This window comes from Schistocerca piceifrons, chromosome 3, assembly GCF_021461385.2.
Source record: "Schistocerca piceifrons isolate TAMUIC-IGC-003096 chromosome 3, iqSchPice1.1, whole genome shotgun sequence".
In the NCBI taxonomy this organism is placed as follows: Eukaryota; Metazoa; Arthropoda; class Insecta; order Orthoptera; family Acrididae; genus Schistocerca; species Schistocerca piceifrons.
The window spans coordinates 616,307,129-616,451,307 of NC_060140.1; the positions used below are offsets into that span (position 1 = coordinate 616,307,129).

The 144,179-nt window shown below is 42.8% G+C and overlaps 1 protein-coding gene and 1 long non-coding RNA gene across 2 annotated transcripts; both read left to right on the forward strand.

The window, feature by feature from the left end:
- The first annotated feature begins 39,650 nt into the window (after positions 1-39,650).
- LOC124788895 (putative inorganic phosphate cotransporter) lies at positions 39,651-117,358 on the forward strand. Its single transcript, XM_047256178.1, has 11 exons — positions 39,651-39,716; positions 39,917-40,025; positions 65,853-66,073; positions 70,237-70,470; positions 72,707-72,791; positions 78,013-78,236; positions 84,103-84,264; positions 94,437-94,569; positions 96,945-97,186; positions 110,809-110,932; positions 117,264-117,358. Exons 1-11 carry the CDS (start codon positions 39,651-39,653, stop codon positions 117,356-117,358), a joined length of 1,695 nt encoding a protein of 564 aa, XP_047112134.1.
- LOC124787613 lies at positions 97,064-117,369 on the forward strand. The gene is made up of 3 exons (XR_007015975.1): positions 97,064-97,186; positions 110,809-110,932; positions 117,264-117,369. It is a non-coding gene; the product is annotated as an uncharacterized LOC124787613 (long non-coding RNA).
- Positions 117,370-144,179: the final 26,810 nt, after the last annotated feature.

Consider the following 144,179-nt stretch of genomic DNA (forward strand, 5'->3'; position numbering starts at 1 on the left):
CCATTAAAATTGCTACACCACGAAGATGACGTACTACAGACGCGAAATTTAACCGACAGGAAGACGATGCTGTGATATGCAAATGATTAGCTTTTCAAAGCATTCACACAAGGTTGGCGACACCTACAACGTGCTGACATGAGGAAAGTTTCCAACCGATTTCTCATACACAAACAGCAGTAGACCGCCGTTGCCTGGTGAAACGTAATTGTGATGCCTCGTGTAAGGAGGAGAAATGCGTACCATCACGTTTCCGACTTTGATAAAGGTCGGATTGTAGCCTATCGCGGTTGCGGTTTATCGTATCGCGACATTACAGCTCGCCTTGATCGAGATCCAATGACCGTTAGCAGAGTATGGAATCGGTGGGGTCAGGCGGGTAATACGGAACGCCGTGCTGGATCCCAACGGCCTCGCATCACTAGCAGTTGAGATGACAGGCATCTTATACGCATGGCTGTAACGGATCGTGCAGCCACATCTCGATCCTGAGTCAACAGATGGGGTTTGCAAGACAACAACCATCTGCACGAACAGTTCGGCGACGTTTGCAGCAGCATGCACTATCAGCTCGGAGACGATGGGTGCGGTTACCCTTGACGCTGCATCACAGACAGGAGCGACTGTGGTGGTGTACTCAACGACGAACCTGGGTGCACGAATGGCAAAATGTCTTTTTTTCGGATGAATCCAGGTTCTGTTTACAGCATCATGATGGTCGCATCCGTGTTTGGCGACATCGCGGTGGACGCACATTGGAGGCGTGTATTCGTCATCGCCATACTGGCGTATCACCCAGCGTGATGGTATGGGGTGCCATTGGTTACACGTCTCGGTCACGTCTTGTTCGCATTGACGGCACTTTGAACAGTGGACGTTACATTTCAGATGGGTTACGACTCGTGGCTCTACCCTTCATTCGATCCCTGCGAAATCCTACATTTCAGCACGCTAATGCACGACCGCATGTTGCAGGTCCTGTACAGGCCTTTCTGGACACAGAAAATGTTCGACTGCTGCCCTGGCCAGCACATTCTCCAGATATCTCACTAATTGAAAACGTGTGGTCAATGGCGGCCGAGCAACTGGCTCGTCACAATACGCCAGTCACTACTCTTGATGAACTGTGGTATCGTGTTGAAGCTGCATGGGCAGCTGTACCTGTACACGCCATCCAAGCTCTGTTTGACTCAATGCCCAGGCGTATCAAGGCCTTTATTACGGCCAGAGGTGGTTGTTCTGGGTACTGAGTTCTCAGGATGTATGCACCCAAATTGCGTGAAAATGTAATCACACGGCAGTTTTAGTATAATATATTTGTCCAATGAATACCCGTTTGTCATCTGCATTTCTTCTTGGTGTAGCAGTTTTAATGGCCAGCAGTGTATTTAACATACAGCGAAGGGGAAAAAATCGCAACACAGATCATAATTAACGTAGAATAATGAAATTTCTGGCATACGTTTGTCTAGGTAACATATTTAAGGAATTAACATTTCAAGACCACAGGTTTGGTTCAAATGGCTCTGAGCACTATGGGACTTAACATCTATGGTCATCAGTCCCCTAGAACGTAGAACTACTTAAACCTAACTAACCCAAGGACAGCACACAACACCCAGCCATCACGAGGCAGAGAAAATCCCTGACCCCGCCGGGAATCGAACCCGGGAACCCGGGCGTGGGAAGCGAGAACGCTACCGCACGACCACGAGATGCGGGCTAGACCACAGGTTTACGTAAGCACGAGATAAGCCATTGCAAATGTGAAATGCTGTCACAGTAATAACTGGTGTAACCGCCAGAATATTGCATTCAAGCATCCAATCCAAACGTGCTTAAATTATGTTGTTCAAGTGCCGGATGTCAGTTTATGGGCTGGAGCTCCGTGCCTGTGGCACTTGGTTGGGCAACACAGGGGGGTGGGGGGTGGGGGCGAATGCTGGTTGTGGATGACGTTGGAGTTGTCGTCCGATGATGTCCCACATGTCTTCGACTGGAGACAGATATGGTGATCAAATAGGCCATAGCATGCTGAGTTACAACAGCGATATCTGGGCGAGCGTTATCCTAATGGAAACCTCCTCTGGAGTAGTGCTAATGAATAGCAGCGCCACAGGTCGAATCACCAGACTGAAGTGCAGTTTTTCAGCCACGGTGCGTGGGATAACGACGAGAGCACTCCTGCTGTCATACTATACCACACCCCAGACCGTATGTCCAGGTATAGGTCCAGCGTGTCCAGCACTCCAACAGGTTGGCTGCAGGTCTTCAACTGCCCTCCTTCTTGTAACACATAGGCATCACTGTGTAATGTTGATGCATTAAGTTGTTCTGAAAGCGGTGCTGATATTCAAGACAGTAAAAGCGGCTTAAAAGCTGTGAGCTATCTGGGGAAGTTAACCTTGCATTACTGAGCAACTGTTTCACCAGGTATCCAGTCTAGCTTACCAAATTCCCAACCATACTAACATTAATTATAATCTTTTAGCAGTCATCTTACGATAACCGGTGATATATATATATATATATATATATATATATATATATATATATATATAAAGACAATTTAAATAAAAAGAAATAAATCAGTTAATATTTGGACATTTATCTTAACATTGGTCGTTGTTCCGTTAAAATTTCAGCATATTAAGCTTGATTCATAACTAAACTGGTGCCTTATTTAGGATTGTGAAAATGTGAGTTAGTAATCTTACGGAACACATCAAATATGGAGCCAAAATTGGGAGACTGCATACAACACTGCATTCATAAAATAACACACGTAGAACGTTGAAACATATGCAAGAGGAAATTAACCACAACCAACCGATTCAATTTTCACCCAAAGAAGTTACGTCCGTAGCACAATCCTGTCCGTGATGAAATTACCACACACTGGTATACTAAATTCATACTAACTCTCTGTGAAATCTTCCCGAAAAGAATAGCTGAGAGCTACTTTGATGATTACACCACATGCTTCACGTGGTCAATTTGATTTACACAAAGAGTGTAAGTCCACAATAATTTTGATAATTAAATTAAATTTCATCGAAACGCAACTTACAAAAGAAAAATCTCGAACTGTTTACTATCGTCTTACTCTTAACCTTATGGGTCAAACAATTGTATAAGCACGTGGTACTGGTCTCACAAAATACACCCCACGTGGGTTGAACATAAAGAAAAGTTGCTATATTGAAAAATATTGTCAAGACGAGACGTTATAATCTCACGCACATTCGCATTTAAGATTGATGATCTTAGAGTCACAGATCATCCACACGTGGTTCCACTTTACTCACAAAGTAGTGACAAAGCAACTACTGGAAGATATTCTGAACTTCACACTCGAATTACACTGCGTTGCAATTTAAGATAACATTAGATATTTTAGGTCTAAACCTGAAATAAAGGTGATTAAATTTTCAGTTAGGCTGAACTTAAGAAATCCATTGTCCTATGGACTTCGCAGAGACGCGCTTAGCCGAGATCTTACCACTTCAGACGCTCGCCGCGGACCGACTGGCCTGGGCCGCTACCGAGGGTGATTAAGATACAAACGGAAGTGACCAGAGAGGCAGCTTCCTATACCAACATGACAACGGACGGACAGGACCATACTAAGAATAGAAACCTCTCTGCTTTTAGAAAGCGTAGCTACCTGTTCCGACGTTGGTCCTACTGTTCTCTAGCAGACATGCTTGTCTACTACCATCAAGCATGCAACTAGAAATACATTTGCTCATTCATCCTCTCACACAGAAGGGAAGGGGGATGACAGTATCTTATCATATACAGTATATAAAAGAAAGCGGATGTAGGTTCCATATGAGACTGTGTGATATGAATTACATATAAACTGTGTTTTAAAGTGTAGTAGTGTGACAGATCGTTCTTGTTTATGTGTAAAAGTAAAACGTTCCACTGCTCAGTCTCCTCCCAGATAGTCAGAAACACAACAGTAAATTTAGAAGTGGAATGTATGCCGTAAATGACAACAGTTTTAAAAAATTAACGTGAAAGGAATCCAACAGAGACCTTTCAACTGGCACAGAGGCAGAACCAGTCACAGAAAACACAACAGACCTACCCACCAATGAGCTATCGCTTGACACCCCTACAGTCGCATATGGCGGTGGTTTTTGCTCAGTGGAATGCACCCTACAGCTTGTCTAGCTCGAAGCTGTCCTTGTAGTAACCGATTTATAACAGTCTGTTGGGTCACTGTGGTGCCCACTGCTGCTAAAATTGCTGCTACAGATGCAGTACCATGCGCTAGAGCCGTACTCGGCTGCTACCATGTTGCCGTAATGAGCTCGGTCTTCTTGCGACCGTACATTATCGTGACTACCGCTCCCAGTAATCATATGCAGTAGCTACACAGCTGCCCAGTTTTTCTGCAGTATCGCAGAAGGCACATCCAGCTTCTCGTAGCCCTATTACACGATCTCGTCCAAACTCTTTGAGTTCTTGACAATAGCAACTTTGTCACCCTCAAGGCATTCTTGACTAACAGCACCTCACCGCGTCCAATCTCAAAAGCAACTAACGCTCAAGACCGTTAGAGCGTGTTTTTAAAGCATACCTGATTTGCATCGCTAAAGTGGCGCTAATAGCAACTGTCGCGAAATTTTAATAGACATGTTCTTTTTGATATAGAAACACGCCTGTCAACTTTCATTAATGTCGCATAACTTCTTGATGCATCGATTTTTTTCCCTTCAGTGTAGTAATAGCAATAGCACTGGGAGAAGGGGGGGGGGGCAATTGGACAATTGTGCTACGATACACAACTTGTACAGCATCAATGGCAGAGGCCCATGTTATTGCTACTGGAGTTTTGAGCCACATAATTTTCACACTACTGCATCATTTATGAAAAATGAGGGTCATGTCGTAAAACTAAAGTGCACCATAAAATTCGTACAGCGTTTGTCCTGAATATATGTTTACACTAGTAAATACCACAAATGTAGTAATCGCGCTACATTAATAAATAGCACAAATGTGGTAATTGCGGTTAACAATAACTGTAGAATGGGGGGCATTTTAAAAGAGTGTGTCGTCACAGGACTGGAAAGTAACTGTAAAAATTCCTTCATCTGGAACCTTCTAAACAAAGGTCGAAGACTGTTTAATATACAACGTCAACCGCAGGGAGGGTGACAGCAACTCCCGTGGTGAACATTGGTAGGTGCTTTACGAATAATTCCCAGGTGATTCAGTATGGAACAAAACCTACGTGAATAAATTTAAAAAAAACGGGTCTTCAAATTTTACAAAAATTCTGGTTGGATGTTATTTTGGAGAAGGAATGAAGCTTGCTAAGGTGAGGGAAGAGTAAATAAGTTTTTCGTAGTTAGGTATGAAGTGTTAGTAGGCCTCCGAAACATAGAAAATAAAAGGTGCTTTTTAGTTGGGGTACCTGTAATTCCATGGACAAAATTTATATTTGAGCCGCGGGATAAGAAATTCGTACAAAGTTCGTGAATACTTTGAAAGAAAACATTAAAAAAACTCATCAAAGCCGTTAAAAATTAACTCATACCTGTAATTCTCCGTAATTCCATTCGACATGGGGTGCAATAGGTGATAGAGTGGATGTTGTAGAAATGGAATAGAACTTGCTGACGTATTCTTTCCTACGTCATCTATTCTGGTGAGATTGACTATCCTCAAAATCATAGACCACTGCGACTGTTCCTATTCTGAGTAGTGAGAGTACAGTATGTACACTGCTAGGAATCTAGCCAACGGCAAACGTGAAGGAAATATCAACACCCAGCTACTCTATTCGTTTATTCTCACTAAAGCAGTATTTTTGTCTTTTAAATCCAACTTGCTACATACCGTAGGTGCCATACTACGCAGCTGCCCTGTCTTCAGTAATCACCCTCTATAATGAGTTGCACAAATGTAGCCCTAGAATAACTGTAGCTGCGGAATAATGAAGGTAGTGAACTATTGAACTGTTCAAGTTTGTGGCAAATGAGTTAACATTGAACTGAAACATTCTAAATTATCATCCAAAAAATTTCAGCCTACTGATAGGGCAAGGAATGTGATAGCAGACATAATCTCGGCTGTTCCCGAAAGGATTCTTCCAGATCTCATGAAGTGTGGAATGCTTATGACTGCAACAAGTTAAAGCATTTTAAACTTGTATATCGTCGAATAAAATCCATAATTTGAGTAAATGTATAAACAAAAAAACGATCACAGACCATAAATTTGATATATAAATTAATTTGATCTGAAACTGGATATGCTCGAAAATATTACTATGGTGGAGGACGAATTTAACATATAGTGGGAAATAGAGATGTTCCTACTAACGACGCTGTTACACAGTTCGCTGAAGCTTGTCGCCGTATGAGTAAATTACCGTGGTTCACAAGTGTTGAGCTGACGCGACACATCTCTCTGCAAATCCTCTCGTGGCGATTTGTGGCAGGCGGCCCTCATGGAACCTCAGATGACACCAGAAGCATAACACCTCTCCTAAAAAATCACTACCTGTATTCTACCTTTTAGAGGACACATGCATGAGACGGAACTGCCCGCTTCAAGTATTGCAGGGAGGGCACTTAGGGTTTACACAGCCACCGACCCACACAATCATTCACCCACCCACCCACCCACCCACCCTTACACCCACCCACCCACCCACCCACACACACACACACACACACACACATTCGCACACATATATAGGATGAGTCAGGAGGTAAGGTACATGATTTGAGGGGTGATAGTATTAGTGATTCTGAACCGAAAACTTCATATGGACCTATGCCCTATTCCGAATCGTTTCCGGGATAGAACACATTTAATATCACTTCTGTGCATTTTTCTTGAATAATCGAAAACCGCACCCTCCATCGAAAACGTGTCACAGTAGAAAATTAAACTACATTAAATTTCCTACAAAAAAAGTCCTATGCATTTTTTTTCTCTAGAACTAATGGTTTGTGTGAAGAGAGGGCGAGAACGTTGAAAAACTCGCTCGACGTGCATGTGCTGTAGCTTACGTGGTTTATGTAGGCCAATTTGCGTTAGCATATTGAAGTAGCAAGTTGAGGCGAACAGTTTGGAACGGAACACTTGTGCTCTGTCAAGTCGGAAACTATCACAAATTGGCCTCCAAAAACTACGTAAGCTACAGCGCATGAGCGTCGAGGGAGTTTTTCAACATTTTCGCGCTCTCTTAGTATAAACCATCACTTCTACAGAAAAAACTTAATAGGACCTTTCTTGTAGCAAGTTTAACATAGTTTAATTTTGTACTGCGACCGTTTTAGCTAGAGGATACGGTTTTCGAGTTATTCAAGAAAAACGTACAAAAGTGATATTAAATGTGTTCTATCCCGGAAACCATTCGGAATAGGGCATACGTCTACATGAAGTTTTTTGTTCAGAATCACTAATACTATCACCCCTCAAAGCATGTTCCATTCCTCCTGACTCACTATATACATATATATTTTATGCGAGGACATACGGAAAATTTTTGTCAGCATCTGGTTATGATGTCAAGAGCAGGAAGTAGTTGTCAGTGGGTTTCCAGGTTTCCGCGGCGGTTATCCTTCCCAAATCTGATGATTGCTCGGCCTATTTAAAGCTCTTGGCTTGTAAGGTACGCGAGCCTGCAAAATTACCTCTGTAAACTAAGGTAACGACACTCCACAAGGAACGAATACTTAGTTCAACAAAATTAAGCCATATTTTTTTGTGTATTTGTTCTTCACCAGCATCTTTAATTCATCACGGATGTAAGGTTTTCATGGCATCAGAACGTGTTCCTCTCTGTGCTAGAGCCAAGTTAAGCCGCACACAGAGAGATCTCCTTAAGCCAAGGCCTATATTTGTGGATGCTACTGTGTCCGTACTGTGGCTCTTTAATAGAGATGAACTTCACAAGGAAGTAAACAAGTTGTTACGACTGCTAGTTACCTGCGCATTATCGGCAGAAAGACTGAGAGTGCGGAAGATTTACAATGAAACTTCGTGGCAGATAAAAACTCCTAGCCGGATCGAGACTCGAACTCGGGACCTATGCCTTTCGCGGGCAAGTGTTCTACCAACTGAGCTACCCAAGCACGACTCACGCCCCGTCCTCACAGCTTTACTTCCGCCAGTACCTCGTCTCCTACCTTCCAAACTTTACAGAAGCTCTCCTACTCTCCAGTAAAGCTGTGAGGACGGGGCGTGAGTCATGCTTAGGTAGCTCAGCTGGTAGGGGGAAACCCCTCCCAACAGACGAGAAGACGACTCGGAGGCTCGGCTACGGCAGTTGTAGGATCTTTTTTTGTAATGAAACAAAAATAAATCTATAAATACAATATAAAATGACTTTTTTTAAAAAAACTAAAATGTTATAAAAATTAAATAAATAAATAAATAAAACAACATAGACAAACCCACAACATCCTCTTCCTCATCCTTCGATCCTCGAATACGTTGCTTGGGCGTGGCGGCGGGGTGGCCAGGCTTCGGGTGTCGACCCCTGCCCCACCCGTCGTTCTGCTCCCGTAGCGGTTCCTTTATATATATATACACTCCTGGAAATTGAAATAAGAACACCGTGAATTCATTGTCCCAGGAAGGGGAAACTTTATTGACACATTCCTGGGGTCAGATACATCACATGATCACACTGACAGACCCACAGGCACATAGACACAGGCAACAGAGCATGCACAATGTCGGCACTAGTACAGTGTATATCCACCTTTCGCAGCAATGCAGGCTGCTATTCTCCCATGGAGACGATCGTAGAGATGCTGGATGTAGTCCTGTGGAACGGCTTGCCATGCCATTTCCACCTGGCGCCTCAGTTGGACCAGCGTTCGTGCTGGACGTGCAGACCGCGTGAGACGACGCTTCATCCAGTCCCAAACATGCTCAATGGGGGACAGATCCGGAGATCTTGCTGGCCAGGGTAGTTGACTTACACCTTCTAGAGCACGTTGGGTGGCACGGGATACATGCGGACGTGCATTGTCCTGTTGGAACAGCAAGTTCCCTTGCCGGTGTAGGAATGGTAGAACGATGGGTTCGATGACGGTTTGGATGTACCGTGCACTATTCAGTGTCCCCTCGACGATCACCAATGGTGTACGGCCAGTGTAGGAGATCGCTCCCCACACCATGATGCCTGGTGTTGGCCCTGTGTGCCTCGGTCGTATGCAGTCCTGATTGTGGCGCTCACCTGCACGGCGCCAAACACGCATACGACCATCATTGGCACCAAGGCAGAAGCGACTCTCATCGCTGAAGACGACACGTCTCCATTCGTCCCTCCATTCATGCCTGTCGCGACACCACTGCAGGCGGGCTGCACGATGTTGGGGCGTGAGCGGAAGACGGCCTAACGGTGTGCGGGACCGTAGCCCAGCTTTATGGAGACGGTTGCGAATGGTCCTCGCCGATACCCCAGGAGCAACAGTGTCCCTAATTTGCTGGGAAGTGGCGGTGCGGTCCCCTACGGCACTGCGTAGGATCCTACGGTCTTGGCGTGCATCCGTACGTCGCTGCGGTCCGGTCCCAGGTCGACGGGCACGTGCACCTTCCGCCGACCACTGGCGACAACATCGATGTACTGTGGAGACCTCACGCCCCACGTGTTGAGCAATGCGGCGGTACGTCCACCCGGCCTCCCGCATGCCCACTATACGCCCTCGCTCAAAGTCCGTCAACTGCACATACGGTTCACGTCCACGCTGTCGCGGCATGCTACCAGTGTTAAAGACTGCGATGGAGCTCCGTATGCCACGGCAAGCTGGCTGACACTGACGGCGGCGGTGCACAAATGCTGCGCAGCTAGCGCCATTCGACGGCCAACACCGCGGTTCCTGGTGTGTCCGCTGTGCCGTGCGTGTGATCATTGCTTGTACAGCCCTCTCGCAGTGTCCGGAGCAAGTATGGTGGGTCTGACACACCGGTGTCAATGTGTTCTTTTTTCCATTTCCAGGAGTGTATATATGAAGTTGGTAGAGCACTTGCCCGCGTAAGGCAAAGGTCCCGAGTTCGAGTCTCAGTCGGGCACACAGTTTTAATCTGCCAGGAAGTTTCATATCAGAGCACACTCCACTGCAGACTAAAAATCTCATTCTGGAAAGTTGTACAATTCTTATTGTAGAGCAGTTATTCATACGACGTTATAAAGAGTCTAAAGCGACAGGCTTCTGACGATTTGACCACGATACCCCACAAGCAAGAACTTTTCTGGAGTCCAGACGACGACAGCAATTAGGGCGACGTGTGGCGCGCCGCCGAGCACCCAGTAGGCAGCAGCGGCCCTGCGAGCGCACGGAGTAAGGCGGCTGTCGGCCCTCTAGTGGAGGTGTGTCCTCACCTCGTCCGCTGCTGGGGCCGCCGCACGGGGGCGCCTCTGTGCTCTCGGCAGCGGCGCCTCAAGAGGCTGGAGAGGCCTCCTCCGTGTGGCCCTTTGTCGACCGCCTGTCTCGGGCCGGTACTTGCAGCCAGAAAGAAAGCACTACGACAAAACGAGCAGTGACCTTGGGCAGCCTTTAGCCCCCTCCTTCAAACTACGAGCCCTTGCGATTCCTTCCTGCAAAGGCGAGTGGCTGAAGAGCCCCGATATCCGTTGCTTGATTTTATAGCGTAGGTCGGAGACGATGCTGCCAAGATACCGCTGTCTCGGCCGTAATAAAAGTTAATACATACATCAAAAAAAGTTTTGCATCATCCCGGTTCCAAGAGCTGCTGAAGATAGACGTTGACTGTGGACATTGTATCACAGACACAGTCGCTTTGACTGTTCAGAGATATCATTAAACCCGCCTAAAGATGTAAACAACCATGCATGAGCAGCGCCTATTAGACGGGGGGGTCCGACAGCCGATCAGTTCCAGTCGTTCCACAAGGAAGGAGGTACACAGCTCGTCTTGTCTGTAGTTAACCAAGCCTAGACGATCAATACCCAGGTTCGATCGCGTCCGCATTTTTACAGGAAGCGCTCTCAACAAGGGAAGCGTCCAGGCGTCTCGGAGTGAACCAGAGCGATGTTGTTCGGACATGGTGGAGGTACAAAGAGACAGAAACTGTCGATGACATGACTCGCTCAGGCCGTACAAGGGCTACTACTGCAGTGGATGACTTATGCCTACGGATTATGGCTCGGAGGAATCCTGACAGCAACGCCACCATGTTAAACAATGCTTTTCGTGTTACAACTTCACTCCCGACATCCACGGCGAGGTCCATCTTCTCAACCACGACACCGTGCAGCACGGTACAGATTGGTCCAACAACATGCCGAATGGACCGCTCAGGATTGGCAACACGTTCTTTTCACCGATGGTTGTCGCATATGCCTTCAACCAGACAATCGTCGGCGACGTGACTGGTGGCAACAGGGTCAGGCTGAACGCCTTAGACACACCATCCAGCTAGTGCAGCAAGGTGGAGGTACTCTGACGATTTGGGTTGGCATTATGTGGGCCGACGTACGCCGCTGGTGGTCGTGGAAGGTGCCGTAACGGCTGTACGATACGTGAATGCCATCCTCTGACCGATAGTGCAACCACATCGGCAGCATATTGGCAAGACATTCGTCTTCATGGATGACAATTCGTGCCCCCATCATGCACATCTTGTAAATGATTTCCTTCAGGCTTACGATATCAATTAGAGTGGCCAGCATGTTCTCCAGACATGAACCCTATCGAACATGCCTGGGATAGATTGAAAAGGGCTGTTTATGGGCGACATGACCCACCAACCACTGTGAGGGATCTACGCCGAATCGCTGTTCAGGAGTGGTACAAGCTGGACCAACAGTGTCTTGATGAACTTGTGGATAATATGCCACGACGAATAGAGGCATGCATCAATGAAAGAGGTACCGGTGTGTACAGCAATCTGGACCACCACCTCTGAAGGTCTCGCTGTGTGTTGGTACAAGATGCGGTGTGTGGTTCTCATGAGCAATAAAAAGAGCGGAAGTGATGTTAACGTTGATCTCTAATCCAATTTTCTGTACAGGTTCCGGAACTCCCGGAACCTCGGTGATGCAAAACTTTTTTTGATGTGTGTATATCACTGCACTGTTGTCTTGTTATAGGGGAATCAGTATTGCTAACCCAAAATACCATCTTCAAGCGTTAACCGATGCTAAGAGGGTGAACTCCAATCCCGCACACGCTCCCATGAGTGACCACATTTATAAACTTGCCTTCGCCGAATCCTGTATAAGCAATGTTGCGTCTGCAGCCAATGATGCAGTATTCTATGGAAGGCAGTTGATAGATGTTGCCACTGATGGTGTCGTGTGTACGATTGGAGATCACCTCTCAACGTCAGTTAAAGCCAGAAGATGTATTGAATCACTGAAACTGGTTGCAATATAATAAAATAACACTAAAACGACAGCTGCAATTGTTTCTCTTTATTACGTGAGAGAACAGTCGAAGCCCCGCAGACTATCAATTACAAGGATGGACATACTGAAACGTGAACATAAGATAGGTCGTTTGTGTAGTTTGTTATGTTGTGTGATTTAATCTTTTCCCCCAGAAATTCGGAATACGTATTCTTATACAGGGACTGGCACTAAATAACACAGAGAAGTACGAGCTGTTTTATTCACTGTTGTCCTGCTTATTTGTTTCCTCGTGATATGACCAGTGCAGTTCGCTTCACGGACACACAAGAATTCACATAATCATTATTCGTGGTATTTACTACTAAAAACAGTCTTGATCACGATTTATCAAGGTGATCGGTTTCGACCACTACTGTGGTCATCTTCAGACCATTGAGTAGGAACCTCTTTCTGTTGGAGAATCACTACATTCAAAAGCAATTATTCGTGGTATTGAACGCAAGGGACCATTAAATGCCGGCCGGAGTGGCCGAGCGGTTCTAGGCGCTACAGTCTGGAACCACGCGACCGCTACGTTCGCAGGTTCGAATCCTGCCTCGGGCATGGGTGTGTGTGATGTCCTTAGGTTAGGTAGGTTTAAGTAGTTCTAAGTTCTAGGGGACTGATGACCTCAGAAGTTAAGTCCCATAGTGCTCAGAGCCATTTTTGGACCATTAAATAATATCTTGGTATACGCTAAATGTGCTCACGAAGTACTGAATATTGTTTATGTATGATGTTATGACTAGTCGAAACCACGATCATCCGGCCATAACTGTGGGTTATGTGATTGCTCTGGTAAATGGCTTACCTGAACCACAACGGATGAAATATTAGTTCACTTTATTACACGAGTAACAAAACGATGTACTGAACTTGATATAATCCTATGAAACACGATTGCTTGATATTTTTCAACTACCATTGACTATTAAAGCATTACTTAATGCACTAATTAACAAACTGTTCTCTTGAAGCACAATGGTTAACATTTACAAAAGTAAATTTCCACCTGATACTTTAATAAGTTTTTAACCCTACTAGATAATGTTGACTGCTTCAGTTGACGTCACGAACTGGGGCAGAGCACTACCATGATCATACATAGTATGGACCTCCGTGCGAGGGTTCTGCTCTGCTGAGAGAGAGAAGATGTGCGTTCTTCAGCCTCTCACATTCGTCGTTGTGGGTTGCAGCGAGATATTGCTAATGTTTGTTGTGTCGATGTGCGTTTCCGACTGTGATGCGGCACCGTGATCTTCGGACGCTATCACTTGTATCAGTGCACTGTTCAGGCATTACCTAAACCAGCTAACTGAACAAGGTGCCAAGTGTGGACCTGGTGAGGAATTTTAACTACGATGACACAGATTTTATCAACAATCAAACCTTCGCACAAAAAAAGTGCAGCTCAGACATTGTCAGAACTGTTTAATTTGAGACTTTTCCTTGCAAAACTTTCAAAATTAAGGAAACAGTTCATATTTTTTGTACCACCGTTACTATCATTTTGTCAGAGTGGTATTAGATATTGTAAAGAAATTTGTAGTGTCTTATTTATCTGAAATAAGACAATACCAATTTTTGGAAATTTGGTCACTTGTGATCCCTACACAAGAAATATTGCGAACATGCCGCCTAAAACTCGTTGTGGCGGTGACGCAGTCTCTTACCAGCGGTGGCCAGGCCGAGAAATATGGGTTAACTAACCCTGAAGGCGACCATGCTGCCTCCCGCTTCGTTCATAAAAGTTGCTCATTTATGAAGAATCTCACTCGTATCAAACTGGCAACTGGCGTAGAATTCAATCATGCAATACTGGTATTGAATGTGATCTCCGTAAATGGCGGCGTAAAATTACATCAACAGATAAAAAAAAAAATTACAAGATGCTCAACGTAGAATTACATTATCTTGGGTATTAATAAACTGCTTCAGCTGTATTTGTCCTTTATTTATAGATCACTACCGGTTTCGTGATACTAAAAGTCACATCTTCAGGTGAACATACGTCTAAAAAATTCGTCTTGTATCATCAGCAGTTCAAAGTTTATGAAGCAGCACGTCAGCTGCATTTTACATCAGGAATTATCATAGTAGACGCGACATTTGTTGAAGTTGATCAAAAGCAAATGCCAAAAAGCATTTCACTACGTCGTGTGGGCGTTTTTAAAGCAATATAACTGATTATGTTCGTCAGTACACATACTCTCAACGTGTGCATGACTCATTCGCTTAAATGGTTGACATCGAATTACTTGTTTTAAGAGATGAGACAAGCTAAGCGAATCACAAACCGTAGTTTGGCAACAGAACAGCAACAGGTATTTACTGAATAGTACATGGCGATCCAATTAAGGAAAATAAAACTTTTGCACTCCTGATTGCTGATTAATTACTAAACTTTAGTATTTAATTTGACTACGATGTAGGGAGATCACAATCATGTGGTAGGTCCATCCACATTTATTTCCATTTCCTGATCAATTATTGTGCCTTTGTATTGCAATTGACCTTCTCATTTCTTTGACGCGACGTGCGACCCGTCATGAATTTCTTCTCCGGTGCCAACCTTTTCATCTCGAGTAGCAGTTGCAACCTACGTTCTCAATTATTTGCTGAATGTATCCCAATCTCTGTCTTACTCCACAGTTATTACCCTCTAAAACTCCCTCTCGTACCAGGAAGTTAATCCCTGATGTCTTAACTGATGTCCTATCATCCTGTCCCTTCTTCTTCACAGTGTTTTTCATATATATTTCTTTCCTCGCCAATTCTGTGGAGAACCTCCTCACTCCTTATCTAAGTCCACCTGATTTTCAACATTCTTCTGCAGCACCACATCTTAGACGCTTTTATTTTCTTCTGTTTCGTTTTTCCACAGTCCATATCTTAATGACATACAATGCTATTCTCTAAACGTAGATTCCCAGAAATTTCCTCGTCAAATTGAGATTTATTTTTAGTACTAGTAGACTTCTTATTGCCATAAATGACCTTTTTGCAAGTGTTAATCTGCTTTTGATGTCTCCTTGCTCCGTCCGTCATTGGTTATTTTGGTGCCTAGGTAGCAGAATTCCTTTAGTTCATCTACTTTATGATTATCATTTACAATGTTAAGTTTCTGGCTGTCCTCATTTCTACTACTACTCATTACTTTTATCTTTCTTCAACCCATATTCTGTATTCATTAGACTGTTTATTCCATTCAACAACTCCTGTAATTCCTCTTCACTTTTATTGAAGATAGTAACGTCATCAGCGATTCTTAACATTGATATCCATTCATCTTGAATTTTTATCCCACACTTGATCCTTTCTTTTATTTCCGTCATTGGTTCTTCGACATATAGATTGAACAGCAGGTGCGAAAGACTGCATCCCTCTCTTACAGCCTTTTTAATCCTGGCACTTGTTTCTAGGTCTTTGTTCCGGCATATATTGTATATTACCCGTGTTTCCCTATAGTTTACCCCTTTTTTTCTCAGGATTTTGAACATCTTGCACGATACTAGACTCTCGAATGGTTTCTCCAGGTCGATAAATCCTACGAACGTGTGTACTGATTTTTCTTCGGTCTTGCCTCCATTATCATCCGCAACGTCTGAACTGCCTCTCTGGTGCGCTTACCTTTCCTAAAGCCGAACTGATCGTCATCTAACCGATCCTCAACTTTTTCTTTTCTCTTGTGTTATTCTCGTCAGACACTTGAACGCAAGAGCTGTTAAGCTGATTGTGCCATAATTCTCGCATTTGTCGCCTATGGGTAACTTGGGAATTGTGTGGCTGATGTTTTTCCGAAATTCTGATGGTATATCGCCAAACTCACTCGTTCAACACGCCAACGTGAATAATCGTTTGGTTGCCAAAAAAATGGCTCTGAGCACTATGAGACTTAACTTCTGAGGCCATCAGTGCCCTAGAACTTAGAACTACTGAAACCTAACTAACCTAAGGACATCGCGCACATTCATGCCCGAGGCAGGATTCGAACGTGCGATCGTAGCGGTCGCACGGTTCCAGACTGTAGCGCCCAGAACCGCTCGGCCACCCCGGCCGGCCGTTTGGTTGCCACTTTGATCCATGTTTTTAGAACTGCCGTTGGAATGTTACGTATCTCTTCTTCCCGATATGATTGTTATACTTCCAAAGCTCTTCTACATTCTGATTTTAATACTGGTTATCCTGTCTCTTGCTTGCCGACTCCTCTATCGTCATCAGTCGTGCCATCAGATACGCCCTCCCCCTCATACAGGCCCTCAATGTATTCTTTCCACCTACTGTTCTCTCCTCTGCATTCCAAGGTGTTATTCCCACTGAACTCTTAATGGTGCCTCCCTTGCTTTAATTTCATCGAAGGACGCCTTGACTTACTTTTTTGTATGCTGAGTCAGTCCTACCAACAATCAGTTTTTTTTTGGTTTCTTCACATTTTTCCTGTAACCATTTCGCCCTAGCTTCCATGCTCTTCCTATTTGTTGCATTCCTAACTTGCTTGCTTCTGAATTCCTGAATTTACCTGATAGTTTTTGTGCTCCTTCTTCCGTCGATCAACTGAAATATTTCTTCTGTTGCCCACAGCTTCTTCGCAGTCTCCAACGTCTGTGACTGCACTTTTCAGAGATGTCCTTTCTTTTTCAACTGAACTGCCTATTGAGCTATTCATTATCGCCGTAGCTATATCCTCAGAGAACGTCAAGTATCTCTTCATATCTTAGAGTTCCGTATCCCACCTCTTTGCACATTGTTTCTCCCTGACTAGTCTCTTACACTTCAGCCTAATCTTCATGATCCTAAATTGTGATCTGAGTGTAAATCTAGTCCTAGGTACGCCTTTCAATCCAGCAGTCTGTGACTGACCATGGAGTAATATAACCGATATTTTCCGGTACCTTCCGGCCTTTTCCAAGTGTACCTCCTCCTCTTGCGATTATTCAACAGAGCAGTCGCTGTTACCAAGATAACTTAATTAGGCTTTCTTATCTCTCATTCCTAGTACCAAGCTCATGTTCTCCCGCAACCCTCTGTTCTACTCCTTCCCTACAACCACACTCCAGTCCCATATGACTGTTAGATTTTCGTCTCCCTTTATGTACTGAATTACCAGTACAGTATCCTCATATACTTTCTCTGTCTCTTTGTCTTCTTCTTGCGACGTCGCCATGCGTGCATGAACTGTGGTTATCAGTGTTGGCTTACTGTCGATTCTGATGAGAAAAACCCCATTACTGGACTTTTCACAGTAACTCATTCACTGTCCTGTTTTCCTATTCATAACGAATCCTACTCTCGTTATTCCATTTTATGCTGCTGTTGATTACCCTGTTCTTGCTTGACCAGAAATCCTTGTCTTCTTTCCATTTCACTTCACCGACACTTGCTAGGTTGAGCCTTTGCATTTCCCTTTTCAGATTTTCTAGCTTCCCTACTACGTTCGAACTTCTGACATTACACTCTCCGACTCGGAGAACGTTATCCTTAGTTCGTTATTCGATATTTTTCTAATGGTCAACTCCCCCTTGGCCGTCGCCTCCTGGAGATCGGAATGGGGAACTAATTCGGAAAATTTTGCCGATGGCGAGGTCGTCATGACACTTCTCAATGACAGGACACGTGTCCTCGATACACTTTAAGTGTCTTTAACGTAGTAGTTTCCATTGCCTTCTGAATCCTCAAGGTGCTGTCCACTGTTGATACTCCCACCTTTTAGGGAAATTTTGCACCTCTGTCCATACCTCCGCCCCTGTAGCGAGATCTCAGTGATATGGTAACTTAGCAACGGTCTAAGGTGAGACCAGCCACTTCTTAGCAAACCCTTCATGACAGACTCGAACCGAACGTGGGGCTTAACTGACACGGCCTTTGGACCGTGGGCCTGCCACTAATTATGGTGAAATTTATGGCATTATTGTGGCTTGCAATTCGGTTATTGATTTTTGTGTTAATATATGTTTGTAATTCTATACTCGACGTTGTTGGTTCGACATGAGATTTTTTCATATGAGAAATTAAATTTTACAACAGACTGCATTTAGTAAAATACGACAGGCGCGTTCAGTAGGCCATCACGTAAGAGTGCAGAGAGTGTGCATGGGGGAGTGTATTATATGTTTGATTTAAATAACTGCTGATGGCTTCTGTTCACGTGATTCCTGCAGTGTCGTTTGAATCTGATGTCATACCGGTATAGTATGCCCTTCACTGATTTTCTCGTGCTTTGGAGGGAATGAAACTCGTAGAAGGCAGCATAGCTGGCTGTATGAAATTTCGTCAGTAAAAGTAACAAGGGTACTGAAAACGAAACGCATGTCTTGGCAATGGTGGACATGACTGATGGAGAAATCAGGCTTCCACTGAAATCATGGTGGCACCACAACAGATCTCATACGAAGCTAGTCATCTTCGTATCTCTGTTATAATATTAGTTACCTGCTCAGGAGAACACACTTGACTTGGAACGCTGTAGATGGTGCACAACTAGTCTCCTTCTTCTGCTGCTGCTTCTGCTGGTGCTGCGGCAGCACTTCAAGGCTTGGGCGTTATGTCTGTTCTTACTTCACATACCTAACTGCATCTCTTTCTCGGCCGACTTACCTCTCCTCTTTCTGAGTACTTGTACTTGTTTACAACGACTGGAATTTCTTCATCCATCCGCTTTAGGTTTTGACTCTGTGCTTCCCTGTATTTTTCAGCCTTCTCATTAAAATATAAATTCCCAATTCTAAACGGATTTGATTTTTCATGTGGTCTCTCATAGCACTGATCAACCTTTGACAGTTCTTAAAAATCTCATTTCTGCTGACTGTAAATTATTTTATCTCTTTTCCTCTCAGTCCAGGATTCGCTGCCATAACGCAGCATAGCTACTCTACGACTGGTATCAAGTTAAAAGGGTCCCTACTCTTTGAAAAATTATGATACCTACCTTTGATTCTTATTTGTATTATATACGTTACCAATATACCCACCATTCCTTAAAGTATCGAAAACACATGTATGACATAGGTTCAGACTTCTGTTTCACAAATTAGGAATGTGTTAAATATTGGAGTGAAGCATGTAAACGAGAAAACGTTGTTCAAAGATTGTTGAAAATCACTAAGTGCTCTCATTTTCAAACAGTGGTTGAATATACTCCGAGTAATTTGCTCTCAGTTTTAAGCAAAACTAGTTTTCCGCGCGTCTCACTGTTAATGACGTCATACCTCCCGAACTACGCAATGTACAATGATATAATTGCTCACGTATATTCACTGACATATGTGGCCACTGTCTGCAAAGTGTGTTGGGAATAGAAGCAATAGTAAAGAAGAAATAAATTGAAACGTCAGTCTTGATTCTGCAGTATACGTACAGCAAAACTGTACACTACTGGCCATTAAAATTGCAATACCAAGAAGAAATGCAGATAACAAACGGGTATTCATTGGACAAATATATTACACTAAAACTGACATGTGATTACATTTTCACGCAATTTGCGTGCATAGATCCTGAGAAATCAGTACCCAGAACAACCACCTCTGGCCGTGATAACGGCCTTGATACGGCTGGGCATTGAGTCAAACAGAGCGTGGATGGCGTGTACAGGTACAGCTGCCCATGCAGCTTCAACACGATACCACAGTTCATAAAGAGTAGTGACTGGCGTAGTGTGACGAGCCAGTTGCTCGGTCAACAATGGCCAGATGTTTTCAGTTGGTGAGAGATCTGGAGAATGTGCTGGCCAGGGCAGCAGTCGAACATTTTCTGTGTCCAGAAAGGCACGTACAGGACCTGCAACATGCGGTCGTGCATTATCCTGCTGAAATGTAGGGTTTCGCAGGGATCGAATGAAGGGTAGCGCCACGTGTCGTAACACATCTGAAATGTAGCGTCCACTGTTCAAAGTGCCGTCAGTGCGAACAAGAGGTGTCCGAGACGTGTAACCAATGGCACCCCATACCATCACGCTGAGTGATACCCCAATATGGCGATGACGAATACACGCTTCCAATATGCGTTCACTGCGATGTCGCCAAACACGGATGCGACCAGCATGATGCTGTAAACAGAGCCTGGATTCATCCGAAAAAAGGACGTTTTGCCATTCGTGCACCCGGGTTCGTCGTTGAGTACACCATCGCAGGCGCTCCTGTCTGTGATGCAGCGTCAAGGGTAACCGCAACCATGGCCTCCGAGCAGATAGTCCATGTTACTGCAAACGTCGTCGAACTGTTCGTGCAGAAAGTTGTTGTCTTGCAAACGTCCCCATCTGTTGACCCAGGGATCGAGACGTGGCTGCACGATCCGTTACAGCCATGCCGATAAGATGCCTGTCATCACTGCTAGTGATACGAGGCCGTTGGGACCCAGCACGGCGTTCCGTATTACCCGCCTGAACCCACCGATTCCATATTCTGCTTGTGGTGTCACCGCCAGACACCACACTTGCTAGGTGGTAGCCTTTAAATCGGCCGCGGTCCATTAGTATACGTCGGACCCGCGTGTCGCCACTGTCAGTGATAGCAGACCGAGCGCCACCACACGGCAGGTCTAGAGAGACTTACTAGCATTCGCCCCAGTTGTACAGCCGACGTTCATAGCAATGGTTCACTGACAAATACGCTCTCATTTGCCTAGACGATAGTTAGCATAGCCTTCAGCTACATTTGCTACGACCTAGCAAGGCGCCGTATTCAATTGATAATTAATATTATGAAGATGCACCGTAACGAGAGATGTTCTACAATTGTGGATTAAAGTTAAGTATTACATCATCTACGTACTTTATTTACAATTCTCAAGATATTGTCCTGTTCCAGACCTCACGCCAGTCAGCGTGTAATTAAACGCGTGCATTTCGGCCTCTTCTAGAAACACAGTGTTGGCACTTCTGCCAACACTACACTGCTAACAGTCATTGGATCTCGACCAACGCGAGCAGCAATGTCGCGATACGATAAACCGCAATCGTGATAGGCTACAATCTGACCTTTATCAAAGTCGGTAACGTGATGGTACGCATTTCTCCTCCTTACACGTGGCATCACAAGTACGTTTCACCAGGCAACGCCGGTCAACTGCTGTTTGTGTATGAGAAATCGGTTGGAAACTTTCTTCATGTCAGCACGTTGTAAGTGTCGCCACCGGCTCCAACCTTGTGTGAATGCTCTGAAAATCTAATCATTTGCATATCACAGCATCTGCATCCTGTCGTTTACATTTCGCGTCTGTAGCAGGTCATCTTCGTGGTGTAGCAATTTCAATGGGCAGTAGTGCAGTAAGCCGATGTTGCTCTGTCAAATTGCTTGTCAGTTGACATTACGAGGCTGTGTGCACGCAGTTCCGGTTCTCCAGCCAGGGAAACTCCCCTGGCAGTACCGGGAATCGAGCCGCGGTAGTATGACCACACTATTCCATGTGTGTTATGCGGGAGAGTTGCGATGTCCGCAGGGTTGCTCGGAACTCTGACCACGAGGAGGAAAAGAACGTGTGCATATCCGTTGACAGGGCCCACGCCTCAGTACCCTTTTGGTGTAAATAAACTAGAAGTCGATAAGGAAATATCAATGGGGCTTACTCATGGAAGGAGCAGCTTCAAGATTAATGCTTTTTTAACATGGACGCTAACATTCGATTCCTTACAGCTTTCAGAGAGGAAGTCATGCAAAATTTGCTGAGGAACGAAATTTGAGAAAGTTAGTACTGCGTTAACAAACAAAGCAGACTGTGGTAGCTTGTGCAAAACTATCGAGACTTATAATGGTAGTAGTCATAACCAAATTGAATATTTTCATTTTATGTATAGAAATTGAACTGTCTGAACATATTTATACTTCATCATTAACAGTTTAACATTGTGAGGAGATTGTTGCACTGTTAGAATGGACCTGATTCGTCAGCACTCGTATGAATCACTGTCATTGGTGATCAAAGTCAAGCACAACACTCAGAAAGATTGAGGAAAGATATTGCTTCCTGCTGGGAGCGCTCTAGGAAACGTACTTTGAGCCGAGACTCGGCATGGGATTCTTCAACCGAAAGAGGGACATAGATTCTGGGCTCTGAGGGATAGCAGTCTTCCGCGCGAACCAGATGACAGAATGTCAAACCACCACACCAACACCAGCAGGAACCGAGATCTGTAGGAATGGTAAACCACTACAGTGCTCACTAGTCGAGTTATAATATGCACGCGAAAATTTCAGATTGACGTTAGAATTTTCACATTTTTAGTTCAAGTACGTTTATTAGCAATCCCGAGGTCAACATGTGTTTAGTCAAGATAGTGGGTGAAAGCATGTTTCCTCTCTGATTAACATTCGATAATCAGTATGTGGCTTCTGCGAACTTAGGTGTTTAACATATTCCCCTCAAACCTATCACCTAATCTTTTCCAGGGTACTGGTATATTAATCCTATTATTACCTTTCTTAGTGCTTAATGGATGTAAAAGGTTCTTGTCTGTGTGCACCTGAATGTAATTCGAAATCTATAGGGAATTGTAATAACTAAGGTTTTGTAGGACCACTGTTTCATTCAGTAGTTCGATGAACTCCCTATTTTCGTCTGTTGTGTGTTACAGTACCCATGTTCCACGTATACTCGCGCCACACCTATTTAATGAATTAAATTCATTAAGTTATCTGTTGTGCGACACCTGCAATTAAATTCACGTGACCATAAGGGGAGCAATCTGCATATCGATAAGGTCCCTGTACAGATTAATCCGCTACAGATCTTTCTGACATCCACAGGGGTAAGCAAGCTTGTAACAATCCCCCCCATCCCCCCCCCCCCCCCCCCAGCACGACTATAGTATTCGGTACCCGGAATTTGTAGCCAGGTATCAGTACTTTCTGTTACACAAATAATAAGAATCATGCCACTATGGTGCCTTTTCCTGTTATGTAATTGTACTATACAATACTATGAATGATATTTAAACAAAATTTATGAATAATTAAGTAATATGTAAATATGTAACATAATGATCACTATGAACCATCAATATTTACTCAGAACTATAATAATCAGTATGTAACTCATTTGATTGGAAGTAGTTATAAACGTTAGCATGGTTATTACTTTCGTTAATTAACTGCAATTACATCTCGAAAGTTCAGCTTGGAAAACGTTGTTGTAAATCGATCAAAAAGCAAGAACCAAATTTAAATTCACGTAATGTCAAGTGATATGTAATTTCAAACCCAAATTTGTAAACCAGAATTAATACTATTACTCAAATAATTAATTGGTCATTCTTAGCACATGTAATTAACTCCATTACCTACGTTTGGATGCATATTTCAAAGTTATGAGCTATTAAAGAGGTTAAATAACTTGTGTATATATTACGTAAATGTTAGCAATATTTTCCGATCGATAATAGATTTGTATTTATTAAATTAATGAAACACATTGTTGTAAAAAAGTCACATTTGATTTTCAATCTTAAATTGAACAATTTATAACCTAAAACTCATCTGTAATGAACTAATATTTTATGCAGTAAGTAATCTGATTGCCAACCTTTTGTATATTTGTAACTTTTAATTGTAACTATTAATTTCACGATGGTGTAATAATTGAAGTAATGAACACTCATTGTTTGGAATACATATAAGCAAACGCGGCAATGCAGCGTCAGTTCGCCTAGTGATTCACTTTGTAGTCAAGTCTTTTGGGTCAGTAAGTCAGCATGCTGGATTGTCAAAGAGACTAAATGTGAAGTTTGATGTATTCTGCAATGACTTTGAAAAAATGTTATCATCAACAAATAAACCTCCGCAAATTTTATGGCCTGGAGTTTTAATTAGAAGGAATCACCAGCTACCCGACTCAGGCAAATTACAAGATAAGTACAAAAAAAAATACTTTGTTATGCATCGCCCTTACTTACGTCCACTCCAGGTGCAAATATATAAGTAATTATATTAATGCACCGGTAAATAAATCAGATGCATTCATAAAGTAAGGGAGATGTCATAATCGATGGCCAAAGAAGGTTTATGAATGGAAATCACCCGGCAGACGTAAGCATGGAAGACCACGACGTTCTTGGACAGACCACATAAATGGAGTAATGGAACATCGCAGCATCGACAAGGAGGATAACAGGAATACAACAAGATGTTGTTATTAATTAATCTTTATATTGAGTAATCCTGTAATAATAATAATACTGTATATTATTCTTGTCACCAACTTGGATGCATAAGGTGTTAAGACGATTGTGCGGCAATTCTCGTGCTTGTCAGCTCTTGCAACCTTCAGAATTGTGTAGATGACATTTTTCTGGAAGTCAAATAGTAAGTCGCCAGACTAATACATTCTGCACACCAAAGTGAACAGTCGTTTTGTTGCCACTTCTCCTAATAATTTTACAAATTCGTGATTCTTCTTATATCACATCAAACAAATCTCGCCTCATAGAGGCCTTCAAGATACTCTTTCCACCTAACAGCTCTCTCGTCTGCATTTAATGTGCAATGCCCGTTGCGTTCTTAATGTTACCATCCTTGCTATTAATTTCACCGAATGTTGTTCTGACTTTCCTATAAGCTGAGTCAGTCCTTCAGAAACTCATTTCCTTTTGGATTTGTTCATATTTTCTTGCAGCCATTTCGTCCTAGATTCCCTGCACTTCCTATTTCTTTCATTCCTCGGCGACCTGTGTTTCTGTATTCCTGAATATCCCTGAACATTTCTGTACTTCTTTCACCGATCAACTGACGTATTTCTTCTGTTACCCATAGTTTCTTCGGAGTTACCTTTTTTGTATCGATGTTTTCCCTTCCAACTTCTACGACTGCACTTTTCAGAGATGCTCTTTCCTCTATAACTGTACTGCCTTACTAAGGTACTTCTTATTGCTGTGTCTACAATCTTAGAGAACATCAAGCGTATCTCGTCATTCCTTAATACATCTGTACCCCATTTCTTTGCATATTGATTCTTCCTCACTAATATCTCAAACTTCAGTCTACTCTTTATCACTACCAAATTGTGTTATGAGTCTGTATCTCCTCCTAGGTACGCCTTACAATCCAGTATCTGATTTCGGAATCTCTCTCTGACCATGATGTAATCTTCCTGAAATCTTCCCGTATCTCTCGGCTTTTTCCAAGTATACCTCCTCCCCTTGTGATTCTGGAACAGAATATTCGCTATTACTAGTTGAAATTTATTACACAAATCAATTAGTCTTTCTCCTCTCACGTTCCTTACCCCATATACTTTCTCTATCTCTTAATCTTCAGCTTGCGACTTCGGTATGTATACCTGAATTATGTTGTCGGTGTTGGTTTGCTGTAGATTCTGACAAGAACAACCATGTTATTGAACTGTTCACAGTAACATATTCTCTGCCATACCTTCCTATTCATAACGAATCCTACTCCCGTTATACCATTTTCTGCTGCTGTTGATATTACCCTATGCTCATCCGACCAGAAATCCTTGTCTTCTTTCCGTTTCATTTCACTGACCTTTACTATATCTAGGCTGAGCCTTTGCATTTTCCTTTTCAGATTTTCTAGCTTCCCTACCACGTTCGATCTTTTGAGATTCCACGCCCTGACTCGTAGAACGTTATCCTTTCGTTGGTTATTCAATCTTTTGTTATGGTCATTTCCTCTTGGCATTCCCTAATGGAGATCCGAATGGGGGACTATTCTGGAATCTTTCGCCAATGGACAGATCATTATGAGACTTACGTTATGTGTCTTTAATACAGTGGTTTCCATTGCTATCCACATCCACATACCAATGATCATTGCTGATTCTTCTGCTTTTGGGGGTAGTTTCTCACCCCAATGACAACATAGTGTCCTGAACCTCTGTTCGCTCCTCCGCCCTCTTTGACAAAGCGGTTGCCTCTATAGCCGTTCATAACGGGTGGCCATATCATTTGAACTGTTCAGAATGTTCTTGAAACCAATCGGAAACAACTGTGACCCACTGACATGACATCATTGTTTCGGAACATGACGTCCTTGAATGGCAGCAAATGGTCTCCAAGCAGTCGAACGTAGCCATCTACAGTCAATGACTGGTTCAGTACGACAAGAGGACCCAGCACATTCCATCTACACACAGCCCACACACTTACGGAGCCACCAAAGGTTCGCACAGTGCCTTGTTGGCAACTTGGATTCATGGCTTCTTGGAGACTGCAGCACACTCGAACCTTACCATCAGCTCTTACCAACTGAAATGGGGACTCATCTGACCAGGCCACGGTTTTCCAGTAGTCTAGGGACCATAGGGTATGGTCGCGATCCCATGAGAGGCGCTTCAGGCGATGTCGAGCTGTTAGCAAAGGCACTCGCGTCAGTCATCTGCTCCCACAGCCCATTAACGTCACCTTCCACAGCAATGTCCTAACGCATACGTTCGTCCTAGGTCCCACGTTGATATATGCTGTTATTTCACGTAATGTTGCTTCTTATCTGTTAGCACTGACAGCTCTACACAAACGCAGCTGCTATGATCGTTAAGGGAAGGCCGATAGCCTCTGCGTTCTCCGTGGTGAGCGGTAATGCATGAAACCTGGTGTTCTTGACGCTGTGGATCTTGGAATATCGAATTCCCTAATGATTTCCGTGGTGGAATGCCCCATTCGTATAACTGCAACTAAAATTATCCTTTCATAGTTTGTTAATTCCTGTAGTTCGGCCATAATCACGTTGGAAACCTTTTCACACGAGGCATCTGAGTACAAAAGAAAGCTTCACCAATGCACTGCCCTTTTTATGCCAACCTATGACTTATCACCCGAGGGTATTCATATTACAAAAAAATGTGATGATAAAATGTTAAGCGACGAAACTGAAAGTGAATCAGTGAATTTCTTCAGATACTTCGACAGTATACTTAAATAATAATAGCAACACATAGGAATAAGCAGCATTGTAAAACAGATGTAAGCAAACCATGATCGAAATTGTTTAGGTAAATATACTCTGCACAAAAGCATGCGATACTCTATAGAAGACTTATAACATTATCTCTGCCGACTACATCTAACAACATCTTTGTAATTGTTTGTTTATGTAAATTATTCTCGATGTATACTGTGCACAAAAAAAGGTGTGTAGTGTTCAAAAAGTGTGCAACTCTATAAAAATGGACCATAAGAAAACTCTAAGAACTGCACGTTTTTTGTAGTAGAATCAAGAAAAAGAAGCAGAAAATGAAGTAGAGCCTCACACTCCAAAATCATTGCTTCACAATGGCTTAGTACATAGAGAAAACGTACTTGAAAATGGGAACCGTTTCCCGAAACGCGTGTGTCAAATATAAATGATAGAGAATCGTGATTGGTAGCAGAAAAGTTATTTACAAGCTCAATAACATAATTTGAACTGAAAGACATGGTCAAAGCTTTCCAGTCCCACATGTCGTTTAACCAAAAGAGTTGGTATATACATTTTAGTGTTTCGTCTGCTTGCAGACGCGTTTATACCTCTGTCTCTCGTCATGTTAATGAGGCATCATTTCTAATTTATTATTTATTCAAAAGTCTAATTGTACCAACGGCGTTGCCTCGCTGAATATTCCGGTTCTCGTCAGATCACCGAAGTCAAGCAACGTCGGGAGTGACCGGTATTTGGATGAGTACATGCCAGGAGGAGCTAAGTACTGCTTTCCTTTTTTCCTTTACGGCAAAGAGGAGTAGAGATGGTGGTGTAAAGTTCTGATCAACAGTCTTTCCGCTAATGTTCCGGATTAAATTCCAGACCTCTATACGAGTGCAGTGTCTCATGAAGTGAGGCACTGTTGGTGATGACACATCCGTCGCATGGGAACGTTAAGCTCGGCGGCCCCCTTGGAGTTATTTGAGAGGAGTGGGCTGTGTTCCGGCTCCGGGTTCCACCCTCCCCCTTTCCTCATCCTTTTTTTTTTTTTTGTCATTAGTCTTCTGACTGGTTTGACGCGGCCCGCAACGGATTTCTCTAATTCCTCTTCTGCACTAACCTCTTCATCTCAGAGTAGCACTTGCAACCTACGTCCTGCTGGATGTATTCCGGTCTCTATCTTCCTCTACAGTTTTTGCTGTCTACAGCTCCCTCTACCCATGGAAGCCATTCCCTCAGGTCTTAACAGATGTCCTATCATCCTGTCCCTTCTGCTTATCAGTGTTTCAACATATTCCTTTCCTCCCCGATTCTGCGCAGAACCTTCTCATTCCTTACTTTATCAGTCCACCAAATTTTCAACATTCGTCTGTAGCACCACATCTCAGATGCTTCGATTCTCTTCTGTTCCGGTTTTCCTATAGTCCATGTTTCACTACATACAATACTGTACACCAGACGTACATTCTCAGAAATTTCTTCCTCAAATTAAGGCCAATATCTGATTTTAATAAATTTCCCTTGGCTAGGAATGCCCTTTTTGCCAGTGCTAGTCTGCTTTTGATGTCCTCCTTGCTCCGTCCGTCATTGGTTATTTTATTGCCTAGGTAGCAGAATTCCTTAACTTCATCTCTTTCGTGACCATCAATCCAGATGTTAAGCATGTCGCCGTTCTCATTTCTACTACTTCTCATTACCTTCGCCTTTCTTCGGTTTACTCTCAACCCGTACTCTGTACTCATTAGACTTCATTACGTTCAGCAGATCATCTAATTGTTCTTCACTTTCACTGAGGATAGCAATGTCATCCGCGACTCACATCATTGATATCCTTTCACCTTGAATTTTAATTCCACTCCTGAACCTTTATTATATTTCCATCATTGCTTCTTCTATGTACAGATTCAACAGTAGGGGCGAAAGACTACATCCTTGTCTTACACCCTTTTTAATACGAGCACTTCGTTCTTGGTTGTCCACTCTTATTATTCCCTCTTGGCTGTTGTACATATTGTATATGACCTGTCTCTCCCTGTAGCTTACCCCTACTTTTACAGAATTTCGTACATCTTGCACCATTTTACATCATCGAACGCTTTTTCCTGGTCGACAAATCCTATGAACGTGCCTTGATTTTTCTCTGGTCTTGCTTCCATTATTAACCGCAACGTCAGAATTGCCTCTCTCGTGCGTTTACCTTTCCTAAAGCCAAACTGATCGTCATCTAGCGCATTCTCAATTTCCTTTTCCATTCTTCTGTATATTATTCTTGTCATCAACTTCGATGCATGAGTTGTTAAACTGATTGTGCAGTAATTGTCACACTTCGCAGCTCTTCGAAATTGTGTGTATGGATGGCGCCAGATTCACACATTCTACACACCAACGTGAATAGTCGTTTTGTTGGCATTTCCACCAATGATTTTAGAAATTCTGATGGAATGTTATCTATCCTATCTGCCATATTTAATCTTAAGCTCTTTTAAATTCTGATTCTAATACTGGATCCCCTATATCCTCTCTCTCTTCTGTATTTAGTAGTAGAATTCCCGTTACACTCCTAATATTATCATCCTTCCTTTTAATGTCACCGAAGGTTGTTTAGACTTTCCTGTTGGCTGAGTCTGTCCTTCCGATAATCATCTTTTTTTCGATGTCTTCACATTTCTCCTGTCGCCATTTCGTCTTAGCTTCCCTGCACTTCCGTTCTATTTCATTCATCAGCGACTTGTATTTCTCTATTCCTGAGCTTCCCGGAACATTTTTGTACTACCTCTTTTCATCGATCAATTGAAGTATTTCTTCTGTTACCCATGGTTTTTCTGCTGTTACCTTCTTTGTACCTATGTTTTCTTTCCCAGCTTCTGTGATGGCCCTTTTTAGAGATGGCCATTCCTCTATCAACTGTACTGCCTACTGAGGTACTCCTTATTGCTGTATCTGTAGACTTAGAGAACTTCAACCGTATCTCGTCATTCCTTAGAACTTCATTATCCAACTTCTTTGCGTACTGATTCTTCCTGACTAACGTTTTAAACTTCAGCCTACCCTTCATCACTACTATATTGTGATCTGAGTCTATATCTACTCCTGGGTAGGCCTTACAATCCAGTATCTGATTTCGGAATCTCTGTCTGTAACGTAACTGAAATCTACCCGTATCACCCGGCCTTTTCCAAGTATACCTCCTCCTCTTGTGATTCTTGAACAGAGTATTCGCTATTACTAGCTGAAACCTGTTACAGAACTCAATTAGTCTTTCTCCTCTTTCATTCCTCGTCCCAAGCCCATATTCTCCTGTAACCTTTTCTTCTACTCCTTCCCCTACAACTGCATTCCAGTCGCCCATGACTATTAGATTTTCGTCCCCCTTTACATACTGCATTACCCTTTCAATATCCTCATACACTTTCTCTATCTGTTCATCTTCAGCTTGCGACGTCGGCATGTATACCTGAACTATCGTTGTCGGTGTTGGTCTGCTGTCGATTCTGATTAGAATAACCCGGTCACTGAACTGTTCACAGTAACACACCCTCTGCCCTACCTTCCTATTCATAACGAATCCTATTGCCGTTATTCCAATTTCTGCTGCTGTTGATATTACCCTATACTCATCTGACCAGAAATATTTGTCTTCTTTCTACTTCACTTCACTGACCCCTACTATATCTAGCTTGAGCCTTTGAATTTCCCCTTTCAGATTTTCTAGTTTCCCTATCACATTCAAGTTCCTGACTTTCCAAGCCGCGACTCGTGGAATATTATCCTTTCGTTGGTTATTCAATCTTTTTCTATGGTAACCTCCCTCTTGGCAGTCCCCTCCCGGAGATTCGAATGGGAGACTTTTCCGGAATCTTTCGCCAATGGGAGATCATCGTGATATCTCTTCAATTACAGGGCACATTTTCTGTGGATAGTCGTTCCATGTCTTTAATGCAGTAGTTTGCATTGTCTTCTGCATCGTCATGCCGCTGATCATTTCTGATTCTTCCGCTTATAGGGGCAGTTTCCCGTTCCAAGGACAAGAGAGTGCCCTGAGCCTCTGTCCCCTCCCCCGCCATCTTTGACAAGGCCTTTGGCAGAATGAGACTGGCTTCTTATATCGGAAGTCTTCGGCTGCCAATGCTGGATATTAATTAGAATTTAAGCAGTGGCGGGATTCGAAACTGGTACCGAAAACGTTTGATTATGAATCAAACACGCTACCCTTAGACCACGGCTGCCTAAGACGCTACCCCTAGACCCAACACAAACCACACTAATCACAAAAAACCCTCCCTGGTTAGGCGGCTGATACTCACCTTCAAAATGTCCCAGCAAATTCCATACGAGTTAAATTTAAAAAAAAATTGAAATGAAGTATTTACTTGTAATTGGTACATGCTTCCATTAACTGCATCATACTGGAGTTCCCTGATACTTCTACCACGGCACCTATTGTTATGCCATTACCAGGTGTAAGTAAACCAAGAGCTGTATTTTCATCTCTGCTTTATTCCAGAGGGAGTCGATTTTTGCATTCCATTATGACATCATGATGGCTGAGCTTGTATTTCCAGACAAATTATCCAGAAAAAGTGAACTAGTATCCACACCAGAGAATGTAACGTGGCTGTACACTCGCAAACAGTCTGAGCGCTCAAAATGTTTACGAGTGTGTTGTCGTTCCACTTAGGCAGCGTGCTGGGCAGTTTGGTTTAGATTGAAGAGAGACCATAAATTAAGCAAGTCCTACAGCCGCCATTATGAAGAGTGACTGTTATCAATTATTTCATGAACTGAAAGACCGAACTTGAACAGACTGATATGATTAATCTATTTCGTGCGTGGGGCAAACCGAGTGATAACTGAAAGTGAAAACGAATAAAGTGCCAGTACTACCTATGAAATAAATACTCTGAAGGGCCAAAGAATCTGATATAAGTTTGCGTCTCCACATAAGAGATATTAAAAAGGCAGAATACGGCGCTGCGATCGGCAACGCCTATATAAGACAACAAGTGTCTGGCGCAGTTGTTAGATCGGCTACTGCTCCCACAATGGCAGGTTATCAAGACTGCAGTGAGTTTGATCATCGTGTTGTAATCGGCGCACGAGCGATGGGAAGCAACTTCTCCGAGGTAGCGATGAAGTGGGGATTTCACGAATACCCCCTGAATATCAAGAATCGGGTAAAACTTAAAATCTCCGACATCTCTGAGGCCAGGAAAAGACCCTGCAAGGACGGGACCAAAGACGATTGAAGAGAATCGTTCAACGTGATAGAAGTGCAGCCCTTCCGCAAATTGCTGCAAATTTCAATGCTGGGCCATCAATGAGTGTCAGCGTGCGAATCATTCAACGAAACGTCATCGATATGGGCTTTCGGAGCCGAAGGCCCGTTTGTGTAACCTTGATGACTCCACGACACAAGGCTTTAGGTCTCGTCTGGCCACGTCAACACCGACATTGGACTGTTGATGACTGGAAACTTGTCACCTGGTCGGACGAATCTTGTTTCAAATTGTGTCAAGCTGATGGATGTGTACGGGTATGGAGACAACCTCATGAATCCATGGACCCTGCATGTCAGCAGGGGCTTGTTCAAGCTGGTGGAGGCTCTACAATGGTGTGGAGTGTGTTCCGTTGGAATGATAATGGCCCCTGATATGTGTAGATACGACTCTGACAAGTGACACGTACGTAAGCATCCTTTCTGATCACTGCATCCATTCCGACGGACTTTTGCAATTCTAGTAGTACAATACGACTGCCCACACTTCCAGAATTGCTACAGAGTGGCTCCAGGGACCCTCTTCTGAGTTTAAACTCTTTCGCTGGCCACCAAACCCCCAGACATGAACATTATTGAGCATATCTGGAATGCCTTGCAACGGGCTGTTCAGAAGAGATCTCCAACCCCTTGTACTCTTACGGATGTATGGACAGTCCTGCAGGATTCATGGTGTCAGTTCCCTGCAGCGCTACTTCGGACATTAGCCGAGTCCATGCTATATTGTGTTGCGGCACTTCTGTGTACTCGCGGGGGCCCCACACGATAATAGGCAGGTGTACCAGTTTCTTTGGCTCTTCAGTGCAGTTGAGCAGTCGTCCATTGTTGAATGTAACTAGAACTATCTCTGCACATTATACTGGCACAATTCAGTCCCACATCCTCCCTGAGGTAGGTCGAAATTTTAACAGTGTGCGTTCCATGGTAGGACTACGCACCGGGGCAGTAGTGAAATTTATTTAGTATTTTTTCAAAATGAATTTACATTAACAAAATAGTGTCCGCCATCTTGTCCTAGTCCCATGATCGTCAAACATCTGCAGTGGTACAATACGAGGAATTTACTGCAACAGCAGCACCACTTAATAAAGTGTACTGTGGAATCATTTGTGCTCAGTTCCATTAAACTACACTGAACTACTAATACGACTTCCACAGTGTAATCGCGAAGTTGTTCATTTCCCTATATTCATTTGGAATAGTTCAGATTTACTTTTATTTAACGAGAACACTATTAAAGCGACAGAATACCGCAGCATATGAGAGATATTTCACAACAGATCTTTTAAGATACTGGCTATTTCAATTTTATATTGAAGTGGTTCTACAAAGTTCAACAATTCGAGTCTATTTATACGTCAATGACATTGGTCTCGTAAAACATACACAAAAACTATTTCGACGGGTAGAGTTTATTGGTATTATCATTCAGAATATCGACTAACATACAGAGTAATCAGAGCACATTAACAGTTCGCTTTAATGCAAAATCGAAGCCGCAAACTTTAAAAGACGTATTTAATATATTTTGAAACGTCCACTCAGAAAATTTAGTGAATTACTGTGCTGATAAACCTTTTACATTATTTGATTTTCAAACAGCTGAGCAAAACTGAACGTACTCAGACATTACTCTCTTTACTTAATCTGATCAACACTAAACTGACACACAATATTTTTTAGCGCAACGCAATCTGACTTTCATTAATTACTACAAAAGAATGGCCCTGACTATCATTAACCTATACCTTTCACAAATCACTTACCTCACAAAAATCTTCGTTGCTCGAACTACTGCAATACAGCGAGCGCCACTACTGCTAGCTAAATAAAAGATTCAAACTACTGAAGGCACTAACTACTGATAGGCTCATATATATATATATATATATATATATATATATATATATATATATATATATATATATCAGTTCATGACATCCAGTCTTACAAATTTACTGTCTCTGTCCAGATCATCCGCTCTCAAAAATCCGCCATCTCACTTCCCCACATCCACCAATGCTGGCGTCTCACCTCCAACTGCGCAACGCTACGCGCTGTTAACCCTTCTAATACCGAGTACTTTTGGTTACATTGAGTACCACTGGGGTCTTTAGTGACCCCAACGGAATTTATTTTGTATTAAGGGTAGTTTTAATAATGGTAGAATAAAATCACATTCCTTATTTTTTCCATAATATAAAACATGATGTCAGTGACATTACATTAAATTAAAATGCATTTTCTTTAAATTATTTATTTCCGTAAAATTTACAAACGATTCTCATGAAACTACAAAAATTTTTGATTTAATTCCGAATTGACATTTATGACGCATTACACTTACAGCAATAAATTGCAGAGTGATTTTTACACACAGAACATCCACATTTTGAACATTTATCGGTGAATTTTCTATCCTCATACCTTTTACAAAATGGACACCTTCCTCTTTTTTTTTGTCTGTACTGTTGTTGGAAGTACTGGGGAAATAATTTTGTCTGGGTTTCTTCCGATGAGCTGCTTTCCTAGTTCTATGAGAAATGCACATCTCTTGTAGATGGTCCTTTCTGGTGTAAGATGTAGCCATATGATAAATGCATTCAGTGCACTGATATCTATCATGTTGTAAAATAATACCATTGGCCATCTTCTGCTCATCCTCTTTGTAATGTACGTTCTAACCAGCTTGTCCATGGTATCTACTCCTGATTTTGTTTTATTATAATCCAGAATCATTACTGGCTTGCATTCTTCCCGATCTTCCACTTCCTTCCTTGAATGCATTGTACTGTGCAAAGTTACAACTTTTCCCTTTTTCGGACAATATGAAACAATTGAAGCATGCTCTTGGAATCCCAAAATAGATGAATATTTGACTGGACCTTTGGTCTGAGTGAGAGCGTGTGGTAGTTCTCCTTTATTTTTTCAAATTGTTCCTAAGAGTGTGAGATTTATTTTCAGAAGTTCTCTCGCCAAACTATGGCTAGTGAAAAAATTGTCGGTTGTTACATTTCTGCCACTGTTTTCTAAGCCTTTCACCATATCTAAAGCAACTCTCTTGCCTTGACCAACTTCACAAGATTCATTTTCTTGTCGACCAGCGTAAACTTGGAGATCGAGAATGTAAGACGTTGCACTATCACATACAGCCCATAATTTCAACCCACATTTTCCTGGTTTTGAAGGAATAGATCGCCAAAATGGACATCTACCACGAAATGCCACAAGTTGTTCATCAGTTGTCACGTTGCTGTGAGGGACATATGCTTCTTGAAATGTGTGTACCCACATTACAAATATTTCTCTAATGGGAGCCAACTTGTCAGGAGCACGGTTGTGACGTCTCACATCTGCGTCATCAAATCGGATGCACCTTGAAATTTGCGTGAAGCGATTTCTAGCCATTGCTTCACTAAAACTGGGTCTACCATCCTCTTTGTTCCACAGATGTGTAACTGCTTCATTATGGGCCTTGTAAGCACCTGCTAGGATCAAGACATCGATAAAGCACTTCAATGGCATCTACTGGTTTCCATTTACTACCGTAAACAAGACTATCCTCTTTGTTAGTCCATTTTAGAATTACATCTACAATGTTTCTCCTAAGAAACAACTGAAAAGCTGATTCTATGGAGTCTACATTTTTCACTGCGAATTTTGTTGGACCTGGCTTTACTCGCATTATGTTCCATCTCTCTTCTCTTCCACAAGCTCTTCTCAACTGGTGTTTGTGCCACACTACTTCTTTGTTTTTAGACCTACACAAAACAAAAAATAAATAAAAAATACAAAGGTTATATCTTGGCGCTAGTTCCTAACGCACATTTACAAAAATACTATGTGTACTTACATATGTCAGAAATATGTGTTACCTCCTATTCAGGCTGGACATCTGCACTGTCCAAATCTTCTTCTGAACGTCCGTCTGATTGAGGAATATTCTCTTCTAAGACGTCAATTTCTCCATCGCTGCATGAGACATCGGAAACTATATCACTGATATCACTATTTGATTCTCCAGATAGAGGATTATCCTGCAGTAATATTTCAAGCACTTCATCTTCAGAAAGGTGACAAGACATTTTCCACTAAATGCAACACACACAATAGTAGTCTCCACTTGTATGGAACAAATAACTGTCGGCTTATAAAGTATTGGCAACAGTCATACGTTACAACAATATTTACAAGAATAAAACAAAGGAAATACAGCAACAGTTACGGATTCAATTCAGCATTATTGGGTAATAATACCGCAAGAGAGAAATGGGGTCGTATTTAACCCCAATGGTATTCAGTAGTTGTCTCTTGATTTTCATCAAAACTAAATATTTTCAAAAAGTTATATTAGTATATTACGAACCCATTACTTAATTCAGGAAAAGTCCGAATTTTTCATAATTTTTAGGAATAGGAAATAAGGTATATTTTACAGAAAATTACGACCTGGGATCATTATAGATCCCACGGTATTAGGAGGGTTAACAGCCAACTGCCCAACGTTACAATAGCGACTATTGCAACAATGCCGACCAGCCTCAGACTGCACACAGCACAATCCGTGATTTTCATACAGAGCGCTACGTGGCGTTACCAATACAGAAACCTAAACAGCCTACTTACAATTTGAACATTACGATGTTTTTTAAAATGATCTAGAGAAACTGTTTACCTTTCAACTAATGTATACACAGAAGATATTCTGGTTTTCTGGTGAGTGTAACGCAAGCTAAAGGTGTATCGTTTTGAAAGAAAGTTTCAAAGGCAGAGTGCTCAGCAGCACTATTGCAGGGTGCTTCAAAACAGTCAGTAACAGCACCTCATATTTTAAATGTTTTGGCCTACTGTAGAAAGTGAAACAGCATCAACTGTCAATGTTAGTGGCTGCAATCATTATTCTGCCTCTCCAGGAGGTTTTCAGACGTGTGGAAACAGTAGTGGAGAGTGTATAGGCACATAAATAGTGGCGGTATTTTATCACATCATATTATTGAGACGCTTAGAACCATAAGGGCTTCAAGTAAACCATCATCAATTTTGAGATTGTAGAATGTATGTACGCTCCTAACATCCATTGATCTTACGGTGAAACACCTTTATCTCTCCAGAATGAAATTTTCTCACTGCAGCGGAGTGTGGGCTTATATGAAACTTCCTGACAGATTAAAACTGTGTGCCGGACCGAGACTCGAACTCGAGACCTTTGCCTTTTGCGGGCAAGTCCTCTACCAACTGAGCTACCCAAGCACGACTCACGCCCAGTCCTCACAGCTTTAATTCCGACGGTACGTCGTCTCCTACCTTCCAAACTTCTCAGAAGCTCTCCTGCATACCTTGCAGAAGTAACACTCCTGGTATAGCACTTGCCCGCGACAGACAACGGTCCCGAGTTCGAGTCTCGGTCCGGCACACAGTTTTAATCTGACAGGAAGTTTCACCTTTATCTCTATCTGTAAGCCAAAAATATATACACGAAGATTAATTAAAAGAGGTTTTATCGATTTCTCAGATATTTATTTCCATATGGGCCCAAAGTACAGGCATAATTTTGTTACTCTGCGCTGCTCAGTTGTTATCTAAGGTTGGCAACATAGTTTAGCGTTTACATCATGTATACAGTGTAGTACTTCATAATCGAAGATATATGGGCAGTTATATATTAACCCGAAGTCAGAGAACATTGTTACTGAAAATGATGGTAACAGGGACAACGATGTTTTAGAATGCTTATAATTGTATGTATGGCGCATTTAGTACTTCTTCTTTATGTTCCGATTTTACTTCCACCTTAGTTACAGGCTTAACAAATGTCGAAAGACACTATTGTCACTAGCCTACAAATTTAATTTTGTTAATCAACATTAATAGTAAATATAATCGTAAATTGGGTGCAATATTTTCCCATTGGAAAGTTAGGATGTTGAGACTTCGTAGAAAAGCAGGTCAGACCTATGAGATTAGTGGCTTGTTATTTGATTTTCAGAAGGGCCTACATTTATCAAAAAAATTTTGTGTGCTTTGGGCCCTTATGGTCATCAATGCGTCAATATAGAAACTATTTAGTGTGGAAGGCCTCTGAACTGGAATTCTCTTTGCAGGGGGTCAGGAAGCAAGTTCATCCGTGTGGGAAAGAAACTGAAAAGAAAGCTACGTTAAACATAGCTTACAATTTCTTTTGGAATTCCTTGCCATTTTGAGAGTCTTTGAGGCTTCTATATTCTCGGAAAGATGTCTGAGAAATTGGGAAACTGATACGCGTAGAAATATAAACGGTTTTAAGAAAATTTTTGTATGGGGAGGTCATGTGCTTACTCCACCTCACGCCTCTCCATCTCTTGTCTGGATCTGCAGATGCCGACGGTCCGGATTTAACATCTGCACAATGCAAGAATACACCACCACTCTTTTTGAGGGTGTAGAACGTAACATTTTTTTGAATGTGGTTCTAACGAAAAGTGTCCGCAGCTCGTGGTCGTGCGGTAGCGTTCTCGCTTCCCACGCCCGTGTTCCCGGGTTCGATTCCCGGCTGGGTCAGGGATTTTCTCTGCCTCGTGATGACTGGGTGTTGTGTGATGTCCTTAGGTTAGTTAGGTTTAAGTAGTTCTAAGTTCTAGGGGAGTGATGACCATAGCTGTTAAGTCCCATAGTGCTCAGAGCCATTCCCATTCTAACGAAAAGTAAGCTGCTTTTGTTTTCAAAATGGTTCAAATGGCTCTGAGCACTATGGGACTTCACAGCCGAGGTCATCAGTCCCCTAGAACTTACAAGTAATTATTCCTAACTAACCTAAGGACACCACACACATCCATGCTCGAGGCAGGATTCCAACCTGCGACCGTAGCGGTCGCGCGGTTCCAGACTGAAGCGCCTAGAATCGCTCGGCCACCACGGCCGGCTCCAGCGTTATGATATCTCTTAATTAACGAATGCACATCTTTTATTTTGAAATTAACCAAGAATCTCTACTTTAGCGATATCTTCTCATACATTCATGATTCTCAAGTCGGCATGACTGCAGTGACACACACGACCAAACATGGTAAAGTTTGCGAAGCGGAACCTGAATCGCCCGTGAGAAAGAGTGAGGATGCTCCCACTCCCCCACCCCCAGCTCCGATCAACGACCGCCTGACCAATGACCGGTGCCGCCTGCGTCCGCCGGATGCCAGGCCAGACATCAACAAGGCGTAGAGTGGCCGGGGTACGGCGTGATGTCAGTGATCACGTGCCGGCGCTGAGCGCCCACTTAGCACGCGGCGGCTAACGACCGCCGCCGGGAGGACTAGGCGCGGAGGCTGGCCCGTGGCCGCAGTGCCACTCGCCGCCCGCCGCCCGCCGCCCGCCGCCGCCATGAGGACGCTGGTGTCGCTGGACCCCCTGCCGCTGCCCGCCGCCGTGCAGCTGCGCGTCGAGGAGGCCCTCAAAGCTGCCGCAGCCAACGGAGGCTGCGGCGCCGGCGCCGATGCCAGTGCTGGCAGCCAAAAGCCGCCGCTGCCCCCCGACACCAAGAGTAAGTGTTCTGCTGTCTCACGATACACACCAGAGATTTGTCAGTTTCATGTGCATTACATTTCCTGCAAAACGCTACTAATCAAAACTAGCGTGACGTATTACAACGTGAAAAAAAATTGTACTACTTATAAATAAATTCTCTGTTTCTAAGTGCCGCTAAAGTTCATACAGGGTGTTACAAAAAGGTACGGCCAAACTTTCAGGAAACATTCCTCACACACAAATAAAGAAAAGATGTTATGTGGACATGTGTCCGGAAACGCTTAATTTCCATGTTAGAGCTCATTTTAGTTTCGTCAGTATGTGCTGTACTTCCTCGATTCACCGCCAGTTGACCCAATTAAAGGAAGGTAATGTTCACTTCGGTGCTTGTGTTGACATGCGACTCATTGCTCTACAGTACTAGCATCAAGCACATCAGTACGTAGTATCAAAGGGTTAGTGTTCATCACGAACGTGGTTTTGCAGTCAGGGCAATGTTTACAAATGCGGAGTTGGCAGATGCCCATTTGATGTATGGATTAGCACGGGGCAATAGCCGTGGCGCGATACTTTTGTATCGAGACAGATTTCCAGAACGAAGGTGTCCCGACAGGAAGACGTTCGAAGCAATTGATCGGCGTCTTAGGGAGCACGGAATATTCCAGCCTATGACTCGCGACTGGGGAAGACCTAGAACGACGAGGACACCTGCAATGGACGAGGCAATTCTTCGTGTAGTTGGCGATAACCCTAATGTTAGCGTCAGAGAAGTTGCTGCTGTACAAGGTAACGTTGACCACGTCACTGTATGCGGCGTGCTACGGGAGAACCAGTTGTTTCCGTACCATGTACAGCGTGTGCAGGCACTATCAGCAGCTGATTGGCCTCCACGGGTACACTTCTGCGAATGGTTCATCCAACGATGTGTCAATCCTCATTTCAGTGCAAATGTTCTCTTTACGGATGAGGCTTCATTCCAACGTGATCAAATTGTAAATTTTCACAATCAACATGTGTGGGCTGACGAGAATCCGCACGCAATTGTGCAGTCACGTCATCAACACAGATTTTCTGTGAACGCTTGGGCAGGCATTGTTGGTGATGTCTTGATTGGGCCCCATGTTCTTCCACCTACGCTGAATGGAGCACGTTATCATGATTTCATACGGGATACTCTACCTGTGCTGCTAGAACATGTGCCTTTACAAGTACGACACAGCATGTGGTTCATGCACGATGGAGCTCCTGCACATTTCAGTCGAAGTGTTCATACGCTTCTCAACAACAGATTCGGTGACCGATGGATTGGTAGAGGCGGACCAATTCCATGGCCTCCACGCCCTCGTGACCTCAACCCTCTTGACTTTCATTTATGGGGGCATTTGAAAGCTCTTGTCTACGCAACCCCGGTACCAAATGTAGAGACTCTTCGTGCTCGTATTGTGGACGGCGGTGATACAATACGCCATTCTCCATTTTGTGGCGGCGTTCGTAGCGACAAACAATTCGCTGTAGAAACGGCTTACGAAGTCACCGCCACACTTTTAATAGCGGGCCGACCGGTCCGCTGGAACAGTGAACAGAAAGATGAAAACCCAAACACTCTGATTAAATAAAAGTCGGTACTTATCTTTATTAACGAAGATACAGAATCACAGAAGTGAACTCCGTGTCTACAGAAATCTGTCTAGTTCGAGTCGGAGCGGCTAGGTCAGCGTCGGCTGACGACAAACAACAACTCTGCTGCGATGAACACACAACTGACTAGCAAGTACACAATTCGGTGGCGAGTATACAACTGAGCGGTGAATCCAGAACTGTCCTAGTGCTCGCGACTCCAGCGCTTAAGAACCCAGAAGCCAGCGGTGGCGCGCGCAGACTTGCGGCGATTTGCTGTCTCGCTGGCGCTGCTTAGGCGGACGGCGTCCGGACTTTGATGCTGCCAACCTTTTGGCAGCGGGCTCGGTTGGCATTACTGGCTAGGATATAACACTCCAGGGCTGCATCAGCGAATCAGGGATTCCAAGCGACGGAGGGTGGATGCATGTATCCTCGCTAACGGACGACATTTTGAACATTTACTGTAACAAAGCGTTTGAAGTCACGCTGGTATGTTCTGTTGCTGTGTGTTTCCATTCCATGATTAATGTGATTTGAAGAGAAGTAATAAAATGAGCTCTAACATGGAAAGTAAGCGTTTCCGGCCACATGTCTACATAATATATTTTCTTTCTTTGTGTGTGAGGAATGTTTCCTGAAAGTTTGGCCGTACTTTTTTGTAACACCCTGTATATCGAGGATCCCGATGCATTTTTTTGGCAGTTTTTGAGGACATTTCTCTTGGAGAAACAGTGGGCTCGCTAAAAGTAATTTAAAAATGGATTACAAATTGTTTCGACTGCAATAAAATACTTATTTCAGCGGCTACCGGTTTCGGCGAGTTTGTGACCATTGTCAAACCGTTTATACCTTGGTGGTAGGAGATGGCAGTGAACGGAGAAGGACTGTTCGACGTGGAGTCATAACACCTGTTCCGTTCACCGTCAACGCCTACGCTCATGGTATAAATGGTCTGAGGGTGGTCACACTCAGACCAAAACCGGTAGCCAATGAGATAAATGTTTTGCTGCCGTCGAGATAGTTTGTAATTCACTTTGAAAGCATTCTTTCGTTCAGTTATCGAAAACGCTACAAGTAACAGACAGTTCATGACGTTACAATAGAGAAATCAGAAATATGATGTTAACAAAACTTTTCATTAATTTTATCTTAATGTTTCTCAGCTACTAAAACATTGCAATGGTTCAAATGACTCTGAGCACTATGGGACTTAACTTCTGAGGTCATCAGTCCCCTAGAACTGAGAACTACTTAAACCTAACTAACCTAAGGACATCACACAGGTCCACGCCCGAGGCAGGATTCGAACCTGCGACCATAGCGGTCGCGCGGTTCCAGGCTGTAGCGCCTAGAACCGCTCGTCCACTCTGGCCGGCCTAAAACATTACATAAATTGTGTACCTATCCCAACGGTATGACATTTCTATCAGTGAGCCAGATCACTGCTAATTGCAGCCGGCGTGACACACTGCAATGGCATAAGTGTATATATATATATATATATATATATATATATATATATATATATATATATATACTCCTGGAAATGGAAAAAAGAACACATTGACACCGGTGTGTCAGACGCACCATACTTGCTCCGGACACTGCGAGAGGGCTGTACAAGCAATGATCACACGCACGGCACAGCGGACACACCAGGAACCGCGGTGTTGGCCGTCGAATGGCGCTAGCTGCGCAGCATTTGTGCACCGCCGCCGTCAGTGTCAGCCAGTTTGCCGTGGCATACGGAGCTCCATCGCAGTCTTTTACACTGGTAGCATGCCGCGACAGCGTGGACGTGAACCGTATGTGCAGTTGACGGACTTTGAGCGAGGGCGTATAATGGGCATGCGGGAGGCCGGGTGGACGTACCGCCGAATTGCTCAACACGTGGGGCGTGAGGTCTCCACAGTACATCGATGTTGTCGCCAGTGGTCGGCGGAAGGTGCACGTGCCCGTCGACCTGGGACCGGACCGCAGCGACGCACGGATGCACGCCAAGACCGTAGGATCCTACGCAGTGCCGTAGGGGACCGCACCGCCACTTCCCAGCAAATTAGGGACACTGTTGCTCCTGGGGTATCGGCGAGGACCATTCGCAACCGTCTCCATGAAGCTGGGCTACGGTCCCGCACACCGTTAGGCCGTCTTCCGCTCACGCCCCAACATCGTGCAGCCCGCCTCCAGTGGTGTCGCGGCAGGCGTGAATGGAGGGACGAATGGAGACGTGTCGTCTTCAGCGATGAGAGTCGCTTCTGCCTTGGTGCCAATGATGGTCGTATGCGTGTTTGGCGCCGTGCAGGTGAGCGCCACAATCAGGACTGCATACGACCGAGGCACACAGGGCCAACACCCGGCATCATGGTGTGGGGAGCGATCTCCTACACTGGCCGTACACCACTGGTGATCGTCGAGGGGACACTGAATAGTGCACGGTACATCCAAACCGTCATCGAACCCATCGTTCTACCATTCCTAGACCGGCAAGGGAACTTGCTGTTCCAACAGGACAATGCACGTCCGCATGTATCCCGTGCCTCCCAACGTGCTCTAGAAGGTGTAAGTCAACTACCCTGGCCAGCAAGATCTCCGGATCTGTCCCCCATTGAGCATGTTTGGGACTGGATGAAGCGTCGTCTCACGCGGTCTGCACGTCCAGCACGAACGCTGGTCCAACTGAGGCGCCAGGTGGAAATGGCATGGCAAGCAGTTCCACAGGACTACATCCAGCATCTCTATGATCGTCTCCATGGGAGAATAGCAGCCTGCATTGCTGCGAAAGGTGGATATACACTGTACTAGTGCCGACATTGTGCATGCTCTGTTGCCTGTGTCTATGTGCCTGTGGTTCTGTCAGTGTGATCATGTGATGTATCTGACCCCAGGAATGTGTCAATAAAGTTTCCCCTTCCTGGGACAATGAATTCACGGTGTTCTTATTTCAATTTCCAGGAGTGTATATATAATTTAAAAAAAATAATTCTCACCCATTTTCTCTTAATGCTACCCAAAGCTTAAATCATGAAGCAAATGTGAGTGAGTTGTGCTTTTCATCTGTAGCATCTGAGCAGTATACAGAGCCAGCTATATTGTAGACACGAAGTAGGCAGCCGTCTATTGCGCTGCAATTTGGGTGAGCCAGAAAGTTTTGGCGAAAAACCATAGAATTTTCACGAATTAGATTTGTTAACTAATTAGCGGTTTACCTTCCTCATCAAAATAATTTGAAAGCATCAATCAACAGTACATTTTATGAAACATAAATACACTACTGTGCAAAAATTAATGACGAGGGTAATTTTCCCTCGATGTGTCAGTGTCAAATGACGTAGCTCAATGAAACCTGCGCCATACATAGAAAAACTTCCACGCGTAGCAGAGAAAGTAACTGAAAGAAATATGTAATGAGACGAACAGAAATGATGCTCTTATTCAAAGACAATAATTGCACTGAAGTCACGCCATTTCTCAGGGCCCTCTGGTTTTTACAAAACCTGGGTCATGGGCATTAGTAGGATGAGTGGCCACCATAAACAGCAACGCATGCTCTGTAACATGCCCCCATGCTAGACCCCAGGTTGATATGGAGTTGTTCTCGTGCGGCGTTCCATTCCTTCACCACTGCAGCACACAACTGTGGAATATTAATTGGTTCATGCGAACGTGCTGCAATTCGTCTCTCCAAAGCATCCCACATACACTAAGTAATCAAAAGTATCCGGACACCCCCAAAAACCTACGTTTTTCATATTAGGTGCATTGTGCTACCATCTACTGCCAGGTACTCCATTTCAGCGACTTCAGTAGTCATTAGACATCGTGAGAGAGCAGAATCTGGCACTCCGCGGAAATCACGGACTTCGAACGTAGTCAGGCAATTGGGTGTCACTTGAGTCATACGTCTGTACGCGAGATTTCCACACTCCTAAACATCTATTGGTCCACTGTTTCCGATGTGTTAGTGAAGCGGAAACATGAAGGGACACGTACAGCACAGAACCGCACAGGCCGACCTCGTCTGTTGACTGACAGAAACCGCCGACAGTTGAAGAGGGTCGTTATGAGTAATAGGCAGACATCTATCCACACCATCACACAGGAATTCCAAACTGAATCAGGATCCACTGCAAGTACTATGACAGTTAGGCGGGAGGTGAGAAAAGTTGGATTTCATGGTCGAGCGTCTCCACATCGGCACACATCACGCCGGTAAATGCCAAACGACGCCTCGCTTGGTGTAAGGAGCGTAAACATTGGACGATTGAACAGGGGTAAAACGTTGTGTGGAGTGAAGAATCCGGTACACAATGTAGCGATCCGGTGTCGTGGTTTGGATATGGCGAATGTGTAGTGCCAACAGTAAAATTTGAAGGCGGTGGTGTTACAGTATGGTCATGTTTTTCATGGAGGGGGCTTGCACCCCTTGTTGTTTTGCGTGGGACTATCACAGCACAGGCCTACATTGATGTTTTAAGCACCTTCTTGTTTCCCACTGTTGAAGAGCAATTTGGGGATGGCGACTGCATCTTTCAACACGATCGAGCACCTGTTCATTATGCACGGCCTGTGGCAAAGTGGTTACCATGACATTAACATCCCTGTAACAGACTGGCCTGCACAGAGTCCTGACCTGAATCCTATAGGACACTTCTGGGATGTTTTGGAACGCCGACTTAGTGCCTGGCCTCACCGACCGACATCTATACCTCTCCTCAGTGCAGCACTCTTCGAAGAATGGCTGCCATCCCCCAAGGAACCTTCCAGCACCTTATTGAGCGTATACCTGCGAGAGTGGAAGCTGTCATCAAGGCTAAGGGTGGGCCAACACCATATTGATTTGCAGTATTACCGATGGAGGGCGTCACGAACTTGTAAGTCACTTTCAGCCAGGTGTCCGGATACTTTTGATCACATAGTGTATGCTCGATGTTACTTAAGTCGGGGAAACGGCCAGGCCAGTCCATTCGCGGAATAGCCTCTGCTAGGGGATTTTGCACCTGCGCTGTTTGATGTGGTCATGCGTTGTCATTCATGAAAACGAAGGCAGGGCCATATGCAGCCCTGTAAAGACGCACACAAGAAAGGAATAGGCCCGTAAAGTGTCATAGTAACACTGACCAGTGAATGTACCATATTCGACGATGAATTGTTGAATTAATAGTGGCACAGTTCTAGAATAAACTCTGGCAGGTAACTGATCACTTTGCTTTTACATGATATTCGAGAGCCATTCAACATATGTACTTCTCTAGCCTGACTTATCGTATTTATGACTATTCTTGAATTGGATATTGCTTTGGTTTAGTTTATTCATATATTTTTATTACGAATCTCGAACGTTATTGCGAAAACAAATACTAATGCGTTGTAACACACTGTAGTAACAGTCTTCCAACAATTTAATGTTTTACTGTGGAACTGTAGGAATAAATGAAAGGAGAAGACTCTTGATCCCATCTTCGCCTTGGGTCCCATAATTCTTAGAGGTGTCACAGTAGATTAACTTCAGGATTATTTGAACATCATAGGTTTCTGTATCAAGTAACAGTTCTGCACCAATTTGTGACTCGAGCAAGATACCACTCTCTTACAGTTGATATGGCGCGTCCCTCACTAATTAACTCTTTTAAGTGAAACTCGATACTTCGGCCGAAATTTTACACAGGTTGTCCTTCAGAACACCCTCTTTGGTGTAAGTGAAAAGGTATTCTAGTGTAATAGATGAAAGCTACAAGGTGCTGCTTATATTTATCAAGTGTAGCTCACGCCCTCTTCCCGTGATATTTGTTACACAGCATTGTGAGAGAGCCTTGATGGAATTTCAATGAAGGGGATTCATAGGAAAGTTGAAGTATAGAATCGGTGGTGATGCATGCTTTGATGATTCCATTGTATGAGTGCTGCTCATGAAAGACAAGTGGCAGCCACACTGTAGTAATTTGCCATCTGTAACGGGCATTGAGTGTACTACGCAGAGGTTAAAATGATCCAGTCTGAGCTATAGTCCTTTCTGACGCATGGCTACGGAGATTTGAAAAGCATTGATTCGATTCCTTTCTTTTTCTCTCTCTCCACAGTACGGGTTACGGCTGCTAACGAATACAACGCTTTGCCTAAATGAAATGTTGTATGTTGTATCACGTGCAAAAAAAAAAAAAAAAAAAAAAAAAAAAAACTAATGGGGTCTCATTTTCAGCCATTAGACGTTAGATAAGTATCTTACATGTACTACTCGATGGCATAAAATATCGTGAAGAATCTTTGAACACGCTAGACCTGAATCAATACTGGCCACATTCCTCTAGTTTACTTACTAAGCAAAACATTTTCGTTCGTTACTATAAAACAACGAAAACGGGAAAAATAAATGAAAGAATAGATTGGTAAAACTAAGCAAATATTTACAGTTACATCCAGTTTTCGAAGAGAATAGTGAAATGTACATTAAATTTTAACACAGAAAATGTCTGATTACCCACATACCGAATATGTAATAATTTTTGTATGTGTTGTATGATATTTACCAAATTACAGTTATAGTAGTTAGCTTCCATTGATTTAAATAGTATACAGAAATATTTAATATTTATGTACATTGTATTTGATACAGTATATCTGCAAGCCCAAGCTTTTTTACATGAGATAACTGATACCCAATTTAAAGGAAATCTCCGTGATAAAATTTGTCTCCTTTTCTGAATCTGCAGTGACGCAATCTACTTAACATGCAAGTTCATATACCTGTTTAGTTTCATTTGCTTTTGTTCTAACTCTGTGTTCTGAGCACTACAGAACCAAGGATCTTAATTATATATCTAAGATGATAGTTAAATATTTTATTCCATTAGTGGCACATATCAATTGCTTCATTTCCCACCAGTGAATGCTTGGTCCCTTTCATAAACAAACGTGATATACACGTTGCTGACGGCTAGAACCGTGTGACGCACCTGGGCCCAAATCTGAAATCTCTGCTTTTTGCAACAAGAGCTCACACCGACTGAGCTACCCAAGCACAAATCACAACCCACCCCTACAGTTCCACTTCCACCATTCGCTTATGTCCACCTTCTATGCAGTTTGGATGATAGAAGAGGGATACCGCCAGAACTAAAGAAGCGAGAGCGTTTCTCGGCTGTGTTTGTAGAGCTAAGTCGGTAGAGGCACTTGCGAAAGGCAATGGTCCCAAGCTGAATTACTGATACAGCACGTAGTTTTGGCCTGCGAGGGAGTTTCGTATTAACACACACTGCGCTACATAACGAACATTAATTCTGGAAACCTGGTGTAATAAGCTTTTATGCGTTTATTTAGTGCTCTACGTAAAGAAACATGTTATCCCTAAGATAATTCATGCGATGTACGAAAAGACGTACAGAATCTTCATATGAATCAGTTTCTACAATTTATCATTAACGCATGTAAATCCAATACAATATTCTTGTTGCGTCCGGATCCCACTCCATTTATTGCAGGGTCTGAGTGTTACTATAGATTTGGCATTGTTAGTGTCAGAGGGTGGCCGGATGCCCTTCCTGCCGCCACCCCACACCCCCAGGGACAGAATTAGCGTACTCCAGCTGTCTGCATCTAGTGTAATCCATGGAATAGTGCGAACGTGTCTGGATGTCTGCGAGTGGTGTAACTGTGGCGGGACGTGGGGATCAGCCCAGTATTCACCTAACGGGATGTGGAAAACCGCCTTAAAACCACATCCAGGCTGGCTGGCACAACAGCCCTCGTCGGTAATCTCCTGAGCGGATTCTATCATCGGCCGGCGCGCCTACCCGAGTCCAGGAAGCAGCGCATTAGCGCTGTTGGCTAACCTGGCTGGTACAATAAAAAATAAGGCAATTAAATCTCGAATTTGCATGACTATGGTTTTGATTTTTTTCTGTCGGCCTAATTATCATGCGAAATAAACGGTGAAAGAAGAAAATTCCGAAAACTGTCAGAAGCATTCAGATTTCTTGTAGCACCTTGAGTCTCTACAGTCCGAATTTCTAGGAAATTTCGAAAGGCCCACTACGTACAGGATGTTACAAAAAGGTACGGCCAAACTTTCAGGAAACATTCCTCACACACAAAGAAAGAAAATATGTTATATCGACATGTGTTCGGAAACGCTTACTTTCCATGTTAGAGCTCATTTTATTACTTCTCTTCAAATCACATTAATCACGGAATGGAAACACACAGCAACAGAACGTACCAGCGTGACTTCAAACACTTTGTTACAATAAATGTTCAAAATGTCGTCCTTTAGCGAGGATACATGCATCCACCCTCCGTCGCATGGAATCCCTGATGCGCTGATGCAGCCCTGGAGAATGGCGTATTGTATCACAGCCGTCCACAATACGAGCACGAAGAGTCTCTACATTTGGTACCGGGGTTGCGTAGGCAAGAGCTTTCAAATGCCCCCATAAATGAAAGTCAAGAGGGTTGAGGTCACGAGAGCGTGGAGGCCATGGAATTGGTCCGCCTTTACCAATCCATCGGTCACCGAATCTGTTGTTGAGAAGCGTATGAACACTTCGACTGAAATGTGCAGGAGCTCCATCGTGCATGAACCACATGCTGTGTCGTACTTGTAAAGGCACATGTTCTAGCAGCACAGGTAGAATATCCCGTATGAAATCACGATAACGTGCTCCATTCAGCGCAGGTGGAAGAACATGGGGCCCAATCAAGACATCACCAACAATGCCTGCCCAAACGTTCACAGAAAATCTGTGTTGATGACGTGACTTCACAATTGCGTGCGGATTCTCGTCAGCCCACACATGTTGATTGTGAAAATTTACAATTTGATCACGTTGGAATGAAGCCTCATCCGTAAAGAGAACATTTGCACTGAAATGAGGATTGACACATCGTTGGATGAACCATTCGCAGAAGTGTACCCGTGGAGGCCAATCAGCTGCTGATAGTGCCTGCACACGCTGTACATAGTACGGAAACAACTGGTTCTCCCGTAGCACGCCGCATACAGTGACGTGGTCAACGTTACCTTGTACAGCAGCAACTTCTCTGACGCTAACATTAGGGTTATCGCCAACTGCACGAAGAATTGCCTCGTCCATTGCAGGTGTCCTCGTCGTTCTAGGTCTTCCCCAGTCGCGAGTCATAGGCTGGAATGTTCCGTGCTCCCTAAGACGCCGATCAATTGCTTCGAACGTCTTCCTGTCGGGACACCTTCGTTCTGGAAATCTGTCTCGATACAAACGTACCGCACCACGGCTATTGCCCCGTGCTAATCCATACATCAAATGGGCATCTGCCAACTCCGCATTTGTAAACATTGCCCTGACTGCAAAACCACGTTCGTGATGAACACTAACCTGTTGATGCTACGTACTGATGCGCTTGATGCCAGTACTGTAGAGCAATGAGTCGCATGTCAACACAAGCACCGAAGTGAACATTACCTTCCTTCAATTGGGCCAACTGGCGGCGAATCGAGGAAGTGCAGCACATACTGACGAAACTAAAATGAGCTCTAACATGGAAATTAAGCGTTTCCGGACACATGTCCACATAACATCTTTTCTTTATTTGTGTGTGAGGAATGTTTCCTGAAAGTTTGGCCGTATCTTTTTGTATCATCCTGTATATGAATGTGTTGCTTATGTTTGGTCCATATACAACATTAAGATTATGATGAGCATATTCAATTATCATACATAGCAGAAATTAAACAAAACAGCAAACAATTCCTTGACAGCAACACTTTTGCAGTATGCTCTGTTTCCCGTTTAGTTTCGCTTCTTTCTCCAGTTCGTTCTCCCATCATATTTATCTGTTGCAACGAAAAATTAGAGTACTAAAGTCAAGTCACGTACGAATCCAGGTGGGATGAGAGTAGGATTAAGTTATCTTGGTACCAAGGAATCTCTGCAAATCTGGTGATCCTGCAGCTACTGTGAATCAAGGCACAAAGGAATTAAGGACTATAGCTGTCAGTAGGAATCGATTTACATCAAGGGGGCAAGTTGAAGAATCTGAACCTTGGTGTTCGGTCTACTAGGAAAACGTGCTCACCACTACGCCATCCGGGTACAGCTGTCACTACAACGGCATGGACTACCCTAGCACGCCTCCTGTCAGATCCAGATTCTCAAGTTATACCAGACACTACTGGTGTAGTAACCCTGTTCGTTGGAATCATTGCTCGCGGCTTCTCGCCGATTGCTGTAAGACTTCGAGCTTGGTGTACATCTGCACTTAATTACGTGTGGTGTCAGTTCTCTCGGACATTCCTTCAGTGAAGATGCGCACGAAGCCCTAACTCGTACTGGAACTGGAGAGATGCCGCAACCAATGAGGCTAATTGGGATCTGAAGGGCAGCGAGCTAGATTAGTGCGTGCTGTGATTGCGTCTACTGTGTCTCTATGGCGCAGTGGCCGTCACATTTTCCTAGTAAGCAGGCGACCCGAGTTCGAATCTCGGTCTGGCACAAATTTTTAAATTGCCCCATTGATATAGATCACTGGCAAATACTGTATTTAATTCCTTTGTGTCTATGTGATTTACTCTGTAGGTTCAGGTTATCTTGCAATGGACGTAGGTGACTCAAATACATTTACCTAAAATGTTCAAATACAACAGCACCGGACATGCACTGTGGCAAGTAGTAGTACACTGAAACTTTTAAAGAGCTCTCGATCTTGTAGGCTGTACAGGTTTCTCTGCATAAATTCGTTTGTTGCAGAAAAATATTTTATTATTGTAGATATTTTGTTTCTATCTATCTGTTCAAGATATCTTTACTTTCTTGTATATGCAAAATTTACTTCTCAAAACAAGGTATTCGTTATAATTTATAGCTAGCTTTCGCGTTCCAGGAGACTGGAGGATTTAGAAAACGAACTTTGCGAAATCATGAACTGCAGACAGCACATGCACTAACTTCACTAATTTAACAAACAATATTAGCAGAAAACAGCCTGTCCGAAACGGTAAATAAAAAGAAAATTTCAGTGTGACAGTCTTAGCTAAGACGAAGTAACTCGGTGTGAGCTGTCGTTACATATAGCACTAAGGTGCCACATGAAACGTCTGTGGTTAACCACTGAGAGAATTTAGTAGACTTGAAAATGAATGCTGTTTAGTAAGGTGTACGTTTGCAAGGAAGAATAACACCAGGAAGATTTATTTGCTTCTTCATTTCTCTGAGTGAGTAGATACATTACTTCCGTCTCGTTACGTTAGTACAGCTGTTATAAAAATCAGTCGAACATATTTTTAATAACATTAAACAACAGATTAAAAATGTTTGAGCTCTCTTACCGGATCTCTCAATAACATTTCTCAAGAACATACAGTCCGATAATGTGAGAAGCTATAACTGATGATGTTCGTAGGTTTGCTAACTTTAGAAATTTTAACTGACGTTATGACAGATGCAGAAACCTTTAGTAAAATGAATGTCATCTACATCCACATGATTACTCTGCTATTCGCAATAAACGGACTGGGAAACGGTTCAATGAACCACCTTCAAGCTGTCTCTCTACCGTTGCACTCTATAACGCCGCGCGGGAAAACCATCACATAATTTTTTCTGTGCGAGCCCTGATTTCAATTATTTTATCGTGATGATCATTTCTCCCTATGTAGGTGGGTGCCAACAGAATGTTTTCGCAATCGGAGGAGAAAACTGGTGATTGAAATTTCATGGGAAGATCTCGTGGCAACGAAAAACACCTTTATGTTAAGGATTGGCACTCCAATTCACGTATCATGTCTGTGGCATTATCTCCCCTATTTCGCGATTCGATGTCATCCGTCGGTCCCACCTGATGCGGATCCCACTTCGCACAGCAGCACTACAGAACAGGACAGACAAGCGTGGTATAAGCAGTCTCTTTAGTAGACATGTTGCACCTTCTAAGTGTTCTGCCAATGAATCGCAGTCTTTGGTTGCTCTACCCACAACATTATCTATGTGGTCGTTCCAATTTAGATTATTTGTAATTGTAGTCCCTAAGTATTTATTTGAATTTCCCAGCCTGTGGGACTTATCGCGTAATTAAAATTTAGCCATTTTCTTTTAGTACCCATGTGAATAACATCACACATTTCTTTATTCAGGATCAATTGCCACTTTTCGCACTATAAAGATATCTTATCTAAATCATTTTGCAATTCGTTTTGGTCATCTGATGACTTTACAAGACAGTAAATGACAGCATCATCTGCAAACAATCTAAGAGGGCTACTCAGATTGTTTCCTATGTCGTTAATATAGATCAGGAACAACAGAGGGCCTATAATATTTCCTTGGGGAACGCCGGATATTACTTCTGTTTTGCGTCTATAAGCATGATCCCGAGTTCGAGTCTCGGTCCGACACACAGTTTTAATCTGCCAGGAAGTTTCATATCAGCGCACAGTCCGCTGCAGAGTGAAAATCTCATTCCTTATCTCTGTCGATGAAAACGAAATAAATAAACATTATAAAAGTATTTCCAGGCCGGACCCACGCAGGCAGAAATATTTCCTCGGTATTGGACACCTTTATGAGATTCATTCCTACAAATATGATAGACAAAATTGTTGGTTACACAAACCTATATATTTGAGAACGGAGATGTACAGTTCGATATACCAGAGAAAGAGATACTAGGTTAACTTCTTCTTCGGAAATAAAAGCTCTTTGTGGAGTTATGTTCTTGATCGGTCTCAACAAATGTAGCCACGCCAATGCCCGAAGAGCTTGCCGAGTTGTATTTTCCTATAACAGACGTAGGCTCCTAGTGAGAAACATCAAGTTTGATTACAGGGCGACTAGGGGAATACGAGAAAAGTATGAGAGATTATCATCCGTTAGGAAAATATACAGAAACTTTGAAAGTAACTGTAAAAACATCCACTCACTATCAGAATTTGTGACCATTTATGAAAAGCTGCTTCCCTTTCGCGATCGGTGTAGTTTCATCCAATAAATGCCTGCCAAGTCGGCAAAGTTCGACCTGAAATTTTATGCCATGTGCGACAAAAGAACGTTTTATGTGCACAGCTTTGAGACATAACGCGGCAAACGAAGAGAAGGTCCTTCCTTTATATCGAACAAACCGTTCGACATAATCAAGGCCGGCCGGCGTGGCCGAGCGGTTCTAGGTGCTTCAATCTGGAACCGCGCGACCGCTACGGTCGCAGGGTCGAATCCTGCCTCGGGCATGGATGTGTGTGATGTCCTTAGGTTAGTTAGGTTTAAGTAGTTCGAAGTTCTAGGGGACAGATGGCCTCAGATGTTAAGTCCCATAGCGCTCAGAGCCATTTGAGCCATTTGAACATAATCAAGCCACTAGTTCGGCCCGTCTTAGGTTCTCACAGAAATGTGACCACCGACAATTACTACACTTGGCGCAGTTTCTTCTGGTGAACGGGTGATATTTCTTGTTACAATGAAAGATAAAAAAAGAACAAAACCCCTCAGACTTTATGATTCTGAAATCCTGAGAAAGCGTCTCTTCGCTATTTGGATTCCAGTACGATTTACCCGGAGAAATGGAAGTGCAGAGCGAGTGATATTTAATGTTTTCATATTTATATGTGTTGTAATTTGTAGTATCATTAATTTCGGTTAATATGAGAAATACATTTAAATGATTTATACTGTAATTATTCAGTATTGTACATTATTCAAACCGAAAGTATTGCTATTTTCAGTTATCTTTATCCCTGAAATTGGTACCGAAGTTAAAATAAATATTATTTGCCTATGAATTTTAATATTGTTATATTGTGCTGACATTACAAAAGTGATAACTCTTCCAAAAATATACGGATGGTAACAGATTAGTAGTGAATATTTAATCTATAAACGGTATCAATTTTTCAGTGCAATACGTGAATTTGCAATTACTTACTGTTGTACCTTACAGCGCCAGTATGCAGGTCTATTGGTAAAAACCTATCGTCTACAACGATCTTCTGCTTTTTTAGGGTCTAAACATCTGTTTTAAGGAAAAAATGCGAAATGTTTTCCATAAAAAATCGTCGAAATAAATCTTCACAATCTTGTTGTGTCGAGAAAGATGTGGTGTGATTGTAGAAGTACATATTGCCGCTCCCCAGTTTCCAATGTGTTTCAACTTCACTGCATGGGTTTATTTTTACTAGGTATCTTCAGACAGCAAAATGGTTCAAATGGCTCTGAGCACTATGGGACTCAACTGCTGAGGTCATAAGTCCCCTAGAACTTAGAACTACTTAAACCTAACTAACCTAAGGACAACACACACATCCATGCCCGAGGCAGGATTCGAACCTGCGACCGTAGCGGTCGCGCGGTTCCAGACTGTAGCGCCAGAACCGCTCGGCCACCAGCGGCCGGCTTTCATACAGCACGTAGGGACTGTAGATCCCCGATGGAGATACTTAACAAGCAGTGCGCAATGGTAGAGTAGAACTATAACTGATGCCTCCGCACTCTGATCCGCGACCACAAATGTTGGCAATTGTTTTTCTGCGGTACGGTTTTAAGACTAAGAGGAGTTAGTCTGACCAGGAAGCGAATCGTCCTGGGACCTGAGTCAATCCCTGCTTAAGTTTTGAATAAAACTTGTGAGCAATGTATTACTAGAAAGTGCTACTTGCTATAAAACTGTCTTGTCTTATTTTAAGTTATTTTCTTAGAATTTAACCGAAAGTAAAACATGCAGTAACACAAAATACGCTTATGTGGGTTAGCACTTTCTTCTGCCAACCACTTCATTTCAATAGGTGGGACAGGACTGCACATTTCTATACTCAGATTCGAGAGAAAAAAAATTCATTGTCATTGTAAATGTGGCGGTATACGGGTAAAGAAAAAATGCCGCACTCGGAAGTCGACAAGCGATTCTTGATCCCAATTCAAGCCAAAAATGTACCAAGAAAAACCAACCTAGTCCCGCCAATAGGTTTAATGGAGATACAATTTAAAAACTGAGGCCCTAGAAATGATGTAAAGTGCGTGCAGCGTGGCCAAGAACAGAGAGCGTGAAGTTAGCGCGGTGAAGAAGCATTACCTCAGTGGGACAAGTAATGCTACGGGGAACGGATATGCAGACTCGTAGAGGCTGGATTCGCGTTCACAGCAAACTTCTTTTTTCAGTTACAGCATAGAACTGTATCCAACTTACACCTCCACAATGCGGTAGCTTGTGTATTTATTTCTTTTCCTATTACGTTTATTTAAACATTAAGACATTACATGAAGTTCTTACAGACCTAAACGAACACTTTGTTTCGTCTATAACGCACATAAAGCCAACAGAAAATGATACAGTAACATCGACTTTACCCAGTGAGGTGCAACTACAAAATAAGTAGGCTACACTGGATTGCACATTATGCTACGCACAAGGATTCCATTTTGTATATCTGACATATAAGCTTACCTTCACAGAGGCAGTACATACACGTATGAGCATTGTTCACTTTAAAGAAGATGTTCAAAGTGAGCACCTTGTTTTCTTCGCCAACAGGTGGAGCACACATTACTGAACCCTAGGCAACACACCTTCATCGACCATGGCCGAAGCGGCTATTAGGTCTTGCACATCCACGTGTGGAGTAGTCTAAACTTGTTAATTTAAGTATCCTACTAATAAAAGTCTATTGGATTAAAGCCAAAACATTGGACCTCCAAGTCCAATCCATTTCCCTGGAAACACCTCATTTAAATAGTTACGCACATTCATTCCAAACTCTGGGGGTGCAGCAATATGCTGAACCCACAGTTGTCGCCGGACACCAAGTGGAAAGTTGTCTAATGCGACAGGCAAAGTATTCCAAAGACACATACGATACATAGGGACATTGAATTTGTATGGTAATACTGTAGGTAGGGACTTAAAAGCACTGCTCCCACGATTCCAGTCCACGGGTTTATCCCAAAGCGTGTCAGAAAATCACGTTCACGGATGAAATGTGGGTTGTGTTCCGACCAGTAATGGCTGTTGTAGAAGTTGAGAATTCCTTTACGATTGAATCTAGATTCTTCAGTACATTTACAACTTTTTCGTTAATTTCCACTTGGTAAAACAAGCATTTCACGAAACTGTACTTGTCGGCCGTTGTGGCCGAGCGATTCTAGGCCCTTCATTGCGGAACCGCACTGCTGCTACAGTCGCAGGTTCGAATCCTGCGTCGGGCATGGATGTAGCGTACAGATTCAGTAGCTTGTAATGGTGTACCAGTAAACGTTCTCCAAGATTTCGACTCGATGCTTAGCTGGTTTAGGCCAATGACTGCTGCCAAAGCTGACTCATTTATCCACTTCTGGCCCTTATGCAAGCAGTTATTCGGCTTGGCATTGACTGAAAGGGTTGCAGGATGTCCTCCTGAGGGATACGGTGCCCAAGTCTATGGAATCGGCACGTTAGATCGTGGAAACCCGAGAAGCTCCAAACATTTTGAACTGGGAAGGGATCCGGCGACCTTGCCGGCCAAGGTCAAGCATGAGGACAGGCAGTAGAAATTCTCGTCATGTGCGAGTTGGCAGTATCTTGCTGAAATGTAAGCCCAGAATGACTCGCCATGAAGAACAGTAAAACGGGGAGTAGGATATCACCGACGTACATTGTGCTATAAGGGTTCCTAGGATGATAACCAAAGGTTCAAAATGATTCAAATGGCTCTGAGCACTATGGGACTTAACTTCTGAGGTCATCAGTCCCCTAGAACTTAAAACTACTTAAACCTAACTAACCTAAGGACATCACACACATCCATGACCGAGGCAGGATTCGAACCTGCCACCGTAGCGGTCGCGCGGCTCCAGACTGTAGCGCCTAGAACCGCTCGGTCACTCCGGCCGGCTGATAACCAAAGGGATCGTACTACGGATAGAAATGGCTAACCAGACCATCACGCCAGGTAGTCGGGCCGTAAGACAGGCGACAGTCAGGTTGATATGCCACAGCTGTCCGCTGGAATCCCGTTTACAGGAGAAGTAATGTCTTCAATGATGAGTCCCGCTTCGATTTGAGCCCCACTGACCAGAGAAGACATATCTGGAGATGCTCCGGACAGTGATAGGATATCATCCTAACTGTCGCCCAGCACATAGCCCGACAACCAGAAGTCATGGTCTGGGATGCCATTTTCTTTCGTAATAGGACCTCTTGTCATCTGCAGAGCCCTTATAGCATAGCGGTATGTCGATATTCTACGTCGTTTTGTTGTAGTTCATGACAAGCCATCCTGGGCTTACATTTCAGCAAGATAATGTCCACCGACATATGACGAGAGTTTCAACTGGATGGATTCGTGTTTGCCAAACCCTGCCTTGGCCAGCAAGATAGCCGTATCTCTCCCCAGTTCACAATCTTTGGAACAGGGCCTTGAAACCAGGTCGGGATTGAGTCGATCTAATGAGCCAGTTTGACAGAATCTTGCACGATGTCCCTCAGTAGAGGCAGAGGTGGACCAATACGTTATTATTCTGCTCAATTTGTAAAACTCTTCTCTTGAATAAATCATACAATTTTTCTGAAATTGTAATCATTTTTTTGTCTGTACATGTATTTCACATTGTCTGTACATGTGTTTCACATCTACCAATATCGGTCCCTATTTGATAATTCCTTCGTGGTGTGTAGTTTCTTTCTTTCTTAAAACAAATATGTAAGTTGAGTGATAGTGAATTTTTAGAATGGCTATACGTCAATAAGTACTAGTGGGGACCAAAACTGCTGCCCTTTCCTACAGCCCAAACTTCATTAATCTATTACAGCTCCAAAGCGTATAACACACTTGTGTGACTCTTTCTTCAAAGTATAGAACAATCTGTTCGAGCATTCGATAAGCTAGAATGGAGTAACTATCATGCGGGACATTTGGGTTACTATCCAGTACCTTCATACTGGGTATTGTATTGGTAGTCGACGCTGTAGAACAGCTACTCTCAGTTAACTGCAATGAAGGAGAAGAAGTATTCCATGAATAAATGATAGAAGAAAAAGATTTGTGGCCTATAGGGCACTAATCGAGGACACTAAAAGTAATCAAAGCCTTGTGCTGTTGACATAACTGGAGCCAATGCTGAACACGATCTCATAAAAACCTTATTTCATTTGCTCAACGAGTGTTCTGTTGTATAGAACTTAATTTCGGCTTGGTAAGCAGTGCGCACAATACTGAAAAGCACCAAGGGTCAAATCGCAACTGACAGAACTTCGTTACTCTTTTGGGGCCGTGGGAGACTGGATGGTCTTGCTGAGAGATTGTTCAACACGTTTGACGTCTGGGTATCACTGGCAGTGACAGGATGCTCAGGCGCTCGCTGCCGTGGCTCACGAGACCAGCAGCGCACTCACTCCCACTTGACGTGCTGCTCCAGGAAAGCAGCCTTTGTGCGCCGCATGATAACCGCAGCTGCCACAATAATTCTCTGATGCTGTATACTTTAGGAGCTGGAGGCAACCGGTGCTTTTGTTGCAACAAAAATCATTTTGTAGGATTCAACCATCCTGTGTAATACCCAAATGTCACAACAAAGCGTTTCAAAGGCCAAACCTCAGATAATTACGTTGATAATTCTCCACTCTACTCGTATTTAGGCAGAATCAAAGTTTGTGATGGATCCCATAGATGGCGATGCAGAGGGTAACACAAATTAAGAAACGTAAACAGGCTTGGACGTCCAGTTTAAGCTTAAGCCCAAGCAACATGCAGCACGCCCTAAAATAACTTTTACTGCGGAAGTAGAAGACCTCCATTACCTTACTATTAAGAAAGTCGATAACAAATACAAATGATCCAGTTTCAGGAAACTCAAATGCAGATATATTATCGTGAATGCCTGTTCATGTGCCCTTACAAGAGGCTACAGAAACAAAAAACAAATAGTAGGCAAACGCACTCTCGACCAGGAGACAGTGCAAATAAAGGAATAATAAAAACCATCCCAATGAAATTTCACGGCAATATGTCCCATCAGACTGAGAAATGTTTTAGAAAATCTAAAGTCAGATGCCGTTTCCAAGTTAACAACACGCTACAACTTCGCGTAAAACGTTAGTTGTGAAGTGCACATGACAAATTTGACAGCTGTGGCCTATACAGAAACGAATGTAATAATTGTGTTAAGTACTGTATCGTCCAAACCGGCCGCTCTTTTAATGTTAGTTTTGAGGAGCATTTACAGGCAAGTAACAAAACTACTTTTGGGTTGCACTTGGCGGAAATCGACCATACTATAGGGAGTGCTGAAAAAAGTATGCGTGTTTTCCACAGAACACAAAAAGACCGTGCTCTCAGTTTATTGGATGGACTTTAAATTTATAAAGCCAAAAGGTAGAGCCGCGAAAGTGCTCAATGGGCAACGTGATTTTGTACCCAATGCCTGCTTTGCTTTGTTTGACAATGTTTTAAGTTAATGATAGAAGGCCTCTCATCTGTATATCTTGCCCTGTCGTTACGTAGTATAGGGCGCATCGCATCACACATTTGCTACGTTTGCTCGAATCTGAGTCTCCCTTCTCTTTTTATATGACACATTTCATTAACAGGATAATCTTATTAAATGATTGTTACAATATTTCGTTACAGTTTTCTTGGAATGGCGTGCCGGAAGGTACGTGAGGCTCTCTATTTATTAAACTCCACTGACTTCGAGGCACTCCATTTATTAAACTCCCCTGGCTTCTTGCCTACGCTGCATTCCGGTGACGGCGCCAACAGACGTCACTGATGTGTTCAACATTTTTCGCTTCGTTCTCTAGTAATTCTATGAACTTCGTTGTTTTCCTAGATCCATAACCTTGTTCTTGTATATGTTATTATTTTTATCTAAAATGGCCACAAGGGCGTCTCACGAACATGTATTATCACTTAACTATTTCCTTTAACAATTTTAAATTTAACTTTATTCGTTTTTCTAATTATTACTGTTTATCACTGTAATACCTTATACATTTGGTAAGCTTACTATAGACTTTACCTATTGTATTGCTCATTTATTCCATACTTTACAATATTATAATCACCGAATATGTGTAGACTTACATTAGCGACATCTAATGAGCTTACGGCACGAGCATTTACTGTGGCTACTGCACTGTAGTTAGTCATAAACAGTAGCGATAGAGACAGTAGGACTGCCAGAACTGTGACCTAGTTTACATCACATTTCAAATTTGTGAGACACTGCTAAGCTGATTCTGTGTTTACTTTGTGACGATGCCAGTACTGCTTTATTGTATTAGAAAATGTTATAAAACAGTTATGCCTCGTCATATCTTAAGCGTATGCTTTCACATCTATGAAAGTAATAATTTTTCTTTATAGCACATTTCATTTTTCCAAGACGTAATCTGTTCACTGGTGGTATTTTATTTCCCATGTTTTGCTACAGATCTGAAGATGGTCATTACTTACCGAAACTGGTAGTCTAAGGACCAAAAGTCTTGTGATCACTGGCGGAAATAAAAAAAAAATCATCAAATAAAGTCATTTTGGGTTGCGTCAACATGAACTATTAACGATTAGTCACTCTGCAAAGACGATCGAAACGTTTCTAAGCTTCAAAATGACGAGGGTCAATTCCCAGGACGATTTTTTACAAACAGCCCAGATCGAGCTCGGAATAATACTCGTAGTATGAGACGTAGGCAAAAGTCTCGTTGACTCAACGAGGCAGTTACTGAAAAATGGCAAGGTGGTATTAATCAGCTAAGAAACGGCGACATCCATCTCGCATGGCAACTGTATTGCACCCTCGACGAGATCGTGTGCCAACACTGTCTCAAGGCTTCTGATCACGCGTCTGCATCGATATTCATACTGGGTAGAGAATTTTAAGCACTGTTAGTTACCAAAGTCGGCAGTTACATTCCACTACTGATCACTACTCCCACCAAAATGTCAAAGACACATTGATCTGAGGGACCTTTTTTTACTTCAAAAGTACCCATCACTGTCCACTTTGGCAGCCTCGTCTTCAGCGCATCCACATTTTGGAACATGCCCTCTTCCTACAGTGAATTTACTAGCTGCTGCGCCAGACGTCCTGTTGTAGTTCCGCACTATTTTGTAGTGTCACAGTCACAAAATGTGATTTTAAAGTGTGATGTATGTTTTATAGTCTGTCCGGCTCAGAACTTTTAATAATGTGATGTAAATGATGATTAACGCCTTAGCTCTTCAAACGAGTTGTTTGTGTAAAATTAAGAATAATTTCCACTACGGTTAAACGTTGCCACATAACTGCTTTCGCAGTCTAAGTATTTTCTAACGTTACTGGGATTTTATTTTGAGCTGGGCTACGAGCGAAGGTGCCGCTCACCGGGCTGCCTCTTAGACTGCATCACGAGTCACCTTACTTGCGAAAGGTACAGTTGAAATGAATGCTGTGAAGTTGCGAATTGATGAGAAGAGACGTCAGGGTCGTTCACGAGTGCACTTCCATATGCGGAGCAGCAGCTGTACAGGTGTTACAGACGGCGACATGCAGGATTCAATTCTGGCCACAGCAGAGAAATACTGTACACATCTCCCAGATTTATTGGCTGGGATTTGCGGACTGTTTACTGGGCAGGAATGTATCACAAAATATTTCTGTAAGCGCAGTAAAATTCCCGACAATAGACGCTCCAACTAAGATGTTACGCAATGAAAAGCAGAAGAAACGTTTTAAACTTTATATCAATGCCACATTAATTAAATTTAGGCCATTTATAAGCAGAATTATTAATGAACCGAGAAGAAGTTTTTGAGGAATCATTTGACAACGTAGTATGATTCAAGATCATCATCTATCTCATTCTATAGTCGTTTCTACGACGTCAGGGTCGCCACTTCTAGCTGGACAATGTTCATATACACTCTTTTCCCATTCCCGAATATGTTTCTTGCGATGTTCGTGATCTCTTCTGTCCATTGCGAATAACAGACCTGAACCCATTAAGGGGGGTAGGACGTCAAACGAGCCGACTTGGAGCAGGAGAGGCACCACAGGACATTTTATTTTCTACTGTCTATACTTTTACAAATAAATTCATAAAAAATTGTCAGAATGAACAGGAAGGGTCCAGAATTCACACTCATAGCAGTGGAAGTGCAAAAACATAACAAAATAATTTTTTTTTAGATATGAAATTTCATAATTTTTTCACTTACTGTTGGCTTCATTTTTTTGCTATAGGTACATTTTTCTTCACAAGTAAGAGAGATTCTTTGATGAATTTTGCACAGCATACAAACCATACTTACAGGTGTATGAAACTCTAGAATTTTCCAAATCTATTAAAAACTGTGGTAAAAATTGAGATAATTAACTACAAAATTGGATTTTTTTCTAAACATAAAGTTTAAAACCTAACAGCTAATTCATTTTTTCATAAATTAAATAGATTCTAGAGTTTCAGACACCTGTAAGTATGGTTTGTATGCTGTGCAAAATTCATCGAACAGTATCTTTTACTTATGAAGAAAAGTGTACCTATAGTAACAAATGCAGCCAATAGTAAGTGAAAAAATGATGAAATTTCACATGTAAAAAAAATTATTTTGTTATGTTTTTGAACTCCGCTGCTACGAGTGTGAATCCTGAATCCTTCCTGGTCATGCTGACGAAGTTTTATGAATTTACTTGTAAAAGCATAGACAGTGGAAATTAAAATGTCCTGTGGTGCCTCCCCTGCTCCAAGTCGGCCCGTTTGACGTCCTACCCCCCTTAAGAAAATATTGACTTTGTTTTTATCACACACAACTTTTGTGTGGCAATGGTTTCCTCTCCACCATACATAGACATTGGACTTGTTTGCTACTACACACGAAAAAAATGTTGACTCATCGGAAAATATTCATCTACTTTCCGTATCCACGTAATTATACCAAAAGCACTGCAGAGCTTAAAGTATGAATGACACAGACGGATCAGCAGGAACACTACCTACTACATACTCTGACACATTCCAGATTTAACACTAGATTTTGGGGCACAGTCTGGTGATCGGTTCTACAGCACAAGCCGTTATCTCATTGCGTGTCAAATACTGGGTAGGAAAGTCTTTTGTAGCATTCGAACCGGTTACCTAATAAAAGCTTTTGACAATGTTGACTGGAATACTCTCTTTCAAATTCTAAAGGTGGCAGGGGTAAAATACAGGGAGCGAAAGGCTATTTACAATTTGTACAGAAACCAGATGGCAGTTATAAGAGTCGAGGGACATGAAAGGGAAGCAGTGGTTGGGAAGGGAGTAAGACAGGGTTGTAGCCTCTCCCCGATGTTGTTCAATCTGTATATTGAGCAAGCAGTAAAGGAAACAAAAGAAAAATTAGGAGTAGGTATTAAAATTCATGGAGAAGAAATAAAAACTTTGAGGTTCGCCGATGACATTGTAATTCTGTCAGAAACAGCAAAGGACTTGGAAGAGCAGTTGAATGGAATGACAGTGTCTTGAAAGAAGGATATAAGATGAACATCAACAAAAGCAAAACAAGGATAATGGAATGTAGTCTAATTAAGTCGGGTGATGCTGAGGGAATTAGATTAGGAAATGAGGCACTTAAAGTAGGAAAGGAGTTTTGCTATTTGGGGAGCAAAATAACTGATGATGGTCGAAGTAGAGAGGATATAAAATGTAGGCTCGCAATGGCAAGGAAAGCGTTTCTGAAGAAGAGAAATTTGTTAACATCCAGTATTGATTTAAGTGTCAGGAAGTCATTTCTGAAAGTATTCGTATGGAGTGTAGCCATGTATGGAAGTGAAACATGGACGATAAATAGTTTGGACAAGAAGAGAATAGAAGCTTTCGAAATGTGGTGCTACAGAAGAATGCTGAAGATTAGATGGGTAGATCACAGAACTAATGAGGAAGTATTGAATAGGATTGGGGAGAAGAGAAGTTTGTGGCACAACTTGACCGGAAGAAGGGATCGGTTCGTAGGACATGTTCTGAGGCATCAAGGGATCACCAATTTAGTATTGGAGGGCAGCATGGAGGGTAAAAATCGTAGAGGGAGACCAAGAGATGAATACACTAAGCAGATTCAGAAGGATGTAGGTTGCAGTAGGTACTGGGAGATGAAGAAGCTTGCACAGGATAGAGCAGCATGGAGAGCTGCATCAAACCAGTCTCAGGACTGAAGACCACAACAACAACAACCTAATAAAAGAGCAGCACGTCAGTAAAGGGAACGGCTATAAGGCTACTTAGTGTTATCTTGTCAACGGAGAGGAAATGTAGTTTATCTGAAACAAAACCCCACTTGTGTGTGCAGGTTGGTGGAAAGTACGCTACACTCTCCTGCTGATGGGAATGCTGGGCGTGGCGAACCTGTATGCGCTGCGTGTCAACCTGTCGGTGGCCATCGTGACCATGGTCAACCTGACAGCGCTGGAGATCCGAGAGGCGAGGGAGGGTCATCACCTGAACGGCTACGCCAACACCAGCACCGAAGACGTCTGCCCTGGAGAAATCTACGAACCGGGCACTTCGGACGTGAGTAGCTCTCTAAATGGAACCTGCTTCCACTAGTTGTCAGTTTTTTTAAGGTGGAGCACTGAACTGATGTGACAGATATGCAGTAGTGACCCAAATAAGGAAACTCGCTATACAAATCACTGCAGTTGTTAAGATCAGTAACAAGACATCCTGTACGACATCAGTATACTGAATGAAAGGAACGTTGCTAACGTTTCTCGGCTCTCTCCAGTCTGCTTGCTTCGTCACAGGTCCGTAGCTCACTGTCAAGAAGGCTACAGGAAAATGACGAGAAACATTTAATTTTTATCGACTTGGTAGCATGTCATTTCAACAAGTGCTCCAAGAATAAATGTTTTAAACTGTTTTCAGTGGAAAATTTCATTACCTTGTGCGTTGAAAATTGGATTATTTAGCGTTGAGAATGAGTACTGTGTATTGTATTTGTTGTCATGAACACATGCGCACAGTGGTATCACGCTTACGTTTCCTTCTCTAACGAGATAAAGTGCATATTGGATGCAACCAAAAATTTTCAAGCCTCAATATGCAACGTTTATATTACTGGTGAAGGGCACAAATATTTCCATAGCACATACTAAAATGAGCATAACTGTAGAAACGATTACTAATGGTTCACATAAAACAGTTTAACTCTTGATCAGATTAATCTGTTCCAGACAAGAATAGAATTCAGGTATCAGTATAGATCAATGGACACAGACTAAAGAGCTTAGTGTGTAAAATTTCTACGAAACCATGTAGATAAAAAATACTAAAGTGGCGCCATCACGTGGATAGGTTAACAAAAACTTCGGTAAGTTTCGGCCTTCTTTTCTAAGAAAGGAAGACACACTGCTATTTAGCGCAGTGATGATTTGGTGACTGTACCCTAACTTTTATGCTTTGTCTCTAATACCTGCACGGTGCTATTATAGCATTCGTCCGGAATATACAGGATGTAATAAAAACTTTCATCCGATTTGACTAGGCTATATATATTCTACATGGATGGAGATCTACATGTTAAAATTTACTTCACGTTTCTAAGTTTTTATTTTCAAAGCAAGTATCTCGCATCTTTCAGAAGTATTCACATATAATCTTTGGGTACTTTTTACAATTAGTTTACGGGTCAAAGTCTTCATTTACGTTTCACAAAAGATCGGGGTGCCCTCCACTGGAAGCACGGAAAACATCTACACACAAAAAAATGGCTCTGGGGACTATGGGACTTAACATATGAGATCATCAGTCCCCTAGACTTATAACTACTTAAACCTAACTAACCTAAGGACAGGACACACATCCATGCCCGAGGCAGGATTCGAACCTACGACCGTAGCAGCAGCGCGGTTCCGGACTGAAGCGCCTAGAACCGCTCGGTCACAGCGGCCGGCCACATCTACACAACAAGCTAACTCTTCCCATTCTGTTGCAGGCTTGTCTGGCGATACTGCATAAGCTGATACTGCTATATGGTGTTACAGTTCACGCAAAGTTGGAGTCTTCTAAAAACCTCCACCAAAAAAATCATATTCCGTGACACCCGTATGCACTTTACCGCCGATCCATCCCTGAGGCAGCACATTTTTAAGAACTGTTGTCAAATACTGGTGTCAGTGCGGTGATGCTCCATCCCGTTGAAATGAAGTTCTCAGAATACTCTCTCAATTGTACAAGAAGTGAGTCTGCAATATATCCAGGTACTAGTAAAGTCTTGTGTTGTCATGGAGGAGACGGAGGCCTGAATGTAATAAAAGTTTATTAATTAATTTTTTTCAGTTTTAAATGTCCAGTCTGCATTTTTTGGAACAGTTAAAGTGCGGTAACTAGTTTCGGTTCCTTTCTTCAACCATCTTCAAATCACCGAAACCGAAAAAAAAGCAGTGAAAATGCAGTGAAAACTATCATCAGTCCCTGCAGTCATGTAGTTATGTGCATTTGTATTGAGGGCCAACAAGACTGACATTATGTAGTTACAAACATCAAGAGCGAGCCAGGTTGAAAAACCATAATTCCACTACGTGACGGTAATGAAGATGGTGAATGACTATCTACATTAGTAAAAACGATTTTTGTAATTGTATAGAGAGTATTATAGTGAGAAAAGTATCTGCATCGTCAGCATTTGCAGAGCCTGGCTTCCACAGAAATGACCCAGCTTAGCGTATAAAATAGTTATGTTTATAAAATTTGAACAAGGTGAAAACTAAAAGTGAAATACCAACAGCCCAACCAGCCTGGCACGATACGTCAAAACGAACTGAATTATCTGATGATCCAGGACCCTACATGACCTATCTGTCTCATTATGAAGTTTGTAACTACATAATGCCGTTGTCTATTGGCCCACAATACGAATGCATATAACTGCATAATTTCAGATAATTACGATAGTTTGTATCTCGTATTGGCCGCTTATTTACAGTTTCGGCGATCTGAAAATAGCTGTAGAAAACAATATAAACTACTTATTGTGATTTAATTGTATTATGAAAGAAAATTACAGGCTAGGCATTAACTTTTTTAAAATTAAAAAAAGTTATTTCATAAATTTACAGATACAATACATGAATTCTGTAACCGTATTTTCTGTAAAGAATACTTTACATGAAACATTTTTTTGGGAAGCGGTTAAATAACGCATTAAGCTTTGGAGTGTCTTCCTCACCCTCTGCTGCGCTATGTGAAGATTGTGTTCGCCATATTCTTTAGTTGCTGCTGTTTACTTTCAGCTTAAATCGAATGTAGCCTCATCATTGAACAGTAAACAATAAATTGTTATTATACTTCTCCACGACCATAATGAACTTCCAAAATCTTACACGATATTATTTACCTCGTGTAGCTTGTAGCAAGTAATTCTCTATTTGAAAATTATAAATTACGTCAACGATCACTGAAATAAAAAAAGATTATTCACATTACAGATTTAGGAAATTATTTCCCATCTTCGGATGTGCTTATCCCACAAAAAAGTTTTGTACAGGCTAAAGAAATATAGTTAAGCACCTCGAACATCATGAAGTAATTTAACATTTCAATGAATGCGCATCAAATCGTCACATGAAAAAAGTGTCTTTTGTTATGTGACGGTATGATGTACATTCATTAAAATGTTAAGGAACTTTAAGATGTCAAAGTGCTTAACTATGTTTAATGTGTACGACACCTTTGTGGATTAAGCACTTATAAAGATAGCAAATAACTGCCGAAACTTATAACGCGAATATTCTTTTATGTATATCTAAGTGACTGTTGATGTAATATCCCGTAATACAAACATTACGAATGTCGGGTACTTCAATTTTTAGAATCCTGTTCGGTTTGGGCCGCAAATTTCGCCGCAAAATTCGCCCCATACAGAGACTTTATCATGGCTGGCACGACGAGCAGACTTATGTGGACTATGTGCAGAACACTGCTTGATGTAACCTACGTTTTGGACGATCATACGGTGGCGACCTTTGGATTTCGCTTTATATACACAACAGCGCTAATGCCACGTCCATTTCTCTGAGCTGTAGGGAGCATAGCACTGTGCTCTCGACAAATATCACGCCCCACAGTTGTAACTTAATTGGACCTGCTGAACCGGAAAACTCAAAATGTCACTTGTTGCTGTGCTATCGGTACCTTGAACCTCATTGGGGAATGAACGAGCGAGCAAGTGAGTCAGTCGTGCCACAGAGACTCCTGCTGGTAACGACATGGCTCGGAAATTTTCGAAGGAGGCCAAGGTAAACGTTCGTTTTCAATGCTTAACTTGAATTTCATCTCAAGTTTCTGCCTTCGTTCACGTGAAGGATATACTTTCGCGGAACAATTGAAATTTTTTGTAACACCATTTACAAAAACGTTCAGATGTGTGTGAAATCTCATGGGACTTCACTGCTAAGGTCATCAGTCCGTAAGCTTACTCACTACTTAACCTAAATTATCCTAAGGACACACACACACCCATGCCCGAGGGAGGACTCGAACCTCCGCCGGGATCAGCCGCACAGTCCATGACTGCAGCGCCTGAGACCGCTCGGTTAATCCCGCGCGGCAACACCATTTACATTCATCCTATTGCCATTGTAGGAAATTTTGCGTAAATTGGATAATGAGGTAATGTTTATGTGTGAAAGTCATATGACGTTTGGTAATGTGGCACTATGATGCGCCACCCGCAGACGGGGGAGTTCCTGTGGAACGAGGAGCGCCAGGGCTACATGCTGGCCGGCTTCTTCTACGGCTACGCCCTGGGCCAGCTGCCCGGCGGCATCCTGGCAGAGAGGTTCGGCGGCAAGCTGGTGTTCGGTCTGGGCACCTTCCTCACCGGAGTTCTCACCATCGTCAGCCCGTTCGCCGTCTGGCTGCACGAGGACCTGTTTTTTGTTGTACGCCTGCTGGAAGGCCTTGCCGAGGTAAGACCTGCCGGAGATAAAGTATGCACAATCGTTTTATAGTTTTGATGGGTTGTTGTTTCTTTGTATTTAAAATTATGTATAGATGTTTGTGGCCCAGAGTATTACATTTAGAATTGTGAGGCATTGATTGGAGCACAATCTTTAAAAATAGTGTATATAATGTGGTTCTTGACGAATGATAAGTAGGACATAAGGTCATTCACTGTATGGACAGCTTCGAATTAAAAAGTATACGTACAGGCTGATTCAGCTGCCCCCAATGATAGGTTTTAAGCTACCCACAATGCTTTCGAAAGCACAAGTGACATCATCATATTTTCTCGGACGCTGTGCACAAACTGTTAGTTGTACAGAGAAAGTAAACAGGACCTTTTTGTAGGAAATTTGATGTAGTTAAATTTTGTAGGGATGGGTATTCACTGGAAGTCACGGTTAACTAGTTATTCAAAAAAAAAAATACATTTGAAAGTTTCTTTGTATGTTTTACTTGGGTAATTTGACAATTAAAGCCTCTAGAAAAAATTTATCCCATTTCAGACTTTAGCTACAACCTAAAAAAAATTTCTTCAAAAAGGTCCTGTTCATTTTTGTGTCGGACTAATAGTTTGCATGCAGTGAGTGAGAAACCATGAAAATCTCACATGCGATGTTTGAAGGCACACTTGCGCGTGTGTGTGTGTCTGTGTGTGCACGCGCGTACGTACGTGCGTGTGTGTGTGTGAGTGTGTGTGTGTGTGTGTGTGTGTGTGTGTGTGTGTGTGTGTGTACGGGATGTAACAGATATAAGTGCAGATATTGTGCGGATTGGTGCCTTAACATGTACACATGTCATTATGATGGTTGTATTTTCTCTGCATTGAACAGTCTTCCCACAAACAGGTCACAAACTGTACGACCTGATGTTTTTTGCTTGGTCGTTACTGCATCACTAAGTGCATTACATCTGTCAGTATGGGCTAACCGTTTTACATTCTGGCGTCCACACTTCAACACCTGACCTGCTGCCCAGGGGAAAATAAGCATTAATAGCTTGCACTTGCCACATGTACTTCGACATACTAACCAATGACCTGTAATAGCTACAATTATTCTTCTGTAGATGATGTAAATGCTGACGTAATGTTGTCCAATCACCAGTGGTAATATCTCCATCTATGCCCATGACACCCCAGACGTCAATATGGTTAAAGAGAAACACTGCACCATTTGTTGGTTTAGAGTAGGTTTCTGGTAATATTGACAGGAATACGCTATTTGTAAAATTCATGGAGACAAAGGTTACATCTTGAGCAGGAACCAATCAGAAATTGTAGGAGTCAAAGAATGTGAAAGGGAACCTGTGATTAAGAAGGGAGTAGGAGAAGGTTGTAGCGTATTCCTGACGTTATTCAGTCTGTACACCGAGCAAACACTAAAGGGAAAAATGGAGAAATTTCCAAAGGACATTAACATTCCGGGAAAAGAGATGGTAAAGGACGTAGTAGATCAGTTAACCGAATGAATAGAGTATTGATAACATGTTGTGGGATGAATGTCAACAAAAGAGAGAAAAAGCAGTAACAGAATTAAATCAGGCGACGCAGAAAGAATTAGGTTAACGAAATGAGACGCAGAAGTAGACAGGATATAAAATGCATACTTGCTAAAACACAAAAAGTATGTTTGATAAAGAGAGATCTTTTTATACTATCTAATATAAATTTAACAGTTAGGAAGACTTCTCCGAACGTTTTAAGTGTAGGTTGTACGGAAGTGAAAAGTGAACGATAAACAGTTAGCACAAGAAGTGAAGAGAAACTTTTCAGACATGGTGCTGCTTGAAATCAGATGTGTAGATCAGGTAACTAATGGAGGGTTACTGACTGAAACTGGAAAGATGAGAATTGTACAACTTGGCATAAACATACATCGAGAAGCAGCGAAGAATCATCAACCTGATAATGGTGCAATGCGTGGTGGACGGAGGAGGGTGAAAACTTGCGATTAACGACGTAGATGAAAAACATTTTAAATTACAATATGTGACCAAAGTAGTGACTTTTTCTGATGCTTGCATTTTCTTTCACCTCTGACATTATTTTCTTAATGTGAAAAATTACTTGTTGTAACCGGATTCGGAATCAGGGAAGGACGTAACACCAATGTAACTGTGTTCAACATGTATTCCGGTGTTTAGATCAACCATTTGGTTGAGAACACAGTTCATTTAGATGACAAATATTTTCTGTTTCAGGGTGTGACTTTTCCAGCTATCCAATATATGATCTCCAAGTGGTCGCCGCCGGAAGAGAGAAGTCGTTTCTCCATAATATTTTCAGGTATGCTTTCTCACACCTTTCCCCAATTTTAGAAACAGACGTATCTACTAGCGACCCCTGTCCCATCATCCAAGACTGATGTTACAGAAACACATATCATTAATTGAAACCATTACAGGCTACACTCTCAACTTCTTTTGCTTCAGTGCACCACGTTATGGAGCAGTAGAAGTGCTCAGCTAGTTTTTTTAAATATTACTGACGATCGATCGAGATTTGAAATTAGTAAGGAACCCTGATTTGAATTACGGTCAACGAAAACGCTGTCTTTGATCGAAAAGAACATTACATAACTATCAGTTGTGCTCGACTCAATATAATCTAAATATTTCGATAAACAAAATAAATGTGATAGATTTCTTAGGAAGAAACCTTCCTAAGACCCAAATTAATGGTCAATAACCAACTAATTGAACAAGTCTCTAACTTCAGCTATCTTGAATCTAACACATCCTCTGAAGAGGGAAAATATTTATATATATGAGTTCCAAATCATATGTGGCAGCATAGGAACATTAAAAAGTAAAACCCATAGGGACGACCAGCTCAGATTCTATAATGCTATCGGTATCCCTACGCTGCGTTATGCAAGTGAGCTGTGGATAATGAGAGAGAGAGAGAGAGAGAGAGAGAGAGAGAGAGAGAGAGAGAGAGAGAGAAGAGAGGTAAAAGCCGCGTACAAGCAGTGAAAATGAACTTTCTAAGGTTTATGAAAGGGTTTTCTAAATGATATTGATTTAGAAATGAAGCGATTGTAGAATGTCTGAAAATACGAAAACTAAACGATAAAATAGGCGTACATGAAAAAATGGAAAGACCATCAGAACTTGCGAGTGAAAGGAGACTATCAAAAGTAACGAGCAGATACAAGCCAGTTGCAGTTAGGCGAGGAGACTAGTAAAAAGATGGGAATAACTCCTACAATCCTATGAAGCCAAAACAGGTCACTAAGACCTAATCTTTTTTGGGGAGAAGAAGCAGAAGGAACAGATAAGCTCCCGATTTGTGTCTGTATTTGCCAGTAGAATGTGTCACGTCCATAACAAGGAGTAGTGTAAGCGACGGGGTTCTCGGAAAGTGGAGGAGTGCTTGTGTGTATGGGGGATGGGGGAAGTGATGTGGATGTTTCTGTAGGAGTGTGATAGCGTCTGAAAAGATCTGTTGCAGAAAAGACGTGGCACGAAAGATGTCATTTGGTGCTGGAAGGCTTCCGTACGGAGTATCTATGGATTCCTGGTGCACTTTCCAGTTTTTGTGGGAGTAATATTAGATAACCTTAGGATAGAGACTGGGATGGGAAGAATGTGGAAGAGACAGGGTGCAGGGGATGGAATGGAGAACAGGTAGGTGATTACTTCTATTTCGGTAGAGGACGTTGCATTGAGGCATCAAGTGTTGGAAGAAGATAATATGACTTCTAGGACGGTGCATATTTGTAGAAAGTTGTGCTGGGGAATTGGGACATTGTCACCTTGGAGGGAGTCTGTAAACTGACATCATTGGTGTTCGTAGGAGATCTGCTGCGGATGTTAAGATCAGTGGAACAACATATATAGAAAATGTATGAACGTTGTGGGTGAGCAGGTCATAGGGGATGAATGATCAGGTGAGATGTAGCAGGTGTGCAAGGTAACAGTTAAGATTATGAAGGAGAAAATGAGGATTAGGTGTTCGGTGCGAGCATTGTATAAGGGTTGTGGAAAAATAGGAATATTCTTGTTGTGGCCGATTGCAACTCAACCCCTGGTCAGGGAAGGGAATTATCTATGTGGTGTATGATAAATGGGTGAAGGAAGGTCAGATTTAAAAGCAAGGGAGGGATTTCGTATTTGTGTGGGATATGCATAAAGAAGCCACCGGCCATGCCACAGTGGTAACACCTGTTCCGTCAGATTACCAAAGTTAAGCGCTGTCGGGCTGGGTTAGCACTTGGGTGGGAGACCATCCGGTCTGCCGAGCGCTGTTGGCAAGTGGGGTGCACTCAGTCCTTGTGAGGCTAACTGTGGAGCTACTTGATTGAAAAGTAGCGACTCTGGTCTCGTAAAGTGACATACACCCGGAGAGTGGTGTGCTGACCACATGCCCATCCATATCCTCTTTCAGTGATGCCTGTGCGCTGAGGATGACATGGCTACCGGTCAGTACTGTTGGGCCTTCCAAAGCCTGTTCGGACAGAGTTTAGTTTAGTTTATGCATAAGGAAGGCTTTACTTATTGGAAGGGAATGGATGTTGTGGAATATGATGTTGTAGTGCTGTCGCACAGCAGTAAGAAATTGAGAGTCGTTTGTGTGGGTGACAACTAGAGAGGATTTACAGAAGGGTGTCGATAGGGATGAAGACGAAGTGAATCTGGTTGTGTGAGCAAATAACTTGGGTGTTCATATGGAAGATGGAATAGACAGTAAGGGAGATTTGTTGGAGAGTGTGTCGTTTTTGAAATTGATGGTTACTTTGGAGGATGATTATAATGAATGCTAGGAATTCTTCAGCAAAGGGAGATTTTTTTTTTTGCAGGGAATTTTCAGGATTCATGGAGTTATCAATAGGGCAGATTGCGACAGTGAGTTCAGTATTGGTAGGTTGGGGCTTGGCTTTGTATTTCATGGGATAGATGAGTTGGGAGTTGTTGCTGGAAGGAGGGCAAGGTTTAAGAAAATGAGCAGCCTTATAATCTGGACAATTGAGTGTGTTTTAACATTCGACCTTGAGGTGATTACTGCAAAAGAGACACTTTTGTGGTTGGGGATGGGATCTAGAAGGTTAGATCTTACTTTGGCAGTGTTATATCAGGGCTCTCTCTTTAAACAGATGACATGTGGTGGAGGCAGATTGAGTAAAAACATGAGTTAAGGGGCCTAGGTCATTATTGATCTGGAGGACGTTTCAGACCTCTAAATCAGGATAGAATTACACTTCCTCATTTGTGACCTCAACGCTGACTTTTGTGACAACTACAATGAGGATGCAAGGATGGTGAGGGATTGGTGTTGTGGTGGAAGGTGTTAAGGAGGCTTTGGGAGCAAAGGTTACGTAGTGATTTTAGAGAGTAGGTCGGTATAAAAGTTAGTTTAGGGACTTCAGTAAGATTTAGTACTTTCCTGGGATGCTTTGTTGGATTTGTACGTTTGAGAGGTATTTTATGACTTCGAGGGCGACGGATTTGGGTAATAGAAATTGTGGTTCTGGGTTGCAGAGGATGAGGATGCGAAAGGTAAGTGGAGAGAGGGCATGTTGTGTCCATGTATACTGTGCTGTCCAGTTGAGTCTCAGGTGTGGGACTGGGAGCATTATCCGTATTTCGGCGTTTTGGTGCTTTTTAGTGGCTGTTGGATGGAAGGATGGATGTGGAATGGGGGTGGCGTAATATTGCGTTGTTTAGCGTAACTGTGATTTATGCTGAACCTTCAGCATGACTTGCATTGGTTGGTACAGTGTGGTTTGTGGAAGGGATGTTCGTGACATCATCTGTTGCTGTTGTTGCTCAGCAGGTTTTCTTGGATGTGGAAATGGTAGGAGTGTTGGCTGGCGAATCTTGGCTGAAAGAGAAATTGTAAAGAGGTGTGGAAAGGGAGAGAGGTGCATGTGTGTTGGTAATGATGGTGGAGCATATTGTAAGCAAAGCAGGACAAACTAAGGGCGATGCATGAAATAATGTGCTCCACGTGGTGGCAGTGGTAATAGGAGATGGGTAAGTATAGGTGAGTAACGAGGTTGACTGATCCATGGTGGCGAATGGCAACCAAAGTGGTGCCTGGGGTGATGGTGATGTAGAGTGGTCGATGTGGATGATGAGTGGTTGGGGACAAAACGTCTTCGAGGTTGGCAGGGATGACAGCAGTAACGTCTGGGGGGAAGGTGGTGGTAGAGGCGGAGGCAGGGGTAGCGGAGACAACTGTAGTGGTAGAAGTCAGCAGGAGGGTGGCTATGTTGACGATCCCGAAGGCGGAAACGGTAAACCCAGAAGATTCTTCGACGACAACGAGAACCACACATACAGAAAAATGAAGACAGACCAGAAATTGTATATGATACATACTACTGATCTATTTGTGCGTCATAGGAGGGGGCTCCTATCTGTCTGAACAGTACGGGTGGTGGGAGAAGTGCAGCTATCATATTAGTACCAGTGAGTAGTCAATAGCCGCTGGGGTAAGGGATTCCAGCTCTTGGATAAGCAAGCAAGACATTAAAATCCCAAACAAATAAAAAACACAAAAACGGTCTCAAGATTAGATAAGAACAGAAAATAATGTGTAGCTATTAAAATAATGGATTACCCAAGAAAGGTAATTTATTTTTGGAATGATAAAAACTAACGAGGACAGCACTTTGATATTAAAATCGTTGTTAATCGCCAATGGCCATACGTCATGGCTGAGGCGCCAACTTCCTGCAGGTTTGCATAGCAGAGACAATGCCGCATCACAACAAGCCGTAGGGAAGGTAGGGTATTTGTGTTGGCAGTCTTCCATGGGGAACCCATTCGCGGCTTGGAGGCTCCTGTCTATCTGCACACAAGTGATATCAAAACACTAACTTTAAAGTAGGTCATCGAAACTATTAAACCAACCTTCCGATTAAACTCGTATTGCTCTTTGTTATTTTATATTGGGATTATCAGTAACATGTACATTTTTGTATTTGTCTCAATAACTTTGTGTCATCATAATGTTTGTTTCCTCAAATTGCATCTGCTTGCAAACAAGTTCAGCAGCGAGACTCCTACAGGTTTTATACACCCAAAGTCATGCTTTAACCAGCCTGTTAGTATTGACGAGATACACGTATTAATGATGTACCATTTATAGTGTAAGCATGGTAGATGCTTCACTATTTAAATTTTATAATGTTTCTTTATAGAACAAGTATGTTTTTAAAAATTACTGCAGGGGATTTTCGTGTAAAGTGAAAGACATTTTTTTTTCGTTACACAGACCGGGGATTTGTTACTAATCAACCTAAAGCGTTCATCATCTAGTTGTAATTATATTGCGATCGTGACCATTAACATTTATAGTAAATAATACAGACAGCTTTGTCTCCGTCATTTGGCGATGTCAGGTGTTACACTGTCGAATGTTCTGAAACTAGTGCTCCATATGGACTACTGATTGTGGTTTTACAGAGATATGGGGCTGACTTTAATTTTGTAGCTGTTTTGTTGTTGCTTGTGACTGGTTGATGAGCGACGGTATGCGGGTTTCTGTGTGTCTGCGGCAGGCAGTTACCTGGGCCTGAGCATTTGCCTGCCCGTGTCGGGACTGCTGTGCGACTCGAACCTGGCCGGCGGCTGGCCGCTAGTCTTCTACGTGTTCGGCGCCATCACCGTGCTATGGTACGTGCCGTGGCTCGTCCTGGTCTACGAATCGCCCGCAGATCATCCATGGATTTCCGAAGAGGAGCGCCGCTACATCGAGACCTCAGTTGGAGCGGACAAGCTGCAGGTCGGTGTTGCTCTCTGCCCACATCTACACTACATGTACGACACACTCTTACAGCAGAAAGTGTATTGATGTATTAAATTGGACTGGAAACATTGTCGTGTAACACATCCCTTTCATCGACATTAATGTCATTAAGACCTTGACGGCTTCGTCGTAAGGAACTCGAAAAATGAACAGCCTTCCCCTTCCACTTCCCCCACCACACAGTCTAGTTGTACGTACTCTAATCAGCCAGAACATTATGACCACTGATGTAAACCCGTCCAGGCTATCGCAGAGCCACCTGTTGAGGAACGACTGTTAATCAGACACACGCACATTGCATATAGTAACAGTGAGCATGCTGTCCTTGTGTAGAACGGCGAAGGCGCGCTACCTGTCTGAGTCTGACCGAGGGCAGATTGTGATGGCTCACAAGCTCGGCAGGAGCATTTCGGAAGCTACACGATTTTTGGGTGTTCGATGAGTACTGTAATGACTGTCTTCAACATGTAGGGAAGCCAAAGTGAAACCACGTCGAAGTGTCCTTGTGTTGGCCAGCCACCCCTCATTAAAGATATAAGAAGTCGCAGGCTGGGCAGATTAGTAAAACAGGACAGACGTCGCCCTATGGTGGAACTAACATCAGACTTCAATGCCGGTCAAAGTACAAGTGTGTCTGAACACAGAGTGAACCGAACACTCCTAACGATGGGCCCCGCAGCCGACGACCCATGTAATGTGCCAATGTGAACATCACGACATCGGCAACTGCGATGGAAATGGGCGCGTGACCATCTGCACTGTACGTCGGCGTAGTGGCAGAGCGTTGCATGGTCTGATGAATTCCTACACCTTCTTCATCATGTCGATGGAAGGGTGCAAATCCGTCGTCGTCCAGGGCAACAGCTCATCGACACGGCAGGACGGAGACAAGCTGGCGGCGGCTCCATTAATCTCTGGGGGACATTCACATGGGCATCCGTGGGTGCAGTGGAGCTCTTGCGAGGCACCAAGACGGCTAAGGTAGTACCATACACTGATTCCAGACCACGTACACTCATTCATGACGATCGTGTTTGCATACGATCGAGGAAATTTTCAAAAATATAATGCACCATATCATAAGGCCAGGAGTGTGATGCAGTGGTTACAGGAACACAGCGACGAGTTCCAATTGGTGTGCTGGTCCCCCAGCTCGCCATATCTGGACCCCATCGAACACATCTGGGATGGCCGGCCGGTGTGGCCGAGCGGTTCTAGGCGCTACACTCTGGAACCGCGCGACCACTACGGTTGCAGGTTCGAATCCTGCCACGGGCATGGATGTGTGTGATGTCCTTAGGTTAGTTAGGTTTAAGTAGTTCTAAGTTCTATGGGACTGATGACCTTAGAAGTTAAGTCCCATAGTGCTCAGAGCCATTTGAACCATTTTTTGAACATCTGGGATGCGATTGAACGTAGCGTCAGAGCTCATCGCCACTCTCCCAGGAATTTACCGGAATTATGTGTCTTGTGAGTGCAGATGTGGTGTCGACTCCCTCCAGCGACCTAAAACGACCTCTTTGCTCCCATACCACGACGCGTTGCCGCTGTTATCCGTGCCAAACATGGAATATCGGCTCTTATGTAGTTATTCGTAAACTTCTGGCTGATCAGTGCATATACTCTGAACACTAGCGGCGAGAAATACATGACAGAATATTTAGTGTTTCCAGGGCTCTCGGGTGTCCAGCTGGCTAGACACCCGAGAGCCCTGGAAACAACACATACGCCGGGAAAGCCTCCGATCACATAGGATATTTAGCATTGCACCACATGTTATGGTTTCTTACCGATCCATTACCGCATAGGGTGCAAGAGGAATGACTACATGAACACTTACGTGTGCTCTGTAATAAGTCTAATCCTTTCAGTTAAGAGGTTGATTTAAAATTGGATGTTCTCCACTTAATAATGGTAGTCTTTCGTGGGGAATGTGGCGCCCATCTCCAACTCTGCGAACGGTTGGTTTTCAGAATTTCCGTGCCGTTTTTTCCTCAGTCAAATAAACGTGTGACCATCCGTGCTACCGTCCTTGAATACGTTCAGTATTCCCAGTCGGTTATATTCATAACTACTGTTACTTGTATCTGCTGTGGATCCTACGTAGTTGACCAGCATTCTAAGATGGGAAGCAAAGGTCTTTTCTAAGCAGGTTACTTTGTCGACTAACTGCATATTCCCAGTATCCGGTCAATGAACCGAAGTATGCTACTTACTTTACCGATGACTGAGTCAATATGATGAATCAATTTCTTATCCACACAATGCGTTGCACCTATGTATTTGAGTTGACAGTAGTTGTGACTCATTTATCTTGTATCCATAGCATACCAATTTTCTGCTTTTTGTGAAGCACACAATTCCCCAATATTCACACAGTTCTGGATTCTGAGGTCTTCCTGGATATTTGCACAACTTTTCTTTTTTTTTTCAAATACCTCATCGTAGATAACCACATCTTCTGCAAAAAATCAGTGATTACTATTATCATTGTCTGCCAGCTCACAAAAAGACAACACAAACAGTAAGTGTCGAAATACATTTCTCTGGCGCACGTCTAATGTTACACCTATTTCTGTAGACAATCTTGAACATGTTATTTTAAATTATTATTTTAAATTACGGGCCGCCACAGGCAAATTTCCACATTTTGACTGAAATGATCCGCATTGGCTGTACAATGATTTTATTAAAAATTACTACCGGTTTCGCCTCAGTTTAAGACATATGCTCAGGTGATAGAGATTTTTTTCAACAAGTAATGGCTGGAAGTTAAGTGCCGTAGACCCATTCCTCATCATTCACGTCTACAGCTACACATACGTGATTTCTCTGCTATTCACAATAAAGTGCCTGGCAGAGGGTTCAATGAACCATCTTCATGCTGTCTCTCTACCGTTCCACTCTCGAACGGCACGCGGGAAAAACGAGCACTTAAATTTTTCCGTGCGAGCCCTGATTTCTATTTTATCGTGATAATCATTTCTCCCTATGTAGGTGTGTGCCAACAGAATGTTTTCGCAATCGGAAGAGAAAACTGGTGATTGAAGTTTCATAAGAAGATCCCGTCGCAACGAAAAACGCCTTTGTTTTAATGATTGCCACTCCAATTCACGTATCACGTCTGTGACACTATCACCCGTCAAGGTAGAAACACATAGCGCGGTAAAAGCGGCACTCCATAGTTAAACTGAAGGTGATAGCAGAATCGAGCCACGAGCAGGAAGGTGGTTGAGCGTCAGCAGACAGGGCAGTACTGATATCACTTGTTGAAAAGAATCTCTGTCACCTGATGATCAGTCTTATACTGACGTGAAACGGTTGGTGACTTTTAATAAATTTTACAGCCAGTGCGGATCATTTCATTCAAAATACTTCAGTAGCTACCAAAATATTTCAGTAGCTATCAAGGCAAGAGGGTGCGTTCTCCCTGTCCTAAAATACTCAGTCTTGTAACAAACTTGGTCTGATAACCACACGATAGCATTTTTCTTAATAAACACTGGTGTGCTACCGAACCAAACGCTTTTCGGAAGTCAAGAAGCACACCATCCACCTGGTTCCCTTTATCCATGGTTTTCAGGATTTCACGTCAATTTCGTATGACTGTTATTTTCGGAATCGATAACGATTTGCATAGAGGAGGTCATTTTCTGTGAGATACCTCAGCACGTTTGAGCTCAGAACATTTTCTAAGATTTAAGGACAGACGGACGTCACTGAGATTGGATGGTAATTTTGTGAATCACTTCAGCTACCCTTGTAGAGATGTGTGACCGTTGTTTTCTTCCAACCACTGGGCACATTTTTTTTCTTGGTTGTCATATCTACGGTATATTACAGTGAAACTGGGAGCTAGCACAGCTGCGTATTCTGCATATAATCTAACAGGAACTCTATCTGGTCCTAGAGCCTAGTTTAATTTTAGGGATTTTAACTGTGTTTCAATGCCACTGGCACTATTCCATATCGGCCATCTTTGCAGTGGCGCTAGAATTAAACTAAGACGTTAACTCCGTATCTTTTTTTGTAAAAAAACAATAATTCATAAGAGAGTTCATCTCCTTCACATCAGCGCACACTCCGCTGCAGAGCGAGAATTTCATTCAGAGTTCATTTTTTGCTTAGCTGCCCTCAATTTCGGTTGCTGTGTCATCTCTGAGTTATTGAACACTAAAATTAATGCCACTGACAGCCTTTACATGTGACCATAATTTCTTTCGATTTTGAAAGAGACACTTCTGTAACATTCTGCTACTGTAGTCGTTGAAGGCTTCATGCACTGCCAAATGCGTTTCGTCAACATGGAAGTCTGTAACAGTATCCCGTGGCTTACACCTTTTACGCAGTAATCCCTGTTTTTATGTCACGCCCAACAGACAGACGTATGACTTCGATACCAAATGAAAGAAAACTAAAGCACATAAAGAATACTGATTAAATTATTCGTTTTATCTCTTCTTCGCTCCCCTTCCCTGTTAGTAACAAAGTGGGGCTACTTGATGAAGACATTGTGGGTTTTCTTTGAAGTGAAATGGGAATTTCTTTACATGAATTTAGCGTGACCTGTATCGGCACTATTACACTCTCTGACACATGTTTCTACATAATGATAACATTGTTACTGAAGGTGCCGGCGCTGAGTAAACTGTTATTAGATTTTATCCTCATGAATGTTCGCACAGGTTTAGCCACAACCGAATTCTCATGGTAAACACCTCCATCTTCCACTGTTTGTTCAAGCTGAAGTTCATTTGCTTTATAAAATAAATTTGTGTGTGTATTGAACCGGGGACCTAGAAACGACGGAGAGGCTTCGTTCAGCCGTAGCCCTCAGTGGTTCACAACCCCCCAACAGGCCACAGCAGTCCACCTACTTCATTGCCACCCCACACCCAACCCAGGGCTATTATGGTGTACGCGAAGTTGGAAACAGTGTTTGCGCAGCAATCGCCGACATAGTGTAACTGAGGCGGAATAAGGGGAACCAGCCCGCATTCGCCGAGGCAGATGGAAAACCGCCTTAAAAACCACCCACAGTCTGGCCGCTCCACTGGACCACGACACTAGACCGCGCGGCTAGCCCGGCGGGCTATAAAAAACATTACTTGAATCAGTATATTTTAAGAGGTTTTCCTCGGACTTACTTAGTGTTAAAATCATGTTATGATAAACAATAGTTATTAACTATATGAACAGTAAATCAGAAAAGAATTTGTCGTCGCTCAGCTGTCACATGCAATGGGCTACCTTATCTGGACGAATAGGGGTCTCCAATCCTCTGGCTAGAAACAAAGTGGTGCTAAGCGATGCATTCGCTGTATCCCTTATAAATAGTTCGACAAGTATGAGTCCCCGACTGCGAGACAAACGGCTAAGAGTAAGTGACTGATGTAACCGAAAACACGTAGGAAAGTATTTTACAATGAGACTTGCGTCAACTGGAAGAAGAAAAAATGTAGACTGATTTGTTGTGTCAGTGGCTGTTCGTTAATATATATAAAGAAAAGCAGAAGATATAGTATTATCGCAGTTTTTACGGCATCGTTTTCAGGTTCAAACTTTTTCCTATTGTTTTGGCATTGGAGACCAACCTTATTCCTCCCGGCATGGCGAGGTTATCCCCTTATTCGATACTGCTTCAACTTATTAGAAACACATACCCAAATTATTTTCTTAATCTCCTCAGCTTCTCATTTACGGCTAAGATGACCTCACACACAGTAAACAATTTAGTAGATTAAACAATTTGCTTTTAAAAAGTAATTTTCGGGAAATAATTTTCGTCCATTCGTCGTTTGAAAGCAGTTCCACCTGAGTGGGCGTGTTGGATGTGTTTCAGGGCCAGCGGAAGAGGCCACCAGTGCCGTGGTGCTCCATTTTCAAGTGTCCCGGAGTGTGGGCGTGCGCCATGATGCACGTGGGCATCGGTTGGAACTTCTTCGGCCAGATCACCTACCTGCCCACCTACATGGCGGCCATCCTCAGGTTTCCCATCCGCAGCGTAAGCATATCTACCAGACTCATCTAAATTCCACTCCAAATTCCGTATCTATGACCTGTTTACATATTCCTTGCATGTCTGTTCTCTTGTTGGTACGGGAATAGAATAGTATGTCACCGGAAATTATCATGGCTACACTTAATTCCTAACTGTACCTTTTCTACACACATTGTCGTGTACGCGTTATTCAGGAAATTAGCCCAGCAACTCTAGCGATACCCGCATGGTGTCTTCACATATTACTGTTGCAGGACGTAAGCTACCGATTATTGCTACCGTGGTAATTTATAAGCAAACCCCGCGACCTGCTCGCTTAGAGATGATATTTGATAGAGAGACAGCGGAGGGTGCAACCATCGTCCAAAGTGGGAGAAATTCTGTGTTGAAGCTATTCTGAAAATATTTTGTACAAAACGCGACATGTATCACTGAGCACTGATGTCAGTCTTACGACCGACTACTACTGGCCACTAAAAGCGGATCGCCGACGGCCAGGTGAGAATGTGGCAGGTATCAAAGAGTACATAACCGAGACGGCCGAGGGTTGAACTTATATTAAATATTACAAAATAAAAACGGAGGGTTGTGGTATGTTTAAAGAACTGTAAATCCTGCGGCGGAGACGGCTATAATCTAGTTATTGTAGATCATACAGAACTGCTACATTGCTGACCACGAGCTAAGAAGGACCAGTCCACAGGCCCCTCTTCATCACGGTACAAAACCTATATTTATTCATAAGGGTCTTCAACTATTTTCATAATAGTAGTTACGAGTAGATGCAGTCAAACCACCGTTATGCCCACTACATGTTGGACCTTACCGTGTCTTGGAACGTAAGACTCTTAATTTTATCGTACAGCAATAACGCAAGGCCACGACAGTATCTACAGAGAGGCTAAAGCCAGTACATATGCAACAAGAAGAGGACGCAATGCTGCCTACAGCACACTCAACTGCGGACACCCACAGTGGTGGAAAGGCCTTAACACCCGAAGGTACAATAAAAAAGCATCGACAGAGATAAGGACCACGACCGGACTTCACAGAGGGGTTTACTACCGAGCTGTCCGCCAAATTTATCATATGTCTCCAGAGGTACCAGGGAACCAGGTTTCCAAGAGAAGTTTAATACATGGTCGGGAAGAGGAAATAGTAACAGCGTTCTGCAAAGAGTCGCCACACAATGGTTACTCGTTCCCCACATTCAAAATTGAACAGGGGTGGGGGTGGGGGGGGGGGGTAAGGGGGGCGTCACTGTGACGCCTCACGACGTGTGGATGTTCGAGAGTCGACAACAGTTCAGGGACGGTATTAAGGCGGTCAAGGGTTCAGGCCTTCCATTTGTTCTTAGCATTGACTATTCAAGGGTTTGACGTGTACCTCCTTCGTGGAGGAATGACTCGAACTGATTGGCTGTCGGACCCGCTCTGTCTAACAGGCGCTGCTGATGCATGGTTGTATACATCTTTGAGCGGGTTAAGTGGCATCTCTGAACAGTCAAAGGGTCTGTGTCTGTCGGACCCGCTCTGTCTAATAGGCGCTGCTGATGCATGGTTGTATACATCTTTGAGCGGGTTAAGTGGCATCTCTGAACAGTCAAAGGGACTGTGTCTGTGATACAATATCCACAGTCAACGTCTGTCTTCAGGAGTTCTGGGAAGTGGTGTGATGCAAAACTTTTTTTGAGGTGTGTAGTTACGAATTTTGCTCCTCGATTTATTTTTATTAGTCAGATCTCAGTGAGACAAATCACGGCTTTTTAACGATTGGTAGAATCGCATTAATTACGAGGATATTGTATCAAACCCGCATATTGTGCGGTTTCACACTTCCTTGGTCTTTTCTTGCCGATATGCCCGGAACAACAGGCACTACTCATAGCAAATTGACGGTATTGCCATGGATAATCTTGTCTTCTGTCTGGTTGTTACGTTTTTTAACGAACATTTCGAGGAGAGAACAGTTGATTCGGCACTCCACGCAGCTTCTGACAGATGTCTTACAATCTGCGTCCATTCGTGGGCAGACTAAACTCTGACTAATTTCGTCGTGCCCCGAACCCCGGGAACAGCTAGGTTGAGCATTGACGCAATTGATTATGATCGAAATTGGTGAGATATTAATGGTCGTACTTTTGTGACAGACGCGTCACATTACAATCGATACAACATTTGTTTCTGGTACAGTCATGCTTTGTAAGTTCAATCACGCTCGGTTATCCAGAAATATGCGTAGGTCATGATCCTGCTGCTGGGATTCAGCAAGGCTTCGTAATCAACTGCAGTGTTTATAACTTCAAGGCCTGAGACAGTGCCGCTGGCACATTTGAGTTTTCATGCACATAATATACGTGAGTCGTAAACGGGTTAATATAGTCCATATATCGAAGCTGTCTCGGTGATGCTTTCTCTCGTTTCATATTGAAAGCATATGTCAGTGGTTTATCGACTGTGTATGTGGTAAAGGGTCGGCCTTCTAACGAGTGCCACAACTTCCTAACCACGGCATACCCCCGACGTACAGTTCTCGATCGTAAGTTGCCCATCATTGCTGTGACGGTGACAGCTTGCGACCGAAGAACGCGAGTGGCTGCCAACTACGTTCCACTTGTTGCTGAAGTACGGTGCCAGTGATGGCAGCTGATGCACCTACAATGAGCGCAAATTGGGCGTGTGATACTGGATGAGCTAATTGTCTAGCCTCTGCTACTGCTGTTGTAAAGCTGTTCGTCTGACCGTTGCATTTTATTGTTCGGCATGGGTGCACCCTTCAGAAGTTCATTCAATGGAGCTGGTATTAGTGCGATAATTGCATATAAGTTGATGATAGAAATTACTAATGCCGAGAAAACGATGTAGCTCCTTAATTACATCGGGCCGGGAATACTTGACTAAGGCTTCCATCTTATGTTTAGGAGGTCGTATGCCATGGGCGGCGATTGTATATCCCAGAAACTGAACTTCTGCTGCCTCAAAGGTATACTTTGCAGGATTAATAAACAGGCTCCATATACGCAAACAATCAATATCTTACAGCTATACTTCCGCCAGTACCTCGTCTCCTACCTTCCAAACTTTACAGAAGCTCTCCTGCGAACCACGCAGGACTAGCACCCATAAAAGAAAGGATATTGCGGAGACATGGCTTAGCCACAGCCTGGGGGATGTTTCCAGAATGAGACCTTCACCCTGCAGCGGAGCCTGCGCTAATATGAAACTTCCTGGCAGATTAAAACTGTGTGCCAGACCGAGACTCGAACTAGGGACCTTTGCCTACCGAGATCGAGTCTCGGTCCGGCACACAGTTTTAATCTGCCAGGAAGTTTCATATCTGCGCACACTCCGCTGCAGACTGAAAATCTCATTCTGGAAACATCCTCCAGGCTGTGGCTAAGCCTTGTCTCCGCAATATCCTTTCTTTCAGGAGTGCTAGTCCTGCAACGTTCGCAAGAGAGCTTCTGTAAAATTTGGAAGGTAGGAGACGAGGTACTAATAAATATCTTGTTTAAATGTTCTAGATTCTCCGCTTCTGACGCAGACATCACTAACATGTCGTCTACGTAGACTTAATAGAACTCCAGAGCTCTTGTGATTTCGTCCATAAGGCGTTGAAATATCTGCGTCGTATTACACAGTCCGAAAAGCATTCTCACAAACTCAAAAGATCGAAGGGCGTTGTTACAACCATATTGTGCATGTCTTCTAGTGCAACAGGAATTTGATAGTACGCTCGAACTAAGTCAAGAGTAGAGAATATTTCTTACCGTGTATGTTGAAAGCGAAATTTTCTATGTGCGGCACCAGTCAGAAGTGGTCCTTGCATTGAGTTGGCGGTTATCGCCACAAGGACGTCAACCATTATTCTTGTTTGCCACCACGTTGAAAGTGGCTGCCCAACTGCCACAGGAAGCTCGACAGATGTCTCGTTTCAGCATGCTACATAATTCCTGCTTCACGACTTTCAATTTTTCCGGCGTTAGCCGCCGAGGAGGTGCGTAGACTGATAGTCCTGGTGTGATAAAGGTACGGTGTTCTGTGGCGTGCTTCACTGGCGCCAGAATGTGTGATTACTTTGTTATCTTGGGGAACATTCGTATCTTGCCCCAAAGGAACAGTGTGCAGGATTAAGAATCAGGTCTTGTATACGCAAGTAATCACTGTCTTGTTTAAGTATTTCTAGATGTTGCGCTTCTGACGCAGACGGCACTAAAAAGTCGTGGAGTATCCCCAGAAATCATATTTAGTGCCATATTAGTGACAAAATATTCCTTTCCTCGGCTTCCCAATTAGTAGTAGAATCTATCAGTTGCTGGTGTCGTAGGTTGGGGACCAAGGCATAAAAAGATAAGAAATCTGCAACTGAAACTGTTCTTAGGATCTGAGACGTAATCCGAGATTAAGTGCTAGTGACACGCATCCATATGTCCTGATCTGGGAGTCGTTGGCGGCGAATAGGCAGTAATCATCGTCGGAGCTGCGGCGTTGTGGTCTGGGTTCCGGGTACACTGATACTTCCACCCCTGTGTCTACCAAATAATGCATTTTTGTGTCACGGTCCGTGACGAAAAGGTGACGCCTGCTATTGTCAGGAGTAGCGGCTGCAGATATGCACTCTGCATCATGTTTCCACTGCCTGGTGGCGTACACTTCCGGGCGTCAAGTCGAATTTCTTACGGTACCAGCAGATATTCGGCATGGCAGATGATGGCTTGCGGCTTCGCGACGATCGACTTCGTAGCCGACGACGAGTGCGTGTCGTTTGCATTGTAACGATTTGATTAGCTAGTTCAGCTAACTGCGACTGCAGCGATGAAAGAGTCACTGAGGGTACGTTGTCTTGTTGTGAAACTGAGACGTCCCCTTTGGAAAAATTATGAATGACAATGCTGGTAAACCCCTTACGTTATTTGATTTTCAAACAGCTGAGCAAAACTGAACGTACTCAGACATTTCTCTCTTTACTTATTCTGATCAACACTAAACTGACACACAATATTATTTAGCGCAACGCGATCTGTCTTTCATTAATTCCTACAAAAGAATGGCCCTGACTAACAGTAACCTATACCTTTCATGAATCACTTACCTCACAACTCGAACTCCTGCAACACAGCGAGCGCCAATACTGCCAGCTAAATAAAAGATTCTAACTACTGATGGCACTAACTACTGATAGGCATGGTTAGCAAATGAAAGATTTTGACAGAGAACAGACAATGTATTTACCTTAATAATGTTCAAAAGTCATCATATATTTATCGGTTCATGATATACAGTATTACAAATTTACTCTTTCTGATGGACACACATCCAGATCGTCCGCTCTCAAAATTCTGCCATCTCTCTCCCCACATCCACCACTGCTGGCGGCTCACCCCCAACTGCGCAACGCTAGGCGCTGTTCACAACCAACTGCCCAACACTACAGTAGCGAATATTCCGACAATGCCAACCAGCCACAGACTGCACACAGCACAGCCAGTGATTTTCATACAGAGCGCTACGTGACGTTAGCAACATAAAAACCTAAACAGCCTACTTACAAAACTAATATAAACACGCTCGCAGACGGATACGTTTCCACTAAACTGTCTGCTGTCTGTACTAGCGCTTCCAAATCACCAGCGCAAACCGTTAAAATTTTCTGTATATCGGGCGGTAGCCGTGACAACCAGATGTTTCGTGGTATGTCGTCACAGATTGTATTACTCGCCAGCGTCCGTAGACGTCGTAAAAGCTGAGATGGGGTGCCATCGCCAAGTTGTTCTGCTCACAGAGGTTTTTCCAATCGCTTCGCCTCTGATTGGTGTAGGCGTGAAAATAAAGAGTTTACAATGTTGCATATCGTTCGGTGTTCGGCGGTACAGCGAGGATGCCTTGCTCTTCCGCAGCTACATCTTCATTTAGTGCTAGGACTACGTAGCTGTATTTGCTTTCATCTGACGATATCTTTGCTAGTACGAACTGACTTACCAATTTCGCGAACTGTAATACAGCGTTATGTTGACAGAACGGTGTGGATTTTATCGCGATTCTGCTAATACCGTTGCTTGCAGCTGGTTCTACATTTATTGCTGAGTCTGCTATTTCAAGCGTGAAAACAAACGCGACGTGACACAAGAAACGAGCCTGTGTAATGCGATGCGGTACGGCGTGTCGGAGCAGGCGCGGTTTCACTGACATAATATCACGTCGGAGGAGGGCTGGAATGTACAGAATACCTTGTCAGTATATCAAAGTCTTTAATGGTCAGACAACACGAAGAGAACGTGAAACGTGTGAACATGAGGGCGACACTCGTTTTACGCAGTCCATTAAGTAGGTGACAGCCGAGTATTGTATCTCCACACAACATACCATGGATTGTTCTGCCACGAAAATACTGGCCTCGACGAGATCTTTCTGAGATTTAGTTATTAAGGAATCACTGGAAATCAAATAGCCGGAAAATCTTATTACTCGTTATGGTGTTTTCAGTTGTATAAATCGCGCGTCTTGCGTGGTCTTGCGGTAGCGTTCTCGCTTCCCCTCGCACGGGGTCCCGAGTTCGACTCCCCCGAGGTGGGGGGGGGGGGGGGTTAGGGATTTTCCCTGCCTCGAGATGACTGGGTGTTGTGTCGTCTTCATCATCATCATTAATCCCCATTATGGTCGGAGGAAGGCAATGGCAAACCACCTAAGCTAGGACCTTGTCTAGTAGGCGGTACGGGGCTCCCGCATCGTCCCTCATGCTCCTCGGAGTATGGAACCTCATCATCATCAAATCGCAGGAACCGGTGATTTCTTCCACATCGTCAGAAGAGAAAGCATTTTATACTTAATGACACGTCTAGTCACAGTAAATTTTATTAATTCGACATCTGAACCGTAAATCCAACAGCCCGCATTCCGACAGACAGTGCGCATGTGGTATGACCATTACGTGCCATAGACTGAACAACGTTCGAAGATGGCGCTAAACTACATAGATATCGCTCATGTAACAGCAGCCTTTGCGCATGCATCTCCGCGCCAATGTTTAGTATAAAGTTAGCGAAGTGAAATAACATTCTCCAGGGTAAAACATCTACCTGAAGATGTCTAAGTGGTTGTCAGCAGTAATATCGTGACAAGCTGTCGATTTCATGCTGCTGCAATCCGGAAACTACATGGAATACTCCCTACTCAGGGAAAATGTCAAGAATCACATATGACAACTGCCATGTGTAATATGTTAGGTTAATCAATTATTGTGGTGACCGTTTAATGTTCTATAGTTTCTCGGTCCCCCATTGAACCATGGACCTTGCCAAGGTTGGATGATCCATATAATTCAACGATACAGATAACAGTACCATTAATGCAACCACAACGGAGGAGGTCAGGCAATTTTCTGCAGAAGCAGGAGGCAACCACATCTCTGTATGATTGATTGATCTGGCATTGTAACATTAACTAATATGTTCTCGCTATGCCGCTATTGCGAACGAAGGAAAGCATGGTGAAACTACTTACAGACACATTTCTCAAGAGCATACAGTTCTACTTTTTGTCTATTTGAACAAACGCTCTCTTTACTATTTCGCCTTTCAAAGCTACCCATTCGTCTTCTGTTGTCTTCCTTTGCCCGATTTCTGTCAATCATTGGCTAATATTCCTCTTAAAACTCGCAGTAATCTTCGGTTCTTTTAGTCTGTCCAACTCCCATCTCCTCAATAGTCACACACTTGGACCTCTACGTGGAGATCATTCCACAGTACGTCGTTATCAGGGACACCATACCCAGCATTGCGCAGGTCGGAGCGAAAAATGTTGGAGCTCTTAATCGGTTACGTAGGCCACACAATTTAAAAAGGGCAGTTGATGCTGAAGTTAGATATACTGGGAGCTAGTGAAGCGCCGCGCTAGGAAGAACAGGAATTCTGGTCAGACGAGTAAAAGGTTGTAAATACAAAATAAGATAGAGGTATTGCAGGAACATGTCTAGTGGCGGATAAGAAACTAGTACTGCAGATAAGCTACTATGAACAGTATAGTTAACGGCTTATCATAGCCAAGATAAACACGATGTCAGTACTGGGCACAGTAGCACAAGTTTATGCATGTGATGAAGAAGTACGGAATTGAAAGAATGTATGATATGATAAAAGAAGTTATTCAGGTAGTTAAATAACAAGAAAATTTAATTGTGATGGAACTGGAATTTAAGCAGGAAAAACGAGAAAATGAGAAATATTACGGGAACATGGAGTGGCGGGAATGAATGAGAAAGGAAGCCGTCTGGTAGAATTTTGCACAGAGCAGCACGGGCAGATGCAGACTCTGATCATAATTTATCTGTTATCAGCTGCAGATTTAAACTGAAGACATTGCAAAACGATAGGAAACGAAGGAGATGGGAGCTGGACAAACTGAAAGAACCAGTGGTAGTTGAGAGTTTCAGAAATAACATTAGACAATGACAGAAAGCGGGGAAAGGAATACCACAGAAGACGAATGGATAGCTGTAAAATACGAAATAGTAAACAGACCAGTTGTTAAAATAGACAGCAGACAAATTCCAGTATAAATCCTTCGATAACGCACGAGATATTGAATCTAATTGACGAAAGGAGAAAATATAAAAATGAAGGAAACGGAGCAGGCCAAAAGAGCATATAAGCGTCTAGAAAATAATATGGAAAGAAAGTGCAAAATGGCAAGGCAGAAACGGGCTGGACACGAGCTTCAATGAAGTAGAAGCATGCATAACTAGAAAAAAATGTGGATGTCGTCTACAGAAATATTGGCCGTGAGAGAGGAGTTGTATATCTACCAAGCTACCAGTTGGAAAACCAATACTAAGTAAAAATGGATAGGTGAAAGGGGGAAGTAGTATATAAAATTGCTCTACAAGGGAAACGAGCTTGAAGGCAGGTTTATAAAAAGGGAAGAGGAAGTAGTTGAAAACGTGTTGTGAGATTTATTACTACGAGAATAATTCGATAGAAAATGAAATTAGCGAGCCGAAACAAGGCCCCTGAATTAGAATATATTCTCTCACAATTATTGAGATCCTTGGGAGAATCGGCCATGATGAAACAGATCTACCTGGTGTGCCAAATACACGAAACAGGCGAAATAACCTCAGGCTTCAATGACCATGTTATAATCCCAGTTCCAAAAAAGGCAGGCGCCATCAGTTGTGAATATTACCGAATCACCATTTTAATACGTCAAGCTTGCAAAATACTGACAAGGATTATGTGCCGAACAATAGAACAACTCGTAAAAGACGATCACGGAGAACTGTTTCGGCTCCAAAAAGTGTACTAGAACGTGAGGAAATATTGATCCTACGACTCAAAACAGGCAATCCTATATTTATATCATCAGGTGATTTAGAGAAAGCTTTTGACAAAGTAGACTGGAATACACTCTCCAAAATTCTGAAGATAGCAAGGACGAAACACAGGGAGCGAAAGTTTATTTACTACATGCAGAGAAAGACACTACAGTCACAAGAGTGGAAAGACATGGAATGGAACCTGTGGTTGAGATGGAAGTGAGACAGAGATATTCAATGTGTACAGTGAGCAGTCAAAGAAACAAAGGACACATGTGAACAGGGAATTATAAATCAAGTAAAAGGAATAAAAACATTGATGTTTTTCAATACAATTTTAACTGTCTCAGAGACAGCAATGGACTTAGAAGGGATGTTGAAAGGAATGAACGTTATCTTGAAAGTAGGTTATGAGATGAACACGAATAAAAGTAAAACAAGGATGATCAATGTGTCATAATTAATGTGGGTAGATGAGTTTTGTTATTTGGGCAGCAAAATAACTGACTATGGCTGAAGTAGGCAGCAGATAAAATCAGACGAAAAGCATTTTTCAGGAGCAGTAATTTGTTAATATCTAATGTAAATTTAACTGTTAGCATATATTTTCTGGAGGTATTCATTTGGACTGTTGTCTTTTACAGAACTGAAACGTGGACGGTAAGAACAGAAGGTTTCAGAAATATGGTGCTACTGAAGAATGCTGCAGATTAACTAATGAGTTAGCAGCAACATTTTCTTAAACTCAATCCTGCATGATTGTGGGATTGTTGTGATCATTTGCGAGTATTTCGTGACTTTCGCTATGGTCACGAGCTTATATAAACCATGTAGTGTCCAACAAATGTTCTACATCACTGTTGCAGAACGCAGCACTGTCGGCACTGCCTTACGTGGTCGGCGGAGTGGCGAGTGTGTTATCCAGCATCGTCCTGGATGTGATCATCAAGAGGGGCCTGGTGACGCCTCTCTCCGGCTACAAAATCTTCAACGGCCTCAGTGAGTACCTGTTGTTTGTTACAATAGGTGCATCATGAATTAAAAAAGTATAGATTACGCCACTCCAAAATCCTAATACTATCTGGAGCTTTCATTAGTAGTATGCACTACTCCTGCCCGAGGCAGGATTCGAACCTGCGACCGTAGCGGTCGCGCGGTTCCAGACCGTAGCGCCTAGAGCCGCTCGGCCACTCCGGCAGGCCGAGGTCACGACATAGTTGCGTCTGACATATATATTGTAAAGCTATAAACCACACTATAAAATAGCTAGATAATATGTGTTAGTGTGGTTGGCTTTCCAGAAGGAAATTTTAAGCGTTTGTGAGATTTGTTACAACACTCACTGGAAAAAGAAAAGTTGGGGTGTGAGACAAAGTAATCGAATGAAAGGGCATGCGCTTAGGTCTTCTGTTACAGCTCTGCAATGATTAAAACCTTGCACATCGGACAGTGAAGTGGTGCAAGTGCAGAAGGTAAGTAGGTTGTGCAGCCAGTCAGCGAAACACGCCTTCTTTTTTAAGCGCTGCTGAGGTAATTCGCTACAAAAATCACGATAACCTATGGTGTTTTCAACAGTTGTCACAAGTCTGTTTTGACAAGCTGACGCGTTGCAGCACTACTTGTTAAGTTGCCCGTGACGATTTATTTCTGCTCCTACCGACGATATGACCGAATATGTATCAGTATCGTAATCTATTGTTTTCTCTTCCTTCCCTTGCACTGTTCCGTCATCGTATCACTGTATGTCGTCTCTCCATAGTCCGCCATGAGGCTCAAGTTTTTCAGGTTTCACTCGTAGTCCAGTGACAAGACACACAAAATATTCGCGGGAATATAGATAAAGCTCTGCGATTTCCTTCGTAAGAATAGTTTTTCACTCCACCAAAACGGCAGCCTCCGAAACTGACAGCTCATTCTTGTCGTGTCTGTGTCGCGAAACATTTCGCTTTATGTGAATGGAAAGACAGTCGTCTCTTTCACAAGGCCAACATAGTATATTATAAACACACCTTAATCCTTGTATTGTTCTTTGAGACATATACACTGAGGTGTCAAGAGTCAAGGGACAGCGATAAGCTCTTATACAGATGGCAGTAGTATCGCGTAGACAAGGTATGAAAGGACAGTGCAACGACGGAGCTGTCATTTGTGTTCAAGTGATTCATGTGAAAAGGTTCGTAACGTGACTGTGGCCGGGCGACGGGAATTAAAAGACTTTGAACGCGGAATGGTAGTTGGAGCTAGACGAATGGGACATTCTGTTTCGGAAATCGTTAGGGAATTCACTATTTCGAGAACCACAGTATCAAATTCCACGCATTACGTCTTACCACGTACAAAGCAGTGGCCGACAGCCTTGACTAAACGACCGAGAGCACTGTAGTTTGCGTAGATTTGTCAGTGCTGAAATACAAGGAACACTGTGTCAAATAGCCGCAGAAATCAATGTGAGACGTACGACGAACGTATCCGTTAGCACAGAGCGGCGAAAGGTGGTGTTAATGGGCTATGACAGCAGACCTTTGCTAACAGCACGACTTCGCTTGCAGGGCCTCTCCTGGGCTCGCAACCATGTCGATTGGACTCTAGACGACTGGAAAACTGAGGCCTGGCCAGATGAGTCCAGATTTCGATTGGTAAGAGCTGATAGTAGGGTTCGAATGTGACTGAAATCCCACAAAGCCATGGACCTAAGTTGTCGACTAGACACTGTACAAGCTGGTGTTGGCACCATAATGGTGAGAGCTGTGCTTACGTGGAATATGCTGAGTCCTCTAGTCGAACTGAGCCGATCATTGACAGGAGATCGTTATGTTCGGCTACTTGGAACCCATTTGCGGCTTTTCATGGACTTCGTCACTGGGCCACAATTGTTAGCGATAGGTTCGAAGAACTTCTGGGTAGTTCGAGGGAATGATCTGGTTACCCAGATCGCCAGACACTGATCCCATCGAAGATTTATGGGACATAATGGAGAGGTCAGTTCGTGCACAAAATCCTGCACCGGCAACACTTCCGTAGGTATGGACAGCTGTAGAGGCAGCATGACTCAGTATTTCTGCAGCGGACTTCCAACGACTTGTGGAGTCCATGCCACGTTGAGTTGCAGCACTACGCTGGGCAAAAGGGGGTCCGACACGGTATTAGATATTAGGAGGTATCCCATGACTTTTGTCACCTCAGTGTAATGTTACGATGTATAATTGTTTTTTATACAGCTGGGGTTAGAGCGAAAGACGAAGGAGGCCAAAGCAATTAGAGCTGGTCGTTTATGCACATTTCACTCTTCGAATACTCCCCGAAATACCTACTGAAGCCTCAGCCTTGACCTTGGTAGCCGGCACACCTCTTGATACTGTCCACTGTGCTTGCAGCGGGCGCCGGAGCGGCGTTGACGTTGCTGCTGCTGCCTCGTGCCGGTTGCGACCGCATGCTGGCCGTGGGGCTGCTGTCGCTGAACGGACTATGCCTGGGCGCGCAGTATGCCGGAAACGGCTCCAACCTGCTGGTGCTCGCGCCTAACTTTTCCGGTTCGCTGTACGGCATCTCCAACACATTCGCCAACGTCGCCGGCATCCTCGCGCCATACGCCGTCGGCTACCTCACCAATGGAAACGTAAGTCATGCACACCACGCATAAAACTGAGCATTTACAGGTTTCCCGTTTATTAACTGTTCGTTCTTCTTAACACCGATTAAGAAGTATGTAGTCAGAAGGCTGCATCAAAAATTTACGTAATGGTGAATTGACAAATTTTATGAACCACACTGGGGTTGCCCTTGTCTTTTGTCCACTTTTATGTAACATTTGGAGCGTCAAGGGAACAACAGCTACCCACTCTTCCGCTATTATGTAAAATTGGAGGACAAGGGAACAATAGCCTAATCACTCATAATGACAAATGAGGTATTTGTTTTTTGAGTCTCGTTGTTAAAACGATATTCTCATTGGCAAAAATTTGCTATCAATCATTTATCCCGGCTCGTGTTGTAGCAATTAGTGTCACTGCCTCCAGATCGCAGGGTTATGGTTTCGATTCCTAGCCAGATGAGAGATTTTATTCGCTCCGGATTTGGGTGTTTATATTGCTCTGATTATTTCATGTCATCATCACCGACACACAAGTCGGCGGAATGGTGTCACATGCAATGGCATGCACCAAGTGACCGAGTAGCCTCAGATGGTCCATTAGGATTGCTATAGGGATTATGGGGCACATTTCAAGCGGCTGCCGATTTTCAGCGATGAAGTTGTGGAATCCTAGATGGCTCATGGCGGTGGTGAGAAATAGTGAGAAATACATACATCCAAGATGGCACTGGCTGGAAGTTCAGCAATGCAACATAGAGGTGGCAAGAAATCAAAAAACACAAGATGACGCAACTAACACAGTAATGCTAGTGGAAAATTGAAACAAAAATCCAATATGGCGCCGTGTTCAAAAGAATCTCAGAAGTCTCAAATACGAAACATGTTCAAAAGTTGTAGGCACTGATGGAAGAAAGCCTTTTATCTCCAAAACACAATCTTTAACCAAAATAAAATTATTTACCAAACCACAAGGAGACTGCGATCTGAAGTTTTCCCGCCGTATTTCCAATTTGAACAGTTCTCGGATCTCCGATCGGGTAGCGTAGTAATGTCTCCTCAATATTTCGGTAGACATACGCGCTGCCATCTTCAGGTGGTTCCTGACGAATGCTGTGCTGTTCCTATCGGCACCCTATATATACTAGCCGTTACCCCCTCCACCGTTCCTCTCCTGGTGTCTTTGGTGCGGCCGGCGCGGCGGCTACCGGCGGTGGTGGGGGAAGCGGCGCCCGGTTCTTAACTGGGGTCTGCAGTATCTCTGCTGCCGCCGTCGGGGCCGTTCCTCCATCTCTGGGACCGCATCTTTCTCTCCAGGCTGAGTGCAGGGTTCCAAGCCTGACTAAGTTGAAGGCCGCTGTCTTTATTAATTAGATCGTCCTGTAGTCGGATTTCGATGGGCTCTTTAGTAACGCAGTCCCAGTCCTCCTAAACTAGAAGTTATTTCTCAAAACAAATAAAATTTCGACCACAAAACACATGTGTCACAATCCTTGTAAGCTAATTTTTCTATAATGTTTGAGAAATGATACATGGCTCACCTAATGGTGCTACAGATGAAGCGTACAGCTTAACCAGTGGTTGTGGATGAGTTTTGTTCAGTCTATGAACATGCATAAAAGAAAGCAAACTAAGTGAACTTATGCTCAACAATATTACAAACACACATGGGTGATACAACTTACAGTTTAAAGGGTATTTGCCAATGAGAATAGTTTGATCTATGTACCAAAATAAACAATGTTAGCCCCATGTCGAAACTGTCTGTATTATTTGTCAGAATGATATATTAACTTGGCTAAAAGTGATGTCTAAGTTAGCTAAACATTTTAGTGACGGAAAGCTAAGGTATTAACTTCTTCTTCCAGTAAAAAGCATGTGTCATATTCTATTGATAATCAATTTATGTTGTCGTATAGTGGAGACTATGTGACTCATCACATCCCACACATGATCGTGTTACAGGAAAATTGCAATGAATTGCCATATAGATTGTCATGTGTAAGATATATGCCTGCTTTCCATACAATGGTTTTAAAGTCATTTGTAAGTTTACCTAATTCATTTCCCATTGGGTGGGAAGCGAATTTAAGAAAATTATTCATTGTAAAAATAGTTTAAAGAGTTATGCATATAAATTTTCAAAAATAAAAGAATACTATCCTTTATTTTTAGTATTTTTCATACATTCTGTGATTTAAACCATACATGATAGCAGTATATCCATCTTTTCGTGATACTCTTTGTAAACCCTTCACACCACAATGAATTGCACATGCTGCGTCTTTGGTCTTTTATAAGTAACATTCCGTCTTCATGGAGTCATTACGTCTGGAATTCTTTATGAAATGTCTAGGTGTCTTTGCAAAGTAAATTCTATCCATTTCTTGCCAGATTTTTCATCTTTGAATGAAATATCCAGCTTCAGCTCAGTAACAAGATTGTGGACACATTGTGTTAGTTGACGTCTGCTAATAGGGAAACAATTCTTTGGCTCAACGAGGTCTGTCTCACTAAAAGAGCTTCACACTGACCGAGTATACAGAACGGACCCATCTGTTTTTGAATTGGATATATTCCACGGATTTTACGCATCACAGATGGTCTGGGAACTTCGTAAAATTTACTAACACCACCTACGCCCATACCATTTCTTACGACAATCCCATTTTTACAATAATAGTATTCAACACAAGAATCTGGTAATCTGCATGTATAGTAGGTGTTAACTACTGGTTCTTAAACTGTATCGTAAAACAGAAGCATACAGTGTGTATGTGCAGTGTTTTTCGGTTACTGTATCTGAAACAATATCCTAACCCGAAAAGTTCACAGCGTAAATTTTTAGTGGGTGTCATCTGATGCATCTTAAAACTTTGCTTTAGCACCAGAAGCATACAATGTGTAAGTACAGTGGGTGTCTCGCTTACTGGTAAGTGTCAAACAAATTGCCCTATCTACATCTACATATGTACTCTGCAGTCCACATTTAAGTGCCTGATTTCATCGAACCTCTTTCACATTATTTGACTATTGTTCCATTGTCGAACAGCATGCGGGAAAAACGAACGCTTAAATCTCTTTGTGTGAGCTCAGTTTTATTTTATTGCGCCTATCATTGCTCTCCGTGTAGGTGGGCATCAACAAAATATTTTTACATCTGGAGGAGAAAATCTTAGATTTAAGTCTCATGGAAAGATTCCGCCATATGGAAAATCGCCTTTGGTTTAATGATTGGCATTCCAACTCACGTTAAGATACCTGTGACATTCTCTCTCTTATTTTATGAGAGTACAAACAAATTGCGCTTCTATGAACTTTTTCGATGTCCGCCATAAATCCTATCTGTTAAGGATCCCTCACCGCACAGGAATACTCAAGCAGAGGACGGTATGCGTAGTGTAGCCCATCTAGTGGATTTGTTGCGTCTTCTAAGTATTCTACCAATTAAATGCAGGCTTTGGATCGCCTTCCCACAACGTTTAAGTTGTTCGTAACTGTTCCCTCTAGGTATTTAGTCGAATTGATATATGGTATATTTTTGTGTGAATTATCATGTAACCAAAATTTAACAGACTCTTTAGAACTCATGTTGATGACATAACATTTTTCATTATTTAGAATCAAATGTCCATTTTCGCACTGTGTAGATATCTTGTTTAAATCGTTTTGCGGTTGGTTTTGATCTTCTGATGGCTTTAATAGACTGTAAATGATATCATCTGCAAACAATCTAAGACTGCTACTCAGATTGTCTCACTCCTTTATGAAGATTAGGAACAGCAGATGGCCCTTAACATTTCTTTGGGGAATGCCACACATCACTTCCATTTTAATTGGTGACTTCCCCTAAAATACTATAAACTGTGACCTTATTGACAGCAAATAACGAATCCAGTCGTAAAACTGAGATGATACTCCATAGGTACGAATTTTGATTAGAAGTTGCTTGTGAGGAAAGGTATCAAAAGCCTTCTGGAAATCCAGAAATATGGAATCAAATTTGAGATCCCCTGTCTATAGCACCCATTTCTTCATGAAATAAAGAGCTACTGTTGCACAAGAACTATATTTTCTGAATCTATGCTGACTATTTTTCAGTAGATGGTTTTCTTCGAGGTAATTCGTAGTACATGTTCGTGAATCCACCTGCAAATCAATGTCAGTGACACGGGCCTGTAATTCAGAGGATTCCTTCTGTTTCCTTTCTTGAGTGTTGGTGTGACCTGTGCCACTTTCCAATCTTAGAATAGGGATCTTTCCTCGAGCGAGTGGTTGTATATGATTTGTAGGTATGGATCTATTACATCAAAGGAATCTAACTGGTGCACGGTCTGTACTGGAAAAGTTGCAGTTTTTGCTCTGAGTTGCTTCGCTGTACTGAGGATATCTACTTTTACCTTACTCTAGTTAGCAATAGTTTTTGATGCGATTTCCAAAATATTTACTTCGTGTTCTTCGATGAAGGAATTTCGGAAAACCGTATTTAGTAACTGTACTTTAATGGCACTGTCTTCGGTAATATTATCACCGTTAGCTTGCAGTGAGGGTATTTATTATGTCCTGCCACTGATGCATTTTACATGCGACCATAATCTCTTTGGATTTTCAGCCAGATTTCGAGAGAGAGTGGAAACTACTAAAAGCATCTCGCATTGGACTCAGTGCTAAATTTAGACCTTCTGTAAAGCTTCACCAGTCTTGGGATTGTGCGTTCTTTTAAATTTCTCGTGCATTTTTCGTTGCATTTGCCTGACTTGTTTTGTTTTTTCTGTGTGTGATGAACTCCATCTCGTATTAATATGTTTCGTATAAATCTCTCAACTGCTATAGATTCTATTTCCTTGAATTTCATATCATCTGGCTTATGTTTATTTAATGAGATCGGAAGGCATGGACACTGTCTCTTAGGAAGGCGTCAAGCGAATTTTTACCTGCTTTTTTTAAACAGATACATTCTGCGTTTATTTTTGGTGGGTTTGGATGTTACAGTTGTCAGTATTGCTACAACGACTTTGTGATTACAAATCTTGCACCCGTTATGATGGTCCCTATTAGCTCAGGGGTGGGGCGGGAGACAGTGGAATGAACCAATTATTAATTTATTCCGGCTACACAGTATATCCAGTCTTTTAAACTGACATACGGCCGGAAGAGCAGTGTGCTGACCACATGCCCCTCCATATCCACATTCAGCGACGCTTGTGGTTCGAGGATGTCGCGGCGGCCGGTCGGTACCGTTGGGCCTTATAAGGCCTGTTCGGACGGAGTTTAGTTTAGTTTGTACAGTATAACCTCTATCTGTCCTAATTCACAGGAAGCATCTGTTTTAATTTCGCTAAAAAAAAAAAAATAAAAAAACTCCTTCTCGCAGCAACAAATACAAACACGCTACCGTAAACTGTTTTTAATCTCTCGTTCCTGAAAATCGTTAGATCCTCTGCAAAAGTTTCGGCGGAATGTCTCTCCTACTTTAGCCAGGCTTCTGTATCTATAACGACTTGAGGTTCAGTGCTTTCTACCACCGCTTGTAGCACTGGTTCTTTTCCAAGACTATAGCAGTTTACGACCATAATACCTAATGTTTCTAGGTCTACCCTCGTCCTGCGTTTGGCCTGCTCTTTTTGAGACTGAAGCCCTATTTGTTCTTTCCTGAGGTCCTCTAGCCTTACAAAAGGCCACTCCTCCCCGCACAGTTCCACTACCAACGAAGCGGCTTCCTATGTTTGATGAAACCTCACCTGTTAAGCGGAACCCTACATCCCGACAAACTTCGGCGCAAGTCAAGGAATCTGCACCATATATGGTTGCAGAAGCCCCTGTAGCTGTCATCCAGGCTCTCCAATCGGCTCTGTACTAAAGGTCCGTAATCGGTCCTGTCGACGATGCTACAGATGGAGAACACTGTCTTCATCCTGTAAGTGAGATTGGAAGTCTCTACCACATCAGACAGCCGCCAGAAATCAGAGACTGTCTCTTCCAGTCCAAAGAGGCACACATCATTAGCACCATCTCGGGCCACTACCTGCAGCTGTCTACATCCTGTACTGTTCATGACATCTGAAAAGACCCGTTCCATATCTGAAGTGATTCCCCCACAGTTACACACGCAGTGCACACCGAACTTCGTCTTGGCAGCGATATCCCTAGCAGGCTCCATTATGTGCACAACATTGGAGATCCAACTACCTGCAATCTCACCCTTTGCCCGGACCTTGTAGGCTTAGAGCCTTCCCCTGAAACAGGACAAGCGATTGAATTTGTCTCAGGATGTTTATTAGCCACAAGGAGCGCCTAAAACCTTTCTGTCAGACCCACTGGAGAGGCCTTACGATCGCCTCGCCTCTCCCTCTCCCCCGGAGAGTCTTTTGCTGCATTCCACACCTCAGAACGACCTCCCACTCGTCAGTGAGTGAGGGGTCGACCTTAGTGCGGGCAGAAATGGGGGTCGCCGCAGTAGCGGACTCACCTGGGCTCGCGTGAGACGTTCTGGAGTGAAGCTCGTACAAATAATTTACAAACGAACTCTGCACTCTCCTGCGTTTCTACAGGGACTTGAGGCTGCCGCCCTACTGCGCTCTAGCTGAACTGGCTGTTCAGCTCGAAACAAACAATGGAATGGGGCGATACGGGCAGCGGTACTATTCACCACAAATGGTTCAAATGCCTCTGAGCACTATGGGACTTAACATCTATGGTCATCAGTTCCCTAGAACTTAGAACTACTTAAACGTAACTAACCTAAGGACATCACACAACACCCAGTCATCACGAGGCAGAGAAAATCCCTGACCCCGCCGGGAATCGAACTCGGGAACCCGGGCGCGGGGGATTCACCACATAATTATTGAAATGCGAAATTGTGTCTATTAAGCACACAAATACATAGGAAATTTATGAATTAAGCTACTCAACACACAGTTCAGTGAAAATAAGTTCTTTCTGTTTGAAACTCTACAAGTAATTGACAAGCGAACGCCGTACACTGCTGTAGTGCTGCAGTGACAAGAGCTGCAGCCCACACAGCACATGAGACCATGCTGACCAAGCATACCTAACAAAAAGTGCTGAATGTATGTAAAAGATGACAAATTTTTAGTTTTGTAAATGTATGCCCCTAAATCAGTAAACTGTTGTACAACAAATCTTTTATTGTAATTCACTTCCCGTCTCACCATTCGGAAATGTAAAAAAGCCTGTCTTACAAATTACTTTACAGTGTATGGAACCCACATGCGTTTTGTAAACATGACGATATATAGGACAATTTGCTGCAATTTTCCTGAACATAACGATGTATGTGGGCACAGTGCCGTACTCTCCACTGTGTGACAGCAAAATTTACCATTATAAAGAAAAGACGACAAGGTTTTGCAGTGCAGGATAAACTTAATACCCTAGTATGGTGTTTCTATAATGTCGGTCTGATTTTAATATTGGTTTTAGCTGAAGTAAGATGAGATGTTTTTTTTAGCTTTAGAAATAATTCACCTTAGTCACGGGAATAGTATTGTCTACGTTGTTGCAAAGATCAAACTATTCTCATTGAAGGTGTACTGTAAGTTAGAGAACAGTAGTGCCCACATGTGTTTATAATGTTAATAATGTTGTAGGATATATCATTTCTTATTTTGGTTTCTTCAGTGCGTGGAACATAGATGGAACTAAGTTCATCCACAACCACTGTTTAAGCTGTAAGTTTTATCTTCAGTGTTACTATGTGAGCGATGTACTTTTTAAATGTTATAGAACAACCAGGTTACGACAGTATAGCTACATGTGTTTTGTACTCAAAATTTTACATGTTTTGAGAAATAACTTTATTTTGGTGCAAGATCGAATACTCGTTCACAATAAGAGCTCTATAATTATACTTGTGTATTGCAATAAACAGCCTGCTTGTGTTTTGATAAATGATTTTATTTTAGGGTAGAGACTCTCTCTCTCTCTGTGTCGAAGCCAGTCTATCATTGTCTTTGGTCATGTTTACAATTGCATTTCGTGCATGTGTTACGAAAATATGTAATTTATGTGTTGCTACACATTAAAGATCTTGTCAAAATGTTTTCTCCCACCCTAAAATGGTGCTTGGTCAGGTACTTTATCTTTAGCCATTTTGTGTATTTACACAATATGTTTGGAGAATTACAGTTAGATATTGGAATTATTCAGTAGCTGATTGTGGGAAGGAAGATAAATTCAGTGTTAGAGAGCCTTGGTACCAAAGTGTCGATCAGTAGATGTCGCAGCCTTCCTCGAAAGTTCACTTCCGCGCCACCAACGGAACATAATCTCTCGTAGGCCTACAGCAAATTTATTAAAAAGCAGTATTCCCCAATCTGTATTAACGATTATGTTTTTCTAGTGCGGTACATGGAGCTTTACCTTCTTCCCACTAAAATGGTGCTTGGTGAAGTGAAACTGAAAAATTTCTTGAAATGTCAGGTGTTCATAGTTTGAGCTTTGTACCATGAGCAACATAGCCTCAACTAATCCCACAATCGAAATGTCAACGCCCCTTATGATAATTTAGATTTGGAGATACCATTGCAACACTTGATATAAACGCAGTTTGTGTTACATAGTTTTTACAGGCGTCTTAGACATGGAAATACTGTAAGTTACACCATTTACGTATTCTGATGGATATTTTGGACGTGAAAATAACATTGTGATTCTTAACATAAACATTGTCTTGCTGACGTTTTTTTCACAAATTTGTTAGATGTGGAATTACTGTAAGTTATACCATTTATGTATTTTTGATAACTAATGCAGGAAGTTAGGATACTTTGAACATGGGGCCAAATGACCCAATTTAGCTGAAGCATCCACACTTCTGAGCATGAAGCAAAAGACAGATGTGCTTGTGTGTGTGTGTGTGTGTGTGTGTGTGTGTGTGTGTGTGTGCAATTCATTTTGAGTCAATTGTGGCTTGCTCCAATTTTGGCACATTAATCAAAATAAATTCGTTTACAAGTGCTGCTTAACCTGTAAAATAGATCATTAGTGCCGTTTTAAACAGATATTGTTAATATCTCTATGCATTTTTGATAAATAATTGACTACTTTTAAAGATGGCACTAATTAACAAAAAAATAAAAAAGAAGCTCATGTTTATTTTTATTTTTAATTTTTTTATGGAAACACTGCAGTATTGCCTGTTATTTAGAAATTACTGATGACTAAAACAATTTCTTCAGATACCTTTGAACATTTTGTTAATTTCATATGCATCAGATACTTTTGAACATAACATTATATTGGGTGCTAATAGAAGTGAGCTAGTTCTACTGTCTTGGATTTTTTTAAATTTCTGGCTAGCACAAACAGGTTAATTCTGCCATTTTGCCTTTTTGAATACCCCACCATTGGCGTAAAATTTCTGAATTTCTCGACAACGCCGTCTTGGATTTATACTTTACAGTGCATGATAATTAACTGATAATCAATCATAATGTCTTTACCATTATACAGTGTGAATCATAATTCTAGCAAAAACGGACATGTTGAAAGTATACAGTAATAGATGCAAAAAAAGGTTCCGGTAAACGTATATCAGTAATTGAGTATTTTACAATAAAGTTCCGCATGTAGAGTTACGAGCCAGCACAGACCTCGTCATGAAGTGTTGTCCAAGTTAGTAAAAATACATACGAATTGGGTTCAACTTTCACTCACGTACTGTGGTTATGGAGTGTGATACATGCGTGGTTGCCACATCAACATTTTGCTGACGAGAGTAACATCACATGTAACGAGCCTTATGGTCCTAGATAGGTAGGTCGAGCCGGGTGGGTCTCTGCCTTTGCCTCCTAGCTCACTTGCCCCAATCCTGTGACTTTTCTGTCTGGGACCATCTCAGGAATGGCGTGGCATTTTCTTTGGTAGGATTTCAGAACTGAAGTCCGAATAGTACAGTCTTGTCGTGATTAATAGAATGGTCGAAGAGTGTTTGCATGAATTCTCCTCCTGCAGAAAACGACAAGTAGAACACCTGCAGTAAGAAAACGACTGTACAGTAACTTTTATAAAGTAACAGATTATGAGTGAAATTTGTGCTCAGTTAGGTGGGAAATAGACTGAAAAGTTTACAATTCAAATATGTTTGTACTATGGATGATACATCGTATCAGAAGACAATGGTGGCTCGAAATCACATATTTGCAATTACCTCGTAAACGAAAGGAACGCTTTTGCTTCAGTTTCTTATACTTTCACAAGTGTTCGTTTTCACTGTTAATTATAAGGCACTCTATATTATGAAGGGAGATCATATAGTGAGAAAAAAATCTTTTACTGAAAATATGCCTTATATAAATATTGACGACTTGAAAATAGTTAGCTCTTGGGGCGAAGCTGACTGTGACAGCTAATACAAAACATTAATACATGTAGCTACTGTCCTCATACAGATAAAAAGACACAATATGAATTCACTATGCGTTCTGGGATCAGGCTCTGGAATCAGCTACGAACGTTAGATATCTTTAAAGTGGAAAAATTACATGTTGCTTTATTTGATAGATGCCATATATTTAATCCTAAGGTAGTGTGATTCACACACGAAGAAAGTTACGAACAGAACTAAGTCTTTTGTAATGGTCACCTGTTTAGGCCGTTTTAGGTATTTTGATTAACGGAAAAGTTATAGAAAATTCAAAGAGCTTCTCCCTTCATCTTGCGTTTTTTTAGCTTGTGAAAAAGCTTCACGCATATACTGTACAAAATCCGACGGCTGACTCTACAAGAAAGGCCCTTTGCTCTGCGAAACATGGGCCATCCGCGAATTGAATAGGAAATGACGAATATGATTCTGGTTCATTATGCAACCTCCACCATACAATGTATGGTGGCTTTCGCACTACCGACGTACATTTAAAAGACTGAGACTTATCTACAGATTACTTACATACTTTTCAAATGCTTTGGGCAGTCATAAACTGGTACTTAATACTTATCCGGAGTCCATTAAGTAGAGTTGTTACGCGTATGTTTCATACTCAGTTTAGACAGTAATTTACACGAAAGGATTTAGTGGAACATGACATAGGGATAAATGAGTGCCTAGGACAGTATGTTATACGCTTTAATCATACAGGTATCGACGGAAAATGCAACAATGAAAACACTGGCAGCCGATCAATGAATATGGGACGCTGCAGCAAATTTTCGCCCCGCAGCTGGGAAGAACAGCGAACTGCGAGCATATCGATACCAGGGAAATAAAGTTTTTACAAAATTCATTCCATGAAATCATTTGGACAGTAACTATGCCTTGGGGACAGGGGTATGAACAATGTACATAGATATCAACATTTGAAAGGAGACGTATAGTTGGTTTCAGAGAAGCCTGTTGGAACAATCAGCGGATCGCTTGACGTTTGAATAGGAGCGATGCCACTATTCAGGACTGAGTGAACCATGGCCCAAGGAGGAAGCGGTCGACCTAAAAAGACGACAGACGAAAGGACCGAGCAATCGTCAGAGGCACTCAGAGCCCCGGATTCATTATATTCATCCGAAGTGCAGCTGGTGCTTCAGTGACCACATGGACCATTAATAGGCGGCAAACAGGAAAGGGGCTTAGCTCACGAAGCCCCTCGCACCAACTGCCATTGACCTCTGTACATTGATAAACCAGTACGCAGGGATTTAAGGCATATTCGGCCTGGAATCTCATGAATGGAGCAGAATTGTCTTCGGTGATGAGTCCTACTTCGGAGTGAATCCTGGTGAATAGCGAAGACGTGTCTGCAGACGCCCCTTGCAGCGGTAGAATACCAATGTGTCACCCGCCATACGAACTGACAACTAGCGGTGACGGTCCGGAGCGTTATTTCTCTTCATAACAGGACCCCTTTGATTGACATCCGCGGTACACTTACATCACATCGGTTTTCCGACAATATTGTGTGTTGACGAAATTCTAGGCAACGTTTTGTTGCCCTTCCTGGCAAGCCATCTTGGGCTTACGTTTTTAGCATATAGTGGCCGCCTGAAAACGATGAGAGTTGGTACTGCTTGTCTTCGTCCTTACTAAAACCTGTCTTGGCCAGTAAGGGTGCTGGATCTCTCCCCAAATGACAGCGTTAGGAGCATTCCGAACAATGCATTCCAAACAGCTCGCGACTTTGACGACCTAAAGCGGCAATTGGACAGAATTTGGCACAATATTTCTCAGGACGTCCAACAACTCTGTTAATCAGCGCCAAGCCGAATGACTGCTTCCATAAGCGCCATATGTGTTACTGACTTGCTTAATTTGTGAAGCTCTTTCCCTCTGAAATAAATCAGGCAAGTTTTCTGGAACTGTAATCATTTTTTACTGTACATGTGCATCACGACTACCGATTTCCATCCCATTCGGACAAGTCCTTCGTGGCGAGTTTTTCTTTTTTCTTTTTTTCTTGTTTGAGTGTACGTAGCACGATTTTACCATTTACAATCGTATCATCAGGACGCATAGTAGTTCTGGTTTGAAACAAGTATTTTTGCAAATTAGTAAGTGCCTGCGGTCTTTAAAAAAACTTCATCACAGCAGAGTGCTCTTACTCTTTGTGGATTATTTCGTGCGTTGAATATTCACAACAGGTTTTTACAAAATGTGCCGCTATGTATGTACCTGTGAGATTCGTAAAATATGGCATAACGCTCAGCAGTGGGAGATCTGCAGTGAAACACTGTCGCTTCAGTAACAGTCACAGCCAATTTCTGTTTTTCAGCATAGAATACATTGAGCTGTGATACTTCTATCTATCAAATATCTTACTGAATATCTATAATGAAATTTCCTAGTAAAGCATGCAATGTGAAGATTGGTTTGACCACCACAGCGCTTTACTATACATCATTTTATTGTAGATATTGCCTTTCTCCAACCTTTGAAATAATGTACCCTGCCAGTTAAGTGGAATGCTGAAGTTCAACGTGAACTCGAAAATACGGTACAGCTAGGTGAAAGGGAAGGATATGGCAAGAGTGCTAAACTACTCACACTCCGTTGTAGAATTTAAACTCACTCTGACTGCGTAAAATACATATTTGTGTGACTGTCTATGTTTATTTTTCATTGCTGTTAGTAATATTTACCTATTCTAAATTGCATAATATGGATATCCTGGAGATCCTGAGTTGCGCAGTTTGCAATGACACAGCTGCACGCCTATCAAACTGTCACCCGGAATTCTTCTGCTACTCGTTATATACACCTGTGCCAACAAAAAAGTTTCAGCTTTTGAACAGCCCTTTTGATGACAGTTTTACCGTTAGGGATTCACTGAAAGTAATGACACTTGAGTGAACAGCAGTCCATTTCTTCCTCTTAGATTAATTCATTATATGCATTATAATTGGTCGTGGTAATTCATTTACTTCACTATTGGGGAATAAATATGGAATGAATGACAACGGACAAGCAAATGTATAGTAAAGTAGGTTTGCACAATAACGTGGACAGAGTAGTAGCTGACAGTGAAGTATAGGCAAAACGTATGCAAATTTTGAGATAAAGTTATAAATGCAAAGTAACTTGTACCAAAGGTCTACTGGTATTTAGTGAACTTGATAACTCCTAGTACGAAAGATGATTTTTGTGATGTAATGACGATAGTGGGTGCTTCATTTCCCGCCCGGCCTGAATGTTTCAGCAAACGAGGGGTCAGTGGGACATCATGTTCCTCATCTCTGCCGGCGTGGGCCTGGTCACCTTCCTGCTGTACTTGGTGCTAGCCACCGACAAGGAGCAACCCTGGAACAGGCCTGAAGAAGAAGGTCGGTACTCACGTGCTAAGATTTGCACCTCTTATTTCCAAAAATACCCACCATTCTACTTGCTCTACTGTGTTCATCCAAAGGTGGTGAGAAAACATTACACCATCAGAGTACACAAGAACTTTCAAAAACCAAACTGCTGTTAATCCAATGCAGAGAGCGTTGTGTGCAGGTCATTACGGATACCATATAGAAAAGAAACTAAAAGAGTACTATAATGTTTATCCTTCAACTAAGATAAGATGTTATGTTTAGCAGAATCTGATTATTCGCTCCCTTGAGTAACTGAGTTGTCAAAGGCACTGTGGGTTGTGTTACGATGTGTTGTGGTTGATACGTGGTCTGATTTCAAGTCTTCGCAATGTGTCCATAGCTTTTGTTTCTGTGCCCATTCGTGTATTTCACGAGTAGTTCATGCCTCAATTATCTAACAATCACGTTTCGCCTTTTTTACCACTCTTTTCTTTAGCCTTTGGACCATGTGGAGTTTTATAAAATAAAAATAATCCACAGTAGCGGAACGTCGCCCACGTGTTCAGAAAGAGTCGTGCTCAGTAATTAATCAGATTTAATTCTAATGGAGTTACGCACCGTGACAATAAAACAGTGACAAAAAACAGTTTTGTCGACACATAGCTCTGTCGAGTTATAATCAAAGACTTTTGACGAGGCGTTTATACAAGGGGCGATCAAAAAGTTTCCATCTGAGGGAGTTCCTGCAGCGTATATGCAATGTAGCCGATTCCAAGACCGCTAAGCACAGGGAATGGCTGAAATTATGACGGTATATTACTAAGATGTTAAGTTTTCTTGATATCTTTACCCGTTTCCGAAATACAGAGGTTTCTAAATTACCCTACACGTACTTGTAAAATCCGTTGTGAAGTTAACCTTAGCTTATAAAGCGACGTAGCAAGGAGAAATATGCCATTAAGTTTCTCCGTTATCATCAGAAGGATTATTGAAGTTCTACGTTGTTACAGGACTGAAGCATTGCAAAAACTTTTGTGCACATAAATTTGATCTGAGGTGTAAAATTAGTTTTACTGTATTTCAGTTTCACATAAGTTGTAAGGTTGCGTTTTTTTCTTATTATTGAATTAAGCACAGTTGTGTGAGGTGAAATGACAAGTTTAACGTTGCAATATTTCTCACCACATTACAGCTTATCACACAGTTTTCAACTCGCCAACATAAAAACAGCGCAATGAATAGCGCATCTTGCCAACATCAAAAAGCGAAATAAGTTTATACACAACAATGTTAAATAATAACTCTCTGAAAGAACATTAATCTTAAACACATATTATGGAAGTTTAATTGGAAATTTCTTTACATTAATCCTAAGCACAATAATTTGAAAGTTTAATTGGACGTTTCTTTACAAAATCGCTCCTACACATATGTTATGATGTCGGTCAGTACTACGAAAATCGTCCGATTCCGGTTCAAAGTTCTGAAGTATTTAGGATGACAATCGAGTTTACGGTGGATGGTTAGTCAAGTGACAAATTTGAGCGCAAGATTTTCCAGGAAAGTGGAGATCTATAAAGGAGATCACTTATTAGAAGACTTATTTCACCCATTCTTGAGTATCACTCGAATGTTTGGGATTCCCACCGTTTCGGATTGCAACAAGACATAAAAGCAATTCAGAGATGTACTGAAAGAGTTTTTAAAGCAGATGTGATCAGTGTGCGAGTGTTACAGAGATGTTACATGAACGCAATTGAAAATCCCTGGAGGAAAGACGACGCTCTTTTCACGAAACGCTATTGAGAAAATTTATAGAACATACATTTGAAACTGACTGCTGAAGATTCTACTGCCCCAATACAAAAGTAATTACGGCTCTTGTGGAGGCATGAAGACAGTAGTTTTCTCCTCGCTCTGTTTTCTAGTGGAACAGGATACGAATGGCCAGTTGTGGTTTGCGGTACCTCCCCTATGCTCCATACGATGGCTTGTGGAGTGTATACTGGGTAAAGAAAAATTGGGACAAATCACGGTTTTTAAACTACGGAAACTTGGCATCACGCGCTCCGATTGGCCGTGGGATTGCCCTGTTGGCGGATGCTCTGGACAACGCATGACCGCAAGTGCTTTGCCTGCCGGAGAACGCGATGTATCCAAGGCGGCCCGCATGCTCGGTGGCAGCGCGCCAGCCTTCCACTCTGGGGGCCTGGGGGAAGGGGGGGGGGGGCTTCCTTCGGGGTCACGACACATCCAATTTAGTTTAATGATAAGACGTACCGAGAACAAACCCGTCAACTGCTGTTAGTTCGCATAAAGTCTTTTGCAAATTGTGTCTGCCCTGAAAAAGGCCTTTTTTGTAGCCAGGATGTTGTTTACTTCAAGCAGGTGCTCGAATTGGCGACCTTCTGACGCGACACAAGCTTGGTAACGTCGAACGGTGTTTTGCCGAGCTCTTTCAAAGATTCCTGGCATTGCCCTGATGTGATTGGCGGCCTGTTGGATGAGATCCATTTCCTCTTCGTTTCTAGGTGGTTCGCGTCGGGGTGGGTGAACTAGAACCTTGAAGAATCTCCACAGGAAAAAAAGCACCTCTGCCAATTAACTGGCCGTCGTAGAGTTCATTTAAATATCCAGGCACAGCACAACTGTTACGTGCGAGTGCCCCATCATGCTCCATCCACATGCATAGCCGTATGACCAGAGGAACATCTTCGAGCAGGCAGGGTAGAGTAATTCGCTCCGGTAAGTCGAGAAGGAGTCAGATGGTCACCCAAGTGGACGTACGTGACATGAGGTTTTCCCCTTGCCCAGTAATGAACTTTTCGAGTGTTGTAAAGGCAATTCCGATGGAAGGTGCACTCATCGGTAAACAACACCATGGCGGAGAAGTCGGGATCTCGTGCGACACGTCGCAGAATCACGGTCAAAAAATGGTTCAAATGGCTCTGAGCACTATGGGACTTAACTTCTGAGGTCATCAGTCCCCTATAACTTAGAACTACTTAAACCTAACTAACCTAAGGACATCACACACATCCATGCCCGAGGCAGGATTCAAACCTGCGACCGTAGCGGTCGCTCGGTTCCAGACTGTAGCGCCTAGAACCGCTCGGCCACCCCGGCCGGCTAATCACCGTCAGAACCCTAGCCTGTGTTCATAGTCCGCCACAGGATTTAGGTGTTGGAAAAGGTGGAAACTAAGTTTATGCTGGCCGTCGTCCCTCAAAACCTCCCAGACTAACTAATAAGTGAGCCCCATGTCGCGCCCAGCGGCTCGAGTACTTGTCGTAGGTGTTTGCTGGAAGCGCTAGAGAACAGCCTCTTCAAATGCAGCATACTGTTGTGTTCGAGATCTTCCAGCATCACCATGATATCCCGCTAACCTGCCCGTTTCGCTAAGTCGCTGGAGAGTTGCTGTTAACATTTTCGGGTGTTCGCGGCGTCTTGCTGGTTCCTCACACAACCGTCGAACTTCATGCGCATTACCGTCGGATTGTCCAAAAACAAAAACTATACTTCGTAACTGGGATGCACAGTCATGTAAAATTTTTTGAACGACATCATGTTTACGCCAGTGGCTGTTAAACGTTTTATCTCTACTATTGCAATTTCGGCCTTAGGCCATTTTCAAGTGCAGATGTTTTGGCTTTAAACCATGTCAGCGTGTATAAAGTTAGCATGGCTTAAAGCCAAAACATCTGCACTTGATAATGGCCTAAGGCCGAAATTGCAATAGTGTAAATAAAAAGTTTAACAGTCACTAGCGTAAACATGATGTGTTGCATATCTCGTTGTTCTTCAAACGAATACTGTGCCGGCACGCCTAGTGCATGACTAAATCGCAGGTGTGTGTGTGTGTGTGTGTGTGTGTGTGTGTGTGTGTGTGTGTTCCGAAGCGAAGTGAATCTTACGTGAGGTAGAGACAAACTGCAAGATCTATTTGACACGTGTGCCTATCACGTTGGGGCAGTGAAGGGGCGAGGGACGTGTGCATGTGTGAACCGTCAACTGTGAATGGTAACGGGGCAATCCCACGGCCAATCGGAGCGCGTTGCGCCAAGTTTCCGTAGTTTAAAAATGGTGCGTTATCGACCTACACAGCATTAGTAATTTTGGTTTCTACTGTCATCAGCTATCCAGGGTTAAAAATTCGCGACACAATATTTCTCCACCCTGTATATAGAAACAGATGTAGAAATGTGATAAGACCGCTGTTATTCCCTATATACGTCAGTGCTGCCACACATTTGATTGTACTCACGACCACGATACTATGGTTTTGACCAGTATTAGTCGTTCTACATGCACTTTACTTCCTTGTTATAATTAAAGTGAAGCTACTCACGAAGGTTTAGTTTCGGGTGTAATTATCGTCAAGGCAGCGAAAGTAGGTAGATATGCTAAAGCGTTAATATGAAACTGATTTACGCTGAAAAAAGTTAGTTCCAGTTTTGGCGACAGATGTACATCTATTGATCTACAGCATCTTGCTGACGTCTCCAGTACTCATATTGAACAAATTGTGTAAGCGGCGGTTAATGATCAACATTATGCCTTTCTCATTTGTTTGCCCTATTCTGGCCACGTCCCGTTCCTAATGCAGTACATATGCTGTTGCTTAATAAGATATGCCAGCAGGTCAGATTTTAACAATTTCAAAAGTTTTGACAATTGCAGTAGGTAACTTGGCTAATATAATCAGACATATCTGGAATTTTTACACACACAAGGAACTAAGACTGTAGTCTCATTTAATCACGAAAAAATGCTTAACTGTACCATTCTATTCATTGTTTCTTTCTTAGAATGAAGACTATTGTGGCTCAATGCAGATAATCAGATAACGAACTTAGATTTGTCCCAGCTGACTTATAGATTCTGATTATCAGCTGTAGCAGATCACTTACCGCCTTTTGAAACTAGATCCTGGAAACCTTTCACCGTTGTCTTTCATCTCAGGAAATATGTGCTTGAGAAACAGTATATAACGTTACTTGTGGCAGCGAAAACAGAACGCACCCTATCACATACATACATACATACCCTGTGTTCCTTTCCTACAAGCAAATTTAGTCTTCCATTCACATTTTGATCCCGCCAGCCAAATCGTTGGGCGTGTCACTTGTAGAGGAGAGAAATGGGTTTGTAAGTGAGGAACTCGTAGAGTAATTTCAACCGAAGTAGGTGCACACATGGCTTACTAACTGAGAAAATAAATTATTTCGTTGTGAGATACCCTAGTTCCGTTATGGGCCAAGGGATATGAAGAGCATGAGGTAAAGTGTAAGATTTTAAATAGTTCGATCAACATGTTACTATGTGGGAAACGTTTCTGTTTAGATGAGACAATCCAAGAACGCAGAGGGTTGGGTGTTAGGTGACATTATTCTCCTTCGCAGCGAGTAGTTTAAATTAAACCTGCTGGCTGGAAAAGATAGTGTGTGAGTAAGATACCTCTAGGTTACCTGGAAGTTTGAAGGGTGTATGTAGAAATAAAGCTAGTGTCTAATTCATAGTTTTTGGGGTCAACAAGATCATTGTTTATAATCCCCTTGCCATTTGAGCACAAGTTCAGTCGAACAGAAGGAAGTGTCCAGAGTTGGATTTGAGATCAACTTTCTTCTGCCACAAGAAACTCCTTGTTGCTGCTGAACTGAAGGTTCATTCTAGAATTTATACAATATAGATTCTGGCTGAGAAACAAAAATTGGTTTCTAAACGAATTTTTAATTAATATTTAATAATTTGTAACAGATATTATTCCATTGTTTGCATACTGTACTTGCAGTCTTCTCTTGAAACATATACTCCCTGTTGCTGTAAAAAGGACTCAGGGATATATGAATAATCCTGTGATGCCATGTAATCAGTTAGCATTTTTAATATCAATAAACGCTTCTGCTTAAAAAGAGAGAGAGAGAGAGAGAGAGAGAGAGAGAGAGAGAGAGAGAGAGAGAGAGAGAGCTTGACGTTCGTTTTGTCTGTAACGTTATCTTAACAACTGATTAACTGGTTATTAAAATGCTTGCCTAACAAATTTGAAAACTTTCTTTTTTCTTCCTTAGTACGTTTACGTTCATATATATTTTTTTTCTATCTAACATTTTTGCTTCTGTTGTTTGGAAAACAAGTGTCCATAAAGACTACTTTGTGTTGCATAAAGTAGTATTGTAGAAACAATTACAAGATAGTACCAGATTTCGAATTTATTATTTTCAGTCATAGCTTGAGACAGAGTTTGAAAATCAAAATTTGAATTTCTGACACGTAATCAGTGTCTACCGGTAATGTCGTATATATCGAGTACTGCAAGGTACAGAACAAAATAATAACTTCGAATTTATTTTGCTTACAGCGTGTCAGATTCCAGAGACTCCAGAATCCTATAAGAAGTTCGACGAGGGCCACGTCAACGATGCGTTTGAGAAAGAACATTCGGTGTACATCTGAAATGCAGCTGTTAGCTGTGTTGGACGTTTTGCTTAAATTAAGTATAATATTTATTTACATTTTGTAACGATTATTTGTTACTTGTTACCTTGTAAATATCATGTACATAGCTGTCACATAAAGACTGCAATGCTATGCAGATTAAAGATGTTATGTTATTTGAATATTTTGCTTTTCTCTGGAGTATCAGTCATTACATAGTTATAGAGATGCTCTTGGAAGATAGAAACATTTCAACAGAATTCACAAAATGAAACATTAGAACCATCTTCAGTAGTTGTTGACACATATTTGGAATATCTAAAGCATATTCTTTCTCTCAAGAACTGTATTAGAACTTCATTATAGAATGTTACATGTATCTTTATACTGATTAGACAGTAGTAGAAGTAAAAGTCTTAGCAAAACTGTACTGCGAAGTGTGGTCACTCAGCTAAATAGGTATAGTTCATCAGTGGAACTTAACTAGCTATATGTACAATGAGCCCTAAACTGAAAATGAAATTTATGTATTTTCTACTACATACAAACACACAGCACGCACACACACAAACACACACACACACACACATACACACACTATCCAAGGCGTTAGGGGTACACATGCAGATGTTTTTATTGATGACTGAGGACGGTGTACTGAACAACACTACATCAGTATCTACTTCTTTTACTAACTAATAACTACAGCTATTACGAGTAGTATGTTTTGGGTATTACCTCCAACGACGTGTGGCACAAAGAAGGCATTAATGTTTTCTTCCCCTGGGCAGCAGATCAGGCAGTGAAGTGTGGACGCAAAAGGGATTGTCTATACTAACAGATATAGTCCATTTTGCAGCACAGTTACGCCATGCAGAAAACACGAGGTACTGACGTGTATGGAGGAACACTGTTAGATCCAGAGAAAAAATAAACACAGTGATATGGGTATACATTAAGGTACCAATGATCACAATAACTGTATCTGCACATGGAACACACTGTATATACGTAAGTTGGTATATGGAAAGTGGTCGAGCTTGGAGATCCCACAACTTGCTTGAAACGTCTAAAATGGTATGCACACCTGGAAAGGATGGATGACAGCTGATGGCCAAAGAAAGTGTGACAGCGAACTCCAGCGGAAAGAAGAAAGCGTGGAAAACCTGAGAGGAGCTGGAGATAATATGATACAGGGTGGCTCATTTATCTTCATCACACCAAATGAATTTTGTGCAGAAGCAAATTATAAATATGTAGATAAAATAATGCTTAACTACTTGGGGGCCGTGAACCAGCATCCTTGCCTGCCTTGTAAGTATATTCACTACGAAGGTAGTAGCACGTCTGTTTTGAACAGATTCTGCCTTTTTTTTTATACTATAATTCACTTTCTCTCCTCTAGACCTGTTAGAAACGTATCACAGTGTACCACCGTAAAAGAACTGTATATTGACGAATCTATAATCTTTGATGTGGTTGGGCTTATTTATGACATTTCCATTAACATTAGAGGCCTAGGTGCAGAAGTAATAGTAGGAGGGTGGGACATCTAAAGAATAACCGTGAAATACTAAGAGCAGCTTCAAATAAACTTGAAAGACACAAATTGAGCTGGATATGCCTTCTGGCAGCCGCAATGATCTGCATCGGTTGGATCTCAGATGTGGTAAGCAAAAACGTCGCGTGTCAGGGTAAAGGGTTGACAAACGTGACTCTGACAAATGAGTCCGAGATTTTGTTTCTTTCAAAAATCGTTCATAATCTCAATAACAGGGGATCCATCAATCTGACGAAGTAAAATATCAGTCCAGTATGACCCGATTTATAACAAAGCCTCTGTGACAAACACATAACGCGAATTTTCAGACAAAATGAAATCATGAGGAATAATATACATACCAAAAAACAACTAATCTTGGTAGATAACGAACAATACAAACTACTGACGAATTCACTTGACAATGGCTGCAGGAATAAGGAAGACAGGAATAATCGTCATGTTACACCTGACTGATTAAAAGTGTGCATGCAGACTGAATCAATGAATGAAACTTTGCATCAAGATCAGCATTCGAACCTGGGTCTCCTGGTCAGTAGGCAAGAGAGCTACCACTACGCAACCCTGGCACAGTGGCTTGGACATCTCCAATGACTATCCTAGCACGTCTCTCTCCTCAATCCCCGTTCGTATTCATGCCTCAACCCACTTGCTATTCTACCTAAACTCGAACAGAATTGCAGACGCTGTCCAGCTTTATTGGAATAGCACCTCAGCATCGATAGAAACGGGGAATCCTGCCTTAAACCCAGGTATAGTTGGTTTAATTGATTGAAACTATGTGCTTCCAGAGACCTTTCCAAGTCTCAAACATCTATGAGGTACATATGCAGACTGAAGCGACGAATGAATGGGAGATCTCACTGTGCCAGGGTGGCTTGTTGATTCTCACATCTGCCTAGTGCGCAGGAGACCTGGGTTCGAATCCCAGCCTTGGTACAAATTTTCATTCGCCCCTTCACCCTGGATATACAGGGTGGTCCATTGATAGTGACCGGGCCAAATATCTCACGAAATAAGCATCAAACAAAAAACTACAAAGAACGAAGCTCGTCTAGCTTGAAGGCGGAAACCAGATGGCGCTATGGTTGGTCCGCTAGATGGCGCTGCCATAGATAAACGGATATCAACTGCGTTTTCTTAAAATAGGAACCCCGATTTTTATTACATATTCGTGTAGTACGTAAAGAAATATGAATGTTTTAGTTGGACCACTTTTTTCGCTTTGTGATAGAAGGCGCTGTAATAGTCACAAACATGGCTCACAATTTTAGACGAACAGTTGGTAACAGGTATGTTTTTTAAATTAAAATACAGAACGTAGGTACGTTTCAACATTTTATTTCGGTTGTCCCAATGTGATACAGGTACCTTCGTCAACGTATCATTTCTTTTACAGCGTGAGTACCTCAAAATGATGTCCGTCAACCACAATGCATTTGGCAATACGTGTAACGACGTTCCTCTCAACAGCGAGTAGTTTGCCTTCCGTAATGTTCGCACATGCATTGAGAATGCGCTGACGCATGATGTCAGGCGTTGTCGGTGGATAACGATAGCAAATATCCTTCAACTTTCCCCACAGAAAGAAATCCGGGGACGTCAGATCCGTGAACTTGCGGTGTATTCAATACCGCTTCAATCGCACGCGAGCTGTGTGCCGGACATCGATCATGTTGGAAGTACATCGCCATTCTGTCCTGCAGTGAAAATTCTTGTAGCAACATCGGTAGAACATTACGTAGGAAATCAGCATACATTGCACCATTTAGATTGCCATCGATAAAATGGGGACCAATTATCCTTCCTCCCATAATGCTGCACCATACATTAAGCCGCCAAGGTCGCTGATGTTCTACTTGTCGCAGCCATCGTGGATTTTCCGTTGCCCAGTAGTGCATATTATACCGGGTTACGTTACCGCTGTTGGTGAATGACGCTTCGTCGCTAAATAGAACGCTTGCAAAAAATCTGTCATCGTCCCGTAATTTCTCTTGTGCCCAGTGGCAGAAAGAAATGTACACGACGTTCAGAGTCGTCGCCATGCAATTCCTGGCGCATAGAAATATGGTACGGGTGGATTCGATGTTGATGTAGTATTCTCAACACCGACGTTTTTGAGATTCCCGATTCTCGCGCAATTTGTCCGCTACTAATGTGCGGATTACCCGCGACAGCAGCTAAAACACCTACTTGGGCATCATCATTTGTTTCAGGTCGTGATTGACGTTTCACATGTGGCTGAACACTTCCTGTTTCCTTAAATAATGTAAGTATCCGGCGAACGGTCCGGACACTTGGATGATGTCGTCCAGGATACCGAGCAGCATACATAGCACACGCCCGTTGGGCATTTTGATCACAATAGCTATACATCAACACGATATCGACATTTTCCACAAATGGTAAACGGTCCATTTTAACACGGGTAATGTATCACGAAGCAAATACCGTCCGCACTGGCGGAATGTTACGTGATACCACGTACTTATACATTTGTGACTATTACAGCGCCATCTATCACAAAGCGGAAAAAATGGTCCAACTAAAACAATTATATTTCTTTATGTACTACACGAATATGTAATAAAAAATGGGTGTTCCTATTTTAAAAGAAACGCAGTTGATATCCGTTTGACCTATGGCAGCGCCATCTAGCGGGCCAACCATAGCACCATCTGGTTTCCCCCTTCAAGCTAGACAAGTTTCGTTCTTTGTAGTTTTTTCGTTTGACGCTTATTTCGTGAAACAATTGGCCCGGTCACGATCAATGGACCACCCTGTATATACCATAGATACCTGACACTTTAAGAGGTCTCTAGAACGATATAGTTTCATTTGACTGATAAAAAGAAACAATTGCAGTGTCCCCACAGTGATTGCTCCGACCTTGCCACAAGACATACGATGTCACAAGGAACTAGCATACAGACTGAGCCGTTACTGAGCCCTGGAAGCCTAATCTAGAACAAAAAGATTCCGCAGTCTATCTATTCAAAATCAGCACCTATCAAACAACAATAACTCCTCTCCCCCTATAGCCTGTGCTGCAGATTCTCATTGTGATTTTAGCTGCAGGATTGGGTAGTAAGAAGGGGTCCCGACAGATTGGCCACTGAACACTGCACGTCCTCATACAGCTGTCGAACCACGCTTGAGGATTACCCTGGAGTCACTGAATCATGTCTCACCCCTCCTGAGCTCATTACATATTCCAGACACGCTGCTACAGAAAATCATATGCAAAAACTATTCAGTATGGAGAGAACGTTAAAACGGGAAGTGATGCATTGTCGATGCAGTCATGGGAGGCTGCTCATAATCACGGTTGATGTATTTGATCAGGACCAGAATGTTTCAGATGCGAAAATGAATTAATAAAATAAAATAGGAATGACACGCGTCAGTCCAGACTGATGCGTTTCGTCATCTCCGAAACTAGTGAAAAAATTGCACAGAGCTTGCCGCACTAAGGCAGACTAGTGTGACAACGATAAGAATTTTTTTTTATTAAAATGTCTTTCAGACTACCATGGAGGAATGACTAGGTAAGATACGAATTAGTTCTTTGCCGAAACAACATTTTGATTTAAGGACACTTCAGTCACTGAACTAACGATTAATCACGCCAACTGGCGATGCAAATTGCACGTAAAACTGAAAATAAAAATATTGACCATGATTCATGCGCTCTAAAGAAGTACCTGTGTATAAAGAAAATTAATAGAAAATTAACCTACTTCGAGTGAGACATGAGTTCTCACGTGGACGTGTGAGAGAAGTTAACTATACAGGTTGATTTTTTCCACCGTGTGCAAAGTCTAGTGATTGATCGATGAGAGGATACGGAACAAATAAGATTTAGCGAACTTATCTCCGGAAATGCAAGGTTTCCATGCCAGGGACCATCTGTTCAATCATACTTTGTTACAGAGACTACACCATGCGGCCACAGTTATAGTATGCATTGTTTCCTCCTAGAAGGTGGTACTGTTGCTCATACGTCATGCCCTAGCGCCCTCTCCTGCCATAGCAATTGATAATGTTGTGTCCGATTTACTTTTCGTGCTGACTCACTTCATAGTGGATGTGATACAGCTTTGTACGGAATGGTTCCGAAATCTAAACGAGAGTATGCCGACATGGTGCTTACTTACGGAAAGACAATTGGAAACGGATGGCGGACAGCAAGGTTTTATCAGCAGACCTACAGCAACCACAGTATTCAATGTTTGCAACAGCGTTTCGCCGTTTGTCTTAGACAGGGTCGTTTCAGGAAGCAGGAAATCATGAAGGAAGTATCCAAAATGGTCGGATACCAGATCTGAAGGAAAATGTGATTAACTCTGTGGAAGGCGACCGCGGTGTCAGAACCAGGCAGCTGGCCCGTCAGTACAGAGTAAGCCAGACCAGCGTGAGGAACATTCTCCACAATTGTTACTACTCTTGTCGCTTACAGCGGGTGAGGGCTTCTTGCGACAAACTTTCTATATCGGGAACAGTTTCGTCAGTGGTTTCTTCACCAGGCGATCACGATTCTGGGATTCGTGTAATTCATCCTATTCACAGATGAGGCCACCTTTACGCGGATTACGCTCACCTGTGGGATAGTACGCAGAACCCTCATGTTACGGTGACAGCTCATCACCAGCATTGGTGCCGTCGGTATGTGAGGGCCGGGATAATTGGAGACCGTATTTGAGAACCAGTCTTCCTTCCACGTCCTCTAACAGGCCGGAACTCTCGGCGTTTTTTGCAAATGACTTTGCTTCCCCTGCTGGAAGAAGTGCCATTGAGGAATCGAACGGGTATGTGGCTGCCACATGATGGTGCTCCAACCCACTTCGCCGTTAACGTCCGGACGCATCTTAATCGGTTTACGCTGGTCTATGGGCTGCTTGTTCACTGGATCTCTAACCTTGCTGTTTCTGGTTATGTATCTTATCTCTAGAGTACCGTGTATGAAGAGCCCATTCCAGACTTGGAAACACTTCAGCAGCTTATTCATACTGCCTTTGACACTGTTCGGGTGCAGTCTGGCAGACGTGAACGTGTGAGACAGAACACGCTACGCTGCGTACACGCATGTACTGAGGCACATAGAAAACATCTTCAGCACGTACTGTAATTGTAGCTGCATGGTACAGCACGCATTAGACCGCAGTCTCTGTAAGAATGTATGATTGAATAAATGGGCTCCAGCATGGAAACCATCCATTTCCGGACATAAGTTCCTTAGAACTTTTTTGTTCCGTATCATCGATCGATCCCTAGAGTTTGTGTCCGGTGGAAAAGTCACCCTGAATACAAGATTTTGAGTAAGGTGTCATACAATATGTCCCTCTTTCTTAAGCATTTAAAATCGTCTCTCTGTGTGCTTCATGGGTATGTAAAAAAATGTGTTGACGTTAATTCTCCTATTATGACAATAAAGAAATGTGAAGCGTTAAACGACTGGACTTTAAACCTCTGTAGATTACAACTTAATAGTAAAATAAACAGAAAGAATTTTAATAAGATTAACATATTCGTATTATCTTTTCTCTTGTCACTAGCTACACGTTTCCATAAGAGCCTTACTGAAAATAACAAATAAACAATACAAAAAGTGAGTCGGACGTTAGTCCTAACTTTCCTCAAAACACGTTTCACTCTTAATACATCACACTTTAATGTAAACAGACACTGGCAGACGAAATAGGAGCGGATAATGCAATTCAGTTTATCAAAAGGGGGGGGGGGAACTGTCATTGTCCTCCACTGTCGGCTGCTTGCGTCACGTATGGAGACTGCTGTGTCAAGTTCATGATTCGGAATGGTATCTTCAAGGGGAGTCGTTACTGCATTTTCGTCATGTGATGTGATGGCTAGCACCATGGTTTACGGACATTAGTGGGCCACCACACTCAACTCCCTCCTTGTTATTAGTCAGGATCTCGTAGTTTCCCAAGCAGAGAAAAAGGGATGACGGCGAGGCACGGCTCCACCAGATGCAGTAGACCATCCAAAATTTGTGCAACGGGTAAGGAACTGCTTCTCCAACCGATTGGTCATCAATGAGATGCAGGCGTGTCTCATTAACAGAAAAGGGAGCAGTATCAGAGATAGTAGTAGAGCGTCCAACACTGTCATTTATTCCATTAGGTATATAATTGCAGTGGCTTTCTAGACTGTGACTGTCCTCCATGCATAAGCTTGCATAAATGTGTCTAACTGTGAATTGTCTGCAGCGGCAATGTGTCAAGACAAAGCGAAATTTGCTCTACTGTCGCGTCCCCTCAAAGTGTGTGGTTGTGTAAAGCCCACGAGGTGGGTTTGTCTCCACGGGTTATAATACCGCTTGTCTCATTAGTGGACTTCCTCATCCAACTCTGCTGACTTATCATTATGTGGCCTCGGCCATTACTGTGGCTCTCTAGAGGGTTGCCACGGAAAGGCTGTCCACTCTTTAGCGCCATTCTCCGAGACAGCGCGGCATCGCCCCGCTTTATCCTTCTCCGTGAAAGTGAAAGGCCGCTACACGCCGTCTTTGTAACTTACAATATTGTTAAAAGTGAAAAGAAAATGTCTAGCCTTGTCTCAATCATACCAAAATTTGTACAATTTACTATTCCTAAAATATTTAAAAAAACTTAAGAACCTCATTAGTAGTTAGATGAACTCTCTAATAGGATGACTATTCTTATGAGAGAGAAGCTAAGCTCAAGAATATCCATAATTCTGCGTCTACAGTTACATACATACTCCACACGCCAATAAATGGTGCGTGGCGGAGGACACCTAATATCACTACAAGTCATTTCCTTTCTTGTTCTAGTCGCAAATAGAGCTGGGGAAAACAGACAGTGTACATTCCACCATATGCGCGGTAATTTCTCTTATCTTCGTGGTAATGACGCAACATTTTTGGTTTGTTGTTAAGTTATTTACAATATGATCCTATGCCTTCCCTCACCACATGCTATCTTATCATACTCCATGCATTAGTCTAAACGGTACTGTAAAACCAGTGTTAGAGAACATCTAAACATATTCCCTTTCGGACATTAAGGCTCGTCCCAGGAGCATGCATTATTTCGTATTCAAACTTCCTGCGAACTCCTTCCTTCTTCAAGATCATGGCTCATAGTATAAGACTACTTCTAAACTTTAAAAAATTCTTTTAACTACAGGACTGAAAAACAATCATTAAAAGACGTCAAACTCAATGCGCTCCACCAAATATGCACAGTACAACAGGCAAAGTGAAAAAAGAGTTTCCATGCTTGATCATTTATACATACCTTTGCGTCACGTTCCCTTACATTTATTTCCAAGTTCCTCCTTTTGATAATCTTCCATTTTGTACACCACCCTCCTCAGGAATTCCTCCCCCAGTATATGTTTGTGACTTCGTAATTTGTCCTCTGGTGGCCGCACCCTCGTCGGCGTGGTGGCCCTGCCTGCCAAGTACTTCACAGAAGTAAAAACAGAAAATACCATAATTCAGTAAGTTTGTATCACTGCCTCTTTACATCTAAAGTTTCAACATAGATTTCCACATGGACAGTCAGTCACCTTAATCTTAGGTTCGTCCCTACAGTTCCTTGTGGTTGCCCCTTCTAATTCATAAGAGAACAAAACTTGCGTTACTTATGATAATGGATCCTACTCATTCTAGGCTAAGAAAATAAAAAACAATAAAGTAAAAAAAACTGCCATCTGTCTTTGCTAGGCCCCAAAACTATATCTGACGTAGGACATTAATACACCAATAACGTCATACATTTCCCTTGACCATATTATCCAGACGCTCATCTGCATTAAAACCACAGCTTCTTTCCTCATACAAAAATGATGTAATTCAACTCTCTACCTGCCACAAACTAAGTAATCTGGCCCAGTACTCTATTACAAGAAAGGAAACCTGTTCACAACCACAACTACCTGATTTAGAAAAATCTCTGGCTCTATTTTTACCCTGCACTCAAGTCAAAAAAGTACTTCTCTTGACCGAGAACAAGCAGATACTAGTTGGCGACAAGGCTCCGCCTGACTCTTCCACGACTGCACGACCTCTGCTTCACTTACCATCCATCACGAAAATGAAAGGAGAAAGTACTTCTTTCCACGGCATTATAAACATCCAAATTACTGGACACAGGATGCATAAAAAATTAACTAGGTAAACATTTCACATAATTAATAGGACTAAATACAACTGAAACGATTGTCAATACACTCATAGTTATGGCTGCCCTGCTTAAAAGGTGCCTGCACTTCACAAAAGAATAGGACATAGAACAAGCCAAAAACAAAATCTAATTCATATCAGTTTGCACTAGAGAAGTTCAGAAGAAGAATTTACCATCTGAATACACCTAGTCATATAATATTTTAAACCTGTCTGCACATAATTATTTTCTTAACTGTTGAACACAATTCTCAAAGCAATGAACTTTGGGTTATAATTATACTGAAATGTTTACTCTAGTTATATTACGCTCTCAGAGCATTCTGTTCTATGGAAGTTTGCGTATTGCATCCCAAGAAATACGTATCACAACTCTGCAGTCAACGCAACCCAGAACTCCATTTATGCTCAACTTACTTCACTATACAGATGCAGTGTGTCCCAGTTCGGTTAGAACCGTGGCTATGAAAAATAATTCTGATGGATTAAGTTCACAAAATCACTGCATTTATTCAAAATAGTCTCCCCCTGAATCAGTGCACAGGTAAGGTCGTTTTAAAAGTGTTTTAAAACAGACACTACAGTCCTTTTTTGGAATTGCATGTAGTATCACAGTATAATTTTCTAGAACGTCCTCAGTTGCATCGTAATTGTGTCCTTCGTTGGCAGTCACAGGTCGGGGAGCAAACAGAAGTCAGCTGTGGCTAACTCCGGCGGATAAGGCACAGAATTTTCTCTTTGTGGGCTGAGTCATAGACGTGGACGAGTGACGAACATGTTTCTCGGTATTCTGGTCGAATTTTATGAATTATAGTCCACCAATGGTGGAAGATTCAAAAAAATTAATCTTGCCTCACTGCTCCGACGCTAAGTGTTAGACGCGTACTGTTATATTCACGGCCAGGACGCTTGCTGCAGTGAAGTTAGCACTTTGACCTTCTACACAGCTGTTGTTGACACTTGACGGATTATAACGCCCAATTCGCCACGAGATAGCATTGCAGTCTGGAATTTCACACAAGCAGTCATAATGGGACTGGGACACAATGTGTACACTATAATTAAACAAATTAGCAGAAGAAATAGTTTCCAGAGAACAGAGAAGAAACAAGAAAAAAATGTACAAAGGCTTGACCATGACAACATAAAAATCACACAACCTCCATAAAGAAGCGCTTCACCTGTGAAAACACAAAAGAAAATTTCACCCCCAAAAATTAATCAGTTGATATTTACACAGATGGATTCATACACTATATATACAACTCATGTCATCAATACTAACTTGTAGACGAAATGATCACTTCAATATATCACCAGACATTCTAACCACATGGACTATTGTACTGGTCCATTAGCTCACAACCTCATTAGAAACATCCGTCACGACACTGAGCAACAGGACATACATATTAATTAGCACATTTTTCTTGAAAACATTTGAAAGAGCTCAGTAGACTCATGCCTTATCCTCATAACTTTATCTCCATCATACAGTGGAGCTTCATAGTTCTATTTATATTATTGCAGGCAACTAATCTCGTCTCCAAATAATAAAAGAGGTAAGACTGTCTCGTAGTCATTTACTGACGAAGGCTGCAAGTCCACGGATTCATCAGTACGTTTGAGGAGATACTGGCTGTCATAAACGACAAAGGAAACCTTCAAATAATGTTTGTTCGTTGTTGTCCTGTACATGAGCAATAACATGAGATCGTTGCGCTGAGGTTTCCTGCTATCTCAGTGAGTCAGTATTGACACATTCATCCTAAACAAAGTACCATCTCGGAAACATACGCACATATTATCTTAACTGGATTGCATTGGATGCCTGTGTGCACATCTACCAGTGAATATTCAGATTTAAAGAAAAGCAACAGCTGGTCGCAAAAATCTGTAATTTATTGCAAACAGTAGATATCTAGAACTGCAGTAAAATACGAATTTTTGCGATCGAATGCTGTCCTCTTTTAAATCTGGATACGCACATATGACGCCTGCTATATCATCTGCGAAGACTTTCGCCTCGCAGATATCCAAGTGCCACTGCCAAAAAATGCCCAAGCGCCGCCTTCAGGTGAGGCTGCTACTTTCTGGTGGAGAGTGACGACATTCCCTTGGAGTCAGACAAGCCCTACGTCAGACTGCGACGTGTGTACTGATTAAAATTAAGTTTAATTTAACTTTAAGGTACATTCATCGCACATTAGACAATCAGTGCATCTTAATGACAATGGAAGTCCCTCAAAAGCTGCTACTACAATTCACATGGAAATTGTGTTAATAGTGTAGTGCCTGAACGTAGATGAAGTTGGAAGGACAAAAAACGCATAGTATCAAAAACCTCTAAGAAATCCAAAAATACACATCAAACACAATGTTTCTTTGGTGTGTATCAAACGACTCCATTTGACCAGAGAATCATGAAACCGTAACTGAATGTTTTCTGCGCAGGTTATTAAAAGAGTTATTGATATGTCTTTATATTTGTTTTCTTACTAATACTGATTAAAACATTGTCTTTAAAATGAAGTATTATAACTTCCTGCTTTGACTGAAATACTTCAGTTGCTTCCAACTGCTTTTCTAAATAAGTATAAAAAATAAGATGATTATATCAAGCTTTGGATGATAATTTTATGGAAACGGTTCACTACAAAACCTTTTATGCTCTGCAAGTAAGAGGTGGTTCTAATTTCCGATAAATTGATAAGATAAACCAAATACGAGATATCTGAACCACACGAAACATGCTGATGAAGTAGGTGTAAATGTAATATTAATCAGAAAAGAAGGGATAATTTGAAAAAATTTGTGTAGTGGCCAAAAGTATCTGTTATTATTGCATCAGAATCAACTGTTATTGCGTAGAACGTAGGTTCTGACGAACAAAGTAATTTTCATGTGAAACATGTCGATTGTTCCCACTTGATCTCGGCTTTATGAGAAGGGCAGAGAGCTGATTAGAACTGCATCGCAATGTGAAAATAACGAAACACTAACGATTCAGTGTGGAAGCCCGTGTCGGGGTCAATAGGCTGCTCGATGACAGTCAGGATGACATTCAACTCACAGGGGTGGGATGTCGGTAGGAAGGGGTGATGTGGAAAGAATAATTTTGTAATCCTTAGAGCAATTTCAACCAAAAGATCGTTTACTAATTGGAAAAAGATAGCGTGGAGTACGAATAGACCATGTAATATCTTAACAATGTGATACTGGTAAATCTCGCATACAATTCATTTGCTACTTGTTGAAACAAACTGGGCATCCACCTACGTACTAGGCCTGACGAGAAACTTTGAAACATCTGTTACTCAGATCCAGTCTCTATCGTGAGGACTTATATATAAGCAGCCTTTTATTCGTTGGCGATGCAGCATTCGTAGCACATACTCAACAGACGTTCAAAGTTTTCTGGACAAGCCGGCTGCTGCATGCATTCTCTTCTCAAAGTCTGCAAATGTAAAGAAGGATGTGATTATGGTGGATGGATACAGAACTATGCCTGCCGTAAGATTAGACAGCTCCTTGTAGAATGTAGTAGGAAAATTCTGATATCTCAGTTCGCTGGTAAACGAAGATCTTTCCTTAGACGACGAAATAAACGCAAGAATTGGCAGAGCAGCAAACACTTTCGGGAAGCTCGGCACAAGAGTGTGGGACAACAGACTCATTACGATGTCCTCAAAACTGCTCGTCCATCAAGCACGTGTGCTGATCACTCCCTTGTATGGTGCTGAGACCTGAACGTCGTACGCCAAACAAGAACGTATGTTCATCACCTTTCACCTGCGGTTCTTACGAAACATTCTAGCAAAACATGGACGGACCATGTGACAAACGGAATGACAAATGAGATGGTTCTGAATGCTGCGGAGTACCGAGTATCACCGCCACTCTCAAGGAACGTCGCCTGCTGGATATGGCACTTACACCATATGGACCACTAGTGTCTTCCCTGATGATTATTACTAGTTCCATGACGGCATCTGGTTCAACTTCTCGTACTAAGCTGCGAAACGAGCGTGTAGGCAACCGTCTCTGAAGAACCCCTCTTTTGGTGTCGTATACACTTGTCACACCTGTGAGCGACAAATCGTCTCTCTCATTCTTTTTCACCAAAGAAACTGCCTGCATTACACTACGTAAATCTTCCGAAGGAAGTATAGGCCACTGACAATTTGTGGACTAAGAAGCAGAGGTCCTAAAACAGACACTCTCACTGCAAATGTGGTACAAGTTTCATTCTAAATTATGGTCTAACATAATACAGTGTTCAAAAGTGTCACTTTTTAAGAGGGTGTTTACCACGGCGAGAAACACTAGAATGAATCTGATGATCAACATCTGTACAACAGCAGAGTGAATTAAAATATAATTTAACGCAATGCCCTCAAACTCTGGAGAGGCCTTGAGTCCCACTATAGTCAATCAGATTTTACTAAATCAGTCCTGGTAGAAGCCGATATAGTACCTTCAACCTGGAGATGCGCAAGTCTCCCTACAGAGACGCGTAGCTCAGCATATGAAGTACACACTCAGCGCTAGCGACAATTCTCAGTGCCAGTCTGCCAGTCTTCTTTTTATACTTGATCTGTAGTAACTGATATATATGTTGTTGTTGTTGTTGTGGTGGTGGTCTTCAGTCAAGAGACTGGTTTCTTGTAACTCTCAATGCCACTCTACCCTCTGCAACCCTTTTCATCTCCGAATAACTACTGCAACCTACATCCTTCTATTCACCTCTTGGTCCCCCTCTTCGTTTTTTACCCTCCGCGCTTCCATCCAATACTGAATTGGTGATCCCGAGATGCCTCAGAACATGTCCTACCATCCGATCCCTGCTTCAAGTCAAATTGTGCCACAAATTCCTCTTCTCAGTACCTCCTCATTAGTTACGTGATCCACCCATCTAATCTTCAGCATTCTCCTGTAGCACCACATTTCGAAAGCTTCTATTCTCTTCTTGTGTACACTGTTTATCGTCCATGTTTCACTTTCATACATGGCTGGACTCCATACAAATAATTTCATACATGGCTACACTGCATACAAATACTTTCAAATTGACTTCGTGACACTTAAATCTATACTCGTTGTTAACAAATTTCTCTTCTTCAGAAACGCTTTCCTTGCTATAGCCACTCTACATATTATATCCTCTCTACTTCGACCATCATCAGTTACTTTGCCCCCCAAATAGCAAAACTTATTTACTACTTTGTCTCATTTCCTAACCTAATTCCCACCCGATTTAATTCGACTAAATTCCATTATCCTCGTTTTGCTTTTGTTGATATTCGTTTTATATCCTCATTTCAAGACACTGTACATTCCGGAACTTCCGAGCAGATGAAAACTGTGTGCCGGAGTCTCTAACTCGGAACCTTTGCCTTTCGTGGGCAAGTGCTCTACCGTCTCAGTTACCTAAGCACGACTCATGACCCGTCCTCAGAGCTTCAATTCTGTCAGGAACTCGTCTCCTACCTTCCAGAGTTCACAGAAGCTCTGCTGCAAAACTTGCGGAAGTAGTACTCCTAGAAGAAACAATATTGCGGAGACATGGCTTAGCCACAGCCTGGGGGATGTTTCCAGAATGAGATTTTCACTCTGCCGCGGAGTGTGCGCTGATACGAAACTTCCCGGCAGATTAAAACTGTGTGCCGCACCGAGACTCGAAATCGGGACCTTTGCTTTTCACGGTCAAATGCTCTATCATCTGAGCTACCCATCACGACTCATGGCCCGTCGTCACGGCTTCAATTCTGCCACATTTAATCTGCCAGGAAGTTTCATATCAGCGCACACTTCGCTGCAGAGTGAAACTCTCATTCTGGACTGTCCATTCCGCTCAGCTGCTCTTCCAAGTCCTTTGCTGTCGCTGTCTGTGACAGAATTACATTGTCGTCTGCAAACCTCAGAGTTTTTACTTCTTCTCCATGGATTTTAATTCACACCTCAATTTTTTCTCTACTTCCCTTTATTGATTGCTCAATATACAGGTTGAATTAATGCTTGATTGCTTGATCGATCATTCATTCTTTCATTAATTCACATGTGTACCATAAATTGTGTCGGGAAGGAAAAGATTCAAAGATGTGGGGTGAGTCAAGTTATACTTTAACAGCTAGAATTAGATCTTATAAGCAACTTCTGCAAAATACGAACTCATAATTATCAGCACGGACTGTTTCTGAAATTAGCTGCAGATCTCATCTCATGACTGGCCGTTGCGGAGACACTGCTGGTAGCCCCTTGGTTTCTCTGCGCAACATTTGAACGTCTGTTGCCAGTATACATCTCTGCAGCCCCTGTCGTCTATGGCCCATGGCACACAACAGTTGCATCGGCACCGGTTTTGGATAGGATCATTTTGCCATGTATGGCATACATTAACCACGGCGGCATGGGAACAGTTTAAAGACTTTGTCATTTCGGAAATGCTGTCTCGTTACTCCTAAAGCCAATGATCATGTCCTTTTGGTCATCACATAAATCGATCCGTATCCGCATTACGACAAGGACTGCATTGTTTCCCGTGTCCCCGTTCCCTCCCCCCCCCCCCCAATCCCCCTACACACTGTATTCCCTCCACTGCTAGCGCTGCCAGCTCCCGGCTGTGAGTGGTTATTGTACGATGGCGTCTAACACAGACAGTAGGCACCTTAGTGTGACTGGACCACTGCTTCCTTTGCTCCTTTGCTTCGGGCTCATACTGTCACACCCATGAAAAGACAACTAAAGAAGACATTTGGATTTCCTGTCAGAGAAGCAACATTTACATTGCAGCTACTATTCGGTGGGATTTTTAAAGGGTGTGAGCAGTGCATAACCGGTGGGCGGTGAGCTTTGCCACGTTCAAGAAGTAGTGCAAGATGCTGGGAACTGATCTGTAATTAGTTTTTACTTTTTCTACCATTCTCGCGATTGTGATAAGTCTGTCTTCGAGTAGCAGGGGCATCATTTCTCCAGCGACTCCCAGTTCTTCCGGGGGAGATGGTCTGGCACTGCGCACTTTGTCATTCAGAGTTGTTTGCCTCCACTCAAGTCATCTGCGTGATCCAACCACTGTGCCATATGAGCGCGAGTTGAAAAGTAATGCATCCGAATATTTTTGTGAAAATTCTTAAGACTTTTTCAGTATAATAAACATAATTAACATTCTAAACCAAAGGTGTCTGCATTCTAAATATTTATTTCTCAAGATACGTTGGCGTCAAAGACATACCTCCCAGCGGGAGACCAGTTCGTTGATACCGTCACGATTGTTTGACTTCGTTGAAAGAGGCACAACATAACCTTTGCCTGCATCACTTCATCAGTATCAAAGTGAAGTCCTCGAAGGTGTTCTTTAAGTTTCGAAAACAGATGAAAATCGGATGGTGTCAAGTCAGGACTTCACGCAGGACGATCGATGGCAATGAACCGTAAGGAGTCGGTTTGTTGCAGATGTCGAGCGCTCGCGTGTGGCCTGGCTTTGTCATGCTGAAGGAGAGGGTGGTCCATGTGTGGAAGAACTCTCTGAATTCGAAACTCGATTACAAAAAAAATGGCTCTGAGCACTATGGGACTTAACTGCTGAGGTCATCAGTTCCCTAGATCTTAAAACTACTTAAACCTAACTAACCTAAGGACGTCACACACATCCATACCCGAGGCAGGATTGGAACCTGCGACCGTAGCGGTCGCGCGGTTCCAAACTGTAGCGCCTAGAACCGATCGGCCACCCCGGCCGGCCTACTCGATTACACCCCGCTGTTTTTGACGCACAGACACAGTTGGAAGAAAGTTTGCAGCCCAAGGGGCTGCCGGAAGGAAGCACTAAGTACAATTTTAGGATACACTGAAATAACAGTAATTAAGAGTAATTATTTATTAAAACAACACTAAAAGTTCACCAGCTAACAGCATAGACATACTCTGACTTCCAGCTTCAGCTTTACAATGGAATTCCTTTGAAATGTTCCAACCTCACTACGATTAAAAATTAAAGTTAAGATACAGACAATAAGCGGCGAACCAAATAACCTCACAACAAAAGCAGCAAGTATAATGTGATTTTGGTTACCTAAACCCTTTAGCAAAAAAAAAAAAAAAAAAAAAAAAAAAAAAAAAAAAAAAAAAAAAAAAAAAAGAAGAAGAAGATAGGAATCAAACTTCAGTTGCGTGAAAATTTAACTTCAAATATTTGGTTTTAATTTAACTAAGAAGTTATTAAAAACAGTTAAACCTCCTTCAAATTAACTGAAGTCACCTATTCATACTAGGAACATCTTAGTTAAAGCATCCACAAACATCGTACTTCATTTACTTAAATCGGTCACAAGACCAGATGAAACGCAGTAGGCAGTACAGGTAGACTAATTATAGCGTGATGAAAAACACAGCACAAGGCTCACTTTCAGAAATTACCACGGGAGCCATGCTTTACCGTATAGGACAAGTGACTGACGTCTGGACACAAGCTTTACAAATTGTCATGAATTTATTGTCTATAAACAAACTTCACTATTTAACTTATCCACACAAATAGACAAGTATTTAGCGATGTACCTTTCAGAACACCCCTTAAGTGAACAGAGAAAATTCTAACCTTAGACATGATTTCAAAATTCTGATTACTAAACATACACATAAAATTACTTAGGGTAATTCTCACGACAGTGCCTTTCAGCTCACTCTAAACAACCACTAGTGATATTATTATTCTACAACAACCATGAACCTTGATTTAATATAAAAACCTATTTCCTTTAAAGTATTAAACTCAGATACTTACAACTGCTGGTAAGGAATCGACTTAATTAACTTCATGGAGACCTCACAACCAAAGGAATACATGCCTTCAGCACAACTTTAAAAGCCCTACCGAATCTTCGATGTTGCCACCAGTTTTTTTTAGTCTCCTGACTGCCTTTTGGTGCGGCCTGCCACGAATTTCTGTCCTGTGCCTGTATGTATGCCAATCTCTGTGGCCCTCTACAGTTTTTGCCCTCTACAGTTTCCTCTAGTACCATGAAAGTCATTCCCTGATGCCTTAAAAGATGCTCTAGCACCCTGTCCTTTCTCATTGTCAGTGTTTCCAAATGTTCAACCTCTCCTCATTCCTTACTTTATCAGGCCACCATATTTTCAACATTTGTCTGTAGCATCACGTCTCAAATACTTCGATTCGCTTCTGATCCGATTTTCCCACAGTCCACGTTTCACATCCATACAATGCTGTGCTCAAACGTATATTCTCAGAAATTTCTTACTCAAATCAAGGGCTATGTTTGATACTAGTAAACTTCTCTTGGGCAGGAACGCCCTTTTTGCCAGAGCAAGCTACCTTTTGATGTTATGCTTGTTCCTTCCGTCATTAGTTATTTTGCTGCGTGGGTTGAAGAATACCTTAACTTCACTTACTTCATGACCATCAACCCTGCTGTTAAGTTTCTCACTGTTCTCATTTCTGCTAATTCTTTCACTCAGGACTGCAATGTCATCACCCTGAATCGTTTCATTGATACCACTTCACCCTGAACCTTTCTTTTATTTCCATCTTCGCTTCTAAGACGTACAGACTGAACAGTAGAGACGAAAGACTACATTCCTGTCTTACACGCTTTTTAATCCGAGCACTTCCTTCTTGTTCGTCCAGTCTTAGTATTCCCTCTTGGCTCTTGTGCATATTGTATATTACACGTCTCTGCTTATAGCTTACCCCCCACTCTGAATTTCGAACATCTTGCACCATTTTACATTGTCGAACGCTTATTCTAAGTTGTCAAATCCTATTGAACCGTGAATTTACCTTCAAAACCTTTTCTTAAGAATTTACATTAACACATTTAATCACACTATGTGAACGTGGAAGTAGTTGCCAGGGAGTAACTGATGAAATCAAAATGAAATTGCTTTTAACAAATGGGAATTTTATTCCTAAAAGCTTTGTTTTTTAAGAAATAGGTTTAAAATTATAAGCAGAAAGCACACTCTAAATATCAAGTTACAATTTATTCAGAGGCAGAAAGAAACAAATTTTTGAGTTTATCAGCTTTCGGGCTGAGAACGTTGCCGCTCCCTTTTGACACGGCCGTAGTCACGACCGCTCACAACAACCACTGAAAGACTACACTGGTGCAAATCTGCAACACACCAGATTACCTTAAAGTAAAAGTTTTAACAATTCACACAAGCACAGAAACTATGCACCCCGTAGGAGGGATGGAAATGGTACAAAACATTAAAATTAAAAGATTAACTTGCCAGTGAAGGTGCAACTTGATTTTAACTTCTAAGAAAAATCTTACGGTGGAAGGGTGGCAACTTTATATACTAAAATGACCATTTAAATAAAAGCCCATGAAATGCAATCTTACATAAAAGTATACAAGGTTGGCCAAACATGCTCTACAGTACACATACACCGCCTCTCAAGATGATAGGCACGATAAAAACATATTTCAGGACTTAGGCCGATACACTTCAAGCAATAAATTCGTTATCACACCGAATGCGACAAACATGGCAGAGGCAGCTATTAACGTACGGCAGATTGATAGGGAGATTACCAAACAACCCGAACCGCAGGTTGCTCTAACCCGCCCCTACTCCACAAGGGAAAAACGGAACACCCAGTTCATACATAACCACCTTCCCGCGGGTGGGCAAACGGAGAAGAATGGTGGGACGACTCCAAAACAAAGCGGCTGGTGACCCCACCAAGAAAAGTAGAATTTAACAAGTAAATGAAACAACATATCACCAATCACTTAACTTCTAATAAACTGCGATTTCTGGCGAAGACCTGGCGCAGCACCCCCAAAACGCTCTCCCAAACCGTCCGCTGCCAGCCGCTTCAACGGACGCAGGAAGGCGCGCCGATCTCCCGTCTCACGGCGTCGCAGCTCGCACCGGCCAGACCGATGTCGTGGGTTGACTCCTGTTGCTCTCGTGTCGGCCGCGAAGCCACTACCCCGCGCTATACGGCGCGGCCCACTGGACTCATGTGGCGACCTCACACGCGCCGACGCTCAAGGCGGAAAAGTCATCTTGTGTCTCAGTGGGCGACCGACCAACCGATCGATTCAACCGCAAATGACCGTTGCTGAGCAACTCGAGCAGACTGGCGGCCTAACGCGCAGACTCAGATGCAGGTACTAAGCCCCAGACCGGTTTTTTTCCTTTATTATAATTTTTATACCTATACAGATACATAGGTAGGCTGGCAGCAGCATTGTATGCTGCTCTTCAGCCTTCGATTTTCCAATGATAAAAAACAGTAAGAAGATACAGTAATAGTTAGAGTGACGGGTAAAATATCAGTAGACATACAAAAATACAAAACACAGAGCCGTTCACACTCGATGAAAATTACACTGAAACACGTTGGCACGGCGTACAAACACTGACGATTCGACAGCACAGGTGAACGTAGGAGTGTGACGGTGAACACTAACACAAAAACGACGGCACACACACGAGAAACTAATGGCGATGATCTCTGGCGCGCGAATGTCCACGTAACGTCTGCGAGTCCGGGGACCTGCCAAGAGGGGCAGAGGGGTGATGGGGAGGGAGAAGGGAGAGCAGAGATGCCAATGGCAGAGGAGATGGGAGGAGGAGTAGGGGGACGGTGGTAGGGGAAGCCCGGGGGAGGAGTCGGGAGAAAGGGAGGAGGGAGGGAAGGGGGAGGGAAGAGAAAAGAAAGAGGGTGCCCAAAGGAAACAAACACGGGAAGAGGGAGGGAGGATGAAAGTTGGTAGGAGGGGTAGATGGAGGGGAGGAGGGCATCATCAGGGAGGGGGAGCTGGCGGAAGCCACCTTGGGAGAGGGTGTGGAGAGTGGAGAGATGGAGAGCAGGTGGGACATGGAAGTACAGGCGCGGCAGCGGACGTGGGCAGGAGAGGATGGGAGAGAGCAGCGGGTGAGGAGGATCGAGTTTTTGGGAGGTGTAGAGGATCCGTATCCGTTCGAGAAAAAGGAGGAGGTGGGGGAAGGGAATTAGGTCATACAGGATCCGCGTGGGGGAGGGGAGACGGATGTGATAGGCGAGGTGAAGATCATGGTGTTCCAGGATCTGAAGGGATTTGTAAAAGGTAGGGGGAGTGGAGATCCAGGAAGTGTGGGCATAGCAAAGAATAGGGTGATTGGGGGATTTATAGGTATGGAGGATGGTAGGGGGGTCCAGACCCCAAGTTCGGCCAGAGAGGAGTTTGAGGAGACAGAGGGGGGAGCGTGCCTTGGCTTCGATCGTCTGGAGGTGGGGGGTCCAGGAGAGGCGACGGTCAAGGGTGACACCAAGGTACTTAAGGGTGGGGGTGAGGGCGATAGGACGGCCATAGATGGTGATGTAGAAGTCTGGGAGGCGGAAGGAAGGAGTGGTTTTGCCTACTATGATCGCCTGGGATTTGGCAGGATTGACCTTAAGCAACCACTGGTTGCACCAAGCGGTGAACCGGTCAAGATGGGATTGGAGAAGGACTTGGGAGCGCTGCAGGGTGGGGGCAAGGGCAAGGAAGGCAGTGGCATCGGCGTACTGGAGAAGGTGAATGGGGGGTGAAGGCAGCGGCATGTCCGCCGTATGCAAGAGGTACAGAAGAGGGGAGAGGACGGAACCCTGGGGTACATCGGCGGAGGGGAAAAAGATGTAGGAATCCATGTTGTGGATGGTGACATAGGAAGGACGGTGGGAAAGAAAGGAGCCGATCAGACGGACGTAGTTAATAGGAAGGGCGAAGGTTTGGAGCTTGAAGAGGAGACCGGAATGCCACACGCGGTCATAGGCTCATTCAAGGTCAAGGGAGAGGAAGATAGCGGAAAGACGGGAATTAAGCTGTTTGGAGAGGAGATGAGTGAGGTGAAGGAGAAGGCCATCGGAAGAGAAGGGTGGCCGAAAGACACACTGGGTAACGGGAAGGAGGCGGTGCTGGCGGAGATGCTGGTGGATGCGTCGGGTGAGGATGGATTCCAGGACCTTGCTGAAGACCGAGGTAAGGCTGATGGGACGGTAGGTGGAGACGGCGGACGGCGGTTTACCGGGTTTGCCCCCGGCTGGGCGACCACTCATTGAGTTCTCTCACGGGACTCTCGGACGACAGACAGACTAGCAAACTGGGGACGAGGGACTGACCCCAGCCTCAGTCCGACTGACCCCGACTCAGACTGACTCCAGACTCACCCAGACTGACCCACTGACCAACTGACCCCAGACTGACCGAGTGGCGTGCTCATAGCGCCCCTTAAATGCACGTGAACAGGCTACCTTTCCCCTTTCCCACCAGAGGGAGACACCAAAGCTGCGATTGCCACAGCGGCGCCACCGCCAAAAACGGAGGGTGACTGCTTCACACTACGTGCTGCGGTGCACTCTTCAAAACAGCAATTTTTGCCACAGCTTACCTAAGAACGTGTCGTGATTTCCTTTAGTCTTGCTTCCATTATCAATCGCTATGTCAGAATTGCTTTAAATTTCCTAAAGCCAAACTGATCGTTATCTAACACCATTTTCTTTTCCATTCTTCTGTATATTATTCTTGTCAGCAACTTGGATGCATGAGCTGTTAAGCTGGTTGTCATCTCTTGCCGTCTTCGGAATTATGTGGATGATATTTTCCCGAAAATCAGACGGTACGACGCCAGTCTAGTACATTCTACGCAGCAACGTGAACAGTCGTTTTGTTGCCACTTACCCCAATGATTTTAGAAGTTACGATGGTACATTATCTACCCCTTCTGATTTGATCTTAAGTCCTCCAGAGCTGTCTTAAATTCTGATTCTAGTACTGGATCCCCTATCTCTTCTAAATCGACACCTATTTCTTCTTCCACCAGATAGAGGACTTCAGTGTACTCTTTCCACCTATCCGCTCTTTCCTCTGCATTTAACAGTGGAATTACCGTTCTATTCTTAATGTTACAATCCTTGCTTTTGATTTCATCGGGGGTCGTTTTCAGTTTTCTATTTGATGAGAAAGTCGTTCAGGAAATAATTTCGTCTGCAAAGTCTCGGCTTTTCACCAGAAGATGATTAGTATGTCACTCGTCGAAACGTCGCAGTTTGCAGACACCGCCACCCGGCTGGAAGCCCGAGAACTCTTCGCCAATCTCTTTTTCGATTCCTTCGCATTTTCCAGGCGCCTTTCCATCTTAGCTGTCCTGCACTTAATATTCTTGAGCAACTCTCATTTGTGTATTTTTGAATTTTCCTCAACATTTTTGTACTATCTTCTTTCATCGATCAACTGAAGTATTTCTTCTATGACCATGGTTTCTTCGCAGTTACCTTCTTTGTGCTTCTGTTTTCCTTTCCAACTTTCGTGATTGCCCTTTATAGAGCTGTTCATTCCTCTTCAACTGTACTGCCTGGTGTGGTGGACTATTCCTCATTGCCGTGTCTATAGCCTCAGAGAACTTCAAGCGTATCTAGTCATTTCTTAGTACTTCCGTATGCCATTTCGTTGCTCATTGAATCTTCCTGACCAATCTCTTAAACTTCATCCTACTCTTCATCACTACTAAATTGTGATCTGAGTCTATATCTGCTCCTGTGTACGCACTGCAATGCAGTATCTGATTTCGGAATCTCTGTCTGACCATGATGTAATCTATGTGAAATCTTACTGTATCACCCGGCCTTTTGCAAGTATACCTCCACCTCTTGTGATTCTTGAACAGAGTATTCGCTATTATTAGCTGGAATTTATTACCGAACACAATTAGTCTTTCTTCTCTCTCATTCCTTGTCCCAAGCGCATATTCTTCTGCAACATTTTCTTTTACTCTTTCTCCTACAACTGTATTCTAGTTGCCCATGAATATCAGATTTTCATCCCTCTTTACGTATGGTATTATCTTTTCATTACCCTCACATACTTTCTCTATCTCTTCATCTTTAGCTTGCGACGTCGGCATGTGTACCTGAACTATCGCTGTCTAAGCATGTTTGCTGTCAGTTCTAATAAGACCAACCCTATGACTGAAGTGTTCACAGTAACACACTCTCTGCCCTACCTTCCTATTCATAACGAATCCCACTCCCGTAACACCATTTCCTGCTGCTGTTGATAGTATCCTATACTCATCTGACCAGAAATCTTTGTCTCCTTTCCTTTTCACTGCATTGACCCTTTGCATCTCCCTTTTCAGTTTTTCTAACTTTCCTACCACATTAAAACTGCTGACATTCCATGCCCCCACTCATAGAGCGTTATCCTTCGGTTGGTTATTCAATCTTTTTCTCATGGTTACCTCCCCCTTGGCAGTCCCCTACTGGAGATCAGAATGGGGAACTACTCCTGAATCTTTTACTAATGGAGATATCATCATGGCTTTTATCAGTTTAGCCGGCCGGAGTGGCCAAGCGGTTCTAGGCGCTACAGTCCGGAACCGCGAGACCGCTACGTTCGCAGGTTCTAATCCTGTCTGGGGCACGGACGTGTGTGATGTCCTTAGGTTAGTTAGGTTTAAGTAGTTCTAAGTTCTAGGGGACTGATGACCTCAAAAGTTAAGTCCCATAATGCTCAGAGCCATTTTATCAGTTTCAGGCCACATGTCTTGCAGATGCACATTATGTCTCTTTAATGTAGTGGTTTCCATTGCCTTTTCCATCCTCATGCCGTTGATTATTGCTGATTCCTTTGCCGAGGTGTGCGTGTTTGTAGTCCCACTGCTAATAACCGGTTCTCAAAACAAAATATCATGCTGATATGTGTGGGTTCACAAGCCCTCTTATCTGTGCACAGGTAGGTGTATGATCCGCCATTGCCTCCAGTATAATATTACGATCCTGGCGGGTGTCTGTGCTGTGTGGACGGCCAGAACCTCATCTATGTGCCTGAGAAAGTGCACGTTGCTATTGATACCAGAATCGTTGCACAACTGACACAGTCGTCCAACTCGTACGGCAATTCTCCGAAAGGACCATCCAGCCACTTTGAAGCCCACAATCTGAACGCTTTCCAAATTGCTCATTTGGTTGTAAGAAGCCCGAATGCGTCTCTTTGGCATTGTTGCCTCTTGCTTCGTACGTTTGCACCACACTGAGCCTTCTGGCTGTGAGCCTTGCCTATTAAAAGGTGGATACAGATGACTCTGGTATGTATATCACTACGCTATGTGTTGGCGGAGGAAGTTGAAACATTTATCAGTATATCTACTATCTCCAGGTGGCATATGGCGCCATCGGATCAAGATCGACGTCATTTCTCCAGGTATACTAATTTATTTTCGGCACTATATAAGTTGGACATATATGGTGTTCTGTCCGCAGCTCGTGGTCTCGCGGTAGCGTTCTCGCTTCCCGAGTACGGGGTCCCGGGTTCGATTGCCGGTGGGGTCAGTGATTTTCACCTGCCCCGAGATTCATTTCCACTGCGGTCGGAGGAAGGCAACGGCAAACCACATCCATTAGTCCCATGGCTAGTACGGCGGTGCGGGTTTCCCGCATCGTTCCCCTACGCTCTGTCAAGAAGGACGGGACTTCATTTCCATTACATAGGGTGTTCGGAAATTCCCGTTACAAACTTCTAGGACTTTCAGAGGGGAGTAAGTACATAATATTTTATAATATTTAGAACAGGAACCCGTGTCCGGAATGGTACCCTTTCCGTTCTACGACAGTTTCAGTTCAGATATTTAACTGATCCGGTTCTGATTGACGAATTCAATTAGGCGTCACGCAATAGGATTATTAGGTAACAATTCTAACGGAAACGTAACGAAACAAGGTTGCTAAAACAGTCAAATCAGATCGTCTTCATACGCCTAAATTTACAGTTGTTATTTTATTTGAGCAAGCAGTTTCGGGGCTACGTTACGGCACCCACCTTCAGGCTCTCTGACCGACGTGAAGGAAGAATCCCAACTTTGGTCCAATCAAATAGGGGCCAGCATTCAGTGACTGGTATCCGTATGTTTTTGGCAGAGCGATCCCTTTGATCATCACTTGCCGACTCACTTGCTGATGATCGAAGGGATCGCTCTGTCAAAAATATACGGATACCAGTCACTGAATGCTGGCCCCTAGTTTTATTGGACCAGAGGTGGGACTTTTCAGCGTTCTTCTGTAGTTCCACTTCTCATAATCATTTTCCTACCACTTCTTGATTCACTTTAAA

Excerpts from the sequence above, each read along its gene's own strand:
- LOC124788895 (XM_047256178.1), top strand. The coding sequence starts at position 39,651 with ATGACCGGTGCCGCCTGCGTCCGCCGGATGCCAGGCCAGACATCAACA. Across the intron at positions 84,265-94,436 it reads TCAGGTTTCCCATCCGCAGC|AACGCAGCACTGTCGGCACT; the intron begins GTAAGCATATCT and ends TCACTGTTGCAG. Across the intron at positions 110,933-117,263 it reads GAACAGGCCTGAAGAAGAAG|CGTGTCAGATTCCAGAGACT; the intron begins GTCGGTACTCAC and ends TTTTGCTTACAG.